At 35.6% G+C, this 140,696-nt stretch overlaps 3 protein-coding genes across 4 annotated transcripts; 2 read left to right on the top strand and 1 right to left on the bottom strand.

Moving 5' to 3' along the window:
- Window positions 1–39,230: 39,230 nt before the first annotated feature.
- Window positions 39,231–61,251, bottom strand: LOC102808369 (uncharacterized). 2 transcript variants are annotated; one of them, XM_085505751.1, is made up of 10 exons: window positions 61,178–61,251; window positions 60,857–60,919; window positions 54,684–54,776; window positions 53,261–53,386; window positions 50,069–50,262; window positions 48,615–48,886; window positions 47,649–47,856; window positions 46,845–47,036; window positions 46,212–46,307; window positions 39,231–43,992 (listed from the first exon to the last, which is right to left on the bottom strand). In XM_085505751.1, the coding sequence occupies exons 1-10, from the start codon at window positions 61,209–61,211 to the stop codon at window positions 43,696–43,698; spliced, it is 1,575 nt and encodes a 524-aa protein (XP_085361877.1). In that variant the 5' UTR covers window positions 61,212–61,251; the 3' UTR covers window positions 39,231–43,695. The 2 variants fall into 2 exon arrangements, with proteins under 2 accessions (XP_085361877.1, XP_085361876.1); XM_085505750.1 differs by having other exon boundaries at window positions 53,261–53,389.
- Window positions 61,252–67,713: 6,462 nt separating this feature from the next.
- LOC102801688 (PR domain zinc finger protein 1-like) lies at window positions 67,714–107,545 on the top strand. Its single transcript, XM_006811429.3, has 5 exons — window positions 67,714–67,867; window positions 95,621–95,812; window positions 97,965–98,084; window positions 99,382–99,634; window positions 105,843–107,545. Exons 1-5 carry the CDS (start codon window positions 67,814–67,816, stop codon window positions 107,543–107,545), a joined length of 2,322 nt encoding a protein of 773 aa, XP_006811492.3. The 5' UTR covers window positions 67,714–67,813.
- A 6,974-nt stretch (window positions 107,546–114,519) lies between these two features.
- Window positions 114,520–121,012, top strand: LOC146736179 (uncharacterized). The gene is made up of 3 exons (XM_085505752.1): window positions 114,520–114,609; window positions 116,093–116,253; window positions 116,572–121,012. The coding sequence occupies exons 2-3, from the start codon at window positions 116,118–116,120 to the stop codon at window positions 118,617–118,619; spliced, it is 2,184 nt and encodes a 727-aa protein (XP_085361878.1). The 5' UTR covers window positions 114,520–114,609; window positions 116,093–116,117; the 3' UTR covers window positions 118,620–121,012.
- Window positions 121,013–140,696: the final 19,684 nt, after the last annotated feature.

The raw sequence follows: 140,696 nt of genomic DNA on the forward strand, positions 1-140,696 counted from the left end.
AATAGTGTGCAATGTATTAGTGGTGAAATCTACATACGATATGTAATATATCAGTAAACCGATATATCCTAGGTCCCAATGTACCAGTAAAACCAATAGTGTGCGATGTATCAGTAGTGAAATCAACATACGATATGAAATATATCAGTAAACCCATCTATCCCAGGTCCCGATATACAAGTAGAAGCAATAGTGTGTAATTTATCAGTGGTGAAATCTAAATACAATACGTATTATATCAGTAAACTAATCTACCCTAGGGGCAGCAATACCAGTAGAACCAATATGTGTGTAATGTATCAGTAGTGAAATCTACATACGTTATGTAATATATCAGTAAAATAATCACTCTAGGTCCCAATATACCAATAGAACCAATAAGTGTGTAATGTATCAGTAGTGAAATCTACATACGATATGTAATATATCAGTAAACCAATCTATCCCAGGTCCCGACATACCAGTATAACCAATAGTGTGTAATGTATCAGTAGTGAAATCTACATACGATATGTAATATATCAGTAAACTAATCACCCTAGGTCCCAATATACCAATAGAACCAATAAGTGTGCGATGTATCAATAGTGAAATCTACGTACGATATGTAATATATCAGTAAACCAATCTGTCCTAGGTCCAGATATACCAATAGAACCAATAGTGTGTAATGTATCAGTGGTGAAATCTACATACGATATGTATTATATTAGTAAACCAATCTGCCCTAGGTCCCGATATACCAGTAGAACCAATAGTGTGTGATGTATCAGTGGTGTAATCTACATACGATATGTATTATATCAGTAAACTAATATGCTCTAGGTTCCGATATACCAGTAGAACCAATAGTGTGTAATGTATCAGTGGTGTAATCTACATACGATAAGTAATGTATCAGTAAACCGATATATCCCAGGTCCCGATATACCTGTAGAACCAATAAGTGTGCGATGTATCAGTAGTTAAATCAACATACGATATGAAATATATCAGTAAACCCATCTATCCCAGGTCCCGATATACAAGTAGAAGCAATAGTGTGTAATGTATCAGTGGTGAAATCTAAATACAATATGTATTATATCAGTAAACTAATCTACCCTAGGGGCAGCAATACCAGTAGAACCAATAAGTGTGTAATGTATCAGTAGTGAAATCTACATACGTTATGTAATATATCAGTAAACCCATCTATCCCAGGTCCCGATATACCAGTATAACCAATAGTGTGTAATGTATCAGTGGTGAAATCTACATACGATATGTATTATATCAGTAAACTAATCTGCCCTCGGTCCCGATATACCAGTATAATCAATCGTGTGCAATGTATCAGTGGTGAAATCTACATACGATATTTAATATATCAGTAAACCAATCTGCCCTAGGTCCCAATATACCAGTAGAACCAATGTGTGCAATGTATCAGTAGTGAAATCTACATACGATATGAAATATATCAGTAAACGCATCTGTCCCAGGTCCCGATATACCAGTATAACCAATAGTGTGTAATGTATCAGTGGTGAAATCTACATATGATATGTAATATATCAGTAAACCAATCTGCTCTAGGTCCCGATATACCAGTATAACCAACATGTGTGCAATGTTTCAGTAAACCAATCTGCCCTAGGTCCCGATATACCAATAGAACCAATAGTGTGTAATGTATCAATAGTGAAATCTACATACGATATGTAATATGTCAGTAAACTAATCACCCTAGGTCCGAATATACCAATAGAACCAATAAGTGTGCAATGTATTAGTGGTGAAATCTACATACGATATGTAATATATCAGTAAACCAATATATCCTAGGTCCCAATGTACCAGCAAAACCAATAGTGTGCAATGTATCAGTGGTGTAATCTACATACGATAAGTAATATATCAGTAAACCGATATATCCCAGGTCCCGATATACCTGTAGAACCAATAGTGTGCAATGTATCAGTGGTGTAATCTACATGCGATAAGTAATATATCAGTAAACCGATATATCCCAGGTCCCGAAATACCAGTAGAACCAATAAGTGTGCGATGTATCAGTAGTGAAATCAACATACGATATGAAATATATCAGTAAACCAATCTGCCCTAGGTCCCGATATACCAATAGAACCAATAGTGTGTAATGTATCAGTGGTGAAATCTACATACGATATGTATTATATCAGTAAACCAATCTGCCATAGGTCCCGATATACCAGTAGAACCAATAGTGTGCAATGTATTAGTGGTGAAATCTACATACGATATGTAATATATCAGTAAACCGATATATCCTAGGTCCCAATGTACCAGTAAAACCAATAGTGTGCGATGTATCAGTAGTGAAATCAACATACGATATGAAATATATCAGTAAACTAATCACTCTAGGTCCCAATATACCAATAGAACCAATAAGTGTGTAATGTATCAGTAGTGAAATCTACATACGATATGTAATATATCAGTAAACCAATCTATCCCAGGTCCCGACATACCAGTATAACCAATAGTGTGTAATGTATCAGTAGTGAAATCTACATACGATATGTAATATATCAGTAAACTAATCACCCTAGGTCCCAATATACCAATAGAACCAATAAGTGTGCGATGTATCAATAGTGAAATCTACGTACGATATGTAATATATCAGTAAACCAATCTGTCCTAGGTCCAGATATACCAATAGAACCAATAATGTGTAATGTATCAGTGGTGAAATCTACATACGATATGTATTATATCAGTAAACCAATCTGCCCTAGGTCCCGATATACCAGTAGAACCAATAGTGTGTGATGTATCAGTGGTGTAATCTACATACGATATGTATTATATCAGTAAACTAATATGCTCTAGGTCCCGATATACCAGTAGAACCAATAGTGTGTAATGTATCAGTGGTGTAATCTACATACGATATGAAATATATCAGTAAACCCATCTATCCCAGGTCCCGATATACCAGTATAACCAATAGTGTGTAATGTATCAGTGGTGAAATCTACATACGATATGTATTATATCAGTAAACTAATCTGCCCTCGGTCCCGATATACCAGTATAATCAATCGTGTGCAATGTATCAGTGGTGAAATCTACATACGATATGTATTATATCAGTAAACCAATCTGCCATAGGTCCCGATATACCAGTAGAACCAATAGTGTGCAATGTATTAGTGGTGAAATCTACATACGATATGTAATATATCAGTAAACCGATATATCCTAGGTCCCCATGTACCAGTAAAACGAATAGTGCGCAATGTATCAGTGGTGAAATCAACATACGATATGTAATATATCAGTAAACCAATCTATCACAGGTCCCGATATACCAGTAGAACCAATAAGTGTGTAATGTATCAGTAGTGAAATCTACATACGATATGTAATGTATCAGTAAACTAATCTACCCTAGGTCCCAATATACCAGTACAACCAATAGTGTGTAATGTATCAGTAGTGAAATCTACATACGATATGTAATATATCAGTAAACCAATCTGCCCTAGGTCCCAATATACCAGTAGAACCAATGTGTGCAATGTATTAGTAGTGAAATCTACATACGATATGTAATATATCAGTAAACTAATCTACCCTAGGTCCCAATATACCAGTAGAACCAATAAGTGTGCGATGTATCAGTAGTGAAATCAACATACGATATGAAATATATCAGTAAACCCATCTATCCCAGGTCCGGATATACCAGTATAACCAATAGTGTGTAATGTATCATCGGTAAAATCTACATACGATATGTAATATATCACTAAACCAATCTATCCCAGGTCCCGAGATACCAGTAGAACCAATAAGCGTGCGATGTATCAGTAGTGAAATCAACATACGATATGAAATATATCAGTAAACCCATCTATCCCAGGTCCCGATATACCAGTATAACCAATAGTGTGTAATGTATCAGTGGTGAAATCTACATACGATATGTATTATATCAGTAAACTAATCTGCCCTCGGTCCCGATATACCAGTATAATCAATCTTGTGCAATGTATCAGTGGTGAAATCTACATACGATATGTAATATATCAGTAAACCAATCTGCCCTAGGTCCCAATATACCAGTAGAACCAATGTGTGCAATGTATCAGTAGTGAAATCTACATACGATATGAAATATATCAGTAAACCCATCTGTCCCAGGTCCCGATATACCAGTATAACCAATATTGTGTAATGTATCAGTGGTGAAATCTACATACTATATGTAATATATCAGTAAACCAATCTGCTCTAGGTCCCGATATACCAATAGTGTGTAATGTATCAGTAGTGAAATCTACATACGATATGTAATATATCAGTAAACCAATCTATCCCAGGTCGCGATATACCAGTATAACCAACATGTGTGCAATGTATCAGTAAACCAATCTGCCCTAGGTCCCGATATACCAATAGAACCAATAGTGTGTAATGTATCAATAGTGAAATCTACATACGATATGTAATATATCAGTAAACTAATCACCCTAGGTCCGAATATATCAATAGAACCAATAAGTGTGCAATGTATTAGTGGTGAAATCTACATACGATATGTAATATATCAGTAAACCAATATATCCTAGGTCCCAATGTACCAGTAAAACCAATAGTGTGCAATGTATCAGTGGTGTAATCTACATACGATAAGTAATATATCAGTAAACCGATATATCCCAGGTCCCGATATACCTGTAGAACCAATAGTGTGCAATGTATCAGTGGTGTAATCTACATACGATAAGTAATATATCAGTAAACCGATATATCCCAGGTCCCGATATACCAGTAGAACCAATAAGTGTGCGATGTATCAGTAGTGAAATCAACATACGATATGAAATATATCAGTAAACCAATCTGCCCTAGTCCCGATATACCAATAGAACCAATAGTGTGTAATGTATCAGTGGTGAAATCTACATACGATATGTATTATATCAGTAAACCAATCTGCCATAGGTCCCGATATACCAGTAGAACCAATAGTGTGCAATGTATTAGTGGTGAAATCTACATACGATATGTAATATATCAGTAAACCGATATATCCTAGGTCCCAATGTACCAGTAAAACCAATAGTGTGCGATGTATCAGTAGTGAAATCAACATACGATATGAAATATATCAGTAAACCCATCTATCCCAGGTCCCGATATACAAGTAGAAGCAATAGTGTGTAATTTATCAGTGGTGAAATCTAAATACAATACGTATTATATCAGTAAACTAATCTACCCAAGGGGCAGCAATACCAGTAGAACCAATAAGTGTGTAATGTATCAGTAGTGAAATCTACATACGTTATGTAATATATCAGTAAACTAATCACTCTAGGTCCCAATATACCAATAGAACCAATAAGTGTGTAATGTATCAGTAGTGAAATCTACATACGATATGTAATATATCAGTAAACCAATCTATCCCAGGTCCCGACATACCAGTATAACCAATAGTGTGTAATGTATCAGTAGTGAAATCTACATACGATATGTAATATATCAGTAAACTAATCACCCTAGGTCCCAATATACCAATAGAACCAATAAGTGTGCGATGTATCAATAGTGAAATCTACGTACGATATGTAATATATCAGTAAACCAATCTGCCCTAGGTCCCAATATACCAGTAGAACCAATGTGTGCAATGTATCAGTAGTGAAATCTACATACGATATGTAATATATCAGTAAACTAATCTACCCTAGGTCCCAATATACCAGTAGAACCAATAAGTGTGCGATGTATCAGTAGTGAAATAAACATACGATATGAAATATATCAGTAAACCCATCTATCCCAGGTCCGGATATACCAGTATAACCAATAGTGTGTAATGTATCATCGGTAAAATCTACATACGATATGTAATATATCAGTAAACCAATCTATCCCAGGTCCCGAGATACCAGTAGAACCAATAAGTGTGCGATGTATCAGTAGTGAAATCAACATACGATATGAAATATATCAGAAAACCCATCTATCCCAGGTCCCGATATACCAGTATAACCAATAGTGTGTAATGTATCAGTGGTGAAATCTACATACGATATGTATTATATCAGTAAACTAATCTGCCCTCGGTCCCGATATACCAGTATAATCAATCTTGTGCAATGTATCAGTGGTGAAATCTACATACGATATGTAATATATCAGTAAACCAATCTGCCCTAGGTCCCGATATACCAGTAGAACCAATGTGTGCAATGTATCAGTAGTGAAATCTACATACGATATGAAATATATCAGTAAACCCATCTGTCCCAGGTCCCGATATACCAGTATAACCAATAGTGTGTAATGTATCAGTGGTGAAATCTACATACGATATGTAATATATCAGTAAACCAATCTGCTCTAGGTCCCGATATACCAATAGAACCAATAGTGTGTAATGTATCAGTAGTGAAATCTACATACGATATGTAATATATCAGTAAACCAATCTATCCCAGGTCCCGATATACCAGTATAACCAACATGTGTGCAATGTATCAGTAAACCAATCTGCCCTAGGTCCCGATATACCAATAGAACCAATAGTGTGATGTATCAATAGTGAAATCTACATACGATATGTAATATATCAGTAAACTAATCACCCTAGGTCCGAATATACCAATAGAACCAATAAGTGTGCAATGTATTAGTGGTGAAATCTACATACGATATGTAATATATCAGTAAACCAATATATCCTAGGTCCCAATGTACCAGTAAAACCAATAGTGTGCAATGTATCAGTGGTGTAATCTACATACGATAAGTAATATATCAGTAAACCGATATATCCCAGGTCCCGATATACCTGTAGAACCAATAGTGTGCAATGTATCAGTGGTGTAATCTACATACGATAAGTAATATATCAGTAAACCGATATATCCCAGGTCCCGATATACAATTAGAACCAATAAGTGTGCGATGTATCAGTAGTGAAATCAACATACGATATGAAATATATCAGTAAACCAATCTGCCCTAGGTCCCGATATACCAATAGAACCAATAGTGTGTAATGTATCAGTGGTGAAATCTACATACGATATGTATTATATCAGTAAACCAATCTGCCATAGGTCCCGATATACCAGTAGAACCAATAGTGTGCAATGTATTAGTGGTGAAATCTACATACGATATGTAATATATCAGTAAACCGATATATCCTAGGTCCCAATGTACCAGTAAAACCAATAGTGTGCGATGTATCAGTAGTGAAATCAACATACGATATGAAATATATCAGTAAACCCATCTATCCCAGGTCCCGATATACAAGTAGAAGCAATAGTGTGTAATTTATCAGTGGTGAAATCTAAATACAATACGTATTATATCAGTAAACTAATCTACCCTAGGGGCAGCAATACCAGTAGAACCAATATGTGTGTAATGTATCAGTAGTGAAATCTACATACGTTATGTAATATATCAGTAAAATAATCACTCTAGGTCCCAATATACCAATAGAACCAATAAGTGTGTAATGTATCAGTAGTGAAATCTACATACGATATGTAATATATCAGTAAACCAATCTATCCCAGGTCCCGACATACCAGTATAACCAATAGTGTGTAATGTATCAGTAGTGAAATCTACATACGATATGTAATATATCAGTAAACTAATCACCCTAGGTCCCAATATACCAATAGAACCAATAAGTGTGCGATGTATCAATAGTGAAATCTACGTACGATATGTAATATATCAGTAAACCAATCTGTCCTAGGTCCAGATATACCAATAGAACCAATAGTGTGTAATGTATCAGTGGTGAAATCTACATACGATATGTATTATATTAGTAAACCAATCTGCCCTAGGTCCCGATATACCAGTAGAACCAATAGTGTGTGATGTATCAGTGGTGTAATCTACATACGATATGTATTATATCAGTAAACTAATATGCTCTAGGTTCCGATATACCAGTAGAACCAATAGTGTGTAATGTATCAGTGGTGTAATCTACATACGATAAGTAATGTATCAGTAAACCGATATATCCCAGGTCCCGATATACCTGTAGAACCAATAAGTGTGCGATGTATCAGTAGTTAAATCAACATACGATATGAAATATATCAGTAAACCCATCTATCCCAGGTCCCGATATACAAGTAGAAGCAATAGTGTGTAATGTATCAGTGGTGAAATCTAAATACAATATGTATTATATCAGTAAACTAATCTACCCTAGGGGCAGCAATACCAGTAGAACCAATAAGTGTGTAATGTATCAGTAGTGAAATCTACATACGTTATGTAATATATCAGTAAACCCATCTATCCCAGGTCCCGATATACCAGTATAACCAATAGTGTGTAATGTATCAGTGGTGAAATCTACATACGATATGTATTATATCAGTAAACTAATTTGCCCTCGGTCCCGATATACCAGTATAATCAATCGTGTGCAATGTATCAGTGGTGAAATCTACATACGATATTTAATATATCAGTAAACCAATCTGCCCTAGGTCCCAATATACCAGTAGAACCAATGTGTGCAATGTATCAGTAGTGAAATCTACATACGATATGAAATATATCAGTAAACGCATCTGTCCCAGGTCCCGATATACCAGTATAACCAATAGTGTGTAATGTATCAGTGGTGAAATCTACATATGATATGTAATATATCAGTAAACCAATCTGCTCTAGGTCCCGATATACCAGTATAACCAACATGTGTGCAATGTTTCAGTAAACCAATCTGCCCTAGGTCCCGATATACCAATAGAACCAATAGTGTGTAATGTATCAATAGTGAAATCTACATACGATATGTAATATGTCAGTAAACTAATCACCCTAGGTCCGAATATACCAATAGAACCAATAAGTGTGCAATGTATTAGTGGTGAAATCTACATACGATATGTAATATATCAGTAAACCAATATATCCTAGGTCCCAATGTATCAGTAAAACCAATAGTGTGCAATGTATCAGTGGTGTAATCTACATACGATAAGTAATATATCAGTAAACCGATATATCCCAGGTCCCGATATACCTGTAGAACCAATAGTGTGCAATGTATCAGTGGTGTAATCTACATGCGATAAGTAATATATCAGTAAACCGATATATCCCAGGTCCCGAAATACCAGTAGAACCAATAAGTGTGCGATGTATCAGTAGTGAAATCAACATACGATATGAAATATATCAGTAAACCAATCTGCCCTAGGTCCCGATATACCAATAGAACCAATAGTGTGTAATGTATCAGTGGTGAAATCTACATACGATATGTATTATATCAGTAAACCAATCTGCCATAGGTCCCGATATACCAGTAGAACCAATAGTGTGCAATGTATTAGTGGTGAAATCTACATACGATATGTAATATATCAGTAAACCGATATATCCTAGGTCCCAATGTACCAGTAAAACCAATAGTGTGCGATGTATCAGTAGTGAAATCAACATACGATATGAAATATATCAGTAAACTAATCACTCTAGGTCCCAATATACCAATAGAACCAATAAGTGTGTAATGTATCAGTAGTGAAATCTACATACGATATGTAATATATCAGTAAACCAATCTATCCCAGGTCCCGACATACCAGTATAACCAATAGTGTGTAATGTATCAGTAGTGAAATCTACATACGATATGTAATATATCAGTAAACTAATCACCCTAGGTCCCAATATACCAATAGAACCAATAAGTGTGCGATGTATCAATAGTGAAATCTACGTACGATATGTAATATATCAGTAAACCAATCTGTCCTAGGTCCAGATATACCAATAGAACCAATAATGTGTAATGTATCAGTGGTGAAATCTACATACGATATGTATTATATCAGTAAACCAATCTGCCCTAGGTCCCGATATACCAGTAGAACCAATAGTGTGTGATGTATCAGTGGTGTAATCTACATACGATATGTATTATATCAGTAAACTAATATGCTCTAGGTCCCGATATACCAGTAGAACCAATAGTGTGTAATGTATCAGTGGTGTAATCTACATACGATAAGTAATATATCAGTAAACCGATATATCCCAGGTCCCGATATACCTGTAGAACCAATAAGTGTGCGATGTATCAGTAGTTAAATCAACATACGATATGAAATATATCAGTAAACCCATCTATCCCAGGTCCCGATATACAAGTAGAAGCAATAGTGTGTAATGTATCAGTGGTGAAATCTAAATACAATATGTATTATATCAGTAAACTAATCTACACTAGGGGCAGCAATACCAGTAGAACCAATAAGTGTGTAATGTATCAGTAGTGAAATCTACATACGTTATGTAATATATCAGTAAACCCATCTATCCCAGGTCCCGATATACCAGTATAACCAATAGTGTGTAATGTATCAGTGGTGAAATCTACATACGATATGTATTATATCAGTAAACTAATCTGCCCTCGGTCCCGATATACCAGTATAATCAATCGTGTGCAATGTATCAGTGGTGAAATCTACATACGATATGTAATATATCAGTAAACCAATCTGCCCTAGGTCCCAATATACCAGTAGAACCAATGTGTGCAATGTATCAGTAGTGAAATCTACATACGATATGAAATATATCAGTAAACCCATCTGTCCCAGGTCCCGATATACCAGTATAACCAATAGTGTGTAATGTATCAGTGGTGAAATCTACATACGATATGTAATATATCAGTAAACCAATCTGCTCTAGGTCCCGATATACCAATAGAACCAATAGTGTGTAATGTATCAGTAGTGAAATCCACATACGATATGTAATATATCAGTAAACCAATCTATCCCAGGTCCCGATATACCAGTATAACCAACATGTGTGCAATGTATCAGTAAACCAATCTGCCCTAGGTCCCGATATACCAATAGAACCAATAGTGTAATGTATCAATAGTGAAATCTACATACGATATGTAATATATCAGTAAACTAATCACCCTAGGTCCGAATATACCAATAGAACCAATAAGTGTGCAATGTATTAGTGGTGAAAATTACATACGATATGTAATATATCAGTAAACCAATATATCCTAGGTCCCAATGTACCAGTAAAACCAATAGTGTGCAATGTATCAGTGGTGTAATCTACATACGATAAGTAATATATCAGTAAACCGATATATCCCAGGTCCCGATATACCTGTAGAACCAATAGTGTGCAATGTATCAGTGGTGTAATCTACATACGATAAGTAATATATCAGTAAACCGATATATCCCAGGTCCCGATATACCAGTAGAACCAATAAGTGTGCGATGTATCAGTAGTGAAATCAACATACGATATGAAATATATCAGTAAACCAATCTGCCCTAGGTCCCGATATACCAACCAATAGTGTGTAATGTATCAGTGGTGAAATCTACATACGATATGTATTATATCAGTAAACCAATCTGCCATAGGTCCCGATATACCAGTAGAACCAATAGTGTGCAATGTATTAGTGGTGAAATCTACATACGATATGTAATATATCAGTAAACCGATATATCCTAGGTCCCAATGTACCAGTAAAACCAATAGTGTGCGATGTATCAGTAGTGAAATCAACATACGATATGAAATATATCAGTAAACCCATCTATCCCAGGTCCCGATATACAAGTAGAAGCAATAGTGTGTAATTTATCAGTGGTGAAATCTAAATACAATACGTATTATATCAGTAAACTAATGTACCCTAGGGGCAGCAATACCAGTAGAACCAATATGTGTGTAATGTATCAGTAGTGAAATCTACATACGTTATGTAATATATCAGTAAAATAATCACTCTAGGTCCCAATATACCAATAGAACCAATAAGTGTGTAATGTATCAGTAGTGAAATCTACATACGATATGTAATATATCAGTAAACCAATCTATCCCAGGTCCCGACATACCAGTATAACCAATAGTGTGTAATGTATCAGTAGTGAAATCTACATACGATATGTAATATATCAGTAAACTAATCACCCTAGGTCCCAATATACCAATAGAACCAATAAGTGTGCGATGTATCAATAGTGAAATCTACGTACGATATGTAATATATCAGTAAACCAATCTGTCCTAGGTCCAGATATACCAATAGAACCAATAGTGTGTAATGTATCAGTGGTGAAATCTACATACGATATGTATTATATTAGTAAACCAATCTGCCCTAGGTCCCGATATACCAGTAGAACCAATAGTGTGTGATGTATCAGTGGTGTAATCTACATACGATATGTATTATATCAGTAAACTAATATGCTCTAGGTTCCGATATACCAGTAGAACCAATAGTGTGTAATGTATCAGTGGTGTAATCTACATACGATAAGTAATGTATCAGTAAACCGATATATCCCAGGTCCCGATATACCTGTAGAACCAATAAGTGTGCGATGTATCAGTAGTTAAATCAACATACGATATGAAATATATCAGTAAACCCATCTATCCCAGGTCCCGATATACAAGTAGAAGCAATAGTGTGTAATGTATCAGTGGTGAAATCTAAATACAATATGTATTATATCAGTAAACTAATCTACCCTTGGGGCAGCAATACCAGTAGAACCAATAAGTGTGTAATGTATCAGTAGTGAAATCTACATACGTTATGTAATATATCAGTAAACCCATCTATCCCAGGTCCCGATATACCAGTATAACCAATAGTGTGTAATGTATCAGTGGTGAAATCTACATACGATATGTATTATATCAGTAAACTAATCTGCCCTCGGTCCCGATATACCAGTATAATCAATCGTGTGCAATGTATCAGTGGTGAAATCTACATACGATATTTAATATATCAGTAAACCAATCTGCCCTAGGTCCCAATATACCAGTAGAACCAATGTGTGCAATGTATCAGTAGTGAAATCTACATACGATATGAAATATATCAGTAAACGCATCTGTCCCAGGTCCCGATATACCAGTATAACCAATAGTGTGTAATGTATCAGTGGTGAAATCTACATATGATATGTAATATATCAGTAAACCAATCTGCTCTAGGTCCCGATATACCAGTATAACCAACATGTGTGCAATGTTTCAGTAAACCAATCTGCCCTAGGTCCCGATATACCAATAGAACCAATAGTGTGTAATGTATCAATAGTGAAATCTACATACGATATGTAATATGTCAGTAAACTAATCACCCTAGGTCCGAATATACCAATAGAACCAATAAGTGTGCAATGTATTAGTGGTGAAATCTACATACGATATGTAATATATCAGTAAACCAATATATCCTAGGTCCCAATGTACCAGTAAAACCAATAGTGTGCAATGTATCAGTGGTGTAATCTACATACGATAAGTAATATATCAGTAAACCGATATATCCCAGGTCCCGATATACCTGTAGAACCAATAGTGTGCAATGTATCAGTGGTGTAATCTACATGCGATAAGTAATATATCAGTAAACCGATATATCCCAGGTCCCGAAATACCAGTAGAACCAATAAGTGTGCGATGTATCAGTAGTGAAATCAACATACGATATGAAATATATCAGTAAACCAATCTGCCCTAGGTCCCGATATACCAATAGAACCAATAGTGTGTAATGTATCAGTGGTGAAATCTACATACGATATGTATTATATCAGTAAACCAATCTGCCATAGGTCCCGATATACCAGTAGAACCAATAGTGTGCAATGTATTAGTGGTGAAATCTACATACGATATGTAATATATCAGTAAACCGATATATCCTAGGTCCCAATGTACCAGTAAAACCAATAGTGTGCGATGTATCAGTAGTGAAATCAACATACGATATGAAATATATCAGTAAACCCATCTATCCCAGGTCCCGATATACAAGTAGAAGCAATAGTGTGTAATTTATCAGTGGTGAAATCTAAATACAATACGTATTATATCAGTAAACTAATCTACCCTAGGGGCAGCAATACCAGTAGAACCAATAAGTGTGTAATGTATCAGTAGTGAAATCTACATACGTTATGTAATATATCAGTAAACTAATCACTCTAGGTCCCAATATACCAATAGAACCAATAAGTGTGTAATGTATCAGTAGTGAAATCTACATACGATATGTAATATATCAGTAAACCAATCTATCCCACGTCCCGACATACCAGTATAACCAATAGTGTGTAATGTATCAGTAGTGAAATCTACATACGATATGTAATATATCAGTAAACTAATCACCCTAGGTCCCAATATACCAATAGAACCAATAAGTGTGCGATGTATCAATAGTGAAATCTACGTACGATATGTAATATATCAGTAAACCAATCTGTCCTAGGTCCCGATATACCAATAGAACCAATAGTGTGTAATGTATCAGTGGTGAAATCTACATACGATATGTATTATATCAGTAAACCAATCTGCCCTAGGTCCCGATATACCAGTAGAACCAATAGTGTGTGATGTATCAGTGGTGTAATCTACATACGATATGTATTATATCAGTAAACTAATATGCTCTAGGTCCCGATATACCAGTAGAACCAATAGTGTGTAATGTATCAGTGGTGTAATCTACATACGATAAGTAATATATCAGTAAACCGATATATCCCAGGTCCCGATATACCTGTAGAACCAATAAGTGTGCAATGTATCAGTAGTTAAATCAACATACGATATGAAATATATCAGTAAACCCATCTATCCCAGGTCCCGATATACAAGTAGAAGCAATAGTGTGTAATGTATCAGTGGTGAAATCTAAATACAATATGTATTATATCAGTAAACTAATCTACCCTAGGGGCAGCAATACCAGTAGAACCAATAAGTGTGTAATGTATCAGTAGTGAAATCTAAATACGTTATGTAATATATCAGTAAACTAATCACCCTAGGTCCCAATATACCAATAGAACCAATAAGTGTGTAATGTATCAGTAGTGAAATCTACATACGATATGTAATATATCAGTAAACCAATCTATCCCAGGTCCCGACATACCAGTATAACCAATAGTGTGTAATGTATCAGTAGTGAAATCTACATACGATATGTAATATATCAGTAAACTAATCACCCTAGGTCCCAATATACCAATAGAACCAATAAGTGTGCAATGTATCAGTAGTGAAATCTACATAGGATATGTAAAATATCAGTAAACCAATCTGCCCTAGGTCCCGATATACCATTAGAACCAATAGTGTGTAATGTATCAGTAGTGAAATCTACATACGATATGTAATAAATCAGTAAACCAATCTGCCCTAGGTCCCGATATACCAGTAGAACCAATAGTGTGCAATGTATTAGTGGTGAAATCTACATACGATATGTAATATATCAGTAAACCGATATATCCTAGGTCCCGATGTACCAGCAAAACCAATAGTGTGCAATATATCAGTGGTGTAATCTACATACGATATGAAATATATCAGTAAACCCATCTATCCCAGGTCCCGATATATAAGTAGAAGCAATAGTGTGTAATGTATCAGTGGTGAAATCTACATACGATATGTATTATATCAGTAAACTAATCTGCCCTCGGTCCCGATATACCAGTATAATCAATCGTGTGCAATGTATCAGTGGTGAAATCTACATACGATATGTAATATATCAGTAAACCAATCTGCCCTAGGTCCCAATATACCAGTAGAACCAATGTGTGCAATGTATCAGTAGTGAAATCTACATACGATATGAAATATATCAGTAAACCCATCTGTCCCAGGTCCCGATATACCAGTATAACCAATAGTTTGTAATGTATCAGTGGTGAAATCTACATATGATATGTAATATATCAGTAAACCAATCTGCTCTAGGTCCCGATATACCAATAGAACCAATAGTGTGTAATGTATCAGTAGTGAAATCTACATACGATATGTAATATATCAGTAAACCAATCTATCCCAGGTCCCGATATACCAGTATAACCAACATGTGTGCAATGTATCAGTAAACCAATCTGCCCTAGGTCCCGATATACCAATAGAACCAATAGTGTGTAATGTATCAATAGTGAAATCTACATACGATATGTAATATATCAGTAAACTAATCACCCTAGGTCCGAATATACCAATAGAACCAATAAGTGTGCAATGTATTAGTGGTGAAATCTACATACGATATGTAATATATCAGTAAACCAATATATCCTAGGTCCCAATGTACCAGTAAAACCAATAGTGTGCAATGTATCAGTGGTGTAATCTACATACGATAAGTAATATATCAGTAAACCGATATATCCCATGTCCCGATATACCTGTAGAACCAATAGTGTGCAATGTATCAGGGGTGTAATCTACATACGATAAGTAATATATCAGTAAACCGATATATCCCAGGTCCCGATATACCAGTAGAACCAATAAGTGTGCGATGTATCAGTAGTGAAATCAACATACGATATGAAATATATCAGTAAACCAATCTGCCCTAGGTCCCGATATACCAATAGAACCAATAGTGTGTAATGTATCAGTGGTGAAATCTACATACGATATGTATTATATCAGTAAACCAATCTGCCATAGGTCCCGATATACCAGTAGAACCAATAGTGTGCAATGTATTAGTGGTGAAATCTACATACGATATGTAATATATCAGTAAACCGATATATCCTAGGTCCCAATGTACCAGTAAAACCAATAGTGTGCGATGTATCAGTAGTGAAATCAACATACGATATGAAATATATCAGTAAACCCATCTATCCCAGGTCCCGATATACAAGTAGAAGCAATAGTGTGTAATTTATCAGTGGTGAAATCTAAATACAATACGTATTATATCAGTAAACTAATCTACCCTAGGGGCAGCAATACCAGTAGAACCAATAAGTGTGTAATGTATCAGTAGTGAAATCTACATACGTTATGTAATATATCAGTAAACTAATCACTCTAGGTCCCAATATACCAATAGAACCAATAAGTGTGTAATGTATCAGTAGTGAAATCTACATACGATATGTAATATATCAGTAAACCAATCTATCCCAGGTCCCGACATACCAGTATAACCAATAGTGTGTTATGTATCAGTAGTGAAATCTACATACGATATGTAATATATCAGTAAACTAATCACCCTAGGTCCCAATATACCAATAGAACCAATAAGTGTGCGATGTATCAATAGTGAAATCTACGTACGATATGTAATATATCAGTAAACCAATCTGTCCTAGGTTCCGATATACCAATAGAACCAATAGTGTGTAATGTATCAGTGGTGAAATCTACATACGATATGTATTATATCAGTAAACCAATCTGCCCTAGGTCCCGATATACCAGTAGAACCAATAGTGCGTGATGTATCAGTGGTGTAATCTACATACGATATGTATTATATCAGTAAACTAATATGCTCTAGGTCCCGATATACCAGTAGAACCAATAGTGTGTAATGTATCAGTGGTGTAATCTACATACGATAAGTAATATATCAGTAAACCGATATATCCCAGGTCCCGATATACCTGTAGAACCAATAAGTGTGCGATGTATCAGTAGTTAAATCAACATACGATATGAAATATATCAGTAAACCCATCTATCCCAGGTCCCGATATACAAGTAGAAGCAATAGTGTGTAATGTATCAGTGGTGAAATCTAAATACAATATGTATTATATCAGTAAACTAATCTACCCTAGGGGCAGCAATACCAGTAGAACCAATAAGTGTGTAATGTATCAGTAGTGAAATCTACATACGTTATGTAATATATCAGTAAACTAATCACCCTAGGTCCCAATATACCAATATAACCAATAAGTGTGTAATGTATCAGTCGTGAAATCTACATACGATATGTAATATATCAGTAAACCAATCTATCCCAGGTCCCGACATACCAGTATAACCAATAGTGTGTAATGTATCAGTAGTGAAATCTACATACGATATGTAATATATCAGTAAACTAATCACCCTAGGTCCCAATATACCAATAGAACCAATAAGTGTGCGATGTATCAATAGTGAAATCTACGTACGATATGTAATATATCAGTAAACCAATCTGTCCTAGGTCCCGATATACCAATAGAACCAATAGTGTGTAATGTATCAGTAGTGAAATCTACATACGATATGTAATAAATCAGTAAACCAATCTGCCCTAGGTCCCGATATACCAGTTGAACCAATAGTGTGCAATGTATTAGTGGTGAAATCTCCATACGATATGTAATATATCAGTAAACCGATATATCCTAGGTCCCGATGTACCAGTAAAACCAATAGTGTGCAATGTATCAGTGGTGTAATCTACATACGATATGAAATATATCAGTAAACCCATCTATCCCAGGTCCCGATATATAAGTAGAAGCAATAGTGAGTAATTTATCAGTGGTGAAATCTAAATACAATATGTATTATATCAGTAAACTAATCTACCCTAGGGGCAGATATACCAGTAGAACCAATAAGTGTGTAATGTATCAGTAGTGAAATCTACATACGTTATGTAATATATCAGTAAACTAATCACCCTAGGTCCCAATATACCAATAGAACCAATAAGTGTGTAATGTATCAGTAGTGAAATCTACATACGATATGTAATATATCAGTAAACCAATCTATCCCAGGTCCCGACATACCAGTATAACCAACATGTGTGCAATACATCAGTAAACCAATCTGCCCTAGGTCCCGATATACCAGTAGAACCAATAAGTGTGTAATGTATCAGTAGTGAAATCTACATACGATATGTAATATATCAGTAAACTAATCTACCCTAGGTCCCGATATACCAGTAGAACCAATAGTGTGTGATGTATCAGTGGTGAAATCTACATACGATATGTAATATATCAGTAAACTAATCTACCCTAGGTCCCGATATACCAGTAGAACCAATAGTGTGTGATGGATCAATGGTGAAATCTACATACGATATGTAATATATCAGTAAACTAATCTGCCCTAGGTCCGATATACCAGTAGAACCTATGTGTGCAATGTATCAGTAGTGAAATCTACATACGATATGTAATATATCAGTAAACTAATCTACCCTAGGTCCCAATATACCAGTAGAACCAATAAGTGTGTAATGTAGCAGTAGTGAAATCTACATACGATATGTAATATATCAGTAAACCAATCTATCCCAGGTCCCGATATACCAGTAGAACCAATAGTGTGTAATGTAGCAGTAGTGAAATCTACATACGATATGTAATATATCAGTAAACCAATCTATCCCAGGTCCCGATATACCAGTAGAACCAATAGTGTGTAATGTATCAGTAGTGAAATCAACATACGATATGTAATATATCAGTAAACCAATCTATCCCAGGTCCCGATATACCAGTAGAACCAATAGTGTGTAATATATCAGTAGTGAAATCTACATACGATATGTATTATATCAGTAAACCAATCTATCCCAGGTCCCGATATACCAGTAGAACCAATAGTGTGTAATGTATCAGTGGTGATATCTACATACGATATGTATTATATCAGTAAACTAATATGCCCTAGGCCCCGATATACCAGTAGAACCAATAGTGTGTGATGTATCAGTGGTGAAATCTACATAGGATATGTATTATATCAGTAAACTAATATGCCCTAGGTCCCGATATACCAGTAGAACCAATGTGTGCAATGTATCAGTAGTGAAATCTACATACGATATGTAATATACCAGTAAACCAATCTATTCCAAGTCCCGATATACCAGTAGAACCAACAGTGTGTAATGTATCAGTGGTGAAATCTACATACGATATGTATTATATCAGTAAACTAATATGCCCTAGGTCCCGATATACCAGTAGAACCAATAGTGTGTGATGTATCAGTGGTGAAATCTACATACGATATGTATTATATCAGTAAACTAATCTACCCTAGATCCCGATATACCAGTAGAACCAATAGTGTGTGATGTATCAGTGGTGAAATCTACATACAATATGTAATATATCAGTAAACCAATCTATCCCAGGTCCCGATATACCAGTAGAACCAATAGTGTGTAATGTATCAGTGGTGAAATCTACATACGATATGTATTATATCAGTAAACTAATATGCTCTAGGTCCCGATATACCAGTAGAACCAATAGTGTGTAATGTATCAGTGGTGAAATCTACATACGATATGTAATATATCAGTAAACCAATCTATCCCAGGTCCCGATATACCAGTAGAACCAATAGTGTGTAATGTATCAGTGGTGAAATCTACATACGATATGTATTATATCAGTAAACTAATATGCCCTAGGTCCCGATATACCAGTAGAACCAATAGTGTGTAATGTATCAGTAGTGAAATCTACATACGATATGTAATATATCAGTAAACCAATCTATCCCAGGTCCCGATATACCAGTAGAACCAATAGTGTGTAATGTATCAGTAGTGAAATCAACATACGATATGTAATATTTCAGGAAACCAATCTATCCCAAGTCCCGATATACCAGTAGAACCAATAGTGTGTAATGTATCAGTAGTGAAATCTACATACGATATGTATTATATCAGTAAACCAATCTATCCCAGGTCCCGATATACCAGTAGAACCAATAGTGTGTAATATATCAGTGGTGAAATCTACATACGATATTTATTATATCAGTAAACTAATATGCCCTAGGTCCCGATATACCAGTAGAACCAATAGTGTGTGATGTATCAGTGGTGAAATCTACATACGATATGTATTATATCAGTAAACTAATCTACCCTAGATCCCGATATACCAGTAGAACCAATAGTGTGTGATGTATCAGTGGTGAAATCTACATACAATATGTAATATATCAGTAAACCAATCTATCCCAGGTCCCGATATACCAGTAGAACCAATAGTGTGTAATGTATCAGTGGTGAAATCTACATACGATATGTATTATATCAGTAAACTAATATGCTCTAGGTCCCGATATACCAGTAGAACCAATAGTGTGTAATGTATCAGTGGTGAAATCTACATACGATATGTAATATATCAGTAAACCAATCTATCCCAGGTCCCGATATACCAGTAGAACCAATAGTGTGTAATGTATCAGTGGTGAAATCTACATACGATATGTATTATATCAGTAAACTAATATGCCCTAGGTCTCGATATACCAGTAGAACCAATAGTGTGTAATGTATCAGTAGTGAAATCTACATACGATATGTAATATATCAGTAAACCAATCTATCCCAGGTCCCGATATACCAGTAGAACCAATAGTGTGTAATGTATCAGTAGTGAAATCAACATACGATATGTAATATTTCAGGAAACCAATCTATCCCAGGTCCCGATATACCAGTAGAACCAATAGTGTGTAATGTATCAGTAGTGAAATCTACATACGATATGTATTATATCAGTAAACCAATCTATCCCAGGTCCCGATATACCAGTAGAACCAATAGTGTGTAATGTATCAGTGGTGAAATCTACATACGATATTTATTATATCAGTAAACTAATATGCCCTAGGTCCCGATATACCAGTAGAACCAATAGTGTGTGATGTATCAGTGGTGAAATCTACATACGATATGTATTATATCAGTAAAGTAATATGCCCTAGGTCCCGATATACCAGTAGAACCAATGTGTGCAATGTATCAGTGGTGAAATCTACATACGATATGTAATATATCAGTAAACCAATCTATCCCAGGTCCCGATATACTAGTAGAACCAATAGTGTGTAATGTATCAGTGGTGAAATCTACATACGATATGTATTATATCAGTAAACTAATATGCCCTAGGTCCCGATATACCAGTAGAACCAATAGTGTGTAATGTATCAGTAGTGAAATCTACATACGATATGTAATATATCAGTAAACCAATCTATCCCAGGTCCCGATATACCAGTAGAACCAATAGTGTGTAATGTATCAGTAGTGAAATCTACATATGATATGTATTATATCAGTAAACCAATCTATCCCAGGTCCCGATATACCAGTAGAACCAATAGTGTGTAATGTATCAGTGGTGAAATCTACATACGATACGTATTATATCAGTAAACTAATATGCCCTAGGTCCCGATATACCAGTAGAACCAATGTGTGCAATGTATCAGTAGTGATATCTACATACGATATGTAGTATACCAGTAAACCAATCTATCCCAAGTCCCGATATACCAGTAGAACCAATGTGTGCAATGTATCAGTAGTGAAATCTACATACCATATGTAATATACCAGTAAACCAATTTACCCCAGGTCCCGATATACCAGTAGAACCAATAGTGTGCAATGTATCAGTAGTAAAATCTACATACGATATGTAATATACCAGTAAATCAATCTATCCCAAGTCCCGATATACCAGTAGAACCAATGTGTGCAATGTATCAGTAGTGAAATCTACATACGATATGTAATATACCAGTAAACCAATCTATCCCAGGTCCCGATATACTAGTAGAACCAATAGTGTGCAATGTATTAGCGGTGAAAAATCTACATACGATACGTAATATATAAGGCAAAATATCTACACCAGGTCCCCATTTACCAGTATTTATATTAATTTGAAATCAACATAAGATACCTAATATACTAGTACAACCAATCAACATGCCCAATATATAAATAGGGACATATATATATATATTATTTATATAATATATAAGTAAGTAAACAATATACAAGTAAACTACAAGTTAAGACACAGGATTTTACATAGATACTACATAGATATTACATTGGAATGATTCCCAGATTAGCGATTCAACCTATCACAACAAATTACAAGAGAGGCTTGGGTCGAACTGTATCTCCGAACCCGACCAGGTATTATTAATAATTTCAAAATGCTATCACCAATTTTTCGTGTTTCGAAAGATAGTCTGTGGTATTTGATTCATGGATTAGTACCGATTTATCGATATTGTGGATGAGCAGCATCAAAAAAGTCCAAGTTAATCCAAAACCATGTGACCGTACAGAAAATGGCCGCCATGCGTGTTCCAGCACCAGCGTTGAATGCTTTCCTTGTTGTAGTGAAATCGTAAAGTATTGTATTGATTGTGGTGTTGGTTGTAGATTTTGTAAATTTTGAACGCAAGAAACTTGAGCCACGAAAAACTTAGTATGCTAAAATTTCAGGAGCAAAACCAACAAATTTTCTCACTAACAAGACCAGAATTCCAGCAAGCCAGATGTCTGAAATGCGTAATCACAATAGTCATATTTATGCAGAGGTCTGAACAAACCTAAGAAGCTTTGAGTTGAATAAAGCATCGTTTAAAGTCTTTTTTACAAGAGTGACATGGGATAACTAATGTGTTGTCACTTATGAAAAGTGGATTCGTCCGAGAAATCTGACTGAGCCACACAGCACTAGGATGAGGGCAACAGCGGAAACAGCCACAAAGGCAACTAAAGCCATCCAAAAGGTTATATTACCATTAGAGCAACTACTGAGTCGTGTGGGAGCGCTTGAGTCACAATTGGCTGACATGAAGGTAAAGGGGGGGGAAGATCAGCCAAAGACAATGTTAGTGCGGAAAAGACAAGGTCGGTGAACAGGGGTGCCTGCTTCAATTGCAAAGAGCTTGGCCACAAATCGACGAACTGTCCTCACAAAAAGAAAGGGATCCAGTGCTACCGTTGTGATGTCTTTGGACATGTGATGCACGATTGCCCGGAGAGAAGTCCAAGGATAACAACCAAGGCAAGAACAGTGACGAGGCAAATTGTAGACCGCATTGTGAGAAACATGCCTGAAGGAATAGAAAAATCATACATGATGAGGAGAATAGCAGGGTGTGGCGCGACAACAGCTTGCAAGGTGCACCAGATGCTCGGCCACATTTGGTGCAAACACAGGTTAGAAAACGTATTGTAGGGTCATCACCTGTAGAGACTGTTTACGTAAATGGAGTGAGAGCGCGCTGCTTATTGGACACTGGTTCTCAGGTGACGACTGTTGGTGAAGGCTTCTATCGAAAGTTTCTGCATGACTGCCCTATTCAACAGATGAGTGAGACTTTAGAGGTGACAGGAGCTGGCGGACAAGACGTACCCTTCCTGGGGTATATCGAGGCGGGTATAACGATACCTGCCAGAATATTTGGTGGTCAAGAGAAGTCACTGGTTCTTGCTGTGCCTGATAGAGAATATACTAAAAGAGTGCCGCTGACTCTTGGTACTAATGTGCTAGATCTGTGTAAGTGTTTTCAGATGGGTGGGAGAACTGGGTGTAAGGTCCAGAGTGCAAGGGTGTCAGTAGCCGGTAGAAAGGTCCGTGGGATCTCATGGTCAGCTGGGTGATGTGCATATTTCAACAAATAGACCAGTGATAGTGAGACCTGAAGAAGCCAAGGTCGTCTGGGGCAACATAAAAGGTGGCACGAAAGGAGATAAGTATGTTGTTGCTGTAGAACCAACACCAAGTTTGAGTTGTGCAGTACTGGCGGGACCCCTTGTGACAGTGATGGAATGCAAGAGTGAGTCATTGCCAGTGCGATTGTATAATGCAACAGCAAAAACAGTGGCTGTCAGACCAGGAAGTGTTATTGGCAAAGCTAGTGCAGTGATCAGAGTTGCAGATGCCTGTCAGGGAACAAGAGGCGATGAATCTCAAACTTGTGAAGGACCTGTATTCACAGTGGGCGGTGTTAGGTTTGACTTGTCCAGGTCACCTATCGATAAACCTCAGTTAAGCAGAGTTAAGGAATTGTTCAGGGACAGCATTGAGTCATTCTCCAAGCATGACAATGATCTGGGTGAGTGTGATTTGATTCGCCATTCATCTGACTGATGAGAGCAGCACTGACAGGTCCCTCCTGCGATGTACGAGAAGCTGCGTAATGTTATAAAAGGCATGAGGGACTGTGGAGTGATACGGGAATCAGACAGTCCCTGGGCAGTGCCAGTGGTGATGGTAGCTAAGAAAGATGGTACGTCAAGGTTGTGTATCGACTATAGGAAGATTAATGCGAAAACTATTCGAGATGCGTACGCTTTGCCATGAATAGAAGAGAGCCTTGATGCACTGAAAGGGGCCAAATGGTTTTCTACCATCGACTTGAAGAGTGGTTATTGGCAGGTCTTGATGGATGAGTGAGACAGGGAAAAAACTGCTTTTGTCACACTTGTTGGCTATTATGTAACCGCCTGCCCATGGGTTTGTGTGGGAGTGCAAGTTCATTTCAGAAAGCAATGGAGAAATGTTTGGGTGATTTGATCAACAAAACGTGCGTTGTATATCTTGATGATGTGGTGATTTTTTCGCAGTCTTTCACAAGCCATTGTGAACATCTGAAGCAGATCCTAGAGAGACTGAAGAGTAACAACTTGAAGGTCAAGGCAAAGAAATGTGAGTTCTTTTGTAAAGAAGTTCATTACTCAGAGGAAGGGGTAAGAACTGACCCGGCCAAGACAGAAGCCCTGAGAAATTGACGGGGCCAAGAATGGTAAGGAGGTGAAGAACTTTCTTGGTATAGTTGGGTACTATCGTCATTATGTGGAAGGCTTTTCCAAGATTTCTAAACCACCGAATGTATTGACTGTGGGACTGTGCACTCAGAAAGGGAAGAAGGGTGGTAAACCATGTAAGGTGAAGATGCCAGACTTTGTATGGACCCCTGAGCGTCAACATGCATTTGAAACTCTGATCGATAGGCTGACGACTCCTCCAGTATTGGCCTATCCTGATTATGAAATACCTTCAGGACTTTCTAAAAGTGAGCGAAACTATCCCGCTCATAAATTAGAGTCCTTGGCGCTTAAGTGGGCTGTGGCGGGGAAGTTTGCAGATATGGTTTAAAGACCTACATCCTGCCTTCTGCAAAGCTGGATGCAATGGGTCATAGGTGGCTAGCCAGATCGTGCGTGCAGTGCAGATGAGGGAAGGGTGACACAAGCAATTATGATGTTTTGGTAGGTGAACTTTCGTGGGCATGGCTTGCCCACTAACCTGTGGGGTCAGACAGCCTTTTATGACAGCTGGATGTCCATTACCATGAACAGGGATCTGAATAAGTAATAAAACACAGATACAAGACCACCATTGATAATGGAATCATCATCAATGCACCTACCAGCTGATTTGCTGAAGGCAAGCAAGATACTACATTCTTGGCAAAAGGGAATATAGTGTGAGTCTGCTCCCACCTAAGCTGACTAAATCGGTACATCATGGCAGAATATTTCAGAATGGAAACCCCAGCCTACATTCACTAATGCATTCACTCAGGAGATTTCCAAGCATTGCTAGATCTAAAAGACACATATCTAAAATACTGATTCACTCAATGACACCTGTATTTCATGATCAGGATATCAATTCAGCAAAAGTCTTTCCCAACCCCAACAGAATCTAATGTGTATGAGTTCAACACACAGTGGAACCTAGTATGGCCCTCGCTATCAAGGTGTATTGGGACCACCAACAACAGTAGCTATTCTATACTGGGCCCACCAACAACAGTAGCTATTCTATACTGGGCCCACCAACAACAGTATCCATTCTATACTGGGTCCACCAACAGTAGAATCCATTCTATACTGGGCCCACCAACAACAGTAGCTATTCTATACTGGGCCCACAAATAACAGTATTCATTCTATACTGGGTCCACCAACAGTAGAATTCATTCTACATGTTGGTATGTGGCGATTTTTAAACTGCCAGGAGCCTGCTGCTAAACATGTGAAAACTACACAAGAAAGGCCTGACAAACAGCAAGAATACGAACGGTCTAGGCGTAAACCACGCACATTCCAAGTTAGCTGGCAGGCGGAGTTCAAAGACTGGTTACTTTTTGATAACAACAACAAGGTGATGTATTGCCGGCCTTGTCGAGGATCGTGCAGCAGAATTGATCCTTGTAGAAGCTGAGGCTGACGCCAATGATTGTGAACACGATGCAAAATGCATGTCAGATTCAGAGTCGGCCAGTGATCATGACAGTGTTTTTTCTGAAGATTTTGATGAGTTTAGTGACGATGAAAGAAATGATGATGACCTCTTTGAGGCTGCAGATAATATGTCTGATTAATTAGTAAATAAAGGTTTTGCAATTGCAAGCTTGTATTATCCGTTTAGTCTTTGTTTATTAAATATCAGGGCCTACAGTTAGCTAGAAGGACCTACAGTTTTAATTTGACATAGGTCCTTTGGGCCTGTTATGATTTTCAGTTAATTTCGAACACTGACTGGGCTCACCAACAACAGTATCCATACTATACTGGGCTCGCCAACAACAGTAGCCATTCTATACTGGGTCCACCAACAACAGTAGCCATTCTATACTGGGTCCACCAACAACAGTAGCCATTCTATACTGGGTCCACCAACAACAGTATCCATACTATACTGGGTCCAGCAACAACACTATCCATTCTATACTGGGTCCACCAACAACAGTAGCCATTCTATACTGGGTCCACCAACAACAGTATCCATACTATACTGGGTCCAGCAACAACACTATCCATACTATACTGGGTCCACCAACAACACTATCCATTCTATACTGGGTCCACCAACAACACTATCCATTCTATACTGGGTCCACCAACAACAGTAGCAATTTTATACTGGGCCCACCAACAACAGTAGCCATTCTATACTGGGTCCACCAACAACAGTAGCAATTTTATACTGGGTCCACCAACATCACCAACCATTTTATACTGTGTCCACCAACAACAGTAACCATTCCATACTGGGCCCACCAACAACAGTGTCCATACTATACTGGGTACACCAACGGCAGTAGCAATTCTATACTGGGCCCACCAACAACAGTATCCATACTATACTGGGTACACCAACGGCAGTAGCAATTCTATACTGGGCCCACCAACAACAGTGTCCATACTATACTGGGTACACCAACGGCAGTAGCAATTCTATACTGGGCTCACCAACAACAGTATCCATACTATACTGGGTCCACCAACAGCAGTAGCAATTCTATACTGGGCCCACCGACAACAGTAGCCATTCTATACTGGGCACACCAACAACAGTGGCCATTCTATACTGGGTCCACCAACATCACCAACCATTGTATACTGTGTCCACCAACAACAGTAACCATTCTATACTGGGTCCACCAACAACAGTAGTCCTACTATACTGGGTCCACAAACAACAGTAGTCCTACTATACTGGGACCACCAACAACAGTAGTCCTACTATACTGGGTCCACCAACAACAGTAGTCCTACTATACTGGGTCCACCAACAACAGTAGTCCTACTATACTGGGTCCACCAACAACAGTAGCCATTCTATACTGGGTCTACCAACAACAGTATCCATACTATACTGGGTCCACCAACAACAGTAGTCCTACTATACTGGGTCCACCAACAACAGTAGTCCTACTATACTGGGTCCACCAACAACAGTAGCCATTCTATACTGGGTCCACCAACAACAGTAGTCCTACTATACTGGGTCCACCAACAACAGTAGTCCTACTATACTGGGTCCACCAACAACAGTAGCCATTCTATACAGGGACCACCAACAACAGTAGTCCTACTATACACGGACCACCAACAACAGTAATCCTACTCTACTGGGTCCACCAACAACAGTGGTCCTACTATACTGGGTCCACCAACAACAGTAGCCATTCTATACTGGGTCCACCAACAACAGTAGCCATTCTATACTGGGTCCACCAACAACAGTAGTCCTACTATACTGGGTCCACCAACAACAGTAGTCCTACTATACTGGGTCCACCAACAACAGTAGCCATTCTATACAGGGACCACCAACAACAGTAGTCCTACTATACAGGGACCACCAACAACAGTAGTCCTACTATACTGGGTCCACCAACAACAGTAGTCCTACTATACTGGGTCCACCAACAACAGTAGCCATTCTTTACTGGGTCCACCAACAACAATAGTCCTACTACACATGGACCACCAACAACAGTAATCCTACTATACTGGGTCCACCAACAACAGTAGCCATTCTTTACTGGGTCCACAAACAACAGTAGCCATTCTATACTGGGTCCACCAACAACAGTAGCCATTCTATACAGGGACCACCAACAACAGTAATCCTACTATACTGGGTCCACCAACAACAGTAGCCATTCTTTACTGGGTCCACCAACAACAGTAGCCATTCTTTACTGGGTCCACCAACAACAGTAGTCCTACTATACAGGGACCACCAACAACAGTAATCCTACTATACTGTGTCCACCAACAACAGTAGTCCTACTATACTGGGTCCACAAACAACAGTAGTCCTACTATACTGGGTCCACAAACAACAGTAGTCCTACTATACTGGGTCCACCAACAACAGTAGTCCTACTATAATGGGTCCACCAACAACAGTAGTCCTACTATACTGGGTCCACCAACAACAGTAGCCATTCTATACAGGGACCACCAACAACAGTAGTCCTACTATACTGGGTCCACCAACAACAGTAGTCCTACTATACTGGGTCCACAAACAACAGTAGTCCTACTATACTGGGTCCACCAACAACAGTAGTCCTACTATACTGGGTCCACCAACAACAGTAGCCATTCTATACAGGGTCCACCAACAACAGTAGCCATTCTATACAGGGACCACCAACAACAGTAATCCTACTATACTGGGTCCACCAACAACAGTAGTCCTACTATACTGGGTCCACAAACAACAGTAGTCCTACTATACTGGGTCCACAAACAACAGTAGTCCTACTATACTGGGTCCACCAACAACAGTAGTCCTACTATACTGGGTCCACCAACAACAGTAGTCCTACTATACTGGGTCCACCAACAACAGTAGTCCTACTATACTGGGTCCACAAACAACAGTGGTCCTACTATACTGGGTCCACCAACAACAGTAGCCATTCTATACAGGGACCACCAACAACAGTAGTCCTACTATACTGGGTCCACCAACAACAGTAGTCCTACTATACTGGGTCCACAAACAACAGTAGTCCTACTATACTGGGTCCACCAACAACAGTAGTCCTACTATACTGGGTCCACCAACAACAGTAGCCATTCTATAATGGGTCCACCAACAACAGTAGCCATTCTATACAGGGACCACCAACAACAGTAGTCCTACTATACTGGGTCCACCAACAACAGTAGTCCTACTATACTGGGTCCACCAACAACAGTAGCCATTCTATACTGGGTCCACCAACAACAGTAGTCCTACTATACTGGGTCCACCAACAACAGTAGCCATTCTATACAGGGTCCACCAACAACAGTAGCCATTCTATACAGGGACCACCAACAACAGTAATCCTACTATACTGGGTCCACCAACAACAGTAGTCCTACTATACTGGGTCCACAAACAACAGTAGTCCTACTATACTGGGTCCACAAACAACAGTAGTCCTACTATACTGGGTCCACCAACAACAGTAGCCATTCTATACAGGGTCCACCAACAACAGTAGCCATTCTATACAGGGACCACCAACAACAGTAATCCTACTATACTGGGTCCACCAACAACAGTAGTCCTACTATACTGGGTCCACAAACAACAGTAGTCCTACTATACTGGGTCCACAAACAACAGTAGTCCTACTATACTGGGTCCACCAACAACAGTAGTCCTACTATACTGGGTCCACCAACAACAGTAGTCCTACTATACTGGGTCCACCAACAACAGTAGTCCTACTATACTGGGTCCACAAACAACAGTGGTCCTACTATACAGGGTCCACCATCAACAGTAGCCATTCTATACAGGGACCACCAACAACAGTAGTCCTACTATACTGGGTCCACCAACAACAGTAGTCCTACTATACTGGGTCCACAAACAACAGTAGTCCTACTATACTGGGTCCACCAACAACAGTAGTCCTACTATACTGGGTCCACCAACAACAGTAGCCATTCTATACTGGGTCCACCAACAACAGTAGCCATTCTATACAGGGACCACCAACAACAGTAGTCCTACTATACTGGGTCCACCAACAACAGTAGTCCTACTATACTGGGTCCACCAACAACAGTAGCCATTCTATACTGGGTCCACCAACAACAGTAGTCCTACTATACTGGGTCCACCAACAACAGTAGCCATTCTATACTGGGTCCACCAACAACAGTAGCCATTCTATACAGGAACCACCAACAACAGTAGTCATACTATACTGGGTCCACCAACAACAGTAATCCTACTATGCTGGGTCCACAAACAACAGTAGTCCTACTATACTGGGACCACCAACAACAGTAGTCCTACTATGCTGGGTCCACAAACAACAGTAGTCCTACTATACTGGGTCCACCAACAACAGTAGTCCTACTATACTGGGTCCACCAACAACAGTAGTCCTACTATACTGGGTCCACCAACAACAGTAGTCCTACTATACTGGGTCCACCAACAACAGTAGCCATTCTATACAGGGACCACCAACAACAGTAGTCCTACTATACTGGGTCCACCAACAACAGTAGTCCTACTATACTGGGTCCACAAACAACAGTAGTCCTACTATACTGGGTCCACAAACAACAGTAGTCCTACTATATTGGGTCCACCAACAACAGTAGTCCTACTATACTGGGTCCACCAACAACAGTAGTCCTACTATACTGGGTCCACAAACAACAGTAGTCCTACTATACTGGGTCCACCAACAACAGTAGTCCTACTATACTGGGTCCACCAACAACAGTAGTCCTACTATACTGGGTCCACAAACAACAGTAGTCCTACTATACTGGGTCCACCAACAACAGTAGTTCTACTATACTGGGTCCACCAACAACAGTAGTCCTACTATACTGGGTCCACCAACAACAGTAGCCATTCTATACAGGGACCACCAACAACAGTAGTCCTACTATACTGGGTCCACCAACAACAGCCATTCTTTACTGGGTCCACCAACAACAGTAGTCCTACTATACTGGGTCCACCAACAACAGTAGCCATTCTATACTGGGTCCACCAACAGTAGTCCTACTTTACTGGGTCCGCCAACAACAGTAGTCCTACTATACTGGGTCCACCAACAACAGTAGCCATTCTATACAGGGACCACCAGCAACAGTAGTCCTACTATACTGGGTCCACCAACAACAGTAGTCCTACTATACTGGGTCCACAAACAACAGTAGTCCTACTATACTGGGTCCACCAACAACAGTAGTTCTACTATACTGGGTCCACCAACAACAGTAGTCCTACTATACTGGGTCCACCAACAACAGTAGCCATTCTATACAGGGACCACCAACAACAGTAGTCCTACTATACTGGGTCCACCAACAACAGCCATTCTTTACTGGGTCCACCAACAACAGTAGTCCTACTATACTGGGTCCACCAACAACAGTAGCCATTCTATACTGGGTCCACCAACAGTAGTCCTACTTTACTGGGTCCACCAACAACAGTAGTCCTACTATACTGGGTCCACCAACAACAGTAGCCATTCTATACAGGGACCACCAGCAACAGTAGTCCTACTATACTAGGTCCACAAACAACAGTAGTCCTACTATACTGGGTCCACAAACAACAGTAGTCCTACTATACTGGGTCCACCAACAACAGTAGTCCTACTATACTGGGTCCACCAACAACAGTAGTCCTACTATACTGGGTCCACCAACAACAGTAGTCCTACTATACTGGGTCCACCAACAACAGTAGTCCTACTATACTGGGTCCACCAACAACAGTGGTCCTACTATACTGGGTCCACCAACAACAGTGGTCCTACTATGCGCTATCATACTTACACCATGGACCAATCGACCAATTAGATACATCATACACCCTATGTGCTACCATATTTACACTATGGACCAATGGACCAATTATATACATCTTACACCCTATGTGCTACCATATTTACACCATGGACCAATTAGATACATCTTACACCATATGTGCTGCCATATTTACACTATGGACCAATGGACCAATTAGATACATCATACACCCTATGTGCTACCATATTTACACTATGGACCAATTAGATACATCATACACCATATGTGCTGCCATATTTACACTATGGACCAATGGACCAATTAGATACATCATACACCCTATGTGCTACCATATTTACACTATGGACCAATTAGATACATCATACACTCTATGCGCTATCATACTTACACCATGGACCAATGGACCAATTAGATACATCGTACACACTATGTGCTATCATACTTACACCATGGACCAATCGACCAATTAGATACATCATACACCCTATGTGCTACCATATTTACACTATGGACCAATGGACCAATTAGATACATCATACACCCTATGTGCTACCATATTTACACTATGGACCAATGGACCAATTAGATACATCATACACCCTATGTGCTACCATATTTACACTATGGACCAATGGACCAATTAAATACATCGTACATCCTATGTGCTACCATATTTACACTATGGACCAATGGACCAATTAGATACATCATACACCCTATGTACTACCATATTTACACTATGGACCAATGGACCAATTATATACATCTTACACCCTATGTGCTACCATATTTACACTATGGACCAATTAGATACATCTTACACCATATGTGCTGCCATATTTACACTATGGACCAATGGACCAATTAGATACATCATACACCCTATGTGCTACCATATTTACACTATGGACCAATTAGATACATCATACACCATATGTGCTGCCATATTTACACTATGGACCAATGGACCAATTAGATACATCATACACCCTATGTGCTACCATATTTATACTATGGACCAATTAGATACATCACACACCCTATTTGCTACCATATTTATACTTTAGACCAATAGACCAATTAGATACATCATACACTCTATGCGCTATCATACTTACACCATGGACCAATGGACCAATTAGATACATCATACACCCTATGTGCTATCATATTTACACTATGGACCAATGGACCAATTAGATACATCATACACCCTATGTGCTACCATATTTACACTATGGACCAATTAGATACATCTTACACCCTATGTTCTACCATATTTACACTATGGACCAATGGACTAATTAGATACATCATACACCATATGTGCTGCCATATTTACACTATGGACCAATGGACCAATTAGATACATCATACACTCTATGTGCTACTATATTTACACTATGGACCAATTAGATACATCTTACACCATATGTGCTGCCATATTTACACTATGGACCAATGGACCAATTAGATACATCATACACCCTATGTGCTACCATATTTACACTATGGACCAATTAGATACATCTTACACCCTATGTTCTACCATATTTACACTATGGACCAATGGACCAATTAGATACATCATACACCATATGTGCTGCCATATTTACACTATGGACCAATGGACCAATTAGATACATCATACTCCATATGTGCTACCATATTTACACTATAGACCAATGGACCAATTAGATACATCTTACACCCTATGTGCTAACATATTTACACTATGGACCAATGGACCAATTAGATACATCATACACCCTATGTGCTACCATATTTACACTATGGACCAATGGACCAATTAAATACATCGTACACCCTATGTACTACCATATTTACACTATGGACCAATGGACCAATTATATACATCTTACACCCTATGTGCTACCATATTTACACTATGGACCAATTAGATACATCTTACACCATATGTGCTGCCATATTTACACTATGGACCAATGGACCAATTAGATACATCATACACCCTATGTGCTACCATATTTACACTATGGACCAATTAGATACATCATACACCATATGTGCTGCCATATTTACACTATGGACCAATGGACCAATTAGATACATCATACACCCTATGTGCTACCATATTTACACTATGGACCAATTAGATACATCATACACCCTATTTGCTACCATATTTATACTTTAGACCAATAGACCAATTAGATACATCATACACTCTATGCGCTATCATACTTACACCATGGACCAATGGACCAATTAGATACATCATACACCCTATGTGCTATCATACTTACACCATGGACCAATGGACCAATTAGATACATCGTACACCCTATGTGCTATCATACTTACACCATGGACCAATGGACCAATTAGATACATCATACACCCTATGTGCTAACATATTTACACTATGGACCAATGGACCAATTAGATACATCATACACCCTATGTGCTACCATATTTACACTATGGACCAATTAGATACATCTTACACCCTATGTTCTACCATATTTACACTATGGACCAATGGACCAATTAGATACATCATACACCATATGTGCTGCCATATTTACACTATGGACCAATGGACCAATTAGATACATCATACACCCTATGTGCTACTATATTTACACTATGGACCAATTAGATACATCTTACACCATATGTGCTGCCATATTTACACTATGGACCAATGGACCAATTAGATACATCATACACCCTATGTGCTACCATATTTACACTATGGACCAATTAGATACATCTTACACCCTATGTGCTACCATATTTACACTATGGACCAATGGACCAATTAGATACATCATACACCCTATGTGCTACCATATTTACACTATGGACCAATTAGATACATCTTACACCATATGTGCTGCCATATTTACACTATGGACCAATGGACCAATTAGATACATCATACACCCTATGTGCTACCATATTTACACTATGGACCAATTAGATACATCTTACACCATATGTGCTGCCATATTTACACTATGGACCAATGGACCAATTAGATACATCATACACCCTATGTGCTACCATATTTACACTATGGACCAATTAGATACATCTTACACCCTATGTTCTACCATATTTACACTATGGACCAATGGACCAATTATATACATCTTACACCATATGTGCTACCATATTTACACTATAGACCAATGGACCAATTAGATACATCGTACACCCTATGTGCTATCATACTTACACCATGAACCAATGGACCAATTAGATACATCGTACACCCTATGTGCTATCATACTTACACCATGGACCAATGGACCAATTAGATACATCGTACACCCTATGTGCTATCATACTTACACCATGGACCAATGGACCAATTAGATACATCGTACACCCTATGTGCTATCATACTTACACCATGGACCAATGGACCAATTAGATACATCATACACCCTATGTGCTACCATATTTACACTATGGACCAATTAGATACATCTTACACCCTATGTTCTACCATATTTACACTATGGACCAATGGACCAATTATATACATCTTACACCATATGTGCTACCATATTTACACTATGGACCAATGGACCAATTAGATACATCGTGCACCCTATGTGCTGCCATATTTACACTATAGACCAATGGACCAATTAGATACATCATACACCATATGTGCTACCATATTTACACTATGGACCAATTAGATACATCTTACACCCTATGTGCTACCATATTTACACTATGGACCAATTAGATACATCTTACAACACCTGAGATGTGTTTGTCCTTTTCACTCTGTGGTACGTACACGTTACTATTTTAGCTGTGTTTTGAAACAATGTACCTTAAAACAAGAAGATATTTTCGGATGAAACTAACTGACGGTGACATAAATTGTCCGTAGCCAGTCACGTGACGCGACATTGATATCTGTGATTGTCATGACTCGATTTGTTGGAGAGAACATCTCAATTTGAATTTGACAAAAAAAGAGAGAAACATTCAAATTGAAACAATCAGGCATAAAGTGACGTCAAACAGTTACAACAATCGTAAAACTATCGTTTTGTAAATAACTTTCTTGTACTTTCTCGTATTTTTAGTAAATCGTGGTTTGGCTCTTGGTGGTCCTAGATTCTAGAGACAAGTCTAAACAAGTGGGCCAATCTAAACTAAATACATCATTCGTCCAATCGGTTCCATAATGTAAACTATATAACGGTGGTGCGACCAACACACGAATCCGATAGTCTACGCCAATCACATAGGATCGCTGTACACGTAAAGGCAATTTACGCAAGACTGACATCTGAGAGGGTATGCGACAGGCGGCTTTTGGACGACATATTATGGGTTTGGGAGTGAAAGATGCATTTATTGTGCTAACCGTCTTTTAATTTAGAAAAAAACAAACAAATATTTGAGATGGAGTTTTAAACAAAACAGTAGATGGAATGTTGTGTATGCAGTGCTGTGAAACTAACTAGTTGTGTTGATGTGAGTAAGTAAGTACCAACGAAAAAAATATACTAGGAAGGTGGAAGCCGGCAGTACAATTCATCACGTCTCGTATTGGGTACTATAATAATTTATATTTGAACATATAATTTGAGTATTCGGCTTAGTTATATGATTCAAAAGTTGTTTTTTTTATTATTGGGCACTTTTCTTTTCGTGTAATTTGAGTCAGAATGTAACCATGTAGCAATGAAGAATAACACCAATTGTCATGGCAACTGTGATATGCGCGAGTTCTATTGTTGTTACTTTAAAATTCTGGGTATATCAACCACGTGATATATTTTGACCCCGTGTTATTTATGACGACAGACAAAAAATATCAACAGCCCTCTGAGTCCTAAAACAACGATAACATCCATACATCGTGTATATTTGAATTAGTTTGCAATTGAGTATAGTCCTTTGCCAAAAATGCAAAAAAAAAAAAAAATACAATTCGCCAGTTCTATTTTGATTCATACATTTGGCGAATCAATTCTTATGATATTCGACTGTGATCTTCACATAAAATATTAGTGTATTCCGCAACAATAACCAGTGATCATCCAAGGGTACACGCACTGTGCTCTCAGTCGCTGCCGAACTCCCCAAGCCTCGACTGATTCCTGCCGTTGGTGGTGTGGTTGAGAGTCCAACGTTCAGACGATGTTTGGAGAATCCCGCTACCCCACACCTCGATCCTCTACTTTCCACGTTCGTTCACTTCCTCGTTGTCGATTTTAAAGATTTTCTTCGATGCCTCGAATAACCCGTATTATTGATACATAAGCCCGAGTGTCGGTAATAACAAGATAGACCCATGTGCCAAATTTGAACTTAGATGGCGGTATTCATTTATTTAGATAGTGAATAGTGCTGGCACGACTTGTTACGTAAATGGGAAAAAAAGAATAATACTAATACAGATTTAATGTATGTAAACGTGCCTCTCGAAAACGGAATGCAACTTCGAGACAAAATTGTGAATTCGTTCATTTAGAGATTCGAGTATTGCTCCATAGACAGAGGGCGCTATTGACACAGATTAGCGGAAAACGAAAGCAGAAAATGCTATGGCTGATGAGGGAGGCTTTGAAACGATATATTCATCCATGGAGGTAATAAGATTATTACCTCCATGATTCATCTAAACATAGTAATAAGAAGTAGTTTAACGTTTAAACTCGGGTGGGGGAACTGAAGTTTACAATTTTTTCTTTTGTTTGCAAATAAGTTGTGCTAATTGTCTTCTTCACTAAACTGTACACACATTGCATCTGGCAGACGGCCATGTACAGCCCATTAATACGAGCAAAACTTTCAATTTCACATCTATCCAAGCTTTGATGAATGTAAATTATTACCCCTTATCATAATCAATTTTACCCCATTGAAATAGTTTTTTTTTCAGGGCACGCTCTGATCTCTATTGTAAGGCGAAGTAGGCAGTGGAGCTATAGGTTATATACATATTATGTATATGAATTCTAATATACATTAAAAGAAAAATAACATTTAATTCAGTGAGTGTGCAGGGTTTTCCCATTATATAGAATGGAAACTTATCTTCAATAATGCATAGCATATAAGCGCAGTAATATGCTCAATAATTGTACTTTTTTTTATGAACTAAAAAATAAAAGGCACACAAGAAACTGAGTTTTGTCTTCCCCAGGCAATAAATGTACAGCAAACAGATGAGCACAAACAAACAAACAGACAGACGGACGGACGGACGGACGGACGGACGGACGGACAGACGGACAGACAGACAGACAGACAGACAGACAGACAGACTAGCAATTACGACAGTAACTCACTCCCATATTGTGAAAACATGAATTCAAATACAGTAGACAACTGTAAAATAATAATAATGTAAAAATGCACAAGTTGTCTAATTTTGTTTTTGTTTTTTTAAAAATGACCATCAATATTGCAAGACTCCAAAATATGCATAGATATGAATTTTTAATCTCTTAATATACAAATTTAAAAAACAAAATATTTGTCTCATATTTACAGTATATTTATCACAAAATCAGAGATGTGATCATTCACTTATCATAATTCAACACTTCATATTACATGTATTATGTACATGTAGTATCATCCATTGGTAACATTAAATTATCATGATACAATACAAATGATACAAATATAAATAAAAGCAAGGGTTTATAAGATAAGGGGATGCAGCTGGTGTGATATGTGATGATTGATCTCATGTGAAGTCTCACAAATTGTGAGATGATCACTAATACTATAGGTAGACTATAATCTGTGCACTGTGAGATCCATTGTTAGGTAAACACGTAACAAAACTAAAATGGGTCATTGCATGTTTTGTGGTATTTTAACATTGACATTTTGACACTGAGCTATTAAAAAAAAAAGGAAATTCAAGTTCAATCATTTGATTTTTGAAACAAAAATTGAAAGATGATCACAAATTCCCAAAACATAATGAGAAAAGAAAGGAAAATTTAGATTGTAGTTTTTAGTGTCTTTCATATTTGTCAAGTGTCTATTTCACAATTTTGCCATTTTGAATCGGGCAATAACCATACTAATTTTTGTCTCTACAATCAAACATTGATAATCTTCAATTTTGTTGACATGGAGGTCATGCAGAATAAGACTTTTATTGTATCACATATCACCAATCAGCTTAAGTTTACTATGCTCATCTTATAAATCATTGATACAAGCAAATAAAAAGAAGAATATTTATTACACACAATACATATTTAAAAGTTTTGTAAATTTCAAAGTATGGATGGATGGATGAAATGATTAAATCCATAAAAATATAAAATAAATAATATAAAAGATCTAAAATATAAAATATTGAAGATATGAATTTGAAATTTATTGTCCGATATATTTTGTTTTGGAAGTCTTTAAATCATCACAGCCGTTGTGCCCCGGAGTGCTCAGTTTAGATCTGAAGCAACGAATACAACTAGCATAAAATGCAGTTTCTTTACACAAAGTTTGAACATGTGCTGCACATAGACTGTGGCGGCGCCTTACCATATTAGGTAAAACTTGGATCATGAACAAAAGTTACTTAAACAGAGCTTGTGAATTGGTTAATGAGTTTGGCAAGAATATCCAAATAATTATTAATTTGTCTTCTCTCCTTCCCATGCTTCCAGAGATAACGCACTCCTCCACCTCATAAAGAAACAAAGAATGAACTTGCAATCGCTTTAAACTTCTTCACCTAGCCTTATCACCCCCCCCTCCACCTCCATAAACTGTCAATGGAGGTGATTACCATTTCTAACCTATGATTGTAACTTCATTAGCACACAAACATTTGATATTTACATATTTACCAAACATCAATTTACAAGCACATTATAACCTTTAACCTTTGACCCCCAATACCCTGCCAATAATAAATATCATAGACTTGAGATAAAGACAAATAAATAATTCAATGAATATTTTTTCTTATTTCTAAATGTCTTTATACAAAAAGAGAAAGCTTAAGAAATAACATATTTAGGTTGTGTTCATGATACATGATTTTATTTGTTTTGTTGTTTTTTTAAAAAGTTTTGTAATAAAAATATTGCTAGGTCACATGTGACTCCCTCTAGATTTACAAAAAAATATTCAAATTCAAATAAGTGTTGATACCTAAATCAAGGTTGTCTTAAAATAAGGCAAAATCCACAAAAGTTATGAATATTAGTTTTCTTGAATGGCACACATTAAAATTCAAACCGTTTCACATGAATAATTTGTTTATATTTTATAAACAAATACGTTTGCATAGCTTTGTAGATAGAGGGTGCTGTTTTAACGCTGAGATGAATGTAGGTACGACAATAGATAGATGGCAAACAAGAGGGTTTACAATTACAACATTAAATACTGTATTCATATGTGTTCTCAAGATGAAGTTCTAGGTCAACTTAAGGTCAAGAGGTACAACCCAAGATGGAAGCCAACATAAGTAATAACATAGTTGAACTCTGGTGACCTTGCCCTTTGTTATATAATATAATTCCCTTTATCATAGTTTGTTTCAATATAAATATGCATTGTCATAATTAATTTTGAATACAAACAAGTTTTGGGGTTGAACCAACAGTGGGGAATCAGTCTACCGAATGTCCTTAAAAGATGTAAATATCTTACAAAAACATTGGTGCCTTATTTGTTTAATTATTTTAAGGGACATAATTTCCAGCTTTCTTCAAAGTAATTCAGATATTTTAGTATAAAAACAAATGTCTCATTGAAAAAAAAAAGTGCTGCATTTAGATGTGAATAGATTCATAAACCATGCAAGATAACAGAAAATTTTAGCTGGCTTTAGTTCAAGTATTTTGTACAGGTGTCTGTCAAAAATTAATGATTCACTGAGACAAATATGAACTGCCTATCATTGTGTGACTACTGTATTATATGAAAAGTAAAAAAAAAACACCCTTTATGAATAGCTATCATGTTTAAATAGTTAGTTGGTATCCAGTGGAGGGTAAAGTCAACAGTACTGTTGCCTCCTGAGAATCTACATCTTCAAACACTGCAATCTTTGAAGTGCGTTTTTAAACTAGTATTATAAAAACTCTATCATTCTGTTCTAATAGCTGAAACATATTCCTGTGAGTTTTCATTTGTCGAATGAACTGTTTGTCAAATACAGAATACATATATTTTAGAATAATTTTCTTTTTAAAATGTGGATGAAATGTTTTGCTTTTAATGTATTTTTTATGTATTGTTTTTGATTTGATAACTTTGAACTAAACAGATTTTCTATTAGCTTCAGATCTTGATCAAAGTTAGGCACCCAGTTTATAGGAGTGCTTATATTGATTTTCTGACATCTTGTTTTCTGTAAAGATTTTATTGGTAGGTTTGCAAATGTGTATCAGACTGTGCAATCTCTCCATGAGTTGGTTTTGAAACCCAGTATGGGATTCTGAGATACATTACCAAGGATATTATTACAAGATAAATCATTTGCTTCATTGAACACATACAACAATGCATATTTCCACTGTGATCAGTGACCTTTGATGTGTATCACCAGTGATCAGTCAAGTAGAAACAGTCAAAATATTTTATCAGATTTTCTCAATTTTTGCATGATATTTTCATACAGGACATCTGTTGTTCAAACTCAGGGAAGACTTTATACTGATGAACAAGGTGACCAAGTTTGATGAAGTTTGGAATAGAATTAGTAAAGTTATTATGCACACAATAACAATTATTAACGACGACAACAACAACAACGACGACGACAACAATGCCGGACAAAATTTTTCCCTTAATATACCTTTCCCTTCCATCTTTGATGGTACGGGCAAGGTAAAAACCCCAGAAGGATCAAAAATTCATTCTAATACAGATAAGCATTTGTCAACCCTGTTTATAGTGACCACCCACAATTCTTACAGAAATTGGTCTTTATAGACTGGATTCACACAAATGAAAATATGTTTTTGTATTGAAGAAATTGAAAATGTGTTGTAAACATGCAACCAGCTTTTGTAATGTTGGCCTTTAAATACACTAGTCACTAACAGATGTGAGACTACACTGAAATCAAAAGATACATGGAATTAGGGGAATGGATACAAATGTACCTTAACGGGGGGCACCCCCCCCCCCCCATTTCATTCAGGTAGACTGGTCCAGCCAGATTAATAAATAGATCATTCCCATAGCAACCAAGTCCTGAGTAGTGTTGGGTCAAGTGCTAACCCATGGTGTTGCTCAACGAATATAGAGAGAATAACTACTATCCAATATAACTATAATACTAGTATTTAGTTTCCAGCTCTGATCAAATTCTGCACACTTTGTTTGTGACAATGAACTATGAACTATCTAGGGTCTGACATTGAATAATGCCTAACACTGAATTAATCATCCTGCCATTCAAAGTCTGGTGAATTTTATTAACTTTCTGGTAAAACGGCTAGTTCAAAAAGTGTACTTTGAATATAAGCATGAGCAACAAGAGAGGTAACAAATTCAAAGGAGTGGCAGTTGATTTACAGGAATTTGGGGTCCGGAACGTGGCCAACTTGTCAATAGCCAAGAACCAACTCTTGTTCTAAACTGCGATGCTGATTCAAAAGTCATAACATTGTATGGGTATACAATTCAATGACATAGAATATCAACTGCCAAAAACATTTTTGTGAAGCACAACTTAAAACAAGAGGGTCGCCACCTGCGTATGTGCGGGAATTGAGTTCCAACCGACGATAACAACACGCGCTAAAAACGAAAAGGCTCAGGGGTAAACAATGACACGCTATGGCCATCTGACGCATGCGTAGGTGACGACTCCCCCACTTTAAACTGCAAAAAACATAGTGTACATTAATCAAACAAAGCTTGTATACAGACTTCATAGTCTTCCTCCTCCAGGGAGGCTGACATTAATCCTCTTTAATTGTGTCCTTTTCTTGACTCCACATTATTGCTGCTTTCACTTTCTTATTAGTATTGTCAACATCCTGAAGATTCTGACTCACGGCACTCCTGGCATTTTTAATCCGTGCTCGGTTTTTATCCACTACCTGTAAGATGTTCTTGACGTTCTTGTGCGTTTTTCCGTACTTTGTTGCAAGGTTCCAAGCATCATCTGCAGTGGTATCGATCTGCTCATCCAGATCTTCTAACATAGTCTCAATTTTAGGACAGTCTCGTAGAATAATCTTACAAGATACAACAACCTAGAAGGAACAAGTTTGTGAATCAAATCACAAAATCATATTTCCTGAAAAGTTGAGTTTATCCTAATTTTCATTGATTGGGACATAGACCTTAGAAAACAGGGACATGCTACTGTAGGTATCCCTTTCATGTAACCTTAGTTATAATCCTCTACCCAATTAACACCTTAGTGAAACTGACAATAAAGCTATGTCAACACCACTGTTACATCCTCTCCTGTTCCATAAGCCAAACATGGCTGTCAGGGAGTAGCTACACAAAATGAGCCAACTTTGTGGTTAGAATATAATCGGAAAAATTACATTTGATTAAAACTGAATAGCCAAGTCCATTCTATTGATACGAGTCAGTGAAACTAAATATTGCAAAGTTAACAGTTTTTATTCCACTATGAAAACAGAAAAGGGAAATAAAAATGGTCAGTTTTCTCTACAAGAAAACAAAACTGCTTAAACGTAAACATTGACCTGTCAAAATTGTGTCATTATAACAAGTGGATTTTTCATCATATTTAGAACAGATACAGCATAGTGCACTCGTTATACACTGACAAATGTGAATATTGGCACAGCATAACTTATCAAACATATAAAAAAGTGTAGAAAGGTAAGAACTAAAACTGTTTCAAATGTATAGGTATATGTATTAATGGGATTATCTATACATGGGATTGTAACCCACATTGCACACAGGAAACTGGATTTTCTTTTGTCTTAGACAGAAGCTGCATGTCCCTGTTTTCTAGGGTCTATGATTGGGATCAGTAATTAGTATTTTTTTTTGAACTGTTCACATTTTACCAGCCAGGTGACTCTGATTGCATGCTGCAGTCTGGATTTTCTGCTTAAGATTTAGCAATGTAAATTTATTGCAACAAGAATGCAATTGTCACTAATGTTGTAATGCAACCATTGGTTGATACAGCACATAAGTGAAAACATACAACTATCATCCATTGTTTGGAAAATTAGCATATTCAGATGAGCAGTGTGCTATATTTATCAGCCAATCAAGTCATGGTCATCCATTGTTTGGAAAATTAGCATATTCAGATGAGCAGTGTGCTATATTTATCAGCCAATCAAGTCATGGTCATCCATTGTTTGGAAAATTAGCATATTCAGATGAGCAGTGTGCTATATTTATCAGCCAATCACTGTCACATCCACCCACTGGAAATTTAGACTATAGCTTGAAGTGGGTAAGCAATGAAACAACAGTCAGATAACCAGGCTAACATTTCACAAGTTTATAATATCTAGTGACTTTTGACATTAGGCAGATTTATTTTTCAATTACTCATCATTTGGTTTGATTTGTAACTTTTTTGCCAAGACTGGGTATGTAAGCTTTGTAATGATGGAAAGAATGATATTTATCATTTTCTATTCCTTTGCAGATCAATTAACCACTTGAGAAGTAAATGATGTGAAAAGTGGTGGGAGGAGAACCAACTATTGTGGATAGATTTTTTTCAGGAGTTCAATTTTCTCTTCAATGACGCTTTATGGGCAATCAATAAGGATTTGGGAAATAATACTTCAAAACAAATCCAAAACTTTTTCGCCCGTCTATGGAAATTCAGAAATGAGAAATTGAATGATTTAAATGTATGAATGCTTTTATAGTTTGTTTTTTCCTTTTTTCCTTGTTCTTATTGACTTGTATGTTTCTTTTTACGCCGTTTCATAGGCTTATAAAATATTATCATTATTATAGGTTGTTAACCAAAAAAAAGACACACATTAGCTTCTGTGATGCCAAACAAACTATACAGCAAAGGAAAAACAATATCTACACTAAAGCCACGACCATCTCTGGATGCACTAAAGCCACGGCCATCTCTGGATGCACTAAAGCCACGGCCATCTCTGGATGCACTAAAGCCACGACCATCTCTGGATGCACTAAAGCCACGGCCATCTCTGGATGCATTTTAAAGAAACTGCATATGATTGAGGTAGGTAGAAAGTACCTGAGGACACTATAATGTAGTGACAAGAATTTCGAAAAGTGCACAAAAACAGTAAAACATAACATAACAAAACAAACAGAACATACTTTGGGTATTCTTCTACAGCATTTGTGGATGACTGAATTCCATTGTTTTCGATGTTAACAATGGACATTTGACTTGTTTCATGGACATAACAGTACAAATAGTTATGTATATATTTTTAATTCAGAATAAATTTTAAATAAAATTAAGTACACTTACATCTGAGTGGAAAGTTTTTAGTGCTTTCCGTATTGGAACTTTCAGTGAGGATTCACCTTTGACAACCAACTGTAGAAAGTCATTGTCGTCTACAGCCTGTAAAGAGAGTTAAAACTTGGATAGTGAGCTCATTTAGAAGTGAGAAACAGAAAAATCTAATTTCTAGATTATTACAAAAACTCTTTGTTATTTAAATTCATTAATAATTATGTAGGTCAGTACATTTGCTAAATTAATCACATAATTTGCATGTTTTGACTGGATCTCAATGGCAATGCAAGAGAACAAGACTCTAACTGGATTTTCGTGGCATTGTAGGGGGACTAGACTGACTGGATCTTGACAGGCTAACCTGACACTGATTGGATCATGATGGCAATTCAGGCAAACCCGAAATTAAATAGATCTTAAAGACATCCAGGGGTAACAGATTGACATGATCCAAATGGCATAGCAGGTGAACCAGATTCTGACTGGAGCCTGATGGCAATGCAGAAAACCAGATTCTGACAAGATCATGGTGCCAATGCAGAAGACAAGAACAGCTGTGCATGGAAAGTAGCGACAGCTCAACATGTTTAGATCTGTAACCTGCTAACATAAAAACAAATACAAGAAACACTGTGTACTTACCATGAAATCATGAGGGTTACCGATGATTTCTCTGAGACCAGATATACAGTCTTCCATGCTAGCACTTGGTGTTGACACAATGTCAGCATCAGCACAACATACTTTGAACTTTTTAACAGCATTCAAATAGGAATCACGATCCTCATGTGCTCGTCTTACAGGAATGTTACATTTCTGGAATAACTCATCAAACTAGTAAGGAAAAAAAAATGAATAAAAAAGTCCCAATATTATATTTAGTTGAATTGACATTTGAGAAGAGCAAAAGAAAAATAAGATGTTAAACAAATTTCATCAAATTATTATCCACCAAAGTTAAACAAAATCAGTTGAGGGATATCAGAGAAATTGGTGAGAACAGTTAAAAATAAAAAGGTGTAATTTCATCCATAATCCAATCAAAATAACTCGGTAACTCAACTTCATATAAAGCTTGAATGAATGTGAACAAGGGTAGATGTGACACTATGAAAAGATGAAGATACTGTGTTTTGATTTGATTTGCGTTGTTTTGAACAGAAATGGTGTCCAGTCAAGTTAAATATCAACAAATCCATAAAAAATTGATGTACATGTGTGCACCCTTATGTCTTGTCTTTGTACAAAATTGGTCCTGGCACATCAAAGAAATGAAGAACAGACAGATTTCCTATTTCTCATACATCGATGGGGATACTAGGCCAACTTTTAATAGGGACTAATAAAATGATAAGTAAATGAAAACAAATCCATATCAAAAATCTTATTATTTGTTAAAGAATGAGAATTCAAGGATAGTTGCAATAAAAATAAAATAAAACTCACCTCGGGTATATCCACCTCTTCAAACGCTTCAAAATCTGAATCATTTTTCGCGACTTTAACTCTTTTCTTCTTCTTTAATCTCTTCTTCTGTTGAAGTTCCATCTTTTCTAGAGCCTTATGTTTCAGTTTCCTCTCTATCAGATGTCTGAGTAATGACTGTAATGCAGTATGTACGCTACCATCTGCTTCTTTTGCCGACACCATTACACTGTAAGACAAATATGTTAATAAAATACTACTTTGTCAACAAACATATTGCTGTGAAAATAATCGGACATATACTACCGATAGTACTAGTAATATCTTCTTTTTACAGAAACAACAACAAATTTTGCCTTTTATTTAATTAGTTGGTCATCCCAACAAATTTTGGTGCAACTTTTGCACATTTTTATGCACAACTTTTATGATACTCATAAATTTTTGACAACATGGGCCCTTTTTTTTACATAACCTATAAGTAAGTGATGAAAGTTTAATTTTTTGTTCAAAATGTTGACTTTAGCATTCAAAATGTTGACTTTCGTCGCAACTTTAACATTCAAATGGTTGACTAGTATTCAAAATGTTGACTTTAGCATTCAAGATGTTGACTTCCATGTTCTAAATATTCACTTTAGCATTCAAAATTTTGACTTTAGCATTCAAAATATTGGCTTTAGCATTCAAAATGTTGACTTTCGTCGCAACTTTAGCATTCAAAATGTTGACTAGTATTCAAAATGTTGACTTTAGCATTCAAGATGTTGACTACCACGTTCTAAGTATTCACTTTAGCATTCAAAATGTTGACTTGAGCATTCAAAATGTTGAATTTTGCATTAAAAATTTTAAATTTTGCGTTCAAAATGTTTACTTTAGCATTCAAAATTTTAAAAAAGTCTACAACTCCCTGAATTGACTTCATGTTAGTATTCATAACATTTCTTTGTAAAACCGAAAGTTATGTATTACAACAAAACCAACCTGCCAACAAATCCATGAAGCTCTGCAATTTCCTCCATAATAACAACCTCCACTGGCTTATAATACTCATCTTCATCTGTTGTCTTGGTAGTCTTGCTTCCACTTCTTGAATCAGAACTGTTTACGTCACCATTCGTATCAATTGTTTTCATGTTCAATCCACTCTCCATTGCATTATTCTTTACCGTGAAAGCTATCGTCCTTTCTAGAAAATCATCACTTCGAATTTCATCATTTTCATCAATTTTTCGTAATCTTTCTTTTTCTTCAATCTATACATGATGGGGAAATACATAATACACTTTATAACGATAGTTTGCAGTAAACAGTATTACATTTTAGGTTATTGTAATTCGCCTTAAATTTTTGATAAATTCCGCTTTCAATTTCTGTAGCAGTGAATATTTCACTGGGGTACTTCTGACAGGGATACAAACAGATTTTGGCGAAAATTGTAACGAATTGCAACCGCTTAGAATGATTCATGCCCACTGATAAATAAAATATGGAAAGCGATTGATAATGTACTATGAAATACTTTAGCTGGAATTAATTTTCGCTGAAAAAGCTTTTTGGGTGTTTTGTATGGAATTTATTTTCACTGATTTTTGATGAATTGAATGTGAGATATAAAAAAAAAAGTATATTCGCTGGATTTTATTTTTCACTGAAGCATTCCTTCAGCATAAATAGCGAAAATAAGTTCCAAGCAGAAATAAAGTATTCTACAGTAAATGGCGATGTAAAGTTGTTTAAATGGCCATGGCAAATGTTGTAAAGAAACTCAATAAGATTTGTTTTGATTGACAACGTCGCCAGATTCATTAGATTGTTGTGTGGTGTGCAAGATGGCTATACTCAGAAAAGGTCAACATTAGGGACCTTAAGCTTAAATGGTTTAGTATAAAATTCAGCAGTGCTTGCTAAAATATAATCAGTTGGATCCAATGCGGAAGTGAATTAAAGATGTTTAAATAAGATCTATTCGTACTGAGTTCAACCAAAAAAAGTGAGATTTTTACAAAAACTGGTATTTTAACACCTTTCACAACTGTCAACAGGTCATGTTGAATTGTAGTTTACCTGTTCACACCCCAATCCAGATACTGTAAAATTCATTTTAGCTGGAATAAATTTTCGCTGAAAAGACTTTTTTGGTGTTTTGTATGGAATTTATTTTCACTGATTTTTGACGAGTTGAATGTAAAATATAGGAAAAAAGGTATTTTCACTAGATTTTATTTTCACTGAAAAAACTTCAGCGAATATTTATTATAAGCGAAAATAAAAGTATTTTACAGTAGTCGAGAATGGCTGGTATGGTAGCTTGCTCTTCTTTGTCAAAACATTTTACTTCATGTGTGTTCATTCAGGTACCACAAAAATCATTTCTGATCAATATGTAAATGACTTTGAAAAATGGCAAACAATTTATCAAAAGAACTCATACTTACAATATCGTATTTATTGCCGAGTAATAATACTGGTATATCCTTTGGATCAGCTTTGGTGTACTCTGTAACTACTTTCATCGTGCCATCACTTTGCTTTTCTGTTTTTTTATTTGTAATAACTGCATGGTTGACAATGTCTTGTTTCCACGTCCCGGCCAACTCAATGCTCTCTTGATCGGATAAATCTACAACAACTGAAACAAACAAATAATGTCAATATCGTTCTTGTCTGACTTAACACCCAAGGTACTTAGTCGAGCACCACCCCCCCCCCCCCCGAAAATTTTTGTTAACCATGTACCAGACCAGGGGTAATATTACATCTCTTAAGAGTTATTGGGGTCTGTGGAAAAACAGTCAAAGTCAAGATCAAAATGTCAAAATGTTTTCAGGGTATTTTGGAAGGGGTGTGCACTTAGTCAAACTTGACCACAATATAGAATTCTCCTAAAAGTATGGGTACTACGGTTGAGAACAGTAGTACACAAATATTAAACAAAGATCACATGCTATACTATGCTTAGATGAAATGTGGTAAAACATGATATATCTGTATTCTCAAACACAATTGTTGACCCAGGGAAAATAGATAAACTCAAAGTACATTTACATGTTTAATGCAGCAACTAAAATATGCGATGTAAATATGCGACATTGGTGCGATGGATAGGCAACTAAATGTACAACTCAAACTCAGTAACAGGCACATGATCAATCAATCAATGTTTGTCTTTATGTTTGAATCAAATTGGTTAACATCTTTGAGAGATATCAGCACTGGACACAAGCATAATTCTGGTATCAAGCAGTAATAGGAAGCTCTCCAAAATGGCCACCAATCAGGCATGTTTTCTCAAACAGAAAAACAAAATGCCCTGCAGATGTCGTGCCCTTTGTGTCAAGTTTTGATTCACTCTGGTGAATACAAGTCAATGACATAAGCAAACAAACAGGCAAATAGACAGATAGACAGACAAATAGATAGATGGATGGACACCCGAACTAGGTCAAAGATTTCAATGAAAAAACAAAACAAAGTAATCATGCATAATAGACTACAGAGGGCAGCATGTTTACAAAATGGCTCTTTAAAATTTCCTCTAACTTGTGTTATACTGGTAAGTCACACTAGCACTATTAGAAGCACATCTCTAATAGTGCCACAAGTACTGTATTTACTTCATTAAAAGCACATCTCTAATAGTGCCACAAGAACTGTATTTACTCCATTAGAAGCACATCTCTAATAGTGCCACAAGTACTGTATGTACTCCATTAGAAGCACATCTCTAATAGTGCCACAAGTACTGTATTTACTCCATCAGATGCACATTTCTAATAGTGCCACAAGTACTGTATTTACTCCATTAGAAGCACATCTGTCATAGTGCCACAAGTACTGTATTCACTCCATTAGAAGCACATCTCTAATAGTGCCACAAGTACTGTATTTACTCCATTAGAAGCACATCTCTAATAGTGCCACAAGTACTGTATTTACTCCATTAGAAGCACATCTCTAATAGTGCCACAAGTACTGTATTTACTCCATTAGAAGCACATCTCTAATAGTTCCACAAGTACTGTATGTACTCCATTAGAAGCACATCTGTAATAGTGCCACAAGTACTGTATTTACTCCATTAGAAACACATCTCTAATAGTGCCACAAGTACTGTATGTACTCCATTAGAAGCACATCTCTAATAGTGCCACAAGTACTGTATTTACTCCATTAGAAGCACATCTCTAATAGTGCCACAAGTACTGTATTTACTCCATTAGAAGCACATCTCTAATAGTGCCACAAGTACTGTATTTACTCCATTAGAAGCACATCTCTAATAGTGCCACAAGTACTGTATTTACTCCATTAGAAGCACATCTCTAATAGTGCCACAAGTACTGTATTTACTCCATTAGAAACACATCTCTAATAGTGCCACAAGTACTGTATGTACTCTATTAGAAGCACATCTGTAATAGTGCCACAAGAACTGTATTTACTCCATTAGAAGCACATCTCTAATAGTGCCACAGATACTGTATTTACTCCATTAGAAGCACATCTCTAATAGTGCCACAAGTACTGTATTTACTCCATCAGATGCACATTTCTAATAGTGCCACAAGTACTGTATTCACTCCATTAGAAGCACATCTCTAATAGTGCCACAAGTACTGTATTTACTCCATTAGAAGCACATCTCTAATAGTGCCACAGATACTGTATTTACTCCATTAGAAGCACATCTCTAATAGTGCCACAAGTACTGTATTTACTTCATTAAAAGCACATCTCTAATAGTGCCACAAGTACTGTATTTACTCCATTAGAAGCACATCTCTAATAGTGCCACAAGTACTGTATTTACTCCATTAGAAGCACATCTCTAATAGTGCCACAAGTACTGTATTTACTCAATTAGAAACACATCTCTAATAGTGCCACAAGTACTGTATTTACTCCATTAGAAGCACATCTCTAATAGTGCCACAAGTACTGTATTTACTTCATTAAAAGCACATCTCTAATAGTGCCACAAGTACTGTATTTACTCCATTAGAAGCACATCTCTATTAGTGCCACAAGTACTGTATGTACTCCATTAGAAGCACATCTCTAATAGTGCCACAAGTACTGTATTTACTCCATTAGAAGCACATCTCTAATAGTGCCACAGATACTGTATTTATTCCATTAGAAGCACATCTCTAATAGTGCCACAGATATTGTATTTACTCCATTAGAAGCACATCTCTAATAGTGCCACAGATACTGTATTTACTCCATTAGATATTGAAGAAAAATTAGGGCGAGAAATTCTGGTGGTGAAAAGATTAAACTACATAGTACCACCTCAATTGCTTTCATACTTGGGTACCATGGGTTGAAAATTAGGAAGATTTGTTCATTACCTAATGACATCTTCAGATCTCTAGTTTTACAAATATAACTTGGTATGTATAAACAATGATTAAACCTCTATGAGATTTGTTAATTTCAGGACAATATCTTAAATTTTCTATTTTTAGCGAATTTGTCATTTTTGGTAAATAATGCTATTTTTAACTTCTGCTTGAAAAATACTACCCACAATTGCTTTGGTATTTGACATGTACCGTAGATATCTGTGGTCATTCTAATCACTCAGAATGAACTGAAGTATCTGCCTCAAAGTGAGAACTTACCGACTGCTGCATCAACATCTTTATAATAACTTTTTCTCAAGTCCATCTCTTCTCTGCCTGGTAAATCCCATATTGAGACCGACACCACTGTGTGCTCTGGTACATTGAGTTTCTTTACAACATTCGCTGCTTTGATAAACAAATTAAAAATCTCATTATTTGTTCTCTATACTGTAAACACATTAATTATTCACTGATTTTAATTTCGCTATTTTCGTTGATAAGTGAAATCCGCTAAATTAACATGTAGAATAACATTAGAACTTTTGGATTCCCTGCTAAGTTTGTGAACTTAAAGCGGGGGAGTCATCATCTGTGCATGCGTCAGATGGCCATAGCGTGTCATTGTTTACAAACAAGCGTCTACCCATGAGCCTTTCTGTTTATAGCATGTGTTGTTATCATCGCTTGGGACTCAATTCCCCCATGTGCGCAGATGACAACCCTTCCGCTTTAAACACCCAGAGAAAATGCTCAGAACATCAAAATAGTGAAATTAAATGCCAGTGAAAATATATTGTTTGACAGTACATAGCATTATAAAAGTATAATTAAGTAGTGGGTCAGCATCAACTAGGAAATCGCCTTGGCTGTGTACATTTCCGAGTATTGTCAATGACAACGACAACCATGTGAAGTTTACACATTATGCCATAGTTTTTAAACATTTTGCCAATTTGTATAAGTTTTTTTTTTAATTTTGGATAAAAAATATGAAAAAATGTGATGAAATATTTTGGCATTGAAAGAATAAATACATTGCCTGCTAGTGCTTCTTTAAACAATACTGTAAAATACTTTATTTTAGCTGGAATTCATTTTTGCTGAAAAGACTTTTTGGGTGTTTTGTATGGAATTTATTTTCACTGATTTTTTACGAGTTGAATGTGAAATATAGGAAAGAAGGTATATTCACTTGATTTTATTGTCACTGAATCATTCCTTCAGCGAAAATAGCGAAAATTAATTCCGAGCGAAAATAAAGTATTTTACAGTAGTTATCAGCAATCTATGACTATCTGTAGAGGCTTTAGATTTAGATTTAGTTACTGTAAAATACTTTATTTTAGCTGGAATTAATATTCGCTGAAAGGACGTTTTGGCCAATTGGGTGTTTCTGTATGGGATTTATTTTCACTGATTTCTGACTAGTTGAATGTAAAATATAGGAAAAAAGGTATATTCAATGGATTTTATTTTCACTGAATCATTCCGTCAGCGAAAATAGGGAAAATCAATTCCAAGCGAAAATAAAGTATTTTACAGTAGTTAGATTTTCATTTCTAGATATTTCTTAAAATATGATGACTTGCCAAAGTTTCTGTGAGGCTGACACTTCCTGTGAAAGTCACAGTAAAATTGTTCACTGTCATAAATATTTGACTCACAAGACTAGTGACTGTGTCCCAATTCATAAACTCACCTATACTAACAGTATTAGTTGGTCTATACGTGAAGTCAAACTGATTTTTTGTGAATCTCAAAAAAATACTGGTTTTGCCAACCTCAGCATCACCTGAAAAAAACAAAAAAACAATAAATTCAAAACATAACCACTACAGTAAATTTCATTAAAGCATGAATGTTTTTTATGGAAATTTATAAAATATTTATAAAACATTTACCCAGATGACCCCTTGTACTTCATTCAAATCTAAAGATGCATTCATTGACCATAGAAGTCCGAGAGTCTTTGCAGTTTTTCTGCAATTATTGGCCGATTAACTATCAAGCCTGCAAAAGATTATTATGTGTGCTTTGTATTTGCTAAGCTATTGGTCAAGTTTTTTTTCAACCATCATTTTAAATTTATAAAGCATTTAAAAACATAAATTGGTATACAAGTTACGTAGATGCAACATTCCATGTGTAAGTATACGATAATATTGCTACAAAAATTTTTTTATGAAACAAAATCTGAAACAGGACTATTTTGTTGACGGAGACAAATGAACCCTTTCTTCTAATGTAGGCACAACATTTTTCTAAATTTACCTACAATTCCTTTGTTAATTTTAGATCAAGTGAAGACAACCATTCACTGCCTAAAACTCTTGATTAAAACTAATTTTTTGAGTGCCAGATAATTTTCACAATGAAAACCTGTGAAAATATTTTAATATTTTGTAAAATTGTCACTAAATTTCATCATCATTTTGGAACATCCAAACTGTTTGAGATATAAGATAATGTTTTTTTAGATTTTGATCAAAAAGGTTTGTCAGTTTTTATCAATATTTAAAATTTGAAAAAGCAGACTGTAAAAAATCATTTTGTATATGGGACCAAAAGTTGGCAATGGCGTTCAAAAGGTTCAAACACCTACAAATACATAATGCATATATTAATAATGATGTGATACTAGTGAGAATTGTGCCACCCCAACCCCTTTTGACAATCATGTTATTCCCATATAGTGAACGAGTGTGTTATTGTCCCTTCCAATTGAACCAGTCCTCTATTTGACGGTTTGACAGGTCCAATTGTCCTCAAAACAAACTCAACGTTTTCACTTTACTTTTTACAAATCTATTTTTTTTTAACTATTATAGGGTAGGGTGGAGTCAATTTTAAAGTCAAAATGAGAATTTTATTTATTCTGTGTTTCCTTTTCATGACTGACTTTCACCTCGAGATAATAAAAGATGTTTATAGGTCATTGTACACACTGAATAACTTGTACCATATTTGCTCTATTAGAAGCATATCTTTAATAGAAGCACATATAAATTGAATCATGCTGTATAGTGAATCATTAAAGGGGAACCGCTCAATCCCATGGATTGCACCACGTGCTCATGGGTAATTAACTCCACCTCTGTCAACTAAGTAAATGAATGCTTATTATGCTCGCTTACTCAAACTGTGATTGACAGGCATTTTGCATATATTAGCCGCCATTTTAAACTCATTTTTACTTGTCGTGTCACGTTTCGACCGAAAAACAACAACATTTATACATTAAAAGCCCAACCAGATGAGTGTAATCACGAGCGTACATATTCATGCCCCCGTAGAAATGTATTTGGAATCACAGCTTGATTCTCTAGCATCATAAATGGCACATTTCCCGGAGCTCCTGCCACGATGTGAGCAGCTTGGTTCGGATTAACATACTAATTGCGGTGGCCATCTTGCCCCTATTTATAGTATCGGTTCCCCTTTAAATATAATCTATTTTGCTCATTGAAACATTTCTGTAATATAAGTAAGCACATGTTTACTGGTCTCTGTTGATACATTTATTGTATCATTGTAAAAGCGAAGTTTAAAATGTCAACATTGACATGATAAAAGCGAATTGCCAGCCATTAAAGAGGGGGGTCAAGGGTTATTTTCGTTCAACGTAATTGCAATGTTTTTTTGTTCGTACAACGTAAATTGAAAAAATAAATTACGTAATTCCGTAATCACAGGCTAGACGTACAACTAAATCAATCAAATATTTTTTTCGTACACTGTAAAAATGTGTCATTTTTCTCGGGACAAACAAGAATTTACATCTTCGAAACTGTAAAATGACTAGATGACACAATTCACTGCAAAATAAAATTTTCACTGTAAAATGTAAAAAGCCCTTTTTATTTCCCGTAAAACTGTACCAGCTACCCCCCTTGCCCACCCTCATTAAAGTTACCAATACAAAAAAAAAAAAACGAGTGCATGAAGACATTTAGAATTGTTCAATCACAGAAACTTAGTTTTTATTAGAATTATTAGAATATTTACTTAGAATGAATATACTGTAAACCCTTTAATTTTCGCTGATTTTTACTTTCGAAATAGAAGCAGTTTACAGTATAAACTACAGTACTTACTCTATTAGAAATTTAGCTTTAATACAAATATGTTTCTAGTAATGCAAATTTAATACATGGAATATACAGTATTGGTTTTTAGCTTCATTCACCTTCATGACATGGTTAAAAACTTATTGAACTCAACGAATCTTCAAAGGTGACATGATAATTTTGGTTACAAAACAGTGGACTGTGGAACAATAACACCTATACACTAAGATGAACTTTAAACCCTTCTATAATGACCTGATGCATGCAGGGTTTGGCCAAAACATTTTTTTTTTCTTACTGTGGCCGCAAAATTGTTTAAAACATCTAACCAGTAATATCGTTTGCTAATTGGCTGACAATACAATGCTTCAATCAATGTTGTCACAATCTACTGTCTTCCTGAAAGCAACATAACATATTATCAGCCAACCAACATTGCTGGTTACGTATACAAAACAAATTCACATACTACTTGTAGGAGATTATTATGAGAATAATAGAATATTACGCAGTATGGTAACCATAGCAATGATATTTGTTTTCTGCAAATGCTGCATTTGATGTAAAGAGAACAAATTTCCTAACAAGAAACCATATGTAGCATCTTGAGCATATCCTTAGATTTATTTATAGATTGCTGACTTATATTGTGTTGCAGACAGATGTGGAATAAGGTCTTTTATTTTAGCTAATTCATCCTACTATGATGAGGCACCTGATAAGAAAGCGATAGTAAAATACACTTTCAATATTGCAGCTTGAAAATACAAAAATCATCGCATCTCCAGGGAATTGGTGCAGTGGTTAGCTTGGTCGCAATGCACCAGGAAGGTTTCGGGATTAATTTTCATAGTCGACTGTTCACTCAGCAGTTTAAATCTGAGTGTCTGCCCTGCATTACCAACACAAGGTGTTAAGTTTGGGAGACTTTGCACACACGCACCTCAGACAAAAAAGGCAGGAAAGACAGCAATGACTTCAATGTCCGAAAATGCTGCCTGGCACAAAAATATGATTAAAAAAAAAAAACAATGCATCTCTCCTACATTTTTAACTGCTTGTACCTTAAAAAATGACAGTCAACATTTCAAAAAAGGTTTTGAAACATTGATTGTTGTATGAAGATGTGTTTCCGCTGACAAGAACAAACCCAATTTATATTGTTGGTTCACAATATCGAATCATAATATTTCTTTGCTACAAAATGTTGGATTTGTTGTCATACATGTATTTTGCTGAAGATTATTTTGGATGCATAAATAAAACATAGTTGAACTCTGGTGACCTTTCCCTTTGTTATATAATATAATTCCCTTTAACATAGTTTGTTTCAATATAAATATACATTGTCATAATTAATTTTGAATACAAAAAAGTTTTGGGGTTGAACTAACAGTGGGGAATCAGTCTACCGAATGTCCTTTAAAGATGTAAATATCTTACAAAAACATTGGTGCCTTATTTGTTTAATTATTTTAAGGGACATAATTTCCAGCTTTATTCAAAGTAATTCAGATATTTTAGTATAAAAACAAATGCCTCATTGCAAAAAAAAAGTGCTGCATTTAGACGTGAATAGATTCATAAAACATGCAAGATAACAGAAAATCTTAGCTGGCTTTTGTCCAAGTATTTTGTACAGGTGTCTGTCAAAAATTAATGATTCACTGAGACAAATATGAACTGCCTCATTGTGTGACTACTGTATTATATGAAAAGTAAAAAAAAAAAAACACCCTTTATGAATAGCTATCATGTTGCAAGCTCTGCTTTAAATAGTTAGTTGGTGTCCAGTGGAGGGAGAAGTCAACAGTACTGTTGCCTCCTGAGAACCTACATCTTCAAACACTGCAATCTTTGTTTGAAGTGAGTTTTTAAACTAGTATTATAAAAACTCTATCATTCTGTTCTAATAGCTGAAACATATTCCTGTGAGTTTTCATTTGTCGAATGAACTGTTTGTCAAATACAGAATACATATATTTTAGAACAATTTTCTTTTTAAAATGTGGATGAAATGTTTTGCTTTTTATGTATTTTTTATGTATTGTTTTTGATTTGATAACTTTGAACTAAACAGATTTTCTATTAGCTTCAGATCTTGATCAAAGTTTGGCACCCAGTTCATAGCAGTGCTTATATTGATTTTCTGACATCTTGTTTTCTGTAAAGATTTATTGGTAGGTTTGCAAATGTGTATCAGACTGTGCAATCTCTCCATGAGTTGGTTTTGAAACCCAGTAAGGGATTCTGAGATACATTACCAAGGATATTATTACAAGATAAATCATTTGCTTCATTGAACACATACAACAATGCATATTTCCACTGAGATCAGTGACCTTTGATGTGTATCACCAGTGATCAGTCAAGTAGAAACAGTCGAAATATTTTATCAGTTTTTCTCAATTTTTGCATGATATTTTCATACAGGACATCTGTTGTTCAAACTCAGGGAAGACTTTATACTGATGAACAAGGTGACCAAGTTTGATGAAGTTTGGAATAGAATTAGTAAAGTTATCATGCACACAATAACAATTATTAACGACGACAATGACGACGACGACGACAACGCCGGACAAAATCTTTCCCTTAATATACCTTTCCCTTCCATCTTTGATGGTACGGGCAAGGTAAAAAATATTATATGGTGGTAGATTTTCAATCAAATAATTAAAATTCAGTAAAATATGTTTTTTTGTATTAAATTGTGCATGTGACTCATCAGGAATCAGTAAAAAAAAACTTGCATGCAGGACTGAAACACTTATACTATTTTTATTGAAGTCATGCACTTTTACATGCACAGATCAGGATAAGAAACTTTATCTACCGTATGTACATATTGGACTCAGTACTGGCTGATTTTTAAATTGACATATTGTCTGGCATGAACATTACTGTAAAATCTGTATTAGAAATCGCAGCTTCTATTAAAATGGTACAATGCAACAGAGAGGATGCGGTTTCTATTAGAGCATGTACACATATGAGAAATGATGAATTTTTGGTTCTCAATTATTCAAAAAGAATGGATGCGGCTTCTAAAACAGATTTTACTGTACTGCATAACAAAAAATTGAAGGTCGTGCAGAAATACACCTAGTCACGGGCTACTTGATTGTGACTATAAGTAACCGTACATTAGAAATAGAGAAAGGGTAACATACCCAAATACGTCTAGAAATGAGAACATGTAAAAATTGTACACAAGAAAAGATTGAAAATGAACAACATTTCTTCATGGAATGTACAAAATATATAAAACACAGATAAGAATTTCTTTCAAGTGTTGAACTTCCAAAAAGTAAAAAAACAAAAGAGCAGAAATGTATTTACAAAATGAGTAAAACTAAAGACAACTTAGTCAGACAGATTGGAGAATATTTATATAACATTTTTTCTACTAGGAGAGATTGCAATGACCGTTTTTTTTATTTTATCTTATGATGTATAAGTTAATAATTACATGTACTTTATTGCTGTACACTGATGTACAGAATGTGGGACGTATGTGCGGTAAATATAAATGCAACATCTTGATGTTATTGTGACCCAAAATCGAATTGTTTGTTCTAGTGCTCAGCTGAATGGTTAGCGAATTATCTGGCCATATTGCCGATTTGGTGTACCATCCATTATTGTGATAACAGAAACCGACCGTGTATGTACGTAGCGAACGCTGTCACCACTATTTCCACAGACTCAATGGCGCAGTCTGACCGTGAAGGCAACGTAGTTTATTTAGTCTCGACCAAGGGAGACTGTGAATTAAGAAATCCGCAAACACTCATTTACTTACCTAAGAGAACTATTTTAAAAGATGGGACGTCGTCATTCTTCCAAATACCACTATAACTGACATCTGGTGAACAAAAATATTAGGTACATAATATCAGATCCCAATCTCATTGTAAACTGCCCGGTAAACACTCATAGCCCGCAGGTTCTTCGTGGAACTTGGTCCTTGGTTTGGGTTGAAAAGCGAAAGTCCCTAAAATACATGCTATTTACTTGTCTTCTTATATATTATTCGAACCATATGCATTACAGTTCTCAGTGTAAGAAGTGTCGGAGTTATTACTCGTCGTTTTCAAGAGAAAAGCAACAAATATAGTCTTACCCGCGTCACCTCCTTTCCCACAACCAGCCCCCATCTTGGTACCTGTGACCTTTCAACTCGCGGCGTGATACAAATGGCATTCGGCAGTTAAAACATAGTCAGTGTTTATTCCTTGCAATTTGCGCCGATATGTAAACAAATAAACAGTATGGCACATATATATATCTATATATCGTATTCTTGCCATTTTTATAGGAAATAGGTCATAAATAACACCAGTTGTATGTTGATAACCAAAATGGCGGATGGATATCAATAAATTAGAGCAGTTACGCGATGTAAACACTTCCCCAGCAACACAGGTGAAGCGAACGCAGTGACGTCACATGTAAACAACTGCATATACACTACAGACATTGGTTCTATGCGTCATGTAGCCGGATAACAGAATGAAGCCGTTTATCTTTCTTTTTTGAGCGCCATGTGCGATTATATCAGAAACAAAAATACAATTTGCACGATGGGATTGCGTCCATTCATTATTATTATTATTATTGAATAAATGGTAGCACATATTTGCGTCATGTGTCCCGGGATGAAGGATGAGTCACTACATCGGTGTGATGCTCTAAAAAAATATGATAAACAAAAATTAAAAAAGGCAAAGGAATAATATAGTACTTCTAACAACCCCTGCCAGGGGAACGCAACTTGAAAGATAATATTGTACATTGTTTGTCCGGGCAATTCATGACATTAGGTGCAATGATTGTAGATAACAAAACAAAAACATTGTATATACACGTTTCATTAGTGCCATGAATTGTAGGAATATATTCAGAGATTTCTGCTAGAAATAAAAGCCTCCACCTTTAAGTAGCGAATACTATAAAAAGCGATACAGATGGCGTGGATAAACAAAAAGCCCGAAACGCCGGAAAGATGTTCTGTCTTCTCGTTCTGTTCGAACGTATTTTACATTTGATGTGTTGATGAATAACTATGACCATGGAATATGTTCTTGAGTCACCACATGGCAGGTACCAGGCGTCATGAACATTTTCCAAAACAACAAGATTTTCTACTGCCAAACACTTTATTGTCTTGTTCTCCTGCTTGATTATGAATAGTCGTCAATATTTTAAAAGTATCCCTTTTTGGTTTTGACAAAAACATGCGAAAGAAGTATACCCCTTCACCGCAAAATTCAAAACACATATCGTGATGCATCGTCACCACTGAGAACTTACATAGTTGAAGTATACAGGTATGCACCGCGGTTTATTCTCCCATTTTCACGGCCTAGTCGGCCTTTCCGGCAATTTTAGCAAAATGTTTTGTAATTGTTTAGCCAAAAGGCGCACCATCGCCGACTCAAATCTTTTTGGATTACGTTTTCAACTAACTTCGGAGCATCCGTGTCCAAAATTCAGGCGAGTATACCCCTGGAGGGTGTTCGTCATCATACATCATCCAAACATTCACCAACACAAATATGGAAAACAATCCAATATACTTTTTTCCCTACTTTTATTTGCTTGTCAGTTTTTCCCTGTGTGTCTCAGAACAGATTTTTTTTATTAGTGGTTGTTTAATTGTTTCGCGCGCCTTTCGAATCAAAATCACTCACCTTTTGTATTTTAATGTACCCTTTTTCCCCCCGTCTGATTATTCTTACATAAGGACATTTTTGTTATACATTTCAAACAACAAACCCAACCAAACTAAGCACCAAATATATATCCAATATAAATACTGGTACAATACGGCGGGTGATTGTGAAATAGTACAAGCGAAATGTACGCCCCAATTTCACAATGACGTCACTAATTTCGCGAAACTGACAATTTCACTTACAACAAAAAACAATCACCTGACTGTAGCAAGTCTAGCAAGACTCGTGTGCGCGTCGAATGCACTTGGCTGAAAAGAATACGTAGAATCACAGTCCCTCTATCACTCTATAGAGGGACTGTGGTAGAATACACATGAAAGGAAAGCGTCGGCCAAGACGACCGATACGCCCGTCCATCAACTAGTAGCGCACTGAAACATGTAAAATGACGCTGATCATTCAATGAGTTAGCTCCATGTCAAGAACATTTTTTGAAACCTGTTTAGTAAAAATAGCGCGACCTTGACCAAGCCACCGCGACCGAGCCATGCGAAGCCACCGGGAAGCCACCACATTTATAACTCTATGGTTTTTCAGTGAATTCGTCGGTACACTGCAAACAGAGGTTTAAGTCAGAGAGAAAAAAATATTGGTCGCAAAAAAAAAACACAAAAAAAAAACACACACACACACAATCACGGATGAATAATAGTGAACAGGTGAAATAAAACAACTATCACCCTTTAGGGCAGAGTGACATGGAATAAGTATAGAAGATCTCTTTATACCTCCACAAACAACGGTGTCTCAAGACTCCACCATAACGTAAATAAATGTTGACATACATACATCTTCAAAAAAATGGTCACGGAGATGTTCAAGTTCAATGCAATCATTATTTCATAGATGATCAAAATGTTAATATAGCAAAAATTATAAATTGTCATTGATTGATACCATTTTAGAAGTAGACAGATAAATTTGAAAATTCATGTACTGGCACACTAGATTAGGTCGGAAATTTATGAGAATCGTTCAAAATGTGGAAAAAAGTGTGAAAATTAGCACATTAAATAATTGTGTCTGCTCAGCAAGACCCGTGTGATCCGATCAAAACTGCGGTCGCCGTCTTGGATTTCACCAATAAGCGTCCACCTCAGAAGAGAGAATGTGTTAGATTGTAAGATTTGTCATACTTCTGACAGAGTAGTGAATGCACCCAAGTCAACCAGGCAAGGAAAAGGAAGGTAGATTGAGTGCATACCACCCACAATAGCTGTACTTGTATAACACATCCTGTCAAGCAGGATATGTTTTGGGCCGCGCGTTAGTACCAAGACAACAGCTACCAAGTCCTAATGACTGGGGATGGACATTGAATGTTTCTTTCGGGACATGTCTTCCAGAAGCGACCAATTAATGCAAGGAAATTGTCAAATGTGGTTGCAAGAAAGCAATCAAATGTTCCATGGCATCGCTCCAATCTACTAAGCTGTCAAGTTGTGTCAGAACATGATATCGTCCGGACTGAATAAAAAAAAAAACTGTAATAATGTAATTACATTACAAAACTTCTGAAGCATATCTGTTCACTATTTTTTTACTTACGAATAATGAAAAAAATGATATATCATATGTTTGTTGGTCTTGTTGTATTTCTGGGGCTTAAAACCATATAATTAGAGTCTAAAATTATATTTCCAGGTGTCTCGTAGGCAAATAGATGGCGGTCGCACTTTTCTTCTGATCACGTGGGTTCTTTTTTATATGAAAGAGTATGAAAAACTGATATAGTAGGACAGTTTTTCACCTTCTGAATGATTCTTTGATAATCTACTATACTACACGGTGAAATATCTACGGGCGCAATTATTTTAGTGCCTCTCATTCTCCCCCCTGAAAAAAACAAAACAATCACCAACGCATAGAGTACCGATGTTTGTAAAATCGATGAATATCGATTAGTATTATCGAAGCGTTGACAAACCCCGAAACATGTTCGTTGTCCTTGGATTATACATGTGGTGGTTATGAGTCAAAAGCATTTTAAAAAATGGTGTCTTGGTAGTCCATGGAGCAACAAACCACGTTTGTAGTTCTATGCATGAGATATGGCGTTGTGCATGCGTGTCAACTACCGTTTCAATCAAAAAATCCCCAAATTCAAAATTATTATACCTAACAAAAAAACGGTTATCATGGTTTTGGTAACCGTGACAACAACTCGTCACCCAAATGGAGCCAGTCTACCCCTGGATGTAGCGGCACACATTTACAAAAAGTCAACTTCGTATCGGATTCTTCTGATTTTTATCTAACAGACAACGCATCTGATTGGTTGCTTGTTAAGCACATTTGTTGACAATAATTTGGCTTGTTTACTTTGTCGGAAAACAGAAACACATTTGTTGATATTCCTTGTTACTAGCAGACTTTACACGGGATCATCAGTACTTAGAGTAAGAGTATTACGTTCAGCACCTGCCCCGTTCACGTGTGCGTGTAGTCACGTAACACTTCTCAGTCGGAGTACGTGAAGATAGCACAGAGAAGAATCTGTTTCACCAGATTCCGACAGAAGTCGCTAAATAGTAAAATGGTAAGTGGAATAATGTCTTAAGTATGTCATAACATGGACTGTTACTACCCATGGACAACTGGGACAAGGCCGTAGGAAGCAAAAATTAGTTGGTCCGGCCATCCATGAGGGCCGTAGGCCCGAGGCGTATGATAACGTGGGCCGAAGGACCATGTCTGCTAGGGGGGACGTGCAGAAGTGGTCCGGCCGTACGGTTCCTACGGCCTTGACGGACCGTGTAAAATCACGTGTTTTGTTTGTATCATCAAATGTCATCTTGTCACTGCGATTTTGTACCCCGGTACATACAAGAACTGTGTTCCCGGTTCTTGTTTCCAGTAACGAAGATTCCCGGAAAAGGCCGGTGTATTTTGAATCAAGCAACGTAACCTGCCCGGTACAAATATTTCTATCTTTCGCCAAGTTTACGTGCGTTTACGTTGAACATGGGCCTATGTATAATCTCAGGCTACTATAGTCTGATATGTAACTACATGTATTTCTGTGGTTCACGTCCCCATGTTGTGAGCATGGAGGTAAAAAGAGATATCATTCTTGGCATTGAATGGGAAGTAAGCGTGTATTACTTTTAGACTCTCTTAAATGAGTGAATGCTAACAATTTACATGCAAAATTACCGTTTAATGAAGAAGCTCTGCCTCATATCAGTCCACGGAGGCTGCTATCATGGAGAGAGAAAAAAAGAGTTTCATGATGTTGCATAAAAGTTCAAAGAAACCAGTTACTAGTACTTCATAGTGGTAAAACAAAAGAATGGCGATAATCAGTATTCATAAACCTTTGTGTTGTTAATCCCCTTATTGTTCACATAAGTGGCAAGGTAAATTATGCCACCCTGGGCACTAACTAAGTCAATGTCAGTATTCATACTGGGCTTCGCTAATAAATTAGTGTTTTATTTAAATTTGTGTACTAGTAATTTGCTTTCAACCACACAGACTCTTTTTGAGTAACCGTGCACAGACTAAACTATTCAAATTTGTTACGTCAAACAAGAAGACTAAATACAAGAACAAATACAGGCGAAAGTACGGTGTCAAATTTGAGAAAAAGTTTATGTTTTTTTTGCTTGTTTTTTGGCTTCTTTATTTCTTTCTCGTGACAAAATGATGTGCCAGGTTGGGACTTTCTGGACAATCAGACATCAAACTTTCGTTCGGCATTACCCCCCCCCCCCCCCCAAGTGTGGTTTTACAGATTTCCAGTATCTCGGGATCATGGTATTTTTATTATGTTTTGACGCACGCATTGATATTGGCAGTTTTCTCGAATCGTCGCGTTCTGCCTACCCGACTTTTGCTGAATCAGTGTTGAATGGTCCACCGATAATAAGCGAATACATAGAAAAATATAATCCCGACCAATGGAAACTTCAAACTGACCGGACCGAAGATTCTTGTCACACATAGACTCTATTTAGTTCCCCTTTAATCACCGGACTTTACCCAATCCGCCATAAAGCTCCATACCCACATGCACGTAACGTGCTTACACGGAGGCGAGCACAAATCACAAAATTGTGGTTTTTTCGTATTTCCTGCTATCGTCGATTTTTTAAAACCATTTACTATATGAACACCGCTAAACTGTAGTAACCGCGAAATTGAAGTAATAAACATTTAAGAGTAAAAGTTTCGATTAAAATATTTTTGAAGTGAGAAATAAAAATCCTCAATTAATTAAGTCAAGTTTCAAACTCTTGATTTCTGAACACAAACGCCATAAGGTTGTAATAAATAAAAATCCAAAATTTACATTCCATGTACTTGTCAGATTGTGATGACCTTAACTAAATGAACCGAAGTAAGGAAGATCTGCATACGCCACGCTACATATTATTTGCATCGGAAAGTCACAGCGATGCTTGTCAAAGCGCCACAATCGTCGCACCGCGTCGTGTACGGTGTGGGTCTCTTGTGACGTAGATATCGCGTATTTCTTTAACGCGGATAGACCACGATGGTCTGGCGTGGCTGGACAATTTCCATTGATCGGGAAACAGTATGGGACTCTTGAAAAAATGAATAATTTCAACAAATTAGGATTGAAGCTATGGGGAAAGACCAGGTTATATTGACATTTATTTGTGTTTCGCGGTAACACATTAACGAAACCAGCACACGACTGGGAAACTTGTCGTACGATACCGCTGTTCTATGTATCGGAGAAAGTTCATAGCTGGTGTAAAAGTTGAACTTTGTTAATTACATCACTTCACAGGTGGCCAGGCGGCGATATCGGCGACATGATCCGATCTGAGTTTGTTTTCTTTATTTATTACTGAATGACCAACTAGAATAGTCACATATTAACCAACTTCACTTTCGTACGCTATGTGCGTTGATTTATTGCTTTTGTATATGGTTCCGCATATATACCCGAGGAGCGATCACCCCACTAATTCACTTGACGCGGCACGCTGTACTGGCCCTGCGGCTCATATCGGAACGCTCCCTGCCTACTATATCAGCACAGACACACAATGGCAAAGAGACGTCAAAGAATGCGCTTTACAAGAAAGAGAAGAGGGAAGAAGGTAAGAGGAAAATACAGGAATGATTTCATTTAACGGTTGGCGTCACCGCCCAACATCGCCCGCTTGCACGGTTTCGTACCGATCGATAATTACTCTCTCCACGAAAGACAGGTATATCTTGAAATGTCAAGAAGCCTCGGCAACTAAATTTTAAAATATAACGCACTTTTGCTGTCACACGACACTCTGGGATTTTTACATTGCACTGTAATAATCCAACTACGACCTGTTGATCGTGTTAATGTTTCTATCGCATGGAGGCAAAACAACTCCATGATTTTAAGTTTGAACAGTCGTTTAGGCAAGCAACATTTACGTATAGTAAATTCTTGACTAGCCACTTAAAGAGAAATATCACGGATAAGAATCGCTCTAACTATGTACAAGGGTTAACTGCGTAGACGTGCGTGGTCGGCACAAAACACCGTCAGCTGATCTGCGCATGTCCGTCAGCGAAAGTGAGATAACGCTCCCAGCCCACGCCCTCCGCAAACCATAGCCAAATGCCAGGGATTGTAATGACATTCGAAGGTCTGATTATCACCGGCGCCTTCCAAGATCATCCGTATCTCGGCTTTCATATTAGATTATCGGTTGTCGGATTATAGTGCAGCTCAAATTTGTTACTATTCTTTCAATATTTGATTATCGCTTGTTACAATCTTGTTTACCGATTCCAACCAATGACTAACCTGGATTTGCTAGTATGTGTAAACACCACATATCAGCGGTCTGATAAAGAAAGAAGTGACAAAGATTTATATGCGTTAAAAATAGCACTACTTTCTAAGCCCGGGATCACTTGTATTATTTATATACGTGTATGTAAGGCTCCAACTTCTGGTGAAAATCACAGCCCGGGAAGCCAAACTCCTTTAAATCAAATTGTCGGTGGAAACCCACCCTTTAAAGTGGTTTAAACATTTTTTACAGCAAAAGAAATCATGGTAAAATGGACCTATCATTGTCATACATTACATGCTGTATATCAACACAACTTAGACTCCTGAAAAATTCAAAAAAGGGACCCCCTGACCCTGGAAAATGTCAAAAAGGAATCCATTGGCCATTTTAAAACATAATTTACAGACTGTTTGAGTGCCTCGCGTACCCGTTGGCTGGTTTCTACCTTGTCCCGGGTTTCTAAGTACGTTCACTCTCTGGAAACAATAACGACTAAAATCTGTGTGAAGAAACAGCGTCGAATACGCCGCACCGTGACCCATATCGAAAGCGAACACCATCGTCCTTTCAGTATATTTACTCTGCCGATGATATTTCATTCTGGGAAGGGGCCTCTGATATTATTTTGGGGGTACTTCACCTTGCAAATATGTTTGTTCTTCATGCTTCATAGCACGTTTAATGACAATTAACAATGTTGTTTTTTGTGCCAAGAAACCCAAACGATTTTTGTTAATGGCAACGTTACAAAAATGCGGCTTTACAATTATTCCGCGAAACATTCACATGAAATTTAGCTTATTTATAGCATTATTTATGATATTACTGTGCGTCGCTTACCTGTATAGCGTGCAATCACCTAAAGCAATAAAACTAATCTTATGCGTGCTGTGTCCCTCAAACAAATATCCTCGAAACTCGCGGATCAGCAGTTTGAAACAACAAAATTGTCCCTGAATGTTAGTTTGAGGTTTGTTTTTTTATCTAAAAGGCCGATCAGAGCTAAGAAATCAATAGCACATTACATATGAAAACCACGAGAGTGCCTGAATCAGACCCGGATCTACTTCGTTGCAGATGTCAGAGATACAATTGGTATATTGTAGACTCGATTTCCAAACATTACAACTAATGATATAGTGGTATCCGGAGTAGCCAGTATCCATGTTTCCCCTACATTTACTAGTGGGACAGGAATGTGAGAGAGTTCGACTGATAAACGTCGTCGTGATAATTTTTGGAAACTAAAATACATATCACAAATATAAGCACATACGTACTGTACTGTTGTTGGTATGTTATTAGAACGGATTTTCTGTAGAACCAGCTACCCATCTTGTTTTAACGACTATCACTACTGAAAGAGGCTGAAAGTCGTACATGTTTGTATTGTAGTAAAAGTATGAACAATTTATTCAAGTGACAGAGTAGTAGAGAAGAACACAGTGATGTATAATCGTGGAACAGCGACCAAGTTCGCAGGCCGGGTTACTTCAAGCACAAATATCCAACTAAGTTTTTCAGTATTCAATTGCCCAATACATGTGTAGTTGGTGCATGTTTTATAGCTATGTTATATGGCCATTGTAGTTCACACCAAAGTTGTAGATAACATATACATTTTCGGGAAATAAAAATGGAATACAGTTGTTAAATAACACTTCCGACTTCGATGCCGCGTAGCGTGCCTAATAAGGTGCGCGATGCGGCGTTCATAATAGCACATTGAGTGCGCATGCTCCTAGAACTGATCGTCAGATTTCTTCAGTATTTCCCATTCACTGACGAAAATGTTAAGTCATCACATCACTGATTTTAGTTTATACTAAGCCTATATTTGTTTCTTTTAGGAGACCGCTCAACATTTTTTCTTCCTTACGCAACCCGTAAATTATCACTATTATTAACGGGGCTTTCCCGCAAATAAAACGTTATGGTTTTATGATTCAATGTTCCAATTATAGTATTTTTAAAGTAGGGAACATGACTACTATTTTGTTTTACTTTCCATACTATGCCAGAAACCACGAATGTTAGCGGGCCTTTTGTGCTACAAAGGTATAATAAGCAGTTTATTCTTATTGATTGCCAAATTCGCTAAAACAGTATTCTAGTATAGCATTTTTGCAATATTCGGCACGCGTGCAATCTCGGTTTCATACAAATATATACGCCGGATAAGTTTATAACGATATACAAAAAAAAAAAAAAAAAAACACACGCTAAAATGGGTCACATACTGACCTTTATAACTTTCACCTGTATCAATATTAGTTGATGTAATGACACATATACAGTGAATACATCTTTGTTACAATGAAAACAGACGTAATTAATCGAACTGCCTGTCACTATCCCCGCATTAGTTAGACGCACAAGGACCAATAACGCGAAACAGAACTTTATGTTTCTTCAATTTTTCCTACTTGACATTCACCACTTCACTTGTTGAGGGAGGGGTGAACATCTGCTCACGTATTATGTGGTGAGCGACATTTCGTCGAAAGTTGATTATATCGTTATTTTGAGGATGTGGTCGTCGCGCCACCTTCTTGTTCCATATGGGACTCGAAGCTCGTATACGCGATATGGAACAACCACTGCTCTTTAAGTATTCAAATGATGGAAATATCGCGTGTAATTGTCAGTTGTGTAAAAGGTGTGATTTTGGCGATTAACATTTTAGCAGGTCGTGATCACACCTGATTCACCGAAAGTTTATTTGTGAAAAGGTGGCGGTGATCATGAATGCAAATAATTTCTTTCATGCATACTCCTCTTACGCACAGTACTGTTTTGACAAGAACTACCACTGAATCTAATGGCATTCACAGTAACAAGAATGACTCCCATGATTTTAAAGCGCGGTGGTCGTCGCGCAGCGCGCGTTCGAATCACATGTAAATAAACAATGTATTTTACACGCGTTGTAAACGTCGCTATGAGTCCCATATCGAACAGGACGCGGCACGACGACTGCCGCCCTTTAAATTATTTCAATAAGAATGGAGTACCGGTACTGTACTGCCTGGTTGCGGTGAGCTTTAGTTGTGTTTTGGTGGATCAACACAGTTCATTGGTGTAGTCTACACAATATACTAGTACAGTCAATAGTCAATATAGGTACATGTACTTGTATTTATAATGGGTGGAGCACATTGCACTTCAAATAAAGCATTGAAAATATAGTCCACTGATTTTGAACAATGAATACATCAACCTTGATCTATATCCTAACATTCAGGATCATATTAAAACATTTTTACTTTCAGACATGTGACATAGCATGCATAAATCCATATTGTAGTCTCTTCAAAATCACTGTACCATAATTGCTCTATTAGTAGCACATGAATGACAAAAGTGTTTGTAGATGGTCAAATTTAAATTATTTGAGCACAGATGAATTTTGTATTGTTCAATCAGCCTCACAGGGCAGCACAAAAGAGCATTCACATATTCTCATTTACTATTAGTATATATAGTCATTATATTCTTCCTGCCATGAATTTACGTAAAACTTTCTGTAAATTCACTTACAGTAAACCATTTTCTTAGCTCAGAAATTTAGTGATGTCCAAAAAATCACACAGAAGTAATAAAAACCTTGCTTGCTATGACAGAAAAGTGTGCTATGTCATGTGATTCTACCTATTCTAAACTCACTCTATGCGACATCTCATTAGGAGTTGGAAGTCCCTTATTATGGCTAAGGGATAAGGTGTCAAAGTAAAAGGCAGTTCACAACCTTAGGGTGATATTGGAAGCAAATATGATATAATTGCCAAGGGAAAACTCAATACTAGTAATAGATTTTGTAGAATTCTCTACTAGACTAATTTGTCAAAAATTCAATAAATTTTCAAATTAAAATGACTTGCCAGAAGGAAGCATACACTGTTATCATGGAAACAAGCATGGGCATCCCATTTTTTTATTTTCTCTCAGCGCAACACAAGTATTCCTCCCATCTTTATAGATACATGTATCTATAAATTTCACAATTCAAACGAAAACGACAGGTTTCTATTGGCCAATTGAATAAAAATACATTTTATATGATGTTGTTGTGCACTGTGTTAGTTAATTAGCTGATTGAAGTTTATAAATACAAAGACATTCTAAAATTCAAACACCATACACCTTATACACACATGGCTGGTTGGTTTTCATCCCTCATATAATATTTCAATTTCTTTCTTCATTATGTCCACTGTGCCAAATTCTATGGTTACATATATCAGTGCAACTCTCTATGCACAAAAACAATTCTCTCTTTTGGCTCTCTCTCAACAAAATCTCAGTAGCGATTTGAGGTCTACTTTGAAACCAACATTTCAGTATAGTTGCACTTTCTGTCCCAGTACAATTACGGAAGTAGATGAAGTCAAATTAAATACAGTATAAATACCTCTGAGACCACCTAAAATCTTTCGTAATAAAAACAAAGTAGAACACAAATTTGAGTACCAGCATTTTCTGAGAATTCAATACACTATAGAAATCTGAGCAGTGTATCTTTATTTGTATTTTTGTTTGATACTATCTTGGTCAATATACTGTGAAATACTTTATTTTTGTTTGGAATTAATTTTCACTATTTTTGCTGAAGGAATGATGGACAGTACAACTAATTATGGTTGATAATTTGAGAATTATCAGATTAAAAAAAAAAAAAACTCCCAATATCAAAATGTATAGAAAAGAATACTGTAGAATACTTTATTTTCGCTGAAAGAATGATTCAGTGAAAGTAAAATCTAAAATATACTATATTTTACATTCAATTCGTCAAAAAACTGTGAAAATAAATTCCATACAAAACACCCAAAAAGTCTTTTCAGCGAAAGTTTTTCACAGTAAACAGCCTGTTGAATCTAGGATTTTGAAAAAAAAATAAGTTGATGAAATTGTGAACCATGCACGAAGTCTGCTTGTGTAGAAGCAGTGTAGTGTACCTCCATGGTATAAGTGAGGAAGGCATATTGTATAGTGTTAATTTTGTTGTCATGGACAGTACAGCTAAGAATTATGGTTGATAATTTGAAAATTATCACAGTAAAAAAAAAACTCCCAACATCAAGATGTATAGAAAAGAATATATAAATGTTTAAGCTTTGCTACATAGAATACTGTGGAATATTTTATTTTCGCTGGAATTAATTTTCGCTGAAAAGGCTTTTTGGGCGTTTTGTATGGAATTTATTTTCACTGATTTTTGGTGAGTTTAATGTGAAATATAGGAAAAAAAGTATATTCGCTGGATTTTATTTTCATGGAATCATCCCTTCAGCGAAAATAGCGAAAATAAATTCCAAGCGAAAATAAGGTATTCTACAGTATCCCTGAATAAAGTACAGGGTGAGAATATTGTTTACAATCCTATATGCTTATGGTCAGACCAAATAAACAGTTTTGAAACACAGTGAGCAAAAAAAAGTGAAAGAAGCTGAAAATGACGATGAAAGTTAGTTGTAATGCAAACTATGTCAATTACACATACTTGAAAGGTAGCGCATACAAGACACCTTTTTGATACACAGTGAGTTATTAGGCATTGTTACAGAGACTCAAGTACATGTTGACTATGAGTGCATGAGGCCATTTTAAGGGGTCATCTCGAATTTTCCATTGCTGTTGACATAACATCATTGATTGTGGTGGTCTGTTTAAGGAATCATCTCAAATTTTTCTGCACTGTTTTTTTTTTTATATTCTTCAATATTTCTGGAAGTGAACCTCAATTTTGAAGTAAATTTTCAGTTTTTACTACAACTGAATCTGTAAATGATAGAATTTATAATGCTGAAGTGAAATATACAACTTATTAAAAATTAAAATTGCTTTTAATTTTTTATAAATATATTTATACTTCATGTTAATTCTTATTTATCTGATGTGGTTGTTGTGTCCCTGATTTGATACAGAATATCTATCCATTGTAGGTAATTAAAACTTAGCATTCGTAAATAAATTAGAGAAGAATTGTTGGCGTATTCTGCTGATTCATCGCTCGCTCTTTATTACACTGCTATGTGGATCAAAGTAACCTTTTCACCAACACACTTTCTCGTGAACATTTTTCTACACTCTTTTCTTATATTCTTCAACATTTCTGGAAATAAACCCTAATTTTGGAGCCAACAGACAAACTTTGAGTCAAATTCCATTTTTTACTCAAAAAAATTTGTCCCAATCTTCTGAAGGAAAGTGCAAGACTATAAATGAAACAAATTTGTGAATTTGTGATGAAAAGACGGAACTGGTGGTGTTAGGGTTAAGAGATTCTTTTGACATTGGTACTGCTGTTAACAAAGTATGGTGATATAGCATGGTTGATTTGAATATAGGATAATACAGTGAGTTTTTTAGGTGATCATCTCAAATTATGTGCTAGGAATAATTGTCTCCAAAGCATTATAAACTACATGTTCAATATCAGTATGTAAAAATGTACCGTAAAATCTGTATAGAAGCAGCATCTATAATATAAGTCACACCAGAGGTACATTACTTGGGGTTCGCAACTCGCATAGTACTGTATGGCGACATCATGTCAAGATCCCATTCAAGTCTCTTCTTGTAGATAGCGAGACTAAGGCTACGACCTTCTGACATGACACATATCAATGTTCAAGGTTTGTAATGAAAAAATAAAACTTTTCTTGTCACTATCATAGTGAAAAATGTAATACATCGAAAATGTACAGAAAATATAGTTCTCGTAATCCGTCATATCGTGGGCAGCTATTTTGATCCACCTGGACATCCCAGTATCCTAGTTACCTCAGGCATGCGCATTCACATTTTTTCTGAGTTGGAACGCTTATGCGAGAGCGAGATTGTGACGGGATCTTGGTATTATGTCACCGTAGTTACAAACCCCAAGTAATGTACCTCTGGTCACACCCATTCTTTTTGAACAATTGAGAACCAAAAATTCACTATTTTTCATACGTGTAGATACTCTAATAGAGGCCAAATCCCCTCTGTTGAATTGTACCATTTTAATAGAAGCCACAGTTTCTAATACAGATTATACCGTAGTACATACTACACACAATCCCAAGTGATTGGAGTAGAGAATTAACAACTAATGAACACATTGCTACAGCTGCATTTTAATCACTGGTGGAAATCAAATACTGTGGAATACTTTATTTTCGCTGGAATTAATTTTCGCTGAAAAGGCTTTTTGGGCGTTTTGTGTGGAATTTATTTTCACTAATTTTTGATGAGTTTAATGTGAAATATAGGAAAAAAAGTATATTAGCTGGATTTTATTTTCACGAAATCATCCCTTAAGCGAAAATAGCGAAAATAAATTCCAAGCGAAAATAAAGTATTCTACAGTATTACAACAACATAAAATGTGAAGAAAAATCAGACGAAAATATAGATGAAGTAAAAAAAAACTTAAAAAGAAAGTAGATGACTGCAGTAAAAAGAGTACCCAGCAAGCAATACAAGATATATTTTTTGTAGTTCCTCATCTATTTATAGACACAAATGAATCAGTCAAAAGGGATTCCAGATCTGCGCAAGAAATGTATATATAGTTGTAACCTTTCACATACTTACCATCCGAGTGGGCTTTTTACGAGAAGTACTCGAGTTACATTTCAATCACGCCATGGTTATATCGGTGTTTTGTCACTTTCTATTTCATTCACCAGAACTATAAAATTAAGTGTTTATTCTTAGTTTGAAAGGTCATACAGAGAGCAAGTTAACCCTTTGAGAGCCTGATAATTTTCCAGGCGCAAATTCGGTGCAAATATTTTCACATTTTGGAAAATTTTCAGTAAATTTCATCACCATTTTGCACAATACAGACAGTTTCAGATATTTCTTTTTGTTTTTTATCGAAAGGTTTGTCAAATTTTGTCAACATTTCATGCAGGAAAAAGCAGACTATATCAAATAATTTTGTAAATAGTGCATAAAGTTAACAATGGCGCTCACTATACAGGCTAAAATTTCAATTATGCAATTCTGACAGTTTTAGTATATAATGAACCACAAAAAAATGAGTGAAAACACAAAATACTTTTTTTAACTATTGTGAAGATCAGACATACATTAAAAGGCAACAAGACCTCCTTTTGGCAGAAAAAGTTTGAGAATCCTGGTAGAACATACTGTATTTATTCTATTAGAAGTGCATCTTCAAAAGAAGTGCAAATAAACTAAAAATTTTATCCCTATAAAAATATTATTATTTTTTCTGTCTATTGAAACAACTCTGTCATTTATGTAAACGTATGCGCTACTAACAGAGCAAGGTGTCTTTTTATATCATTTGCAAAAACTCAAACAGCATGCGTACAACAGTATTTTAAATGCGAAAAAAAAAAGCTTTTTATTTATGGAAAGGTGAACTGCTCATACACATTTTCTATCACTTTCTTATTGTAAAGTATTACATCCTTTATACAAATTAACCTCAGCTTGATATAAAACACTTCTTTATAACTTCAACCAAATGAATAGGTAAACTTGTTAATATATCTATCAATATATGTATGAATTATTGTTGAAGTTTATTTGGATAATACATTTATTGTCTTATTTTCAATTCAATTATTGTAATTACAGAAAAAACTATGCACATATTTTTCCAGTTATCTTAGCAGACTCTAAATACAGTTACAGGGGGTGCAAGAGGAGGCACACACCCGAAAACCATCATGACTCATGCTCATATTACCCATAATTCAGTGCAGCAATGATGTCATTGTGACTCGCCGGGCAACATACACCCCTAAGCAGAATTATATTTGTATTAGATACAGTGAATGAGAGCATAAAATGTTATTTCACATAAAATACTTATAATTTTTTTTTGTAAATTTCAAATGATGGTTGAAAACAACTCAACCAAGGAAGTAAATCCTTCAATGATTGAAGAATGTGGTGAACATTAATATCCTAGTTATTATCTTTATTCAGACATTTGATGTAGTGATAGTGCTGTAGCAGTGTGACTGCTTATAATATATTAATTAGGGTCGATCTGTGTCCAGAGGTGGTCGGCATTGACCAATCAGTGTTAGAATAAAACCTAGTCCATGTTTCTGTGGCGTTATTCACAAGGGAAATAATAGGTGTTACCTAATGGCTTCTATAGCTAATGAAACTGTATTATTTGAATTAGAATGAGGCACAAGGGTCTAAATTGTACGATTTCATATAAATATGAAGGTTTATGGAAGTTTATGGAATATTAAAAACACATTTACCCTACAAGACAACATTCAAATTCAAATAGGACACTATAGAAGCCATTTGGTAATGTTCATTACCCATTTGTAGGTTTCATTTAATCATTGGCTGATTTCCTATCAAAACCAGTACATGCCCCAGTTGCAGACCTACCACAAGTCAATATAAATGTTAATCAATGGAATGTCTTTCAACAACTAATATTGATACAGGAAGTGTAAGTAAAGAAGGAGTTCCAACACCACAACAAGGTTATAATGTATACAGAACAATAAACTATGTCCACAAAGAGAAAGTACTAGTAAATATCTATCGATACATAGCGAAAAGCAATAACTCTGAGTCATTGCTTAAATTTTGAGGGATGAACCAATTATTAGGGATGAACCAATTATTAGAGGTGAAATTTATGGAATAGAAATATGTGAAAAATATACATCATGGTAGAGTGGAAACGGAAGTCAGAAATAATGGATTGATAGAAATTATAAGCTCTACAAAATGTTTCAAAATTTGCTTGAATGCTATTTTTTTATTCAATAAAATTAATACTACACAAATATGTTTAAAAAAATACTTTCTTGGAAATTTACTCTGAACTTACATTACTTTGATTTTGAAAGACAATTTTTTGTGATTTTCACAAATGAGTGTTTAGTGTTCTACTGTATTCACCGTATTTGTTTTATAAGTAACGTAAGATATTTGCATACATTTCAGAGATTTTGCAAAATGAATCATTTATTAATGATTCAGCGAACTCTACACGAATTTTTAGTTTAGATGCGAATCATTTGCAGATGCGCTTCTAATAGAGCAAATACGGTATGTACCCTTGAAACAAACGACCCATAATGGTAAATACATAACTAATTCTAATATCTAATTCATATTTTAAATATTTAGAATACAAAAGCAAAGATAGTTTTTGCTTTCCGATGACCTTATGGTGCGCATAATACAATTTTCGAATTAAGTTTACACAGTGAGGTGTGGTTGGCATGTTGACAAATAGTAAAAGTAAATGCCAAGTTCATATTATAGATGTGATGACCTTCCCTGATATTAAGATATATAGAAGGCAGAAGGTCAGCCAATCATAGGATGAGTACAGCTAGCCTTGTCAAATGTAAACACCCATTTATTTAATATCATGGTAATCTGTGTGAATCGACAAGTATCATATGATGTAACAAGGCATTGAGAGTAATAGTGCACCCTCTAGCAACCAACGAAAGGCAACCAACCCACACCCCTGTCATTTTGAATGTAATCATTCCCTCCTTTTACTTAGTGGCAACCACCTGTTGTACCTCTACTCCTTACAACCAAACTGCAGGTCCCCCTCTCACTCTGGTCATACACCTCTCCCCATTCATGCATGCCATCCCTTATGTAATCATTATCCACTGTTACAGATATACCATTAGTACATAGGGGAGGCAGGTTTTAAAGTGGGGGTGACTATTTACTGGTAACCACCTGTTGTACCCCATCTCTTTACAACCAAAGTATGGCAGATAACCCCCCCCCCCTCATTCATACATGTCATCCCTAATGTAATTATTATCTACTGTTACAGATATACCATTAGTACATAGGGGAGGCAGGTTTTACAGTGGGGTGACTATTTAGTGGTAACCACCTGTTGTACACTCTCTCTATAACCAAAATCTGGCAGACACCCCCATTCATGCAGGCCATCCCTAATGTATTTATTATCTACTGTTACAGATAAACCATTAGTACATAGGGGAGGCAGGTTTTACAGTGGGGGTGACTATTTAGTGGTAACCTCCTGTTGTACGCTCTCCCTCTCTATAACCAAAATCTGGCAGACACCCCCCATTCATGCAGGCCATCCCTTATGTAATCATTATCTACTGTTACAGATATACCATTAGTACATAGGGGAGGCAGGTTTTACAGTGGGGGGGGGGACTATTTAGTGCTAACCACCTGTTGTACCCTTTCTTTTTACAAACAAGACACCCCCCATTCACAGATATACCATTAGTACATAGTGGAGGCAGGTCTGTTGAGGAGTATTTAGTGGTATCCACCTCTCTCTCTTTGCAACAAAAGTCTGCCAGGTACACCCCCACCCTGGTCATCCTATATTTAACTATTATCTACTTTCACAGATATACCATTAGTACTTAGGGGAGGCAGGTTTATCTGTGGAGGACTACCGAGTGGTAACCACCTGTTGTACCCTCAAATTTTCATACCCATTATACCCACACCCATCCCACACCACCCACCCACTGATCACTCATTATAGATTTAACTAACACTGCAATTTGAATACATCATTCATATAAAAGGATGGGGTCGATTTCGTGGTGACTACCAGTTGCCCCTCACCCAATTATTAGATGCACTCCTGGTCACCCATTATATAATCATTATCTATATCATAAATGAGATACCAATAATCTTGTGATGGGGAGATAAAATCGAATAAGAGTCTTGATGACAAAAAACATCTGTTGACATCCCATCAATTGTTCACATGTTGTATTTCATATTACTTTGACTAGAGTGTAAGCTTAACAGATGGCACACAATGCATAGTACTCTAAGACAGTAACAATAGATACAATCCATTGTTTCTGCTGTAACAGTTCTAAGTTTGTAAAAGAGCAAATAATAACAAAATTTGCAAGTCAGGAAAACTGCGAACAGTTGTAGCAGTGAACTTTTCATTAGGAATTCAAAAGGCAAGACCACTCGCAAAATTTCCTCACAAATGATATAAAATTATCAAATCACAAAAATTATAGCAGTGTAATCAAAAAACAAATAAAGTTATGAGGTAAATAAATTTTGCAGGTTTTCTCATGATAAGCTTGTAGAATGAGAACTTTAAAACACACAGCATCAAGTGTTGTCTTATATTGAAGGCATCCAAACACAACACTGATAGATAATTACTATCTTTGGTTGAGGGCAGCAAACAATACTTTTATTAAATTAGATATCAACTTTGATCCACATAGCTGTGTAATAACGAGTGAACCGCAGAAAACGCCAACATTTGAACATTCTTCTCTAATTTATCTATGAATGTGTTTACGCTTAGTTTTAAATTAAATACAATTGATAATTAATCTGGATGAAATCAGGAACACAACAACCACAATTAACATGAAGTATAAATATATTTATAAAAAATTAAAAGCAATTTTAATTTTTAATAAGTTGTATATTTCACTTCAGCAATATAAAGTCTATCATTTGTTGATTCAGTTGTAGCTCCGGTGAGGAGAATGGCTTCTGAATCGTCAAGTGTTTAAACTGTATCTAATTTAATGGAATTATGCTGGGTGGATGTTTGTTGATTATTTCCTCTCCACAAAGTAGAATAAATGGGGAAGAAATTTTCAGCATCTTTCACAGTGTTTTTCTCTTCATCCAACGTTCCTACTTTCGTGAATCAAATGATTGCAAAACATATGATATTTTATAAAAAGGAAATAATTGTATTCATCAGAAATTACCTAATAGTTTGTGACAACCATATTTTTATCTTTTTATATTATACAGTGTATTACCTTATATCTTATTATTTTTTCACCACATGTAAATTTTCAGATTTCTAGAAACATTTTTACCATAGAAAGAAGGATATTTCCAAAGTTCAATAATCAAGTTTTTATTTTGTATTATAACATTTAATAATTTGCTTCACACATTTGATGATGGTCAATTTCGACATTGAACTATAAAAAAAAAAGAAGAAATTCAAATCTTACAATTTTGGGGCAGATATTCAGTCTGTATCTTTCACACATAACATAAGATCTCATACAGGTTTGGAAATTTTTGAAATTTTTGAAATTTTGTTGAAATTTATATGTTTCTTATTCCTGATTCCAAAACATGGGGAAAGTACAAATATGAAAAATATGAAAAATATGAAATTTTCACATTTTTTTTTTATATTGAATATAATGTTATAATTATATTGAGAGAATTATTAATGAATTAAAAAATTAAGTGCCACACTGATGGACTTGCTAGTTAAGTAGATTTGTTATTATTAATATTAATATAAAAGTAAATAATCTGCAATACAACGTGAGAATGTCTGTGAAAGTACTACAAGGATTTTCAAACATTTCTTTAACTGGAAAGAAAATCAATATCCACTTTTGGGTTTGAAAAATCACCAGTTTCAAATTAATACTTTAGCGTATTGAAAATTATATAAAAAATTGTAACACGTTAAATCGAAAAACATTTAGGGAATTTGTAAATTATGAAAATCAGCGCATTAATAAATGGGTGTGGCACACATTGAAAACTAAAGACGGGACGGGGAGCGGGAGGGGTAAATTATATAATGACTAATTTCCCGTGTCTGTAAAAATGTACACAGATTTCATGAATGAGATTCATTCATATACCTAGCTTGGTAACAGTCCTATGAGGAAGGCATGGGCACTGGTAACGCGTCAAACAAAACACATGTACACGTGCAAGTTTCCACATACAGCTACAGTGCGAGTTGACAAGCCACAAACTTTGACACAGATAGTTTTCCACTACTAGTTTGGTCACCAGGCTCCGAGTTCACCCCCTTGTCACTCAAATTTCAATTTTTCGGTGGGAATGACACACATGTTGTCTGCCAATTAAATGGGTTGTTTTTGCATCAAAGTAAGGTTACCAAGACAACTAATGATGTTGATGAACAAAATGGTTTTTTCATGAATAACATTACAGAACAAATGAAAGTTATATTTTTTCATAAAAATGAATTATTGCTTGAGTTTATAGATGAATAATTTAGTCTTCCATACAGTTTTTTTTTGCAAAACAGTTTCAATGTACCGCTAAAACAAATTATTCAGATAAATTCTGAATATTTTGTTTGATTAAGAATTTATCACATGTTTACTTGTGAAGTGAAAATAATTTCATCATGAAAAAATATTATATTTTGTTGCATTTTTTTTCCTTGTAGATAAAATAATTTCTAAAAAAAGTTAATAATCTACAATATACAAATTTTTGTGGATTGATAAAATCACAGATGGCACAGTGTGGCTTACTCACTGTCTGTTTTGTCGCTAGGAGAAACTGGCTTATCTGTCAGGTCAAGGCAACAATAAAAAATTGACTTTTCACAGATAGATAGCAACGGGGGTAAATTGACATACGGTTAAGAAGTTAGCGATTTAAAAGTGGTTTTGGTGGATCATTAACGTACCTAATTTCACTACTGATATCTCTAAGCCAACCTGTCAACAAACTTTTAGTCAGTTCATCATGGATCAACTGGTGGTTTGATGTTTGGATGACAGAGATCTTTTCTTTTTGTGTGACAAAATTGGTTATGAAAGTGCTGCTATGGTTGCTGGCATTTAGATTAAAATAAGCTGTAATTTAATTAGTAATCTAATTTTTAATAAGTTGCATAATTTCGACATAAGCAGTGTTTTTTCATACTTTTTTTTTTTTATCAATGATGGAACATTAATGTCCCATCTAGGTCTAGGTGCTGTTTTGGTTTATGTTGCATGTACATCGTAACAGTTAACCAAAGTGTGTACCATAAAATCCCTAATAAAAGTGGCACCCATTATTTTTGAATAATTGAGAATCAAAAATTCACCATCATATGTGTAGATGCTCTAATAGATGCCGCATCCCCTCTGTTGCATTCTACCATTTTAATAGAAGCCGCAGCTTCTAATACAGATTTTATAGTAAATTTTTGCTCAGTGTTACAAAAATCAAAAAACAAAATCACCAAAGTTGCTAGCACACTGTGTCATAGAACCCAGAGAGGTTTTCACTGATACAAAATTTTGCGATTTTCACTGAAAAGTGGAATCCAGGAAAATATAATACTCAAGAAATTAAAGATGTTTACAGCAGTGTGTAAGAAGATGGACATGGCACGTTTTTCAAAGTATCAAAGTTATAAATGCAATCTTATAGTTGTTTTTTTTCACTAAGAAATTACCATTTAGTGAGAAGTAAACTTTATTTGAATCATGTCATGTATTGGATATTGAATTCTTAAGTACAATAAACAATATGAAATCATACATAGAAAATAGAAAAGGCAAAGTCAAATTGAGTTACTTACTGACCCTAAAAGGTCCAGCGTGTGTTCAAATGTCATGTAAACAATGTATACACATGTTGTAAACATACACCGCTATGGGACCCGTATCGAACAGGATATGATGCAACGATCAACCCTCCCACCTTTCAAAATAACAATAAACAGTCTGATACAATTGAATTTTAAGTGAAACAACCATCCACCCACATCGCCCCTTTCATTCTCCTATTAAACAGCACTATTAATCCCATAAGAATGCAAATTTCTATGCAAACAAGTTTTATCTTTTGTTTTTAATTGTTCTTGTAGAAAGTATGGTGGGACGTCGTGGTCTGAATGGCTGTACAACGGTCATGATGCAATATCACCCCTTCATGACCCTTCCCTAGTTATAGAAGTAGGGCGATGCTTCGATGATGTACATTTACAACCTAACTTCCTTATTACCGAAATATAAATATTTCTTTTTATCAGCATTTAATGTTGTAAACCATGTTACTGTCATTTAAATTTTCAGGTATTTCACCATGGAAAAATGTGAAATTCTGAAGCAGTGAGTAACAGAGAGTTTTGTTCTTATAAATGCCTTTAAATTTCAAATTGCCAAAATTCATAGCTGTTGACAGTGTCAAACATAAAATTTTGTGTCGGTGCAAATTTCTTTAGTGAGTCCTATGATGTGTAGTGTCAGCAACTTTTGAAATCATTTAATTTTTGTACATTTTTACATATTTTTTTCTATAACTTGTATTTTATGTTCACACCAAATGGACAGATTTTCCATTGCCTAAAAACGTTCTTGATTAAATTAAAAAAAAAAAATATTTAGCGAAAGGTGAAACTGTTGACTTTGACGTTTAACAGGTTAATGAGACCAGAAGCGCTAAAAGTATTATTATTAATACAGATTATCATAAAACATTTCATACACAGTATAGCTGTACTATAATTTTGTTATATATTATAACTTTTTCCCTCTTTTCATTTTTTTCCGCAAACAAGACCTATGTCGCACTTGGCGCAATGAACATACAAAACTCAATCAGTACAGCAATGGTGCCCTTACAACACTTGCTATCTTATGCATACATATCATACCTTCAGTAATTTTTCCGACCTTGAGTTGAAAACTGAGGGTTAACTAGTGACAGTACGGTGTGAGACTGGTACTGGGGGGAAAAAAAACAGGTCTACAAACCACGCCTTTATTGATCGAATATGATATATACACGTCCTGTCAAGTAATAATTTTGAACAAAACAAAATACAATTATTGTCTATCATTCGACCATACCTTTAGCCCCATATACACGGTAGTACACTTCAGCCAGTGACGGTATTCGTATCTATCAACTACAACCAAGTACGGAAATATCCCGTTGAACCTTCACAGACAACACCCACATATTCCCACACCCCATAAGGAAGTCTCATCATCGGAAAACATACGGTTTGCACCTTTCCTCTATGTCTGCATTTTCCTGTCAGTGGCTCTGTAAATATATACCCGGTAATGCATATTTACAGCATGTAACATCTATTTTTGTACGCCTATGGTAAAAAACAAAGTACCGGTATCACAATTTGTAATACAATAATTTCTTTTTTTGCATTTTTTTAGTGTAAACTGCACAGAAGAAAATTCCATGCACATACCAGATGGCATGAAAGACAACAAATTTCTATCTCTGTATATACCCGCCCAGTTCTCTTTACTAGTTAAAATTCAACCTAGATCTTATCTAGTTTTCATTTAACTGTGTTGTTAGACATTCAGGTGAAGAAACTCTGGTTTATAACTACTCACAAACTGGTCAATGCCAGTTATATAGTTTTAATATTTATAAATTATTATTCACAATAAATATTGTACTATAATTTGGGTAAAAAGATGATTATTGTCACCATGGTTGAATATCTCAACTGAAATAGAAATAAGCAGATACAATACCAGTCGGTTTTAAAGCAGCCCATCTTCGATAGTGAATTATCAAATTGCCATACTTTTCCACTACGCAATCAATTACTCAGCGTTTTGCACGTCGTAGATCTACAGGTTATTCCATTTGGGGGAGGGGTTGAGGGGTCAGATTAGGAGAAAATCAGTGGAAATATGTTTTTCCTTATCCTTATCAGTCAAAATAAACTGCAAAAAATGAAATTACCATCTTTTTCCTTATGTCTTACACAAGACTCTCAACAAATCCATTAAAATAAATAAATTATTTATTTTAATAGATTTCTAAACACAATTTCATTATTTAAAACACAATCAAATATAGTTGATGACATCATATTACCCATTAACAGTTTTCACTGAAACTTGTATCAGCCAAGTGTCCTGTTTATACGCACACGGAACTAAAAAGGCAAGGTCACAAATAGACACAATGGGTGACAGCACTGTGGACATTTATCAGAATAATCACCTGATAGAATTAAAAAACACAGCACGACGGTGCATGGTGAAACTGCTTCTCGCGTCCAGCCCCCCTGTCACTAGAGCAAACACGATAGATCAATGTTTTCACCAATCGTTGCAATTTGACGTCAATCATACCAGTATCACGATGTACCAGCCCGATATGCTCTATTATAATAATTATCAAGGGAACTTCGCTAGACGATATTAAAAGTGCGATAATTTCAAAAACTAACACACTTTTCCGTATAAGAATCTCATTTTGTATGCATCAAAAGTTATTCCACAGCAATGTGGAAGAGATGCTTAAGGTTATGTGATTATGAGAAAAAAGCAAAACAAGAAAATACGGTGGATACAACAGGGGAAAGTTGTGAGAGGGAAACATCACAGAGAAGAAAGTCAACTGTAGCATCAGTTGTTGCAAAAAACCTGATCCATAATTGGAGGAAATGAATGAATATCTTAACAAACCCATTAGTAGGTATAGTGAAAGTGATTGAGAATCACTTTTCAAAACTTCCCTTAACACAACTTTACCAGATCGTAGATTAACTAAACCCACCTGAAGGTACAACTGGCATGGCCCTGAAAGGAATGGAAAGTTGATATTTAACTTAATAACAAACAGATCTATTTAACGTGTTAGAATCTGTCAGAGGTCAACTGGAGATTCTATCTCAGCTCAGCTCAGTAAACTTTTCCCCCAATGTAACAGTCACTGCGCGATAAGGCTCCAGTCCTATCACTTCATTGATCACGGCAAGGTGGCTAACACAACTTTCTGAACCGCTAACTCTCACATAGGCTTGACCATCCCCTTTCACCACATTTAAGGTAGGTACGTCTTTGCATCAGTTTTTTCCTTCTTCAAAAGTAAATCAGACAGTATTTAAACACCTTTTTTTCAATTGAAATTAATTAGAAAGCCCACAAGTTAGGAGTGAATTTGTTCTGATACAACGATTCATTATGAAAAGTATACCCAAGCCGATTTCAGTATTCTTAGTCTTTGCATTGTAGTAAATTTTATTCCCAAATATCAATGAAATTTTCATTTACTTTTTTTCTAGCTTTCGAATATTATTTTTTTTCTTTTATTTCATTTCTGAATTCTCAATAACTTGATTAATTTAGGTCGAAGATAGTGCTGAAAATGTACTTTATTTCAGGACCCAACTAGCATAAAAAAGAAGAAAAATTGAATAAATGATATAAACAAGAAACTTTTAACGAATCAGAATATGTAACAAAAACATAAATAAGATTGATCGTTAATTAATTTATATTAATTTCTCATTATTCTTTGAATATGATCATTTCAGTTTAATAATCCTAATAATTTTCGTGTAGACACCACCACATGTCCTCTGCTTGAGAAAACTGTGGACAACTGGGCACTGCTAAAATACTAAGTAATTTGCTAATTAACTAATAATTACAATATTTATCTCATCTTACAATTATATTTAATATTAAAAACTTTTTTTCATGTCTGATATGCGAAGTGTTTGTCATCATCCAATGATGTTTAATTCCCCATAAAACTGGCCTTGATTCATGGGTGTTATTTATGTGTTCTAAGGGGTTTTCTGTTTATTCATAAATTTATGTGTTATATTAAGTTCATAATAATTAGAATAATTATGATCCACAAGTACTACAATATAATTCAACATGCTGAGTATGTGTAGCCTGGTTTCTAGTCGCTAGAATCAACAAGTCCCTAATGTCAGGAGTGCTTTTGTGTGTGGACAATCTTTATCCATATACCAATCTTAATTGTTTCACCGTAACCCAAATTGTAATGTTTTTTTCTTATCGTGAGTCTAAGTTCACAGTACGAGTGAATGAAGGCGAGTTTCATGTTCCCACATCTTGAATTCGCAAGGTATACTATGAAATCATGTGAACACACAATGCCTTCTAAGTACTGAACAAAGTTAATTTAAGAAATCAAAGGTCAAAATCAAAGTTACTAAGAATCCTGTTTATTTCTATTTCATGAGTTTCTATTCTAAAGTGTGAATGAATTATTACTAATAAATTATTAAAATGAAATATTTTTCGCAGTATAATAACTATAATGCAACCAACTCGCCATAGTGGTTGACATTTTGTTAACAACCTTTTAAAATTCCATCCAGAAGGTTTCAAAGTGTTGATTTAACAATTACAGACACATTTTGTGTAATGACACAGAAAAAATAACACTTGAAACATAAAGCAGTGACAGACATTGTTGTCACATTCTCAGCTACCACATAAAGATACAACATTCAGAACTACTTGCACACAGTGATTGTAAATACCCTTCTCTCACTGCCGAAGCTGCCGAAACATTGACAAATTTTGATTTTAATTCTGGAATAGACTTAATAGCGAATGTCATGTAAAATTTTGATCGATTTTTCATGAACAAGCACATATGAAGTTGGACTATTTAGTTGCAGGCAGATATTTTCCCCAACAAATCATTGGTGTAAATACTAGTATCTAGTTTTCTGTGTTTCACTTACAACTTGTTAAATTTGAATAAACAAAAAAAAAAAAAAAAAAAAAAAACACTCTACAATATCAGAAAGGTATTTTTTTTAGCAAATATTTTGAAATTTTATCAAAGAATGTGGAATTGTAGATAAAAAATTGACAAAAGCAGAAAAAATAGTTATAAATAGTTTATATCACAAATATTTTTTATCGCAAGAGACTTCTGCCTTTTTCATGCAGAACAAATTACTAAGTAATTAATACTGAACAGAAAATAAAAAGGTGTACCCCAAGTGATAACAGCTACAATAAATAAAATCATTAGCTTTGATTACTGTGAAATACTTAATTTTAGCTGGAATTAATTTTCGCTGAAAAGACTTTTTGGGTGCTTTTGTGATTTTTGACAAGTTGAAGTAAAATAAAGGAAAAAAGGTATTTTCGCTGGATTTTAAATTCACTGAATCATTCCTTCAGCGAAAATAGTGAAAATTAATTCCAAGTGAAAATAAAGTATTTTACAGTAAACAAAGAAGTGTTGAGATATAAATAAACACTTGGAAGTTTTCAAGAACATATCTAAAATTCCATCAGTATGACTCCAAATCAGACTGATCTCTTCTACAGTTGCCGCCTCTAGAGACAACGTTTTATTATATGACACTTTCTCTAGCATGACATTCCCTTTAACATTAATGTGCACAGAAGTAAATACACTAAGCACGCAAACTTTCATTAAACATTCTTGCCTTCAGTCACTATAGTTAGTTTCACTTTAACGCTCAAATAATCCATTAATGCCATTTTGTTTCACTGGGGATTAAATGTTTATTTTAGGGAAAAATACAGTTAGAAATTAAATTTTGAAATTATTGGACTAGCGACGAAGAGAAAAGGTTTATACTGATCGGTGAAATATAAATGTGGATTTCAGTTCTCTTGTCTCAGTCAGAACTAGCGATGAAAAGAAAAGGTCTATACTGATTGGTGAAATATTAATGTGGATTGCGTACAATGTAGTTTAATATAAACTGTAAATTGTTTTGTTATTTGAGGGCATTTTTGTGGGTGAAATTTGGCAAAAGTCACTCGCAAGGAAGACAGTAAATAACTTCATTGATAAATGGTGCATTACATCAGGTTTTCTCAATAATAAAACTTCACAGATGAATTTGAATTTGTCTTAATACAAAATTTTGCTATTTTCTCAATACATTAAAGTTTTTTTATATCTAAAAGTTGTTTTCTAAAGTGTTTTAAAAAAAGAAGCAAAACTTGTTTTCATTTTTCTATAAAACTAAAGAATTGCAAGATTATGAAAAATAGTTGCGTAAATGTAATAATAGTAATAAGTATGGGTGTAAATAGGATGCATTCTCTTCAAATCAAGTTAATTAAGTCATAGTCCTGTAATGAGGACTTTACTCACAGCACAGAACATGTCAATGCTACCTGCAACAACAACCGTTTCCCTCAACAATAACAATTATTGTCCCCAGTCTTTATAAAAAAAAAAGGTTAAGGTGTGGCAGCAGGGCTCGAAAGCTTGATTACCATAGCAACAAACAAATAAAGAAGTATAGCCAATGTTTATTTCATAAAAAAATTCTACAAATCGAAAACATCTAGTTTTTTTTTCACATTTACATTTACATTATAATGATCATGAAAAAGAAAATTGAAAAAAAAAATATTATCATAGTCATATTGCAAAATAAAACTACGAAGAACTGAAAATAATTCATTCTTACCCTGGGGTGATAATTCCACTGAACTCCTAAATCCATTTCATGGAAAATTACACTTGAAATGATACTGATTTGAGATTATACGCAACAGGGAAACGAGCTAATGATTTTTTCAAAATGAAAATAAACGAGACGATTTAAAAATGGATCTTAGGGTAGAAAATAAAGTGAATTATGATACTAGGTGTGACCGCAGTGAATACCAGGTACCAGGAACAGCTGAGAACCCCTCATAAATTCAGTATTGAAAAGAAAACAGCAAAATGGAATAAATTGACAATGTTGATACAATATAGTGCCAGGGAAATTATGATTTTCTCTTTATGAGTATGTCTCCTTCGGTGCGTGAATGTTTCAGGCGGTTTTCATAAGTAGTTTTCATAAGTATTAACTATCAAATGGGAATTCAGTTTTCAATGTTTGAATGATTTATTAAAAACATAAGGTTTCATGAGACCAATTTTTTTTTTTTGAATCACGGTGACTTTCATCCTCGTGGATTCGCTCAAATCATCAAATCGTGAATGCTATAGCAGTATACACTACAAATTGTATATAAAGTTTCAGAGCGGAAATTTTGTTGGTGTGAATGAGGGAGAAGTGGACAATTCGAGGAAGGAGGATACTAAATATACTTCCACCAATTTTTCATCTATTTTTATATGTTGATGAAAATCCTTACAGCATCATCATTTTTCCCGCCAAAATTCATTACATCATTTTTTTAACATTTTCTATTACGGTATGTCTTCATTAATTTTAGATAAAATCTTCATAATTTTCAACTGGTTACAAGTCTTAATACAAATTTTAGAAAAAAGTGATGGAGATATATTTTGTGAAAAGTGACAAAAATGTTGACACTGTCAGAAAATTTATATGATCAATAATATTGAAAAAAATATCAAATTTTTAAATATTATTCTAAAACCCACAAAAAAAAAGTTTCTGGTTTGTTTTCTACAATAATTAGTTTATTATTTTTATTATTCTTCAAAATTTATTCTTTTTTTCATTTTTAAAAAAATTAATAAAAAAATGGAAAAAATAAAGCTATGATGAGCAGAAATATATTTTTTTTGACCCAAAGTAATTATTATTATTTTATAATGGCTGAGGCAGAAGAAACTCCAAAAATAAAAATAATAAAAAAAAAAGAAACAATGCATACATGCAAAATGGAATCTATATTGTAGAAGCTTTGCATCAAGAGAACAATTTTACTCTGTTCAAATATTTGTCCGGTATCTGGTAATACGGGCTGTACTTTGGCATCACTTTGATGTAGAAGTGAAGACCTAAACAGTGAAATGTATACATCAACATTCCACTCATGCCATAACAACTCACTTACGAAGCGAAATCTACCTGCCTGGTACGGGACAAATAACGAAGAGCTCTGGAAAGGTTGGCGCGAGTAGTATGTACGTGTACGCCGGTCGGGTGGATATGTGATGACGTAAACGTGCAAGTGCATCAGTGAACAGGCATCTGTTTAATAATAATAGGTGAGGGGTTAGGGAAGACAATAAATATAGACTTTGGGTTGTCCACCCAGTAATCTGAAAAATAAGGCTGTCTAATATTATACCCAAGTGACATCCGATTAGCATAGGACTGACAGTGTCATAATGATTTGTTGGGAATTCAAGGCTTATCAAATGCAATCACTAAGTACTGTTTGTGTCAGGAACCGAGTCAGTTTTACGTGGGATTCTCGTAAATATGTCAATTTTCACTGAGGTGAGAGTTCACGTTAAGTAGAGAAAGTTAATTGATACGAGAAACGGTTCCCACTCCCAATGCCTCGTCTGACGTCGGAGCGCTCACAACTGTTGCAAACATGCACGTAAGTGTCTAACTGTTATCAGCTTTAATTTCTAACTTTTATTTCAACTTTTTTTTTATTTCAACTTCATCTAGAATATAATTGCCATGTTTTTTTTTAAAATTATTAATTTTTATTATAATGGTCATTTCATAATGTCACCACAATCCTCAAACTTCAATCCATCTTTGGCTTTGTAGTTTAGTGTGAAACATTTGGTTTTTTTTGATAAACTGTTTCTAATTTATTAATATTTTGTTATCATGGTTTGCAGCATTGTCCGCCTGCACAGTGTTGTTCTGTTCGGACATATAGTGGAGTGCTTCGCCGGAACATTCACCTTGAAAATTCAAGATGGGTTTGAAGTCAAGCTTAGGTTTCATAGTAACACATTCTCAATTTCAAAACACTGTACTGCTGATACAATTCTGAATAGATACAGTAGGAATTGTTAAAAAAATGAAAGAAAAATTCAGTTTTTATAAAAATGGCATTTAAAAAGTTTTTGGGAGATTTAAAAAAATAAAAACAAATTCAGTTTTCATAAAAATTGCATGTTTTAAAAAGTTTTTTGGGGGGAAAATTATAAAAAAAATTGAAAGAAAAATTCAGTTTCATGAAAATCACATACATTTTAAAGAATTTTTTGGCAGAATTTCAGAAAAAAGTGAGAGCCAAATTATGTTTTCATGAAAATCAAAATAAAAGAATTTGAGAATAAAATTTAACAGAAACTTTTTTTCCTCAGACTGTGAAGATGATATTTTGATAAAGTCGTGACTCAAACATTTTCTCTGCTTCACAAAAAAATTAAAATGGTTTACAGATTTTAGGCACGACGGAATATAAAACAGCTTGATGTAAAAGCTGAAATAAATCAAAGTACTATATTAATATATTGATATAAGTATTTAGTTTTACATCTAATGTGGATATTTGTCATCATTGTATGTCATTTTCCATCATTATGCTGCGTAGTAAGTTAATTATTATTCATTAGTTGTTCTGATATCATTTGCATCCCAGTGCATTCTGGGTGAATAAGAAGTGGCTATTTTGAGGAAATGAGAATTCTTCTATATCTTTCAATGGGCTGTTCAGGACAGACGATGATTAAAATGACGGAAATTGGCGACGCAGTTTCCCATTTATGAAATTTGCCAAAAAGTTCCCGGAAGTGCTGATAATCAAAACATTCCAACAGTCGTGACTTTAGTCCACTTATATGGAGATCAATTCAAAAATATATGGTCCATAAAAAATAGATGAAATGCAAAAATATTATTATATGTGAGAAAATCACGCTATCAATAGGAGACAAACAGTCCAGCTATGCCTTTCAGTTAGATTTGATATAGAAAACAAAATGATAGCAATAATGGGCTGGGTACTAGTAAGATAACAGAATGACTCATCAACGTGTGTGTAATTTAATAACTAGTTGAACAATAATATCAGTTTATTAGAGCATTGAATCATACTTGGAATAGAAAGGAATGAACATTTCACAATTCTGAGTTTGTTTAGCATCTAACTTTTTCGCTTTACTTTGTTTTAAAGATTTCCATCCAAATTTAGCATTACGTCTTTTCTGTGTTTCTTTTTTACATTCTTTTTTGTCATTTGGATCACTCTGGTGATGTCACACTTTTTTACTTTGATGTGAAGTTCTATGTTTGTTCGTTACTATTTTGAATACTAGTACTAAGCACAGTGAAACACAAGTGGTTAATTTACTTTTTAAATGCTAAAAATCATAAAATAAAATAAAATAAAAAAAAAGTTGGTATTTTAGTCATTTTGATGGGCTAATGACAGCTTTCTACATCAGTGAATATCAGTACTATAAACTTTTTGTTACGCGATACCCAGATGTCTTGCAAGCCAAGAGTACCTTTCAACTAAGATATTTGTAGCATTCAAATACAACAGGTGGTAGAGTCTTGGTATAAAAATTACAACACATGAATACATATTTACAATCTTACTGACGGATTTATAGTAAGTTTTGAATTTACTGAGTATCTATAAGTCTGACATGGAGCTAGCACTGATGAGTACCGATATATAAATACGTCATTAACAAAGTCGGTTCCTCCTTCCTCATCAAAAATGTAGTTTGTGATAACATGGAAATACCAGTAGTAATCACACACTTTGGAGAAGAAGGTGGTTTATGTAAAAATCACGTTAGCGATAAAAGCACTTTTATTTAAAGAGAGTGGCGGACTTACACTATTAAGTGAATGAAGTTGGATGAACTAGGACAACGACCTAGATTTTCTATGAAATAATGGTAAACAATGTTGTGAACTTTTCCAAAGTGTGCGAGCCCCATAAAATAGTGATCAGAATCCGTAAAATAACAATGCTATAACATACCAAAGCGAAATCATCATTGACATTGAAAAAAGTTTTAATTTATGCAAAGATGAATGGAATGAGAGAAACCATGGTTAACATTGACTTTTCTCTGTGAATATAACAGTTGGTAAAAATCAATATACTAGTAGTTTTTCCAACTATTTTGTTGCTATATTTTCATGTTTTTTTATATATTTTCTCTGGTAATGTTGAACAAAGCGATTCCCCACAGGCAAAAGGACTTGATCATTTTGAAACAAATTTGGAAAAAAATCATAAAGATTTTCTATTGTGAAAAAGTTATAAAAGTTGATTTAAATGATTAAAAGTGTGAAAAACGTATTAAAATTTGAAACTTCACAGACTTAACAAAAAAAAAGAGGTCCTCAAGACAGTGTGCTTTGTATTGTGGTGAGTTTGCAACCCTCCAACTGCAAGACGAGCGACACCAACCACCTGTAGTACACTGTATTTCAACTCTTGTTTGCCCCTTTTTCATATGCCATAAATTATTTATTCAATAACCCATAAGAAATGTTTTATCATATATTTCATGATACTGGCTTGGTGGTTAATTAAGTTGTGAACAAGAAAGTGATGAAACTGAGTTTGAGGAGGTGTGAGGGGGTGAATCTTAACACCATCCAAGAATATTCAATCTCTTCCCAGCATTCTGGTCAAGTTTCATTGAACTTCATATCAATGTCCAATAAATAAATTATTATTATTATTATTATTATAAAGCTAACCTCAATCCAACTCAGAATTCATTGAAAATACTTTTTCATTCCAAATTTGCATGATCATTCAATTATGCAGTGTACCACGAGAAAGACAATTTTCAGGAAGAGGAACAAATTGTTAAAATTCACATCATGTATAGTGTTATGTTTATTCTATTTACTTTCAGGTGAAGTTAAACAAAGCCAAAATGGCACGAGAAATTAACTGGAAAGATTTAGCCGAAGATGAATACAAAAGTAAATCCATCTACATCGTGTATGACCAACCATTTGATGAGAAAACAGAAGAAAGAAACAGTAGAGCAGAGGAATCATTGCCACAAAATTTACATTTTAATAAAACTGATGACCAATCCGAGGTAAGACAAAATAACCAGAATTTTTATGAAACATGTTGTCACATTATCCTGATTCATTTTTTATAAATGAAAGGGAAGTCAGTATTATTGTTAAAATGTATGTATGGGTGATATGGTATATTCCATCCTGTACCCTGCAGAAAGCCTTCTCAGCGGACATAACATCAATTCAAAAAAATGAGTCACCAGGCAATGTATTCACATCCTCTGCAGACTGACAATAATTAGTGCTAAAATAATGACCACATTTTATCGAATTATGGTTTACCACTTTTTGCTTTTAATTTAGTTCTTTTAAGTCTTACATACAAGATGGTCGCTATTTCATTCCCATAATGCATCATTCCCCAACTTCTATTTTTGTTCAGACATTTGTAGTACATTCAATAAGAAAAAAATGCTCACAAGCATTTAAAGTTTTTTTTCTATCAAACGATTTTTGTTTACACAACATTAGCTATCATCGCTATGAGGTGACTTGCTGGTGTAATAGAAGAGAGATTCAAAATTATTTTGGGCTACTGAACACATCACCAGTTTCACCTAAACACATATATGATATCATACATTGTAAGACAGCAACCTTGCATTTATCAAGATACAATATCATGTATACAGGATTTCATTATTAATATAAAAGTTAATTTTTTTTATTAGAAACGCATCTCCAAAAGAAATGCACATGTCAAAAATTTACAATGTACACAGGAATTAAAATTGACATATCTCTTGTCATTTTCACTGATGCATGCGCTACTGAAAGAATACCATAGTTTGAGATCAAAACAGGATTTTCAATGTTCTTTCAACTCGGAAAATAACAGTTCAAGATATGTGTAAAAAAAAATGTCGTCCTTAACAGAAAACATACACATTTATGCATCCGGCCTGGCAGTGTGTTTGAACACAGTTTCTGTATCTAATGCATCCAAGTCAGTTCTTATAAATTTCAAAAAGTTTTTTTTTTGATTAATCTACACCTCTTTCAATGTACATCACGACTAATTTACTCTGATTATAAAGTTAAATGCAAAAAAAAATGTTTATTTAACACAAAATGAATTTTTCACAAATAAACCTACAATTTTTTTTTCAACAATTTTGATCAACCCCTGTAGTCCTTAGGAAACTAAGTTCATTTAGTTTGAAGTTTACAAAGAACGAAAAAAAAAAATTTCAAAGGGTGAAACCAATGTCATAAAAGTTGGGCTTTTTAGTTCAATTTAGTTAAATATAAGTTTTCACAGTTTACAATTTGTTGCCAATAAGTAAAAACCATAGTAACACCATCTTTAATTGTCCCTTAAATTGACACAGATGTTCATTTGTCTAGATTGCTGTATCCTAGATACAGAGATCACTGGCCTATAGAGGGCAGCATACAAACCCACTTGTTGAACTTTCTACACACAATCATTAAAAGTACTTCAAACAAACAAACTAGCTTTCACTTGAAAACAGTTCTAGGTTTAAAATGCAGCCGAGGAAAAACAACATCATAAATGTCACCAGCAGAAAGTAGTTCCTGTCAACTGCTCGACATTTTCAACAACTTTTTTGTATGGCTGTTTAAACACTGAAGTTATCTTTTGTCATCATCATTGAGACAAACCCGTACAATTTTTTCCTTATTTTTATTGTACATTACAAAGAGGCAATGAGAAATGATGTCTATTTGATCCAAAATTAACAAATAAATTAAGAAATTAAAAAAAAATTCATAAAATGTGAAAAATATTGCACATAAACATTTTGGTGGGAAAAAATATTGGATTCAGAGGGATAAGGCCAACATTGCAACGAAAACTGAACCACTAAAGAAAATAATGTTTTTGAATGATGCAAGTCAAATAGGTAAATCATTGATGGGAACTGACATCATGGCAATCCATTATGAGTTAAGTTTTTCAGTTGCGAATCATGATTTCTAAAAGGATACTTCTACTTTTTAAAAGATTGACCTCAGTAGGTACACGGTTTGAACAGCATTGCCGTTATCTTAAAGTATCTAACAAAGTCTAATCTCAGATGTCAAGCTTGATAGATTTCAACAAATATTGATTGTTTAAGGCACATATGTTGAAGTGGGCCTTGGCTATGATGAGTCAATCTTTAACTTTCTCTTGCCCTCCTCTTTCTTTCCACGCTACAGATTATCGGTGTATACAGCAACGATTTTATTCCACAAGGAACAAGGTTTGGGCCTTTAATTGGAAAGAAATACAATAAAGATGAAGTTAAAAATGGTGCTAATAGAAAATACTTCTGGAGAGTAAGTATACTTACCTAGTACTAAACATTCAAAAAATCATGTCGTAAAACTTTTTCTGGAATTTTTGCTAAACCAGAAGCCTACGAACAAAATAGAAGACCAGAGAAAAAAAAATGTAGAACAAATGACAAACACTTGAAAAGATTTTGCACAATGAACAAAGGATGAGGGCGCATGAGAATCTCCCTCGTGTGACGTCCTCCCAATAAAATGCCATCAAATGAGGGAATGTCCCCATTTTCATACCATGGAATGTACATTTAAATTAATAAGGATGCCACTCATCCCCCGGATCTTGATTCCACACTTTATTTGGGACACATGCGGAGGTGTACTTTTCTCATTCATGCCATAACTATGTTTGTCCTCGATCCCTTGGTTCATTTGAGAGCATATTCAGACATCCTCCCCTTTAGGCTCTCAACCATGTTTTACTGTGTGCAAAACTACTTGAATTCACCAAGAGAACTTATGTATCAAGCTGGAAAGTAAAGTAGCACCACCATCATAGCAAAAAATGATATAGTAAATCAGAGAACAAAAATGCTGGTACCTAAATATATTATATGTCCATATGATAATAATTGCCATTTTCAAGGGCCTCTCTGTTGCACCTGATGGTTACCATAATTAAAGCTGTAGTCAAATATGCTTTTCAGCTTGCATCTCATACTAACCAATAAGATGTCTTGTACCATAAAAGGTTTGGATTGGCATTACAGAATGGTGGTCTAAATTTTTGGCTTGATGACATTTGCCCTTCTTTCAAAATACATGCTTTGTATGCTTGCATTTGTGGCTGCATATTATAGGAGAGAATGTATTAGGTAATCATTTTGATGAAAACTATTGTCTAATTCTGATGGCCTGCAGTGCCTAGAAATTGTTGGTCATGCTTGAAAAATAAAATAATACTGTAGAATACTTTATTTTCGCTTAGAATTTATTTTCACTGAGGGATGGTTCCGTGAAAATAAAATCCAGCGAATATCCCTTTTTCCTATATTTCACATTCAACTCATCAAAAACAGTGAAAACAAATTCAATACAACACACCCAAAATGCCTTTTCAGCGAAAATTAATTTCAGCAAAAATAAAGTATTTCACAGTAAATCTAAATAACTTAAAATATATATTATTTCTGGACAATAACAGACTAAGAGACTTTTAATATAATATGCAGTTTGAACAGAATTTATCTTTTTATAGATTGACTTGAAAAGAGCAGGCTGGTCCAACTGTAAAATCGTTCATAGGAATCAAAGTTACTAATCTATTTTTCTTTCTGTTTACCAGATTTACAAAGACAAAGAGTTTGAGTTCTACATCGATGGTTTAGATGTGAACGAAAGTAACTGGATGAGATACGTGAATCCGGCACACACCTCGGATCAACAGAATCTAGTCGCTTGTCAGAATGGAATGGAAGTCTATTTTTACACTATTAAACCCATAGAGAAGAACGCTGAACTGCTGGTGTGGTATTGTAAAGAATTTGCTGAGCGGCTCAACTACCCACCAACTGGGGAACTTATGATGCAAAAAATACGTAAGTGTAGCATGTTATTCAGACCATGAAATCTAGAGTCATCAAATGCTCAGATCTACCAGTTTGAGCAGTTACAAATTTAAATCATATTTAAAATTTAAAGTTTAAAAGTTTTGGGCATGAATTTGGGTGCCCTCTAGATTTTTAACTTTAAAACCTGTTTGAGATAATTATTCTTGTACAGTTTTGAAGCTACAGTACACACGAGAGAAAGATCATGAAAAAAAATGTCCTGTAATAATCAAAAAAAGTTACCAACATTTTCAAATGGTCCATGTAAGAATGCACACAGTTTAAATAAAAAAATTTAATCAGAAAATCTTAGTCATTCAATTTAGAAAAACTAACCCTCGAAATGTTGCCATGGAAAGAAAAATTCCTGTGAATGTAAAAATATTAACTTATAAATGTTTCACCTCCAACATCAACATGTCTGTAGACTAGGATTCCATGAGCTTCTAGTCTAACCTTTTCATCACCAGACTTTCTCGCCCAAATTATTCTGCAGTTTTTTCTTATATTCTTCAATATTTCTGGAAATGAACCCAAATTTTGAAGCCAACAGATGAAATTTGTGTCAAATTTCAGGTTTTACTCAAAATATTTGGCTATTTTTGTCTCAATCTTCAAAAGGAAAGTGCACACTATAAAGGGACTATTTTGTGCATTTATCATGAAAAGAGGAAACTGGTGGTGAAACGGCTAAAAATGAAAACGTTCTTTTCAGCTGTCCTCAAACAATAAAAGCTATTTCTTACTTGAATTAAAATTGAGGTCACTTCCAAATTCGACAAGCACAATACAGTATTGAGCAACAACTGACAAAATTAAATGCGGCATCGCCTTTGATCTTAAAAACATTTCTTTCAACTGGATTAAGAAAAACAAACAATAATTTATAAATGAAAGGTTGTGACAAGCAAGGACTCTGAGCCGTGGTAGCAGGTGATTCCATACCTAGATATGCCCATATGTATTCAGGAGACACGCCATTCATCAAACCGTGACCCAGGTATCATGGTCACGCCGTGCGAAAAAAACACGATTCTCCTCCCATAAGTTACTAGCGAATTATTTTTTATTAAAACCAGTTTTACAGCTGCATAAACAAGTCTTAAGGTAAACATCCATATTTTTTAAACTTTAAAGTGCCTTCTTTCCCGTCTTGCTCACCATGATGAGAAAACAGTCAACTAATCACCTCTTGATGTGTGGCAACATTCAACCGATCACCGCCATTGTGGCATTTCGTCTCTTTTCACTAAGGTAGACGTGATTGGTTTTTTAATAAAATTGTATACAAATTAAAATTGGAAAGTCATTTTCAGGTTATATTTTTGAATTACAAATTTTATGAAAGCATGAAATTTTACGAATAACAATAGTGAAAAGAATCCATGTATCACATATTTAGCTCCATGGAATTTACCAAAACGTTACACAAAGGAGGAAGCCACGATTGATGGCAGGTAATATAATAAAATTGAAAAATAATATTTAGATCCCACACTATTCTTACTTTATTAATCTTTACTTATTTCCCTCACCAAAAGTTTAATTTAACATTATGCAAATTTTTTTTTTATTTTTGATTCAACACAATTTCTTATTTGTAACAAATTTTAATCAAAATTGTATAATTACTATTGATAGATATCGATATTTAAAAAGTTAATGAAACCTTACAAATATGGTGTACACTCCCATTATGGATGTACAGTTACATCAATACTCCCATGATGCATCTCACTTATTGTATGTAGATGCATTCTTGTTGTAAAACACTACTTTTTTTTAGACCAGTGGTAAATTCCTTTACTGTATTTTTCCAGTAATAGCTACTAAGGTGGTGTATCAATACTATATTTACTCTATTAGAAGCACGTCTCCAATGGAAGTACACATAAACCGAAAACTGCATTTTATTGTACACTCATGCAAATATGACTTACTTCGATCATAGACACCCCCCTGTCATTTACGTAAGCGCATGCACTACAAATAAAGCAAATATGGTATTATTCATGTACGAAGTGATAGACCATAAGCTGTGGCGTTTTAGCCGAAACAGCACACGATGAGTTTTACCATCAATAAACATCATCAGAACCCAGTAACAATGTAATCATAATAACTTCTGGCTAATTATTAAATTTTACACAGCCCCATAAACTAATATATGGATGAGAAATGATCATAATTCAATGAAACTCATCTATAAAGACATGACAAATAGGTATTTTGATTCAGCTGAGTGGCGGTTTTATTATGTTTTGTTGACTGTTAAAAAAGGTATTAGACTTTTATAAGCTGTAATTTACTGCTACAATGAGAGAAATCAGGTCACCTAGTTCTGAAAGGGAATTAAGACCGGAAATAAGTCGGTCATTTGATGCATTCTTCATGTATAATATTTTGATAAAATTCAGCATTCGCATGTTTTGGTGAAGCCTATTTTATAAATCAAGCAATAAAACGACACTATTTTCACTGAGAAATTACTTTTGCTAGAGAATAGTCAAAATCTTTTGCTTACAGGAATTTCGTACACAAGCTTTGTGATGACCACCACTCTGTAAAATCAAGTGAATCTGGTTATATGTAATTTTCACTGTGTTTTCACTTTAGTCCTGAAGGATTGCCCTCCAATTGTAATGATATCACACCACAATTTCATGCAAAAGCTGGTGAATCGCACAAATAAGAAAAAACATTTTTTTTTAAGGCAGAAAAGTCACATTCATGAGTTTTAATAGTCATTGGAATCTCCCTCAAATTACCAGAGCACATTTCTTTTGGTGACAAATTTTACAATTTACATTTGTGTTGGAAATTTTAAGCATAGAGGTTCAAAGGATTCAACTAAAATATCTTTTATACACCATTCCTCTGAAATGTTACAAGGCTATTAAATCTTGTCAAGTGACTGTTTTGAAATAAGGACAAAATTCTACAAATACAAATTATTATTTACACTGCAAACTAAAACACATACGTATTGGTGCATTATTAGTCAGTTCATTCAAACATCAAAAATATTGTATTCTCGTCACTGAAATAATGTTTAAAAAATTGAAATTTGTTTAACTATTTACCAGGGATATCAGATTAAGATCAAGGTCAGTATTGACATCTCAATATTAGAAAATTTGTTCAAGGTTGAGAAATTTATGTTTATCATATTATTCAAAATTAACAGTTAACAGCCAATCAGCAGTAAACAGCTAATCAATTGAAAACATTGTTCTATTTAATCGCGATTTCCTATCAAGCCCCAGATCACTTTCAAGGACCATGGTAAACGTACGGTCCGTGATCTCAATGACACAAACTGTAAACTTTCATCAGAGTTCTATTTGATATTAATACTGGACTATAAGGAGCTCTGTATCACAGTCAACATATCAATCACTGTTGTCAATCTCCTCTTGTATTCTTAACTAAACTGACTTCTCATAGTATTTATTCAGCGGGCACAGCACGCCTAGCCACGGCGCAATATACATAGCACTCCATGGAATGAGTACAACTCGTTTTTCATTCTGGATCAATCACTATCGGCGACTGTGCCTGGTACCACCGCCCATTTTTTCATATAAATCTTCTTGGCTCATAAATTATAATATTTAGGATGATTAATGGGACGAGTGCTTGAAAACAAATAAACAACTTAAGTTTATATAAACTATCTCTTTGCAGTGTAGGGTGTATCTGAGCAGAGAGTAGCCAGGTACCATTCTACACCAAGCACTTAGCAAAGATACACAGGGCTATTTTAAGACTACGCAAACAGCAAGAGAAATGAGATGTTATTACCTTTCGTGACAAGCAGCCATTCATTATCTAGGTGTCCAATACACCTTGGTATAAGCAACTATCGTAAATCTAAGTATCACCCGATAGTTATGCATGTGCCAACATGGCACAATTAGTCAATAACTAATTAAAATTAATTATTAATTAATATTAATTAATTAAGTTTAGAAATGTTTTCTATTTCATAATTTGAAACCATTATGAGGACAAAATTCGCGAGAATAAAATATTCTCTGCAATATTATTTCGCGGTTTGCAGAAATTTCGCAAAATTATTGAAGTGAAACATTGACTAGAATTTATTGTTTCACCATCTCAGCAGAAAACATTTTAAAATGCTTTCTGTGTTTGTGTTACTAGTTGCAATCAGATAAGGATCTTCTTTTAGCAAAATAATAAATAACATAGAAGGTTGAATAGTTGGTAGAATAACCGGGAAAACAGACCACAAATGATTGCATAAGTGATGCAACTTCCAGTCAGCAAAAGTTTTTTATTTTTTTACTAGGGTTTCCCCCAGAATATTGTATAGCTTACTTGTGATAAACAATAGGGTACACTTTGCATAACAATGACTACAATAGGTGATTAACATTCACTATTGTTATGCAAATCTTCTGAAAACAATGTTTTCAATAAAGAAATCAACAAAGCGGGGCAATATTACTGTAAACTGCTTAATTTTTATGATTTTGAGAATTTCATGGCATTCATGAAGACAAAATTTTGCGAAAGTCACTGAAACTCTGTGCCATAGGACACCAAGTAATTTTCATTGCTACAAGTTTTCATGAATTTCGTCTCACGAAATTAAATCAAGTTAAGATTGTACCCTGACATTATCGTAATAGACATGATTTGATGAAGGCACTGATAAGCAAAGTGATTTCATGACTCAGCATTATCACATTTGTGGCGACGCAAGTCTTCAATATCCATCCCCAATTTATACAACAGACTTTGATACACGCATACTTGTTTTCAAAAAACAAATCAACTGCGTCAGCAGTTTCAGGGAGAAATGTTTGGCAAATACTGTAGAATATTTTATTTTCGCTTGGAATTTATTTTCGCTATTTTCGCTCAAGGGACGATTCCGTGAAAATAAAATCCAGCGAATATACTTTTTTTCCTATATTTCACATTAAACTCATGAAAAATCAGTGAAAATAAAATCCAAGCAAAACGCCCCAAAAGCCTTTTCAGCGAAAATTAATTCCAGCGAAAATAAAGTATTCCACAGTACTGTAAATGCATTAATTATTCACTGGATTTTAACTTTGCTATATTAACTGATAGGTAAAATCTACTAAATTCAATCCATTTACAGTAAACTTCACTGCCAAATCTATGATATATACACAATATCAAAATAGTGAAAATAAATTCCAAATGCTTGGTATCAAAATAACAGAATTTAGAACTTTGAGTACTGCCCTGTCATACAGTAATATTAGTCTACTTCCCCAAACACTGTTTTCACAGTTGACTTCAACTCTATCATTGACATTACAGGTTTCAGTGTGTCTTCCTTCCCCAATAATTCACAAGGCTGGTTAGAATAATTAAAAACACTCAACGAACTAAAAATTAATATTAATGCTAAGTTATTTCAAACATGGTAAAAATCATTTTTTTTCCCACATAATGTTTCAAATAAAAAATTATTTTTGTTTCCTTTATTAAATATCACTGTGAAGTTTCATATATATCAGTATACACGTATCATGAAACATCAAGTTCTCAAAATATCACAATCCAAAAATCAGTTTTATAACTGACGACAGAAATCGCATTTATTGGCCAAAATTGGTCAAAAAACTGATATATATGAAACTTCACAGTGATATAATAAAGTTCCTTGCGAACACAGATAAAAATTTAACTATATTTTCTTTTGAAATCAAAAAGATTTATACCATTTATTCAACTTCAGACAACTTTGGTAGCTTATATGCCGTACCCATTAGACCCTGTAATTTTTACATAAAAAAGTGAGTAGCCTGGTTTAACTTGTGAAGGTTTGTCTCCCTCAGGGCCTTAATCATAAAAGAACGGGAATGAAATAGAAGAATTAAATTTTATAGGTTCACATTTTAAGCCATGTTTGATATGGGTCCCACGTGATGTAAACATTGGGTGTGTTGCACAATGCCTGTGGCACTTACAGTGAGCTAGACATTACTGGATATTCAGCAATTTGCTGGTATTTTTTCAAAATGTCCTAGTACTTTCTGTTAAATTTACTATTTTACACTCCTTAAATGCAGCAAATAAATAAAAATGTTCCGTGATGCTCATTTCTATTGATGACAAACTATCCTAAGCTAATTATCTGTGGTTTGAATTAACTCATTCTCAACTAACAGAGATAAAATCTTTTTATTTTCAGAGCAAGCCATGGTAAGGAAAAGCTACATCCAAGAAGAGGTTGCAATCTCCATGGAAACAGACTCATTGGATGAAAAAGATGACGAATCCCAAGTGATGGATCTCAGCCACAAGACATCATCATCATCCCCTGCATCAGAAAACAACACAGACACTGCCTCTCTCAGTAAATACCAAAGCAATGGGCCAAACACAGTGTTTGTGTACAACAAGTCACAAGCAAAAGGAGATCGCCCACTGAACAAGTCAGAAACGTTATCGTTCTCATCATCACCGCAGTTAATGACAACCAGTGAAGGCTTATCAGTGTACAACCCATTCTTGGGAATGCAATCTTCTGATAAGCCAGTCATGTCAAGTTTCCTCCAAACATCATTACAGTCTAACCTCATGAATTCACTGGATCCAATCTTCAGTAGCAGAAACTTCCCGTTTGATGGCATTCTTAAGCATCCAAGCTATTTCAGTCAAAGTGCCAATACCGGTTTGAATCTTAGTACAGAGCCCATGAGACCATTCAACCATCTTCAACACCCTAAAAAGAAACAGAAGACTCAGCACAATTCTGCAACATCAAATTTTGATCATCAACCTTCGATACCGTCGCTAGTGTCGTTAGCATCCATGTCCAATAACATGCAAGCACATTCTCACACTGCTTATTCACCACCGATTCCGCGTCCTGGAGAAAATGCTCTCAATCTATCAAAGCGGAAGAAGGCAAATAATCCTAACTATGGCCATAAGTCGTTACCGTACCAACTAGAGAAGAAAAATGGAAAGATCCACTATGAATGTAACGTATGCAACAAAGTTTTTGGTCAGCTGTCTAACCTTAAGGTACATCTGCGAGTGCACAGCGGAGAGCGACCTTTCAAATGCGAGACATGTGGAAAAGGCTTCACGCAGTTAGCTCATTTACAGAAACATTATCTTGTGCATACAGGGGAGAAACCTCACAAATGTGAATCATGTGGTAAATGTTTTAGCAGTACCAGTAATCTTAAGACTCATATGCGTCTCCATAGTGGCGAGAAACCTTATCAATGTAAAGAATGTAGCGCCAGGTTCACGCAGTATGTTCATCTTAGGTTACATCGACGTCTTCATTCTCGCGAAGGTGACGACCCAATCTCATCGGAAGAAATCAAAAAGTTAAATGGTGAGGGTATCAATCCTTTCGCTATGAGCAACGTTGACGTGCAGGATTATTTCGGACGATCGGACGTAGATGGCGATTCTGTCCATAGCTCCAATGATTTAACTATTGATGAGAGTGACTCCAGTGTCTATTTCCGTGCCAGTCCGCCACCAGTTTTACCAGAATCACAGCCAGACAGTGGAAGTGAGAATGTTCCAAGTCCTTCAACGTCTTATATGACTGAAAGTCCTTCCATTCATAGTGAAACAGCTGAAGGAAGCAAGTTTAACTTCACTCAAGTGCCTGTAGGCGAAAGCAACACAAGTATAAAATCAGATGCCGATGACAGTGGTTTAGAAAGAGAGAGCATCTGCAGCAGCCCTAAATCAACGGCAATTGACACCACGACTGAAGACCAAAACCACAACATTGTAAAGGAGGAGAATGCTAAATCATTGAACAATGTGGTGAAGCTATTGCAGGAAAAGAAACAAAAAAAAAATGGTACATTAGCTAAATTGGAAGATGTCGTACAGAGGATCAAAGCTAGCAAACATGAATAACAATTGTAATCAAAATAATATACTTTATACATATATATATATATCTAAATTATTGACGTTAGAGTACTTATACTTTGATATCAATATGTGATTTTAAAACTTACTATGAAATTCTAGAAATATTGTCTTTACATTCGATGAATCGTTTTAAAAATGCTGGTGGAGATTTCTTTCTGCGACAATTGACAAAACTTCAGAGAAATTTCTTTATTAAAAACTTAAAAAACAAACAAGAAAGGGTAGACATGCTTATGAGATAGGGCAATATCAGTACAAACCAGGGTAAAACTTGAGATACTGATAAAAAACTGTTGCAATATGTTCGTGTATATATGCGCCATACAATAGGATTGTAATTTACGATACCCTAGCTATTCTAAATTTTAACAAAAGAACCATATTTCACAGTCTTATCATTACTGTCACCATAAACAATTTTTTTTTCATTCTGATACACATGGGTCATCGATCCATTGACTGCAGTTAGTAGAGTGGTAACAACCTATTAAAGTTAGAGTTCAGTTTAAAACTATTTTCATTCTTTTAAAAGCAGTATGTGTAGTTTAATACCAAAATAATTCTTGAAACATTCTATTTAATATTTTTGATGTTTCTGTCTGTATAGAACCATGTGTTGAAGTCCTTATAAAGTTTTCAGGTGGTAAAAATCAGGTTATTTTACTTCATTTATTTTTAGTTCAACATTGGCAAGTTTTTAGTAGTAATGTGGCAAACAGAGAACCTAAAACTTGTTTATTTAAAAGAAGACTAGTTTACTTTGGTAAAAATGTCAAATTTCTTTTGATTTGTTGGTTTTCATAATTTTTAGAATCTACTGTAAAAAAAAATGTATTTTTAAATTTTGACTTGCCATATTTAAATATACTTAGCTTTCATTATCTTGCCTCAGTGATGTCAAGCACCAAAAAAAATTTTTAAAAGATTTTATTATTTTTTTCTAGAAAGTACTGTTTTGTTTTAGAGAGCAGTATCTCAGTCTGGTGCTACATGTAATTAAATTTTTTAAAACTTGAGAAACTTATCAACAAACCAACACAATCAATGATGTAGGACACACAGACGAAGTACCTGTTTGTTGTTAGGCAAGAATTTTATAAATTCTTTTTATTGACTTGCAAGTGTGTGCATGTTGTCTAAATGTTGATGATGGTGCACTTTTTTTTGTAGCAATATCGAAAAAAAAAATGAAAAACATAACGACCATGTACATAATGAAATTCAGAATTTCATATATTTGAGAAACTGTTATTTATATGATTCAAATAATTGCATATTTATTTTGAATTTTTGAAAAACCAATAATGTTTGAATTTTCAAATAAATATATCATAGATTCACAGTCTGTACCGATTTTGTTATGTTTACACTGATTGTGTGAGAATTACCATTAATAAGTCAAAGTTGTGTTGATATAATTTAATTCCAAATGGACAAAGATAAATTTTTATCAAAGTCATTGTTACTCTCTGCTTTATTAACCCTTTGAGCACAATTTTTAATTTTTGGCAATTTCTACAAAATGATTTTATACAGTCTCCCCCCCCCCACATGAAATATTGATGAAAACTGACAAACCTTTTGATCAAAAAATCAAGGCATTAACTGAAACTATGTGTATGGTTCAAAATGATGATGAAATTCAGTGACAATTTTACAAAATGTGAAAATATTTTTAGGCGAGAAAAAACTCAAAGGGAATAAATACCTGTGTGAATTTCTCTGAAATTTGCAAAAAAAGGTGTTTTTCTTTTACAGTAAATTCCATTCAGTTTTTGCTCTGTTAGAAACTTGTATCTAATAGAAGCAAACATGAATAAAAAATTTCATACTGGAAAAATAAAATATGATAACCATATTTCGTTATCACATGCAGTACTAATTTACACTACCAATGTACAGTATTTGTTCTATAGAAAAACACAAAATATTGCATGATCTGATTTTCCAAGTAGAAATATAGTGAATGGCAATTTGCTTTCGTCTCATGTTCTTCTTCACCCTCAGAACATAAATATTTTACAAAAAAAAATGTTGATGAAGTCTTGCAGACGTTTGGAAATTACATTTTGTATCAACAAGGGAATTTTAGAAGTATAAATAAAAATATGTGAAATCTTGCATTGAAAATTTGCTAGAAAAAAATAGCACGTGTTAGCACATTGCATGCTGGGAATGTTTTATATCATTCATATTGACTATCAGTGGAGGCATATTATGGGATATCGCTGGAGTCATATTAGTGGAATAGTTTTATGCATACTGTGTCTGAGAAAAGACAGTTATCTAGTCATATGAGTGTGTCACCTGGTCAAAATAATCAGAGAAAACTTGTAGTATTGGCAGGATTCAGAGTTGAGGAAGGGTTGATGGTGATATTCAAGTTTACGATAGTTCATTCCCAGTTTACAAAGATAACTGTGTGTTGCAGCTAGTACTAGAGGGCGATATTTTATTGGACTGGTATTCCTACCAACATGCAATGAAAAACAACATGTTTACATCTGATAAAAGGGCAGTGGCCATCATGCGTTCAAATGTATATACACGTGTTGTATACATCACTATGGACTTGTATCAAGAGTGAGCACTGCAATTCAGCGACGCCATCAAGTGGGGGAGATAGGGTTCTCCCTATCAGGGTGTAGAGTTTTTGATAATTTTAAGTTAAAATGGAACATTCTATGGCTTCCTTGGAGCCAAAATTACTATCAGACAGGTCACCGTTGAAGGCTGTGGCCACATGTGATCCCTGGTCAGTCAGAATTTTATGGTTGCCAGAGGATCTGCTCCCCAGGGTAAAGGGGTGCATAGCCATGGCATGAGGACGCAGCGCCCCTGTTCCCTTGTTTAAAAAAATCCTTTGTACAACAACCACAGCACTTTTTACATTGGGTGTTAGTGAAGGCTGAAACTAAGTCATGGCTTTCGGTGTAACTAGAGGCCTGTGACTGATTTCTCTCCCAACAATAGATTAAAATCATATAGGTTTCATTAGTTCATCACCAATATTTGTGGGCATCAGTAAGTCTATATAAACTGGTTAATTGGGTCACAAACCAAAAGTTATGATCATATCATATATTTATAAGAACCTCATCTCCTTTGAAGTAACTGCTGTCAAACTGGCCTCAGACACCCCCCTCCCCCAGACATCCAGTTTTCAAACTTCAATGAGAACTGCTCATATTTTTGTGGAAAAATTGAGAACATACAATTACAAGGAAATCTGTCCCACACCCAGAGAGTAGCAAATCCTGATGGGACACCAGGTGTAAATATTATGATCCCAGTCACTCTCAGCTTTAGTAGTATATCTCTTGAGAACTGAACCAATACTTAAATTGAAAATCTGATACAAAACTGTATTTCTGAAAACATTATTATGGGTGGAGTTCACTTGATTCAAATTAATACTAATGATTTGTAATATCATGTAAGGCAGCGCCCTCTAGAGATAAATGAAAGAAATTAGTTAATGAGTAGTAGAGTGGACAAACTAAAAACACAAGGTAGGAGGATGATGGAATCAACTACTATGTTGTAGGGGTGTTTTACCTACACAAAGTAGGGTGGGATATACCACTATGTGATGAGGATGATTGTACATTGTCTATATGATAGAAGATGAGATGCATATTTGTAAGGCTCTCTTTCAATTATACAGTAAAGTTCTAATGCAGAGAAACTTTAAACTCTAGCTTCAGTACAACACACTCAAAATTGAATCACAGGGAGCCCAGGAACTATAATGTGTCAACAACCAATCATAAGAATGATTGCGAACACACTGAGTTTACGACTCGGTTAGCCTCGCTCAATTGGTTCGTAACCAGTCTTGGGATTGGTTCTTGACAAATTCTGAACAGGCCATGCCTCCAACTGTGCCGTGCGTTCAGGCCAACCGTTAATTATTCATAAACGGAGTCAATTTGTGTAGTTTTCCAGATTTATTCTGCAGATATCGGTAAATTATAGGTAAGGCTTTGGCAAAATTTGAAAGAGCAACTAATATTCTTTAACCTGGTATTTTTTATAGATTTTATTTTTCATTCTGTTTGTTTGTTTTTTCCAGTTTAAAAAATATGAGCTCGCTGGAGCCTTCATTCCTTGTTTATTTCTTACACAAGATACCAGACGATACACCCCGCTCATAGGGACTGCATACAGTTGATTATAGTTCCTGGGCTCCCTGTGATTGGATCAACAATACCTACTTAATTGAAAGCAGCTAAATAACTGCAAATGCAAATGTACATGTTATTTCTTCAATGATACATTGTCTTTATTTGGCTTTACATCCATTCAAACAGGCATTAAATGTGTCTTTGTAAATTTGTACAATGAACCAGTACTACTGAGCCAAAATGACATTTCTGCTATCAAACGAAAACACATGGGTTAAAATGATAGCATGGCCGGGCTATATACACATGCAAACAATGCCTAGACAGAACAAAAAAATGATTTATACCGATAACGACAAAATTTACATTTGCAAAGCAAAATAAATTTTCAAACTAACTTTCTCAAGAGCACTATCCAAACAAGGTATAGTATGCAAATTAGCTAATTGATATGTACAAACTGATGACAGTTCTCCACAGAAACAACAAGCACATACAAAGTTTCAATGCATTAGGACAAAGTGCCACAAAAATACACAAAGAACATAGTGAAACATGCTTCCTGTTATGCAAATTAGCTAATTAGCATTTGTGTAAACAGTTGCAAAGAGACACAATGAAATTGGTAAAATTAATATGCGAGGATTTGTACCAAAATCTAATCAGAAGTTCATCATAAAGTACTTGTGAACCAAATTGCATTCCAATCTACCAAGAGGTCCTTGAGATATTGGTCGACATCCATCCGTCCACGCAGACTTATTGCTCGCTAGTTCTATACACTAATATTTGAGTACATGTCCTGCATACATGTCACTTTTCAATGTAACTTTTTAATTCTAAAAATAAAAAGCATACAGTGAATGGCTAAAACTTTGGGGTGTTACAAAAGTTTTATAAATATGAATTTTTGACTGTTAGAATTCCAATTGACCAATTCAGAAATTGTTAGTTTTACCGGTAATTAATATTAATGAGTTTGATCAACATTATCCAATCATCAAGCACTTCATTTTGAATTAAGTTAAAGGGCAGCAGTCGTCGCGCCGCGTCCTGTTCTATACAGGACTCATAGCATTGTATACAATGCATGTAAAATACATTGTTTATTGCGACGACCACCGCGCTTTAAATGCGAGTAATATTAAATTGTTAAATGTATCTTGAGGGAAGCAAGTCATTGTCAAAAGACAGGTCAAAGGTTAACTAACCGCTATTAAATTCTGTACTGGCAGTGTTCATCCAATAAGGCATTTGATTGGTCAAATTGTTTTCATTTGAAATTTATAAATATTTTATGTAAGAAAAGCAATGCTTTCTTGAAATGCATAGTACTTTGGCACAACAAACCTGTTCTGTTCATCTTTATAAATATTTACAAATTTCAATAGCAGATAAATCTAACCAGCCATTCAACATTTGCAGGGTAACCATTGGAAAAACATTACAATGTCTTGTTTCAGTTTGAATTGTGAAATTTATAAAAATTTATAAAAATGAAGAGAAGAAGTTTGTAGTGCTGATAGTGCTGCTTTCTGCCATTCACTGTATAATCTACCATCTATCACCAACACACACAATTCACTATTACCGGTACCAAGGATTTATAAGATAACAGTATATAACTCTAATGTACGATGTTATGCAATAAAGATCTCACAAGAAGCATACTCTTGTGATTTGTGATTACATTCTTTGCCATTAATTGAACATATAGTTCTAACCAATAACTTCACAGAGCACAGTGGATACTTGTTGCAGTTACATGAATAGAAATCAGACAGATTTATCGCTTTATTCAAAAACTCATAGTCAAGGACACTACAAAAAATGGTCTGCAATGAACACACACCAGTTCTTTCACAGATTATTTTTTTCTCCATAGACCATATAATAGTGTAGGATCTATGGTTTCTCTTAAGATTTTGTCATTACCAGTACCTTGTATGTGATCTTTCTAGCCTTTCAAAAAAATCATTGTCAGGGGTCAACCATTTTAAATCATGGGGGTGGCTGGAAGAGTGTGTGACCAGTACAATTGTTTTTTTTAGTGGTGTCTTATCTGTACATTTTTATTTTCTTGAATTTGCTAACTGATTTTTCCTGCAAGACTTGCATGCTTATTTGTCTCTCGGTGTCTAACTTACATTCCCCCCCCCCGCCGTAATTTCAAATTAACCGCCCCTATTACCAATGAAATTATTTTCTCTATTTCTGATAACAAATTCTATGATGTCATACTTTACCCATAATTCTTTGCTGAATAATCAAGATGGCAGACTAAATAAATTGATGAAAAGTTGAATATCTAGAGAATAAAAAGTGATATAAAAAAACTGTAAATTGCATGTTCTTACATTTGCCAAGCTCTTTTTAATATGGGAGTATGTAGTTAGCCTTGACTTCTCCTTTAAATCTGTCGACTAGCGTGCGCGTTCTGTGGTTGAAACACTGAAAGTACAAATACTTGGTGTTGGAGTGAGAAATGTGAAAGAAAAGTTTGATAAATCGTACAGATTTGGATTTTAACTTTCGTTGAACCAGGGTGAACTTACTAGTGTATTTTTAAAACCTTGTAAAAAGAGGGCGCCCTTCATACAATAACCATCGACACGATCGACACTTCTACTTGGGGCGATAGGAAACTAAAAAAAAAAGTGGAAAAACAGCCTCAATAACTTGCGTTCCATCGTCACACACAACACCAGCAAATTATGTCTTCGATTCACGATGTATGGGGACGACTCGCGTTAACGCCAAGGTGACGTACACGAAAAAGCCGCCACGACCAAGTTATGCTTACTCGTAACCTTGTAACCCTTGACCGGAATGAAAACGAGGCCAGTAAATATATAGAAAGAGTGTTTTGTTGCAAAGAATTCCGAGCAGTTTTCCCGTTATTTAGGCTTGATCGGTTGGGTAAGGAATCGTGGTTTGTTTTTTAAAATGTTATTTATAATATATGGAGTATTGATAGTCGCCACTATCGCAGCTCTGTCGAATACATTGACAGTTTTGAATTGTCAAACCATCCTCTACAATGACAAGTGCATGAGTTTTTCGCTCGATTTACGAAAATTGTAGCCCCTGGCATCGACCGACCACTTCCAACCCGACCACGGACGTTGTGCATGAGGTTTTATTGTTAATCCGATATAATTAAAACACGGTCCACGTCTTTCAGTCGTTTAGTGTCGACGTTGGATCTTGCATTACACACAGAGGACGTTGACAAAGATAATTTTCCTCCCGACATTATTACCGTATTTCCCGTATTAAAAGCGCATGCGCCTACGCATCTAAAGTATCACTACAATGTTTATCTTGTATGCTTTAACAATGGCCGTTCCACGCCACCCCCTGGCACAAATTTTGTGTAATGCAAATTTAAAAAAAAAATCTGTATTTGTTTTAGTATTTAACTCTATTTGACATGGCATATTTTACTCTGATCGGTTGTAATTATAATTTAATCCATCAGCTCTGCAAACTCATGAATATTTATAGAGGTTGCTAGCAATAATTTTGCCACATCCACAGACCCCCAGGCATACAGATAAAGTTGCAAATTAAATTAACTTCATCGGCTGTGTTGTTGATTTCGACGTTGTGTCCAACTGTTTCAAGCAGTTACATTTTGACAAGCATGTTATTATTTTTAGAACTTGCATGTTTGAAACACTGATATTTGCCAAATGTGCAAGTCAAAAATGCTGTCTGTTTCTAGTGTGGCCAATCGTGTACTACATTTTAGATGCATTTTTTATTCTCATTCTTCCCAAATTGATGTTACCCTCAGAAGACCAACTTGTTACAGTAGGTTGTAATGCATACATTTCCTGATCATGTGTCAAGCTGGTACCAAGCATGTTTGGTTTTGGTATAAAATCAGGAGAGTTAGATTTGGTGCACCCAGTGACTTAATTGAAAGATAATCTGACTGATGGGATATCGTCAATTCAAACCTGCGTTAGGCCAACGTTGTGCCATCATCTAATAAGCTCTTAGTCTTGTAAATTGTTAGCTGTAGAATAATATTCATGAAATGGGATAGGATGCAGAATTGCAAATACTGTATCATAAATCATGCAGATACTGTCACACCAATACTGCAACAGATGTATAATACTGTAAAATACTTTATTTTCGCTTGGAATGATTTTTGCTATTTTTGCTAAAGGAATGATTTAGTAAAAATAAAATCCAGCGAATATACCTTTTTTCCTATATCTTACATTCAACTCGTGAAAATAAGTTCCATACAAAACACCTAAAAAGTTTTTGCAGCGAAAATTAATTCCAGCTAAAATGAAGTATTTTACAGTAATAACTTTTACCTCATGCATTTGTTGTATCAAGGATATCTTCCAATTAGTACTCACTTGTGTTTTTATTTACTTAGTTTCAGATCGGTGTTGAAACTCGATATGGACGCATGTCCTGTATGCAACAGTCCAGCGACATTGAGAGGGAAAAACAGATTAATTCTTGATGTTTGTAAACATTTTATTTGTGTGTCATGTTTGATCAGATCACCAGAGGAGTGCAAGATATGTACAGCAGGTAATTGGAGTATGATGAGAATAAAATATTAAACTTTCTCAAACTGAGCATTTCACTATGGGAGAGCATTTTCTATGGAATATAATAGGAAAATATTGGAAACTCACTTGATACTATAATTTTTGCATACATTAATTTTTATAATTTGTTAAATTTATGGCATTTTATGGATCAAAACTTTGCATCACTGACTTTACTAAAATATTAGAAGCAGTATTTTGAGATATTTAGAATCTCAAGAGGAATTACTAATAATAATGTAGTGGTGATATTAAATTTATACTGAGAAGTTATGATTTATATTTCGTATCATTTCAGAATGGGATTTGCATAAAAAGACCACTTGTCTTGAGAGCTGTAGCACTGGAGGTACTACCAGTTTTATTTCTGCTAAAGAGTTTGATCGGAAAGACTTTGATCGAAAAGACTTTAATCTGAAAGATTTTGATCGAAAACCAATGAATGATAAAACAGCCATGTCTGAGAAGGTTTCCCAAACGTGCTCCAGGGATGAGAGATTGCCGGAGTCTGCAGAAGAATGCCTTACTGATGTTAAAAAGGAAGAAACTGTCGTGTCCGAGAAGGTATCTGTGACAGATGACAGAAACGGGAAAACATCTGAGGAGTTCCACCCAACCGATGTAGGAGATGAGAGAATAATAGCAAAGAGAACTAGAAGACGTAAACCGATACACGTGCATAAGATAATAGAAAAAAAAGGGAGTTACTATGACGATGACAGTGATGAAGAATTCTTTACTAATGAAGATGATAGAGAATTCGCATCCAACTCTGAGGACACATCAGAGCACATCAAAATGACCCTGAAAACAAAACAAACGTCTGACGGTTATAATTCAGAGCCTGAAGGTTTTAATCCTGATTCAGAAGAAGTGCCAGATGAGGAAAAGGATTATGGGAAGGATGGTGAGGAATGTCCAAGAATAATTAAACCACCGAAAATTAGAATAACCCTAAAACTTAATAAAACAAACTCTAGAAAAAGAAAAGCTCATTCCGGTGATGATGAGGTTGGAGGTATCGTAGACAGTGGTACAGATGCAACTAAAGCAATTATTCCCAAAAAACGTGGTCGGCCACGAGTACCAGATTCCATGAAGAAAAAGAAACCGCAAACAGTTGTGAAAAGACATTTCTGTGACGTCTGTGGGAAAGGTTACCCTGCTCCAAGTAGGCTGGAAAATCATAAAAGAATTCATACTGGTGAGCGACCATTCCCATGTGACAAGTGTGAAAAGAGGTTTCCTGATAAGCGAAAATTAGCCATTCATCAGGGAACCCATTCTACAGTTAAGCGCTTTAAGTGTGATGTGTGTGGTAAAGGTTTAAAGAGTAAATATGCCCTCACATACCATGTGTCAATTGTGCATGAGGGAAAAAGACCGTTTCCATGTCCTCAGTGTGAACAGTCGTTTGGACAGTTGGGGAATCTGAGCTACCATGTTAAAGTGAAGCATGATGGGCAACGTGAATGCTGGAAGTGTGGAGTATTTTTTACACAGGAAGAAATCAATGACCATCGCAAAGGCTGTTTGCAACCGCCGAAGAAGCATAAATGTCAAGAATGCAATAAACTTTTTAAGACTATCCGAGATTTGGCCAGGCATTTTCGAGTTCATAGTGGTGAGAAACCGTACATATGCGAGATATGTGGCAAGGGTTTCGCACAGACAATTGGCTTGCGAACTCATCAGAATTTCCACAATAACTTCAGACCGTTCAAGTGTCCATACTGTCCTAAGACTTTCTGTGCAGGATCCAACTTGACAGAGCACAAGCGACTGCACACTGGTGAAAAACCATACCAATGTGAGTACTGTGGAAAAACGTTCTCATCTTTAAATAATATGAAAAAGCACATGAAAGTTCATTTCAAGAACACCGGGGCAATGGCAATGCAAAAGATGCACTTAAAGGAGGAGAATGCTAAACTGCAAGCGAGTGTCGACCAAGTGATGAAAGAGCCACTGGAACCACCGAAAGTATCTCCTGACACGCTCGCCGTGCAGGCAAGCGTTACTAAACCACCACCTTCCAATAGTGACACACCAGTTGAACCAGAAATACCACAATCCAATCCAGTACTGGATATCCCAGTAACGTCAAGTACTGACACCAGGTATATGAACTCTCCACACTTCACCGCTACAGAGGCTGCCATGCACTATTATAACCAGGCGCAACCGTCAATGGGAACAGCACCCTCAACCATACCATCGGTCGGTACCCAAGGATTCCCGTCTCAAAGCGGTTATCATTATAGCGCGTTGGAAAATGAGGCACTCTTGGCGTTGATGCAGAGTGCACAGTATGCAGCACCTGAACATGTATACCCTAAAAAATAATGTGGATATATGTAGGACCTGAACATGGATATATTGGGGGACCTGAACATGTATATCCTAGTAAATAACATGGATATATTGCTGGACCTGAACATGCATATCCTAAAAAGAATAACAAGGATATATTGCTGGACCTGAATATGCATATCTTAAAAAAATAACAAGGATATATTGCTGGTCCTGAACATGCATATCCTAAAAAGAATAACAAGGATATATTGCTGGTCCTGAACATGCATATCCTAAAAAGAATAACAAGGATATATTGCTGGACCTGAACATGCATATCTTAAAAAGAATAACATGGATATATTGCTGGTCCTGAACATGCATATCCTAAAAAGAATAACAAGGATATATTGCTGGACCTGAACATGCATATCTTAAAAAGAATAACAAGGATATATTGCTGGACCTGAACATGCATATCCTAAAAAAATAACAAGGATATATTGCTGGACCTGAACATGCATATCTTAAAAAGAATAACAAGGATATATTGCTGGACCTAAACATGCATATCCTAAAAAATTAATGTGGATATATGTAGGACCTGAACATGCATTAACCTTAAACTCATACCCTAACATTTGATGATGTTCATATATAGAACCTGAACATCTATACATCTAGACTTGAACCTTCATAAACTATAAATAAGATGGGTATGTGGAAATGTAACGAAAAATATGAAATAGACATATAAACATGCATACTGTAGAAAATGGATTGGATATGTACATGCCCTAAACCTGCATACCCTATCAAATTACATGAATATACATACCGGTAGTACCTGAACATGTATATCTTAACAAATGAAGTTGATAAATACTGTACCTGAATATGTGTATCCTTGTACATGAAATGGATATCTGTAGGACCTGAACATGCATATCCTATTAATTCTGTTGATATGTATACCACGCTATATATGACGTAGATTGTCAGTGTGCCATCTACAGGCATAATCTGAAGTTTAAAATGCAATGTTTTTGTGAGGTGGCAGGTGAAAGTTAAGGATGTTGTAGTTAAATATGATCTAATTATTTGTGTAATTTTTACCTAAAAGCTGATGGTCGTCATTCAGCTAGTTAACATTTGTTTGCAACAATCTTTTTACCTCCATTTCATCAACCCTATATCAAACACGACCAGCGCCCTCAATCATTATTTCATTGCTGCATTAGTACCATTGCTTTTAAACAATAACAATTTTGTTTTCTGTTGCTCCAGTATGTATATAAAAAGTAAGAACACTTTTTAATTTACTTGTAATAAGACTTGTGTAGTGATTTTTAACCACTTGTGTCGATTTTATCATTGCATTGTGATGTTCTTGTGGTGTAGTCTTCTAAACTACAGTTGATGCACGGAAAAATAGATTTGTACAATTGTCATTAACGGTTCAAATGTAGAAAGCCAAACTAGGTGTATTTTTTTAAAAATTTCTATTTGGTGCAAAATCAAAAAAAATAATTAATAGTTAAGTTCATAAAATTTCGCTTTAAATGTAGGTGGGTAAAAATTTTTAAGTCACTTGTTTCATCCCACGTTCATTTCACTTCCTTACACTTTACATTCATTATAATTATGAGGCTAGTGTTCTAAAATATTTTGACTTTTCAATTTTAGTGTTTTTAACCCTCTGTTTTATTTCCCACCGAAATTTAAGTTCTTCAATTTTTTTCAACCCAATGTTTGTTTTGAACACTTAGTATATGTTATTACTAAAAATAAATTTTGTTAGAAAAAGAAAAATCATGTTTTTAGAAGGTATAAGTTAACAAAAGTAGTGAAATGGGCAAGTTTTTAAAAACAGTATAGGATTGAGTTTAATGGTGTATTTTGCAAGACATGTACAAAATTCTAAATGGTTAAAAATTTGTAGGAGCTTCTACAGTGAGAGTGCCCTCTGGAGTTATAGATAAAGCATTCTTTTGTTTAGTAACTTGAGTTAATGTTGTTTGTTCAGACTGTTATTATTAAATATGGCAGGTGACAAGAAGGGCTCCAGCAATCTACGGAGTTCAGACTTCATCTAAACATGTTACTTTTTATCTGTAAGCTGGTTGGTTACTGCACCCTCACGGATGGGTTCACACATGTTCTACGTCAAATAAAGCCATCAACGAGGGCGCAGTAACTCGCAACAACTATATTCTGCTGCCATTGTATAGTCTAGTGTTTTAATACCCATTGTTTGCATTTGAGCAAAAACCAATCATGTCTTTTAAAGTTTGTATTTCAGTGTTACTCGTCAGAATCATGCACGTCAATTGCACTCTATTTTATAGTTGATATTTGTAGGGTTTGCACAAGACTAAAATTTGTTTTTCTACAATTATAATATTTTCTATCGTAAGCTTAATGTTATAAATATTGTATTGGTATACAGTTGTAGTTGGCATTTGATTCATTGTTGTGGGGGCATTTTCAAACATACTATTAATTTTAAAATATTCTTCTAGAACAAAATGTCATTAATTCATATATATATGCTTCTCCCCTTCCAATGATAAATTTTTTGGTCAACACTATAGTAAAGCCACTGATATTGCTGTTAAATATTTTTAAAATATTAGATTAATTAATTTTACTTATTGCCCTGTAGTTTGCCATTCAGTATATTGGAGAGAAGTGGAATAAAATTACCGTCAATTTAAAAATCATTTAGAACAAAATTTGTTTTATTTATACAGGCTATTTGCTTCTCTAATGAGAAATAAATTCTTTGATCGATTTCCTATCAGACTTTCATGCAGAATTTTAGTTTTATCATATTCTTGTCATACTCTTTATAACAAAAATCATTTTATTTTTTACTTTAGTTTTAAAAGTCATACCATGTATACAATTTGGCCCTCTCTAAAGGTGATTAAGATTCTGATGTAGGTTAAATCTCTGCTTGCTTTTAATTTACTTTATGGCTGCTGGTGTACACAACCATTAACTGATGAGTGTCACACATCAATGTAATTAGAGCGCCCTCCATCAACAGATTTTAATCACATTGTCTCTACACTACAAGAGTAACTAATATATGTACTTGCATTGACCCTATTACTGCCATTTCTCTTGATAAAATCAATCCTCAACTCATCACAAAAAGTAAGCGTTCTGAATTTGTGGCTCTTTTTATCATCATGATGTCATCGGCAACAAAGTTTGCTGTGATATTGTATCAGATTAATATACTGTATTTTCTCTATTAGTAGCGCATGCAAAAATATCAAAGATTTTAACGATCTAAAATCTGATAAATGTAATTTTTATTTGTATGTGCTTCGATTAGAGATGTACTTCTGATTGAGCAAATATAGTAATCAATTTCTTGCATTAATTATTCCGTCGATTTAATTTTTGCTGTTTTTAAAAGTCTGCTAATTTAAATTTGTGTGAACATGTAAAATTCTAAATATAACTAGAAAATATAAAACCTAACAAATATGCTGAAAATAGTGAAATAATATTACTGTAAAAATTAAATTTTTTACAGTACTATGAACGATGGGGACTGGGGTGTTAATAAATGTACACATAAAAAAAATTGCAGAAGCTATTGTCATCTCCTTTTTGAAATTCATGATGCATACCAGTATTTTAAAACTTAATGTGGCCACAAAGATCAGTATATGTAGTGTTAAAGAAATAATAGTATAATAATATTATAATTGCTTTCATGCCTCGGAAAAAGTTAAGTTACTAAGTAACCGCTATTGCTGCAGGTGTTGGAGAATTTGTTTCTATTCTACCCCTAAATTTTTTATTTATGTACTAGTATTATGTATGACTGTTTTTTACATTGTTCTGAGTGTATACCCCATGTATATGAAACTCAATACAAATATATACAGTATTTAATCTGGTTCATTGACTGCCTCTCTATCTGTTTTAATTAAACCTCTGCCTTAAAATGTTTTCCGAGGAAAACGTGCACATGGTGGAGGAAGCTGTCCAATATAGCGCCCTCTATCATTTTACTGTTCGGTTCACTTAATTTGGCTGGTTCCCGTCTCAAGTGTCATGGCGTACCAAGCCTTCTTGCCATTCGCAAAGGACGCCGGGAACCAGCGAAATCACTCAATATGATCCCTGTGGCGTTTGTAGGCGCAGGGATCATGCGCCCCCTAACAGTTGTTACTCATAGACGACTTTCCCGGAGACTGGGAGCAAAAATACCCCTGGTTTGTCATGACTGAAAAAACAAACACGTCAGTTTGCTGATGGTCGATAGAAGGGAATTTTTATTTTTGTGATGTCGATTGATACACCCAGAAGCACAATATCACGCATAATATCAAGCAATTCAGCAGTCCACTTTGAATGAGACGATGTCAATCCTTAGGACCTACCATGGAGGTAAAAAGAGTCCATGGAAGTACATGTACTGCGTATAGTTTTTCGCCGACCGGACAAACAATGAAAACGAATTGTTGATGGCGCAATAATCAGAGGAGAGTGTTCCGCATATAGGGCAAGGAAAAAATGTAACTTTCGAACAAATTTAAAAAGAAATGATGAAAAATGTAGCTTATGCCCTAGAACGATTGGTTTCAAATTTATGCTCAATTGTCCGTCCCTAATATCCCTAAACAGGAGTGAAATTAATATTGTAATGTTAAATGTTTCAGTTTCATAGCTGTTTCAATAATTAAAATCAAATAGGGTATAATTCTGTATCAAATTTGTAAATTTTGACAAATTTCGCCATTTTAAAATCGAAATTGTGGACTTAAAATGCAAAAATCATAGAGAGCGTCCTCCCCTACCATGGAAAACCTATATAAAGTATCAACATATTTATTTTGTCGGTTGTAAAAACTAGAATATGAAGGGAACAATGAATCAATCGTTTCAACAGTATGCTCTGCTATCAAGAGACCATGCTTCGCGGAAAGCCATACCCAGCTCAGGCCCGGCCCAGCGGGTAATTGACACCTTAGACAATAGCCGTTTCCAGACTGTGTTCTAACAAACTAATAGTTGCGTTCACACACAGCTCCTTAGCACGGGCTAAGAGGTCAAATTCCTTAGCCCGTGCTAAGAAAACGTGCGTGAACGCTTAGCACGGGCTAAGGAAAGCTAAGTACGGGTTAAATCTGATCCGAATTTAAGAAGCGGTCTAGACCTTAGCACGGGCTAACGAAGTATGCGCGAACGCTTAGCCCAGGGCTAAGCGCCCTCTGCGGCGACCTTTGGGTGTGAAAATTGTCCCATGTTCGTATAACGACAATATTCCACCAGTCATTACTCCGCGCTCGCTTCCACACTAATCGGGTCACTGTAGTAGAGCGTACAGCAGCTCCAATCGTAGACAAAATAAATGTGGTTCGCTGTCTACGACATGCATTAATAAAACTCTGTATTCTGTTATGCCGTTGTATACTGTTTATGTGCATCCAAATAAGTTGGGTCCGTCTTCTCTCGCGTTTCTGTGCACGTCGCTTCAAAATTAGAACGAAACATGCCAGCAGCAGAAATAGAACCTCGCGCGTATCATCCATTTTTCGTTCGTAAATAGCGGCTTACCAAAGGTCACCGACTAATGGCACCCCTTAGCCCGTGCTAACGACTGGCCCTCCCTGTGCGTGGACGCAATTGGGTCTAGCCGAAATGCAAATATGCTAGATAAGCCTAAATCAGCTTAAATCTTAGCCCGTACTTCGTGTAACGTGAACACAACTAATAGTGTACCACCAAAAGTTTAAACAATCACTTACCCTCATATGTTGGTCCAGTGGGAGATAAACCACTGAAATGTATTCACAATTTCGTGCCGTTAAAAATACGGGTTTTATTGAAGTTTCCGTGCATGTAGCATGCGGTGGAAATCTATTGGTGTTTTTGTTCGACTATATTTCTATTTTAGGTGGTGATTACCCGAACAGATTCAAAAAATATTTCCTAGTATTCCCATAGTTTATTCGCGTATTTTTCCCGATTGAAATTATTTTTGAATGTTCTCAACTGTCTTCAAGTTATTTTCCGTACTATATAAGAAGTTGTTTTTTGAGTGTTGTTAATTTCTTTTGTCTAATATGATTCATACAAATTTTCATTTTATTTGATTATATTCATCAAATTAATTCTCTATTTTGGTGTATATTAATTAGTTGTGATAATTCCCAGTTCTTTAATCTGTTAACAGTGACAGCTTCTTTCAGTAGTGAGTTAAATGTTTTGTTATTACACGATATTAGTAGCGTTCACGTACCGTTCGTGTGTGAACGGTCAGCACGGCTAAGAAATGCTAAGTACGGATTAAATCTGGGCTGTTTTTAAGACCCGGTCCAGACCCTTTCCACGGGATAACGAACGCGTGAACGCAAGCACCAAAAACGCCGTTGTATTCAATGTTCATTTGGAAGATTTATTTTACTATTACATGTACGGTATATTCATAACTATTGATTTCGGCATATCATTTCTGACATGACAATCAACGCGAGCACATCTACGTACATTGTTTCGATTGTTACTGAGAAAAAAAAAATTATGACGATGAGACTCTGTGCTACTTCCTGTTATTCTGCAATCATGATCTGCGCTTGAACTTGGTATTGTATTATAACCGTAGAACTAACAAGTATATCTTCCTAGTTACTGTACTTAGTAATCATAGTTAAAATGACTGAAGATTTTGTGCATTGTTAATACGTTTGGGCGTTCCTTAGCCCGAGCTAAGCACTGTTCCTAACCGTATGCAAACATACTTACAAGATAAGCTTAAATCTTAGCCCGTACTTCGTGTAGCGTGAACACTACTTATAATATTGTATTAATTGCATTTTAATAAAGCTGTCTAGAGCTGTCCAAACTCTCTGTAAGTATCCATTATTGCGGTGTTTTTCCTACTCCTAGTATGAATTTGAAGAAACTTCATTGTATATCTTCCACCTCAGGGTTGTATGACATTTCATGACCCCATACGCCATAGCCAAATACTAATATCTAACGAATTAATTTCTTAAACAGTAAAATCATTGTATTCATGTTTGATTTGATTTTCTCGTTTCAGGAAAATATAACCATTTGTCATTTCCTTTTAGGCGTTATAGTGCTTCTTTAAACTTTATATTCGCACTTAAAACGATTCCTAGCTATTTGAAAATGTTCATGATTTTAAGTTCCTTTTCTTCGTAAAAAAATAATTATTTCGTAATATTCGATTAATTTTTAATAAATATCATGTTTTTCACTAAGATAACTACAAATATGTTTGGTAAAGCATTCAAATATAAATTGAAGAGATCGGGATTTGTAGGTAATATGACTGTATTATATTCCACTGAAGCTCGGTGGCTTGCACCGAAGAGTGTGTTCACGTTCCGTGTTAATTCCCACTAGAAACATTTACGCCCGGGAATTCTCCCAATCTTGCGTTCATACCAGCACTTTTCACACTTGATAATCATGTTCCCACCTGTGTTATCTCTCGTAGATAGGAAATGTTTTTATGTGTTACATGACGAATCTCACAACAATATAAATACACGGAGGCACGAAATGTTGCATGGGGGGGGGGGGGGCAAAATCTGCTCACCACCCCTCTCCCCCCGTCGGCGCAAGTGGTCGCGCATTGTTTTTCCGCCGCCACTGATACGTATAAATTTGTTGAAGCACACAGTTAATCGCTTATTAGCTATATGTTAAAATCAATTGCCATATTTCGCGTTCAACAACGAATACAAGATAACCTAATAGCAGTTTAAACCACAGTCAGCTGGCGCACACGTGATAATAAAATAAATACGATATTTACTATATGGGGGCGGCCATCTGGAATGCAGCATGAAACTGAATATAGCTTTATGCTGCATTCAAGACGGCGGCCCCCATAGAGTAAATATGGTATTTATTTTATTATCACGTGTGCGCCAGCTGACTGTGGTTTATACTGCCTTAACATGTGATATACATTACCAGCCTGCCTAATTTGAGTACGTAAGTAAACATGTCATATAATACTGGAACAAAATTACCTTTGTGGTACCAAGTAAGTAAACACATAGTGATATGTCATGTAATAATGGGACAAAATTACTTTTGTGGTACCAAGTAAGCACACACATAGTAATATATCATGTAATACTGGGCTAAAATTACTTTTGTGGTACCAAGTAAGTAGATACATAGTAATATGTTATGTAATACTGAGACAAAATTACCTTTGCGTTACCAAGTTAGATACATAGTGATATGTCATGTAATACTGGAACAAAATTACCTTTGTGGTACCAAGTAAGTAAACACATAGTGATATGTCATGTAATACTGGGACAAAATTACTTTTGTGGTACCAAGTAAGTAAACACATAATGATATGTCATGTAATACTGAGACAAAATTGCCTTTAGTGGTACTAAGTAAGTAAACACATAGTGATATGTCATGTAATACTGGGACAAAATGACCTTTGTGGTACTAAGTAAGTAAGCACATAGTAATATGTCATGTAATACTGGAACAAAATTACCTTTGTGGTACCAAGTAAGTAGATACATAGTAACATGTCATGTAATACTGAGACAAAATTACGCTTGCGTTACCAAGTTAGATACATAGTTATATGTCATGTAATACTGGGACAAAATTACCTTTGTGGTACTAAGTAAGTAAGCACATAGTAATATGTCATGTAATACTGGGACAAAATGACCTTTGTGGTACTAAGTAAGTAAGCACATAGTAATATGTCAAGTAATACTGGGACAAAATGACCTTTGTGGTACCAAGTAAGTAAGCACATAGTAATATGTCATGTAATACTGAGACAAAATGACCTTTGTGGTACTAAGTATCAAACACATAGTAATATGTCATGTAATAGTGAGCATCGAGTTACGAAAGCATCTAGTCAAAAACATGAACACATTCATGTTGTATATGACGCGAAGTTTGGTTACCGTGTGTTGTTTTCGTCGCTTAGGACTCAATTCCCGCGCGTGCGCAGGTGAAGACCCTCCCGCTTTAAACAACTTTGATTTAGTGGAGGGTGTAGGACCGTACTGAAAAGTTCCGAGTTGTTTTGGGGAATAATATAAACATATTTTTCCTGGTTTCGCAATTAAGTCGAACCGCCAAGCCATTACAGTTTGCTTATTCATGTATCTGATATGAGAAAAGTTTGAACTGTATTCATATTTAATATTTAATAAAGTTCACATATTTTCATAGTTTTACACATAAGCGTCTTTCAAGGCAAAACTGTCTACCAATAAACAGATAATTATGACAATATTGAAATTCGCAATATCCATTATTTAATGCATCTTACATCAATAAACTCAATAGTGGACGAATCGTATATATGCAGTTGCATTTCAAATCTGGGTTATTGGGTTATGGCTCCAGGGGGTGTCGTCACCCTGTTACCCCGACCCAAAGTATTTCTTCATAGGGGCCATGGTTTCTCAAACTATATGTAAGCGGAATATGGAACACAAATAACACAGCGTTAATATTTAGAAAAATATATTTCAATATTCTAATATTTAGAACATTCTCCAAGGTTTGTATTGTTCACACTGAAGAGCCTGAGAGAAACATCCAGCCTGGGTCAGCCAGCCAGACAAACTTCGCCATGTTGTGGTCACACTCACAAACATGCAGTACAAATACTTTCGCTGTATTTTTATTGCGACACCATTGCCCACGTGTTGTTTAATAAAACTTACTCTTGTTTGATGAATACGATAAAATGTGTTCTGTCCCTCGACTCGTGACGGTTCACGATATGGGGTCATTCCCTAATGACTGACATTGTCTCCACTCACAACGTCCACGCCCAAGAGAATGTACTGTTTAATATATCAGTGCGGGTTTTTGTTTAAACAGTACAAGCTGTGATCGTCAAGCGAGTACGTAACACGAGTATGGGTACATGTTACTATTGCAAGACATGTCAGTGACCTGTAGTTCCCATTCAGATTAAGTCTAAAAAACACTGTGCGCCGTCCTTGCAAACTGTTCTTCCTCAAATACATGCAATAAAATTCATACATCGCTGGCAATTCATGAGATATGACCTAAATCATTTAACAATATCACTGGAAAAAACATAAATAGACAACTTTATTAAAACAGATAATTTTGTAGTTGACGAAATCAAAAACTTTGGACAAATCGAGCAAAAGAACACTATTGAGATAGCCATTATCGATATTGTGCAAAATTTGATCAGTATTGTGAGTGAATGCAGTCTGACAAGAAAGTCTTTCCTAAAATCCGAATAAGCGTCTAAAAGTAGGTTAGCAATAAACAAATAATCAGATAAACGACTATCACGAACGTGACTATTTAGTACGTTTGGTAAATCCAGATAAAAGTGTACGATGACTCTCCACTGTCTTATGACTCCTACTCTCTTATGCAGCAGGCAAACTCTTCCGCATTTGAAAAAAAAACGTTAGTGAGATTTGCAGACGGATAAAAAAGGCCTAAGTTACCAGTAATGCCAACGAAATGCTTATTCAATACATTAGTAATATCGACACATTTGGTATATCAAACACCATGAGAGGTAGAATTGGCAATACTGTTATAGACACTCCAAATCGTAGACGGGTATTAGACTCCTTCTCATTCAACATATTTACCGCGTTTTGGCCAACGAGATAATGTGGAAAAGTTTATTTAATTTTCTTCCACAGACTTACAAAAGGAATTAAGGATAGAAGAAGGGGTTGTGGTTTCTTCAACTAAAGGAATATGAAACATTAACAAACAACAAACACAGTGTTATCATTTGAAAATCAAAATGTTCATTTCGCATATATGTGACGGCAGTGAGCTGACACATTATAACTTGAAAATTCAAGATGTACGGTGTCTGAGATTTGTATTGTTCACGGGATTTCGAGATTGAGAGAAACATCCGGCCTGGGTCACCAAGCCAGACAAACTTCGCCATGTTGTGGTCACACTCACAAACATGCAGTACAAATACTTTCGCTGTATTTTTATTGCGACACCATTGCCCACGTGTTGTTTAATATAAGTTACTGTTGTTTGATGAATACGATAAAATGTGTTCTGTCCCTCGACTCGTGACGGTTCACGATATGGAGTCATTCCCTAATGACTGACATTGTCTCCACTCACAACGTCCACGCCCAAGAGAATGTACTGTTTAATATATCAGTGCGGGTTTTTGTTTGAACAGTACAAGCTGTGCTCTTCAAATTTTCTCCAAATACTCAAGCGAGTACATAACACGAGTATTGGTACATTTCACAACACAGACTATTGCAAGACATGTCAGTGACCTGTAGTTCCCATTCAGACTAAGTCTAAAAAACACTGTGCGCCGTCCGTGCAAACGTTCGCATCTGTATTTCAAATCCACTTAACGGATAACGTTCAAACTGTATTCACGCATCTTGGGATATACAAACACGTGTACTCATTTCGTGATCAGATTAAAAATGGATGACCAACGGCCATTTTGTCGCAATCCGGTTCAAGATGGCCGTATGACAGCTATGTAATAAAATCATCATCGAACAAGGTTGAAATAACACGCAACCTTTTTCATTCACAATTACAATACTGTGTAAAAGTATCAACCAATAACTGTGGACATACGTACATGTACTAAAACAGCAATAATATCATCGGCATATATTAAGACTAGTCCGAGACAACCAAACTGACACTCAGAGCCCAGTACTCGAGATCACACACAAACGGGAAGGTACCGCAATATAGGATATACTTCACGTCCACGGATAGCATGACAATCATGATTTTATGGTCTTGGTAGAACTCTGATTTGATCGCAACTAGCAGCGAGCAAAATCCTCCATGCTGAGTATCAACTAAATTGCAAAACATGCAAAAACTCGACATAAAACACGAGAGCATCCGCTATCGACGAAAAATTACAGCAAGCGACTGCAGATTTTTCTCGATGTACCAATTTTTAGTTCAATAAAAAAAATTGGAGATAGATATTATGACTGTTAGTGATTATACAAACTACGAGTTTCGAACAGGAATTGACAAAATGGCGGAATCGATGACGTCGTCTGACAACGAAATCACGTGACGTGACACTGAGTCGACGCATGTTCTATTGCAAGGTGGATGGTATTTAATAATTAACACGGTGATATTTTGACGCAGACAACATATCAATATGATAAACAATTTATATTTTTCACTTTTCATCTCGCAACTGTCATCATTTTGCATCCGTTTCACTGGCGTTCAGTTTAACACACCGTTTCCACAAGGCCTGTCTATCATAGTAGAGCTATTTCTTGCAATATTGACATGATGGGAAATACACAAAATTACTATTGAGGCATTTTGAACTCTAACCAATGCCGTCGTCTGGTTATTAATATTTTCTGTTGTTTTAATTGTTAAAACAAAATCGTACCAGGTTCTGCTACCACAGCCACTGGATAACAAACTCTCCTCATGTCCACCGTGAATGGCTTCTGAAATGCATGTCCGATAGAGGGCGCAGTGTAAGTCTGGAGGTAGAGTTACCATGGAATTCGAATCTCAGGCAATTTAACCGCATGAGATCACACTGATATCGAGATAAAAGTTTTTCTCCGAATTAGACATGATGTAATCGAATAGTGATCTGAATTTTTTCACTAAATCAGATTTAATCAAAAGATGGGCACAACTTGCTCACCAAAACAGAAAACAGAAAAGAGAAAACCGTGCAATTTTCTTGCCAGATCATACAAGATATGAACCGTATGATGAGTACAATTTGCTCACAAATCAGAGAAATGAGAAATGTAGATAATTTACTCACACATTAGTGAAGATATAACCGTACAGTGAGGACAATTTGCTCACCAAATCAGAGAAGATGTAACCGTACGGTGAGTACTATTTACTCACAAATCAGAGAAGATGTAACCGTACGGTGAGTACTATTTACTCACAAATCAGAGAAGATGTAACCGTACGGTGAGTACTATTTACTCACAAATCAGAGAAGATGTAACCGTACAGTGAGGACAATTTGCTCACCAAATCAGAGAAGATGTAACCGTACGGTGAGTGCTATTTACTCACAAATCAGAGAAGTCGTAACCATAGGGTGAGTACTATTTACCCACAAATCAGAGAAGATGTAACCGTATGGTGAGTACTATTTAATCACAAATCAGAGAAGATGTAACCGTATGGTGAGTACTATTTACTCACAAATCAGAGAAGATGTAATCGTACGGTGAGTACTATTTACTCACAAAACAGAGAAGATGTAACCGTACGGTGAGTACTATTTACTCACAAATCAGAGAAGATGTAATCGTACGGTGAGTACTATTTACTCACAAATCAGAGAAGATGTAATCGTACGGTGAGAACTATTTACTCACTAATCAGAAAAGATGTAACCGTACAGTGAGGACAATTTACTCACAAATCAGAGAAGATGTAACCGTACGGTGAGTACTATTTACTCACAAATCAGAGAAGATGTAACCATACGGTGAGTACTATTTACTCACAAAACAGAGAAGATGTAACCGTACGATGAGTACTATTTACTCACAAATCAGAGAAGATGTAACCGTAGGGTGAGTACTATTTACTCACAAAACAGAGAAGATGTAACCGTACGGTGAGTACTATTTACTCACAAAACAGAGAAGATGTAATCGTATGGTGAGTGCTATTTACTCACAAAACAGAGAAGATGTAATCGTACGGTGAGTGCTATTTACTCACAAATCAGAGAAGATGTAACCGTACGGTGAGTGCTATTTACTCACAAAACAGAGAAGATGTAACCGTACGGTGAGTGCTATTTACTCACAAATCAGAGAAGATGTAACCGTAGGGTGAGTACTATTTACTCACAAACCAGAGAAGATGTAACCATACGGTGAGTGCTATTTACTCACAAATCAGAGAAGATGTAACCGTATGGTGAGCACTATTTACTCACAAATCAGAGAAGATGTAACCGTACGGTGAGTACTATTTAATCACAAATCAGAGAAGATGTAACCGTACGGTGAGTACTATTTAATCACAAATCAGAGACGATGTAACGGTACGATGAGTACTATTTACTCACACATTAGTGAAGATGTAACCATAGTGTGAGTACAATTTGCTCACCAAATCAGAGAAGATGTAACTGTAATGTGAGTACTATTTACTCACACATTAGTGAAGATGTAACCGTATGGTGAGTGCTATTTACTCACAAATCAGAGAAGATGTAACCGTACGGTGAGTACTATTTACTCACAAATCAGAGAAGATGTAACCGTACGGTGAGTACTATTTACTCACAAATCAGAGAAGATGTAACCTTACATTGAGTACTATTTACTCACAAATCAGAGAAGATGTAACCGTACGGTGAGTACTATTTACTCACAAATCAGAGAAGATGTAATCGTACAGTGAGGACAATTTGCTCACCAAATCAGAGAAGATGTAACCGTACGGTGAGTGCTATTTACTCACAAATCAGAGAAGTCGTAACCATAGGGTGAGTACTATTTACCCACAAATCAGAGAAGATGTAACCGTATGGTGAGTACTATTTAATCACAAATCAGAGAAGATGTAACCGTATGGTGAGTACTGTTTACTCACAAATCAGAGAAGATGTAATCGTACGGTGAGTACTATTTACTCACAAAACAGAGAAGATGTAATCGTACGGTGAGTACTATATACTCACAAATCAGAGAAGATGTAACCGTACGGTGAGTACTATTTACTCACAAATCAGAGAAGATGTAACCGTAGGGTGAGTACTATTTACTCACAAATCAGAGAAGATGTAACCGTAGGGTGAGTACTATTTACTCACAAATCAGAGAAGACGTAACCGTACAGTGAGTACTATTTACTCACAAATCAGAGAAGATGTAACCATACGGTGAGTACTATTTAATCACAAATCAGAGAAGATGTAACCATACGGTGAGTGCTATTTACTCACAAATCAGAGAAGATGTAACCGTAGGGTGAGTACTATTTACTCACAAATCAGAGAAGATGTAACCGTACGGTGAGTGCTATTTACTCACAAATCAGAGAAGATGTAACCGTAGGGTGAGTACTATTTACTCATAAATCAGAGAAGATGTAACCGTACGGTGAGTACTATTTACTCACAAATCAGAGAAGATGTAACCGTACGGTGAGTACTATTTACTCACAAATCAGAGAAGATGTAATCGTACGGTGAGTTCTATTTACTCACAAATTAGTGAAGATGTAACCACAGGGTGAGTACTATTTACTCACAAATCAGAGAAGATGTAACCGTAGGGTGAGTGCTATTTACTCACAAATCAGAGAAGATGTAACCGTAGGGTGAGTACTATTTACTCACAAATCAGAGAAAATGTAACCGTAGGGTGAGTACTATTTACTCACAAATCAGAGAAGATGTAACCGTAGGGTGAGTACTATTTACTCACAAATCAGAGAAGATGTAACCGTAGGGTGAGTACTATTTACTCACAAATCAGAGAAGATGTAACCGTAGGGTGAGTACTATTTACTCACAAATCAGAGAAGATGTAATCGTACGGTGAGTACTATTTACTCACAAATCAGAGAAGATGTAACCGTACGGTGAGTACTATTTACTCACAAATTAGTGAATATGTAACCACAGGGTGAGTACTGTTTACTCTCCAAAAATCATACCGCATGTGAACCGTACGAGGAGCAAAATTTTCTCACCAAACCAGAGAAGATGTAACCGTACAATGAGTACAGTTTGCTCGCCAAATCAGGCAAGATATATTCGAACGATGAGTAGAATTTACTCACTAAAACAGGCATGAGGTAAACGTGTGGTGAGCGCGATTTACTCACCAAATCAGAAACGCTGTAATCGTACGATGGGCGCAATTTGCTCACTAAATTCGGAAGATTAAATTAATCAATTAAATTATTAATTAATTAATTAATTAATTTAATTATTCATATTTAACAATATACAAAACAAAATACACATAAATACAGTCGGCCAGTCAATCATATGCCATATTTGCTATTATTTCGTTTATGTTTGTTTATTAATATTAACCATTGATAGATTGCTTATAACCGATCGGTTACCAGTTCTCAGATATAATTATATATAATTGCAAACTCTTCCAGTTCACCTCCATAATAACTTGAACATATTATGCATTCACGCAAACTCTTATTTACTCTAATTTACTGAACAAAAATTGTCTAAATTTCTATTTTTTTCTTGAAATACATGGGATTCGCTGTCTTTATGTGATATTTGTATAAAAAAAATCCGGCTATATTTTACAAAGGCAGAATTTCATAATACTATTTTTAATTTAAAACGACAAAATTAGTACTGATTGAAGATTATTATAACTTTCATTTAAGTTTCACCATAGAGTTGGTGAGCAAAGTTTGCTAACCGATGTTAATACAACGTGCATTCGACTACTTGTCAGATTTCGCAAAAACAAATTATACTGTGTATGAACACTGCTCGTCGTCTGTTTTCCTTGGCAATATTCAAACATTGTTGTTTACTACTTTCTACTAGTACATATGCGGTGTACACTTCGCGCTATTTGGAAACTATAATCGCTCTGAAGGCAGGGAGGCAGGGAGGCAGGCAGGCTGCGCCTCGTCCCTGAAGAGTTAAACTTCGTATTAATAATAACAGTTGGCTGTCCTATTCATTCCATCTCAATTATTCACAAATATGATACAACACCATATTTTCCAGTTCGTGACTTACACTAAAGAAACTCCAATTGTTCAATAATATCGTCCACATTTCCCGTATTACATTCATGGGGCTGTGCACCCTCGCTCTTTGTAAATTGGATATCGTCACAGCCATGTTGGGATCGATGGGGCGGTGGACAGGCAATTGTGTGGCACTTCTGTAATTTAAAACAAACAAATAAATAAATATTTTGATAGCGTTGTTATTTTTCAATAATGTAAAAGCTTAACTATTTTATACTGTATTATTGCGACAAGAGTATGTTTTCATTATGTAGTTCTTAATAAGTAACATCACCACCGCCATATGCCACCCTGACCCCGGACCAGTGACAGTAAAAAGACCACGCATTATGGCCGTTGCTAGATTTGCTTACATGTCGAGTACGCTGCTTAAAATTCCCCCTATAATCGCTATCGCGAATGTTTCTAACCCGGTCATATACCTTGCACGAGTCTATCCAGTATTTAGTAACTTATTACAGCATTGTTCATTTTATAATTACCCAGACATGATAATAAATAATTCGTACTAGCATTTTCATATATATATATATCGTTTCTTGTCCGGCACTCGGTCGTGTAAGAAAAAAACACTACGTACACATGGTGGAGCGGGTAAAGTGACGACGCGCCACCGTTAAGATATATCTTAACGGTGGCGCGTCGTCACTTTACCCGCTCCACCATGTGTACGTAGTGTTTTTTTCTTACACGACCGAGTGCCGGACAAGAAACGATAGCTGGGAATAATACAATGACAACCAAATCACCAGAAACATAGCTGCAGAAGGCATATGAGCGCTGCATAAGTTACTTTTACTCGAATTCCGAGGCTGGAGTGTCCGTGACCCTGCGAACTAGCGAGTTTTCCCATGAGGGACACATGAGTGGACGGAAATTATAGCGATCGTATATTTTGGATAGCGAGACGCCCCTTCTGCTAGGAAGAACTCCGAGCTGTTCTAGGTATGTAATTATAACTATGAATATTCGATTTACCATGAATACGACTAAAATAAATCCCAAAATTAGTGCTGCCTTAAAAGAAACCAATTAAGTCATGGAAACCCGTACAGCGACGAATCGGCGTTCCTCCATTGTTCCGCTGACGACTGGCGGCGTACTCTTCTTAACATTAATTGTGTCCATTCTTAGTGACCAATTTAGAAACGTACTGTACTGTCAAGTTCAATTATGGAAGATGTGAATAAAATCAAGTTTGATTCGTAACAGTGGTTAACTCTCCCTAAGGCTGGCTTCGTATTGACTGGCGAAGGGAAGACAACTGGCGCCGTACAACCAAAAGACCAATACAAAACACAGGGAAATCTTCAGGCCAGTTTACAGGTTTCTTTTTGTGTCACTGACGTCAAAGTTATCTAGTAATTTACCAAACAATAACGTGTAATTCAAATTCTCTGCGTAATTAGATGTATTTAGTAAAAATGAATGGAAGGCATGCAGCAATGTCAATGAAATGGAATAGGAGCTCATCTTAAATGTTGTTGCCGTGGTAACGGCGTACAGCATTTCACTCTCCGAGGATACTTGCAGCACTCTATCACAGATTTAGGAAATAATTTTTTAAAAAATTAGTACAAAATATCAAAGCTTTATCGTTAAAAAGTAAATTGTGCCGTGGGTTGGAAATCTCACTGATAATTTTTAACCAACAAACTTAAATATACATGAAATCGAAAAAGTTGTTTTCGCAAAAGGCAAAATCAAATTTAGGCGACACATTTTAAAAAAAGGAAGAAAAAAAACACAGCAAAAACGTGTTACTCAGTTTGTTGAGGGTCTTTTTTGTGGAATAAACGACATGTAAATTAGGTAAAAGTTTATCTCATTATGTTAATCTATATCCCTGTCTGAGCATGCGCAGTGACATCACCTACTGTTCGAGGATAGAAAGTATTTCACTGGAGTAATAAAGAGCAAGTATTGGGACAAAAAGTGTATAAAAACAAAGCGGTGTTAGCGCCAAAACAGGTGCCGTCTACTTACAACAGCAATTATCCAATAGAATATGACTGTCTGAAATGAGTTATCAACTTACCATAGATTTTCAGTAAAACCGCATTTCTCATTCTGGATTGCGACACGCTGGTGACTCTCTCGGACAACTACTACTAAGCCAAACGTGCTGGCAAGTCAGAAACATGGATAGAATTTACCGGGAGCAGTCGGAGTTTTTCGGCTCACGCGGCCCTATGCGGCATACATTTTCCAATCCATATCAACCGGCGTCGTTCAACTCCATGGAAGAATCTCCCACTGGTTCTGCGTTTGGATATCCTAGTACTTTCCAGGATCGACATGCATGGGCTATTCCAAGTCACCATTATCTCTTACAGAACGGATTCCACTATCCTTTCCACCCGTATCCATTGTATCGCCTGGGACTCAATTTTCAAGTTACGAGCGGCCGGTCAATATCATCACACACTGCGACATCGAGTCATTCGTTTCCAGCGCCGCCGCATCATTTACCTCCGCCGTTACATCCACTGTCGCTGCTGCCAACACGACCATTGCCAATAGCAACAATTGGACAGAGAGAACACTCAGAACTGACCTTATTTCCTCCGCACTCAATGAGATCTTCCGATCGTTTACCCCAGAGCACGTTCAACTCCGTTTCCACCGCAACGTCACCCAAGTTATCGGCCAGTAAAAGCGTCAACGTAACAACACATTCTTCTAGTCCACGCTACGAAAATGTCAGTCCGTGTACGTCGGGAAATCTGTCCAAATGCCAACGGGAAGTATCCAATATCAACGTGCGATCTTCGAGGCAGCTTTCTTCAGTTACACAGAAGCCTTATATCGAAATCAAAGCTATTGACGGGGTGTTAAGCAGTGAGAAGAAAGAAAAGAAGAAGCGACTTAACGACGGTGTGAAAATAACGGAGTCCAAGCAAACTGAACAAGGCAGCAAGGTAATTAAATCAAGTAGCCCCAAAGCTGAACGGAGAACAGCGTCGAGAGGGAAGACAAAATCCGACAAATTATACGAATGCGAAGAATGTGGTAAAGTTTTGAGTCGAAAAGAAACTTTGGTGCTACACAAGAGATTGCACACCGGGGAGAGACCATTCCAGTGTAATCTTTGTGATAAAAAATTCACGGCACTCTCGATACTGAAATCACACCAGATAACACACAACGGCGAAAAAACATATCCTTGCAAACTATGTGGAAAATTATTCGCCCGTCCGTCGAGTTTAAAAACCCACCAGACTCTCCACCTCGAGACCAAACCGTACCAGTGCCAATATTGCGACAAAGGATTCAACCAGAAGGCCTTATTAGAAGCTCACGTACGCCGACATACTGGGGACACCACATACAAATGCTCGGTTTGTGAGAAAGTTTTCATTCGTTCCAATAGTTTAGTCATACACAAGCGAATACACACCGATGAACGACCTTACGCGTGTGGCTGCGGGAAAGCTTTTAGAACCAGTGGTCACTTGCGAAGACACAGAAAAATACACAGTAGGAGACAAAAACGGGATTCTGCAAGTTTGAACAATGTTGTCGATGACGACGTAAGCAAACAATCAAACGAGTCCGAAACACACGATTAACAAGAGACAGACAGAGGGGATACGACCATCTCGAATAAAGACCGCATTATGAAGAATTGTTCCGAGTTTGTTAAGCGAGTGCGGTCATAATAACTAGAAACGGGGCGAATTTAACTGTACAATTTATTTCATTTTACCCCATATGCACAAATTCGATGTAATCTTTTTTTTTTTTAATTCCCAATTTCTCTGCTACCATCAAACGTGGACCCGGACAAAAGGCGAGTGTCCTTCTGTCGGGACAGGGAAGATGTTCACAATACATACGTGGCGACTCGTGTAACCGATATGACCAGTAGTCCACTCTGTCATTATCTAAGACATTATCTTATTATTTAGACGGTGCAATTCCAAAGATAAAGGCCACAGACACTTTGTACCGGGTACTACCCATGCGAGAGAGGCCGTAATGCAGGCCATTGACGTTTACTTTAGGATATGAGTAATTGGTTCAGTCGACACAGTTTGTTGTTAAAGTTTTATTGAAGTAAATTATTGTCCGAATTGTGTAATAGTTCAACAGATTTAAGTTATTTGAACAATTGAAACGAGTTATAAGTTATTAATAAAAAATGTCAATCAAAAAAGGATTTGGTTTCATTTAAACAAAATCAACAACAAAAAGACGCGACGGCACATAACGTATACATTCTGTTTTTTTTCTCCTTAATTTTATATCCCAAGTCTTGTTACGAGTCTGTTAGAATATTCCGACGACTTCTGGGACTTATATAAATTACCTAATGTCTGGTTATTTTCACTCGAGGGGCATCAAATCATACACACTATATTTTCATTCATTGAAATGGAAAGTTCCATATATATATATTCAGCAATTCATATATATTTACAACTTTGCTATGGTGGGAATCGAATCAGGATATCAGTGTTTCGGTGTCATTTATGGATCACAGACGAAAGTCATGAATAATTACTGTTTGATTTGAGTGCGACGTAAGTAGCTCCGACGGTTTCAATTAGTTTGACTCGTTGTTTTCAAATCGGATGAATTATCACATGTCTTTTCTGTTGTGTTACGTTAAATTACGCGCCACGCGGCGTCGAACCCCTATGACATCAGGATGATTGCTCATATTCGGCCGTATGATATCAAAGTATACTGCACTTGAAATACAAACATATTTTTGAACATTCAAGTCATTGTTTAAAATCATATTTGAATGTAATGTGTTTTTTTTTATAAACGTGTTCCTGCCTTCATAGCTACGTGCACCATGTAGCAATACACTCAACGAATTTTGTGTTACTATAGAAACCAGCAGAAAAACACGTTAATCGTCGACATTAACCAATTTTGACACTCAGGTGCCGCCTTCTTAACAGTATGTAAGTATGTGATTTAATCGATTCAGGAGTTCATTACACGTAAGTATTAACAAAGAAACACGCGATATGTGTATATGATTCGTTTTATGTTTTTGGTAAATGTGTCAGTAGCGGAACAATCAATGCCTGCGAAGCAAAATAGAATTGCTTTTAAAAAAAGAAAAATCCTTACAAAATGTAACAAATGAAAAATAGCGAAGGAAGCAAGGAGTGTTATCGTGAACCGGTGTTGTTGGAACATGTCCAGTCGATGTTTTCAACAACACAAAGATAGATGATAGATGAAAGCAGGACGCTAGACCCTACAGTACCCCCAGCTCACCGTGAATTCAAATCAATTTACAATGCAATGAATGGAGCCATAATCTCCTTCTACTGCATGCATATGTATCAACATTCTCAAGACATCTTGTGGATT

Source organism: Saccoglossus kowalevskii, chromosome 11 (assembly GCF_978046115.1).
Source record: "Saccoglossus kowalevskii chromosome 11, keSacKowa6.1, whole genome shotgun sequence".
In the NCBI taxonomy this organism is placed as follows: domain Eukaryota; kingdom Metazoa; phylum Hemichordata; class Enteropneusta; family Harrimaniidae; genus Saccoglossus; species Saccoglossus kowalevskii.

Coding starts and splice junctions, on each gene's coding strand:
- LOC102808369 (XM_085505750.1), bottom strand. CDS start 61,211: ATGGGGGCTGGTTGTGGGAAAGGAGGTGACGCGG. Junction 47,857..48,614: donor CTTCATGGATTTGTTGGCAG/GTTGGTTTTGTT, acceptor TTTGTCTTACAG/TGTAATGGTGTCGGCAAAAG. Junction 47,037..47,648: donor AAGAGGTGGATATACCCGAG/GTGAGTTTTATT, acceptor TTTCCTTACTAG/TTTGATGAGTTATTCCAGAA.
- LOC102801688 (XM_006811429.3), top strand. CDS start 67,814: ATGGCAAAGAGACGTCAAAGAATGCGCTTTACAAGAAAGAGAAGAGGG. Junction 67,868..95,620: donor GAAAGAGAAGAGGGAAGAAG/GTAAGAGGAAAA, acceptor ATTTACTTTCAG/GTGAAGTTAAACAAAGCCAA. Junction 95,813..97,964: donor AAACTGATGACCAATCCGAG/GTAAGACAAAAT, acceptor TCCACGCTACAG/ATTATCGGTGTATACAGCAA.
- LOC146736179 (XM_085505752.1), top strand. CDS start 116,118: ATGGACGCATGTCCTGTATGCAACAGTCCAGCGACATTGAGAGGGAAA. Junction 116,254..116,571: donor GTGCAAGATATGTACAGCAG/GTAATTGGAGTA, acceptor GTATCATTTCAG/AATGGGATTTGCATAAAAAG.